Source organism: Aotus nancymaae, unplaced genomic scaffold (assembly GCF_030222135.1).
Source record: "Aotus nancymaae isolate 86718 unplaced genomic scaffold, 86718_ANA_hifiasm-v0.15.2.pri h1tg000108l, whole genome shotgun sequence".
Taxonomy (NCBI): domain Eukaryota; kingdom Metazoa; phylum Chordata; class Mammalia; order Primates; family Aotidae; genus Aotus; species Aotus nancymaae.
The window spans coordinates 38,861,751-38,967,489 of NW_026988523.1; the positions used below are offsets into that span (position 1 = coordinate 38,861,751).

The 105,739-nt window shown below is 50.6% G+C and overlaps 4 protein-coding genes and 1 long non-coding RNA gene across 9 annotated transcripts; 3 read left to right on the forward strand and 2 right to left on the reverse strand.

Annotated features, from left to right (window-relative positions):
• The first annotated feature begins 2,963 nt into the window (after positions 1-2,963).
• On the forward strand, positions 2,964-9,940 carry KCNJ9 (potassium inwardly rectifying channel subfamily J member 9). The gene is made up of 2 exons (XM_021667372.2): positions 2,964-3,813; positions 6,417-9,940. The coding sequence occupies exons 1-2, from the start codon at positions 2,964-2,966 to the stop codon at positions 6,746-6,748; spliced, it is 1,182 nt and encodes a 393-aa protein (XP_021523047.2). The 3' UTR covers positions 6,749-9,940.
• An 804-nt stretch (positions 9,941-10,744) lies between these two features.
• Positions 10,745-18,087, reverse strand: IGSF8 (immunoglobulin superfamily member 8). Of its 2 annotated transcripts, XM_012449687.3 has the most exons (7): positions 17,814-18,087; positions 14,256-14,633; positions 13,109-13,570; positions 12,330-12,737; positions 11,689-12,102; positions 11,215-11,345; positions 10,745-11,013 (listed from the first exon to the last, which is right to left on the reverse strand). In XM_012449687.3, exons 1-6 carry the CDS (start codon positions 17,875-17,877, stop codon positions 11,230-11,232), a joined length of 1,842 nt encoding a protein of 613 aa, XP_012305110.1. In that variant the 5' UTR covers positions 17,878-18,087; the 3' UTR covers positions 10,745-11,013; positions 11,215-11,229. The 2 variants fall into 2 exon arrangements, with proteins under 2 accessions (XP_012305110.1, XP_012305109.1); XM_012449686.3 differs by lacking the exon at positions 10,745-11,013 and having other exon boundaries at positions 11,252-12,102; positions 17,814-17,877.
• An 8,590-nt stretch (positions 18,088-26,677) lies between these two features.
• On the reverse strand, positions 26,678-32,593 carry LOC135272279 (uncharacterized). Its single transcript, XR_010340380.1, has 5 exons — positions 32,458-32,593; positions 30,558-30,655; positions 29,787-30,226; positions 27,574-27,683; positions 26,678-27,398 (listed from the first exon to the last, which is right to left on the reverse strand). It is a non-coding gene; the product is annotated as an uncharacterized LOC135272279 (long non-coding RNA).
• A 2,595-nt stretch (positions 32,594-35,188) lies between these two features.
• Positions 35,189-63,045, forward strand: ATP1A2 (ATPase Na+/K+ transporting subunit alpha 2). Of its 4 annotated transcripts, XM_012449685.3 has the most exons (24): positions 35,189-35,298; positions 40,272-40,376; positions 40,567-40,626; positions 41,896-42,099; positions 42,642-42,755; positions 43,007-43,141; positions 43,847-43,964; positions 46,292-46,560; positions 47,389-47,587; positions 47,714-47,823; positions 48,004-48,138; positions 48,846-49,035; positions 49,165-49,340; positions 53,769-53,905; positions 54,425-54,575; positions 54,947-55,115; positions 55,350-55,504; positions 55,757-55,880; positions 56,080-56,225; positions 56,409-56,539; positions 59,117-59,218; positions 59,368-59,459; positions 61,039-61,114; positions 62,427-63,045. In XM_012449685.3, the coding sequence occupies exons 1-23, from the start codon at positions 35,287-35,289 to the stop codon at positions 61,065-61,067; spliced, it is 3,063 nt and encodes a 1,020-aa protein (XP_012305108.1). In that variant the 5' UTR covers positions 35,189-35,286; the 3' UTR covers positions 61,068-61,114; positions 62,427-63,045. The 4 variants fall into 4 exon arrangements, with proteins under 4 accessions (XP_012305108.1, XP_021523076.1, XP_064226714.1 ...); XM_021667401.2 differs by having other exon boundaries at positions 61,039-63,045; XM_064370644.1 differs by lacking the exons at positions 35,189-35,298; positions 40,272-40,376; positions 40,567-40,626; ... (10 more) ...; positions 53,769-53,905; positions 54,425-54,575 and adding an exon at positions 54,682-54,691 and having other exon boundaries at positions 61,039-63,045.
• Positions 63,046-70,391: 7,346 nt separating this feature from the next.
• LOC105715499 (sodium/potassium-transporting ATPase subunit alpha-4-like) lies at positions 70,392-105,040 on the forward strand. The gene is given in 23 exon segments (XM_064370463.1): positions 70,392-70,483; positions 70,485-70,539; positions 71,518-71,577; positions 73,811-74,014; positions 74,626-74,739; positions 77,841-77,975; positions 78,250-78,367; positions 81,348-81,424; positions 84,630-84,813; positions 85,041-85,150; positions 85,351-85,485; positions 89,388-89,577; positions 89,716-89,888; positions 92,719-92,855; positions 93,581-93,728; positions 94,356-94,524; positions 95,869-96,023; positions 96,256-96,379; positions 98,902-99,047; positions 100,774-100,904; positions 101,019-101,120; positions 104,622-104,713; positions 105,012-105,040. Coding segments are annotated over 23 exon segments (2,880 nt in total).
• Positions 105,041-105,739: the final 699 nt, after the last annotated feature.

A 105,739-nucleotide genomic window follows, 5' to 3' on the forward strand; every position in this document is an offset into this window, starting at 1 on the left:
CCTGACCTGAGGGCAGCACCTGCACACGGAGGCCCCTGTTGAAGGTGGTGAGCTGCCAGCTACCAGATGGCCCTCTGAAACCCCAGGGCACCTAACACCTTATTCTCAAATACACGAGGGCTTGTATTTTCCCCTGAGCAAGGAGCTTCTTAGGAAAGCGCCACTGTGCCAGCTTTCTCTTTCTTCTTCTTCATTTTTTTTTTCCTATGAGGGGATGAGGAGCCAAGCTCTGAGTTGTCCAGAAGGAGGGACTTTGGCTAAAAATAGCTATGGCGTGTGGTTTGGATCAACCCCTAGTGGTACCCAGGACTGGGGAGGGGAGGGGGGATGCTCTGGAGCTGTCGCCAGACTGGTTGCCATGGAAACGAGAGAGGAGCAGGGGAGCCTGGGAAGTAGGGATGACACAGATAGCAAGTCCTAGTCAGAGCTGCCGCTACATTTAGGAGAAACAGCGGTGTCTGCGGCTCCCACCCTTCAAGGGGGCCCGTGGGGGGGGCGGTGTCAGGGGCATGGACGCCACCCCCCAGGGGTTTCTGCTGCCGGCTACTCTCCTCTCCACGTGCTGTGAGTTGAGTTGCGGGGGACTTGGGGTTTGGGCCCCTATTTCCAAGGCAAGTGGGGGTTTGGGAGGAGCTGGTTTTGGGGGGAGTTTGGACCAGGTCTCTCCTTCCAAAAAATGAGCCCCCTTACTCCCCAGCTCTCTAGAGGGAGGAAGAGGGGCAGGAAAAGTGGTACTGCAATCTTCTGCAAAGGGGTCATAGCATGCACAAGAAATGAGGAGGAGTAGGTCGGAGGAACTGAAATTCTTGGAGGGAAGATGCAGAAATCGAGTCCTTGATCTTGGGATAGAGGTAATAGTTTCACACTTTTCTTCCCCTGAGAAAAATGCAGTCCCCCACTCGAAACCAAAATAAGGTTTACCTAGATCCCTGGGGCAACGGAGAGTGAGAGAGTTCTGGGGGTGATCAGACATTGGGGCCCCTTCCCCATCCCTGGGCAGAGATCTGTCTAAGCAGGCTGACTGGGGGTCAGATTACTAAGACCCTGAGAGAACATCTGGAAGCCCACCTGGGACTAAGGCTAGGATGAATGAGAGCAGGGTCGTTTTCTGCATGACCTGGAATCTCTGAGCCAGTCAGTGCTTACACTTCTTGAGGACGTCCTGAGCTTCGGGGAAGAAAAAGGAAGTGCATTGTTGGGGGCAGGGGAAATCCCTAATCTGCCATTGCCATGGGGCTCTTGGACCCTGCATCCCCTGACTCCATGGAAAGTTTATGCTGGGGATACCCCTAAGCTCAAAGCCATTTCATTTTGATTTCTCTTCCTGCTCTATCCCAATACACACACACACACACAAACACACACACACACACACACACACACACACCCTCTCCAGAGTGCTGACTGCAGAGCACCTCACCCCAGAACATAAAATGCTGGAGTGCTAGGTTTACAGTCACATATCCAGGCAATTTCTCCCCAGGACCTGGTCAAACATCCAGGCCATCTGTGGTTCCTATGTCACACTCCTCCATCCCCCACCCACTAGCCAGCCCACGTTTTCATGGAGTGGGAGGAGAGGATAATTCCCAGGAAAGAGAAGGGAAGGTGGAAGAGTCCCAAATCCTTATTCTAGACCTTTCCCTGTGTGGTCCACATCTCCCAGAGGACCCTGGGTGCTTTGGGAAGGGCTCTGGACCTCTCTCAGAGCAGACTGCAGCTCAGAGAGCTCCTCAGAGGGAAGCATGTGAAGCAAAATCAGGTGGGCTTTGCTTGGAATGTGGGCTTTGGGACATATGGCAGGTGGGGGCGGGGCTGGTGTTAGGATAGTCCACGGGGACTAAGAGTCTGGAGGAAAAATAACTACAGGGAGTGGGGAAATAAATGTGGGTGCTTAGTGCTTCACTGGATCTGATTCCATGTGTCTAGTGAAGAACAGAATCCCAGAGGGAAAGAAGCGTAACTCTTGATGAACTCTGGGCTTCCTTTTCCCCAGGTCTGTGTTGATCTGTATCTTCCAGTTCCCCTCCCCATTTGCAGGCTGTCTCCACTAGGGGAAAAAACCCAAGGGAAATGGGGCTGGCCCAAGAGCAGCGGTGATCGTGGGTAGGCCTCGGGGAGGATCTCTAGTGGGAATTTCCTAATGTTCCTCCCTTGTGCACTGGAGGATTTCCACTGACTTTCCACAGCTTTCATTTCTTTCTCCTTTGAAAGCGCATTGAGGGGAGGGGGTAGAGTGACTGAAGTCCGAGGAGGGAAGAATGGGAGAGACTGTGTGTCAATCTTGGGGTGAACTTCAAAACAGCCTGCAAGGACAGTCATTGGTGGCTGGACGGGCAACAGCTGGGGAAGGGCTGGTGGAAGTGCTTAGGGCAGGGAGGACTTTACGCGGTAGAAGAGCTTTACCCACCGGCCCCCCTCCCCAAAAAGCCCCCAGTCTAGTGATTTCAGGAAATCACTAGAGGGATCTGGGCCCGGGTCTTTGGCCCCGGGGCTGCCCGTGAGGTGCTGCACACCCCAGCTGGAGGTGATGGCACCAAGATCTCTGGTACCTCCTTCCCACATGAAATAATGTACCTGAACTGGATAGGGCTGTACAAGTTCCACATGAAAATGAAAACCGTGTGGAACTCGCACAGTCCTATCCAGTTCAGTGCATTATTCCATCTGAGCCTCACAACTTTCTGAGCCTGGGGGGCAGTTAGGGCTGAATGTGTTATTCCCAGAAATAGAGGCCGGGAGACACGAAGGGACTCACCCAGGGCCCCCCAGGGCTGGGTGCTGGCCCCGATGTCCTCACCTCCCCATCTCCCGCGGGGCCGCTCATTCCGCAAACCTTTATTAAGCCCCTCCAGGACCCCCGACGCTGCCGAGGCGCCCCGCGACGCGCGGCGGGTGGCGGCTGCCCGGGCCCCGGGCGCCGCTCTCCAGGCGCCCGCCCCGCTCGCCCTGACGCGGCCGCCATGGCGCAGGAGAACGCGGCCTTCTCGCCCGGGCCGGAGGAGCAGCCGCGGCGCCGCGGCCGCCAGCGCTACGTGGAGAAGGACGGCCGGTGCAACGTGCAGCAGGGCAACGTGCGCGAGACGTACCGCTACCTGACCGACCTGTTCACCACGCTGGTGGACCTGCAGTGGCGCCTCAGCCTGCTGTTCTTCGTGCTGGCCTACGCGCTCACCTGGCTCTTCTTCGGCGCCATCTGGTGGCTGATCGCCTACGGCCGCGGCGACCTGGAGCACCTGGAGGACACCGCGTGGACGCCGTGCGTCAACAACCTCAACGGCTTCGTGGCCGCCTTCCTCTTCTCCATCGAGACCGAGACCACCATCGGCTACGGGCACCGCGTCATCACCGACCAGTGCCCCGAGGGCATCGTGCTGCTGCTGCTGCAGGCCATCCTGGGCTCCATGGTGAACGCCTTCATGGTGGGCTGCATGTTCGTCAAGATCTCGCAGCCCAACAAGCGCGCCGCCACGCTCGTCTTCTCCTCGCACGCCGTGGTGTCGCTGCGCGACGGGCGCCTCTGCCTCATGTTCCGCGTAGGCGACCTGCGCTCCTCGCACATCGTGGAGGCCTCCATCCGCGCCAAGCTCATCCGCTCGCGCCAGACGCTGGAGGGCGAGTTCATCCCGCTGCACCAGACCGACCTCAGCGTGGGCTTCGACACGGGCGACGACCGCCTCTTCCTGGTCTCGCCGCTCGTCATCAGCCACGAGATCGACGCCGCCAGCCCCTTCTGGGAGGCGTCGCGCCGCGCCCTAGAGAGGGACGACTTCGAGATCGTGGTCATCCTCGAGGGCATGGTGGAAGCCACGGGTGCGAGCGGGCCCGGAGAAGGGAGCGGGGCTGGCTGGGGGTGGGCAGGGCGGAGGAAGGCAGGGCGAGAAGAGGAGCCAGGGGAGATGGGGAGGATGGATGGAAGGGCTAGTGGAGGATGAGAGAGTGAGGTGAGACCGGGGTCGGGGATGGGGGTGGAACCGAGCAACTCTGCAGAAGGCCAAGAGAAAGCTTGGAGGAATTCTCCGAAATGGCGCTGGCGTGGGGCCCTGGGCCCAGAGGAATGTGTCACTTGGAATAGGGAGAGTAATCATAGCTAGCGCTCGCCCAGTACTCACCCTGTGTCATGCGCAGTTCCAAAGCACTTTCCACCTCTGAGTTCATTTCATCCTCACAAGAACCCTCTGAAGGTAACTTCTCGTTATTGCGCTCACTTTTCAGAGACGAGATTGCTCCAATGAGAAGTTAAGGAAATTGTCCACTTTCCTAAGCCAGCAAGTGCCCATGCCTAGATTGGACACAGGCAATGTGGCTTCAATGTTTAGACGTCCTGAGTTGGAAGGAGGGGTTAGGTGCAGGAGTTTTCTCACTGCAGCCCGTTTCAGGCCCCTGGAATTTGACGGTGAAGATTTTCCATTGCCTGAGTTATTTCTAGGCTGGCGCTTGAGGGGAGCTTAATATCTGGTCTGGCTTCTGCCTCGGTTTCCCAATTCATTCATTTCCACTGACAAGGGACATAGATGATGCTACCATTTCTAGCCCTTTTCCAAAAGGAACTGGCAACTCATCTGTGATGTCAGTAAGTCCAACCCAGATCTACACAGTGAAGGCTTTGGGAGCAGGTGGAAAAAGACCAGTGTTACAGGAGTTGTAAATGAGGTTACTTAGGACTTGAGAACTAGAGGATGGATGAGGGTGAGGAAACTGCGGGTGGAGAACCAAAGGCCCACTAGGGGGCGCCGAAGTCCCTGCCTCTGACGCCAGAGCTGCTGATGCTCCCTACCGGCTTCGCGGACAAGCTGGTGCCTTCAGATCCTTTCCCTGGCCCCTTTGCGCTGGCCCTCCGCTTCACATTCCAACCCCAGCTCTCCCTCACTGTTCCGCATTCCTGCTTCACCCCGACTCTTTCCCCTTCCCCCACTCACCCCGTTCCCTTTCCTCTTTCTCTCTCTCCAGCTGTCTCTCCTTTTTAGCCAGTATCTCAGGCAGGCCCCTCACCCTCCAGGGAAGTTCCTGCCCGGCCGTCTTTTCTATCTATACCCCGAGCCCTGCCCTCTCCTCCTTGAAGCCCTTCTCTCCCCAGTGTCCTTATGCCTCTTTTTCCTCTCTCCCACTGCATACTTCCTGTTCCAGCCTCACCGAAGAATACCAATGTCTCAGGGCCGGGCTTTGCGAGCTGACAGCCACCCTCTGGTTAGCTAATGTCCACTCTTCTGTTTCCCCTTGTTCCGAGATGGATGCGGGTTGGGGGAAGACCCTGTGGCAGGATGACAATGACCCTCCCTGAGGGATGCACCGACCCAACAAGAAGACAGGACACAGGCCTGGGGCAGGGAGGCCCAGGACAGAGGAGATAGGAATGGGAATCTGTCTGTTTTTCTAGAGAGATAAAGCTGGAAAGGATGGTAATATTTTGGGTGAGACAGTCAGGATTCAAAACGCTTTTGAACAGCAAGAATAATGAGCCAAAACCCAACAAGATGACATTTAAGAGGAATAAATATAAAATTCTACATTTAGGCTTTTAAAAAAAATCACTTATGTAAGCACAGCATGGAAGAGCACTGGTGAAAAAAGAACTGGGTGTTTTAGTTGGCTACAGGCTTGATGTCGTCGCAATGTGATGCAGCCTCCAAAATGATTATGTAATGTTATCCTGGGCCCTATTTGTGAACGCATCATGGCCAGAACAGAGAGATGGTGCAACCTCTGTTATGCATGGAGCAGGCCACAGTTGGAAAATTTACTACACTCAAAATGCTCTAGGGCCCTCCTTGGCCATTCTGGCTTGTAATCAAAAAGGTAGAATTTTGGAAAACCAGTTCAAATGAGAAATCGTGGAGGAAGCCAGGGATGTTAAGTCAAGAAGAGAAAACTTGAGGGAATCCTGAGACTCCTGTTTTCAGATATTCAAAGGACTGTAGTGGGAGGGGAATGAAGCCAAGGGGTGGAAATCCCAAGGGACAGGTTTTAGTTCTGTATAAAGAACAATCCAACTATGAGAGCTATCACACAAAGGGGTGGGCCCTTTCTGAGCTATCAGTCCTGGGAGGCAGTCAAGTACAAGCTAGATGCCCACTGTTAGAAATGCTCCTTTAGGGAGCCCTGTATGGAGTGAGAAGTTGAACTAGATGATCCCTAAGGTTCATTTCAAGGCTAAGCTTTTTTGATTGGCATCACCAAATGACAGGAGGGGATAAAAGAGCTGGAGATTAAGAGGAGTTGGGGCAAATGGAGAACAGGCGAGGGAGCAGGGTAAGAACAGGAGCTAGGAAGTGGGAGAAAATGGACTGGACCAAAGGGAAGTGGGAGCCCTTAGGGAAGGAATAGAAGGGAGGGTGCTGGGAGCAGGGTTGTGGAATGAGAGGCAGGAAAGAGAAGCATGGAGCCGGGATCCCCCTGACCCGTGCCCCTCCCCTCAGGAATGACATGCCAAGCGCGGAGCTCCTACCTGGTAGACGAGGTGCTGTGGGGCCACCGCTTCACGTCAGTGCTGACCCTGGAGGACGGCTTCTATGAGGTGGACTATGCCAGCTTTCATGAGACCTTTGAGGTGCCCACGCCTTCGTGCAGTGCTCGAGAGCTGGCAGAGGCTGCGGCCCGCCTTGATGCCCATCTCTACTGGTCCATCCCCAGCCGCCTGGATGAGAAGGTGGAGGAGGAAGGGGCGGGGGAGGGGGCGGGGGGGGAAGCTGGGGCTGACAAGGAGCAGAATGGCTGCCTGCCACCCCCAGAGACTGAGTCCAAGGTGTGACCAGCTCCCTCTGAACCACTGTGGCAGACCAGGGGCCAAACACAGGTACATGGGGAACTGCATCTCGGAGACAGAGGAGAAGGAGGAGGTAGGCAAAGCCCCTGGAAATGTGCTAAAGTTGGAAAGTCCCCGCTCCCCAGAAACTCAAGTCTAGGATACAGTATGGAAGGCAGGGGTCCTGATTTCAGGGAAATGGAGGGTGGGGACAGGTGAACTTACCGGTCTGTGTTTGACCTTCACATTTGTTCATGAGTAGATGGATGGACAGAAGGATGGACTTTTGGGGGTTGGATGGGAAGATGGTGGCGGATAAAGACAGCTGATAGATACATACCTGGACCAATAGACAGTTGGTCCACTCAGGGCTGCCACTAACTCGTAGAACACCTCTGTGCACATTCTAAAAAGGCACCCTATTCCTCCAGACAGATACAGTCCCAAACCAGGGTGCATGGCCTGGGGAGTAGAGTGTAGGATGGATTGCAGTCCCCGCTCACCTCTTCTGCCAGCCTCCCCACACGTGACACAACTGTCTAATGACATGGTAGGCCAAGCTAAAGTGAAGGAGAAAGGAGCTGGACCAAGACGGTCACATGAGGAGAGTGTCCTCCCAGCTCCACCCTCACCAGGATGAAGGGTTGCAAGGGGGCTCAGCAAGGAGTGAATGACCTTAGTCCTCAGGCTCAGGGAAGCAGGCAGAGGGGGTAGATGCCTGAGCTGGGGCCCTGGAGAGAGGCCTGGGAAAGAAAAACCAAGGGTGGCTATCTTCTGACAGCGGAGTGAGATCTTACAGGTATCCCACGCAGGCAGGAAGAGAGAGAGGTTCTGAGGAGGAAGGGCCAGGAAAGAGATCTAGAAAATGAATTCACTAGAGCTGGGACACAGGGAGCCCCTGGGAAAGCAGTTTGGTTTTGGGGCACAGTCATTCACATCACTGGGTGCCATGTGGGGTGGACATGCAAAAACCTGGTTCCTGTCCTCAAAATAAGGGGCACCTGGGAAAACAGAGGAGTCTACCTGTGGCAGCTGAACAAGGGATAATTCAAACTGACCACCTGTGCAGTCACGCGGAAGGTGGGAGAGTGTGGGTGAGCGTGGGTGATCAGAACGCTGGGGCCAGTGGAAGGCATGGGGAATATGTAAGTCAGCAGTTAGAAATCTTGAGTGTGCATCAGAGTCACCTGGAGAGCTTGTTAAAACACCAGTTTTTGGACTCCACTCTCAGGGTTTCTGACTCAATAGGTGGATACCAAAAATTTTCATTTCTAAGAAGTCCCCAGGTCATGCTGCTGCTGCTGCTGGACTAGGGACCAGACTTTGAGAACCTGGGCTCTTAGCAAAGACTTGGAGGTCATAGCAGGAGATGGGGCATAGAAGCTGAGGAGTAGATGCCGAGAAGAAGCTGAGGATCCTCACAGGAGCAGACAGAGACATGTGAAGGGTGGGGTTTTATGTGTGGGGAAGGGACCCTAAGTCCAGGCTGAAGAGTTTAACTTTGGGCCCAGGAACTCAGCCATCAGTGGAAACAGGGCAGTGACAAGTAGAGGGGGTGTCTGGAAGCTGAGCAGGCCAGACAGAGAGATGAAGCCATCAGACGGACTTGAGGGGATTCCCGGGGAGGTCGGTGGGGAGGTGGAGCAGGAAGGGTTTTTGGGGCAAAGGACAGAACCCCTTGTAGGACTAAAGGCAGGATTGAATGTGGGAGAAAATCTGAGAGAAGCAATAGGAGTCAGAACATCTGGAGGTATCTGCAGCCTGCTGTCAGCCCAGCTGGGCCACGGGGTCCCAAAGATGCATATTCTCACCCCACCTCCACCTGCTTCCTGGTCGAATCCCAGTCACCAGCGCAGCTTCCTGGATGGTGAGCGAGAACAATGGCAAGATGAGAGGGGCAGAGGGGACCTGAAGCTGGTGCCCTGGAGAAAAGCACAGGCCGAGGACAGCCCACCCTGGGACAGCCCCGCCCCCCACACAGCAGCACTGGCCCAGGAAGGACCTCCTCCCTTAGCCCTGACCACATTCCACTCCTGCCCTTTCATAAGTCTAAGCCCCCTCAGGAAAGCACTCCAGTCTTCTCTGTTCCAGGTTGGGCAGCCAGGGTCCTATGAGGCACAGCTAGGGTCTTATGGGGCACAGCCAGGGTCTTATGGGGCACAGCCAGGGTCATATGGGGCACAGCCAGGGTCATATGAAGCACAGCCAGGGTCCTATGAGGCACAGCTAGGGTCATATGGGGCACAGCTAGGGTCCTATGAGGCACAGCCAGGGTCCTATGAGGCACAGCTAGGGTCATATGGGGCACAGCCAGGGTCCTATGAGGCACAGCCAGGGTCCTATGAGGCACAGTCAGGGTCCTATGAGGCACAGCTAGGGTCATATGAGGCACAGCTAGGGTCCTATGAGGCACAGCCAGGGTCATATGGGGCACAGCCAGGGTCCTATGAGGCACAGCTAGGGTCCTATGAGGCACAGCTAGGGTCCTATGAGGCACAGCCAGGGTCCTATGAGGCACAGCCAGGGTCCTATGAGGCACAGCTAGGGTCCTATGAGGCACAGCTAGGGTCCTATGAGGCACAGCTAGGGTCCTATGAGGCACAGCCAGGGTCCTGTGGGTCCTCTGGAAGCAAGAAAGGTGGCCAAGGAGGGAGCCTAGGCAGCTTGGGTGCACTCAGAAAGGACCCAAGTCCCAGTCTCTTCCTTTCAAAGCATGGACATCTTTGCCTCAGGTCACAGGGCCACCGGGGTCCCATCATCAAAGATGAGATTCCTGAACCCTGGCATCACCTGGTCCCCTAAGAACAGATGTTGAGGTGGGGAATGGGATTCATTTGGGTTTCAGTAAAACAGGGGAGTCTGGACAAGACAGGGTGGGCTACTTTGTATCCACATACACGCACTCACACAGGAGCCAACCCATTGCAACCGGACAAGCAAAGAAACTGAGACTGGAAAGGCCCCTCCTGCCCCCTGAAGTCACTGAGACCCTGCCACACCTCTCCTTGCCACTGTCACCACTCAGGGCACCACTGTATAGTGTGACAAGTCAGGAGACCTAGGTCCCAGTCCTGACACTGTCACTAATTAGCTCTATGACTCTGGGCAAATCACATCTCTGGGCCTCAGTTTCCTCATCTGTAAAAATGACACTTAGCAAACTCGTAATGCTCAATAAATGTTTAAATAACAACTGAAGGAGGCCTCTTAAGGTGCCGTGCAGGTAAGAACTTTAGGATCAGAGAATCCTTAGGCAAGAAAATTCATGAATCTCCTGGGGCACTGGAGGAGAGGTGAAGCTGAAGGGTGGGATGGAGGAAACCCCAGGGTGTGTACAGGCAGGTGAGGCAAGTATGTGCGGGTATAGCGGGTACATGCGGGCAGTGGGTATATGCAGGTACAGTGAGTAGATACGGGTGCAGTGGCCCTGGGGACACACAGGCCCTCCCGTGACTGCCTGTCATCCCAGCCTGAGTATCAGCTGCGTGCTGAGGCTTCTGTTCTGCTGCTGTCAGTCAGAAGGAACAAGAATTGCAGCCCCAGGGCCTAGTGGGAGGAGTCAGGTCCAAGACTAGCCTGACCGGGAGAATGAGACCTAGTGGGAGAAGTCAGGTCCAAGACTAGCCTGACTGGGAGAATGAGAGGGGAAGAGTGAGGTGAAGTCTGGGGAGCTCAGAAAAGGCCCTGCTCCTGGAAGCCCATGCCCTATAACATGGGAGAAGCCGGGAAGGGGGGACCATAGGCAGCTGGAACCTGTCCTCTATGCTTTCCTCCCCAAGCAGGAGTCGAATCAGGCACTGCCTCAGCGCTGACAGTTCAGGCAGCAGATGGAACCCAGGTGTCCCCTCCTGGGGTGGGTGGCATGGCCCACGGAGGCCAGATGGTGTTTGTGGTGGGAAGAGAGGCCTGGGTCGTTCAGAATAGGTTGTCAACCCCCAACCACCTCCCTGCTACACACCCTGAGCCTTTTACAGTCTCATGGTAGGGAAGACACAGTCAAGCCTACTTTTTAGAAAACAAGTTTATTCACATTTTAGAAAAACTAATTCCAGGACAGGGAATGGTCTCCCTATAGGATGCCTATGAGATCAAGAACAGAAGGCCAGAGGGAGGGTTTGGGAGGGAAGGAGTGAGGAAGGGGAGCCGTGTCTCCCATTCTGGGTGGGGGGAGGTCAAATAAATTAAAGGAAGAGTGGACCCAGGGAGAGGGTGTCCAGGCAACCAGAGGAGGGCTTGGAGCTGGGCTGGAAGACAGTCGACATCTGCAAGACCTGAAAAGGGCGCCGGGCGTGGGCTAAGGACACAGAGCCCTGAGTGAAGGGGCTCCCTCCTGGCTCCCACCCCTTAACAGAGCCCTGTGGATCTGAGCTGCCTACTCCTCCTCCAGGTGGGGCCTGGGAGGGAGCAGCCTGGTTCAGGACTTGGGGGTGGAAGCCCAATGGAGACAAGGTCGGGGGGTTCTTTTCCCTCACCTGGGGAGTGAGAGATCACCGTTTTCGAAGCCTCTTCATGAAGCAGCAAGTGATGGTACCAAGGACAGTGGCACCAGTGACCAGGGCCACTGCTGTACCCACCAGCAGAGGCACAAATAGGGTGTCCAGGGCTGGGGGAGAGAGGATGACTGTTCAGAAAGGATGCCATCATCCTCCACCCATCCCACATGCCTCCAGAACTTTCCCCATCAAGTTCTCTGGCCCCACCTCCTCCATTCACAGACACCCCTATCCCTGCCCACAGCCTGTCCCTCAGGATGCAAGTCAGCAGCAACCACAGAGGACCCTACACAGTTGGGCACTGCAGGGCTGGAAGCTGGATATGTTGAGACTTCATGTGACATGATGTGGAGGAAAAAGACAGTGGCAGGAGGGTCAGAAGATGGGCAGGGAAGACTAGGGGCAGGGGCCAGGAGGGAGGCAGAGTGAGGAGGGTAGAGGGGTGCCACTCACCATGCATGTAGGGGTAGACTGTGACAGGCCCTGAGCGGGCACTGCCCGCTTGGTACCAGCTGTAGTCAGCATGCTGCACCCAGGCACTGGGGGCACAGTGGTACACACCTTCATCCTCGGGCCCCAAGCTGTGTAGTCTCAGCCGATGGCTTCGGGGCCCTACCAGCTCCACGCTGACAGGGCCTCCTCCGGGCCGGACTCCCAGCTCTGCCACACCATCCTGGCCCACGCCACCCACCAGCTGGGCAGGGACAGAGCTGAGCTCTCCGTCCTCTGATCGCTCCACCCACCAGCTGGCGGCCAGCCGTAGTCCTGGGGGTCCACCCCGCACAGAGATGTTGCACAGCAGGGAGGCGGTCTCCCCCCGGTACACCGTGCCTCCTGCTAGCCACGCCACAGCCTCCAGCACCACACCTGCAGAACACAGGACATGGGGCCAGACGGTGCAGGGCCAGGGACCATGGGGGCGAGGGCTGCTGACAAGCACCGCCCCAGGAAACTCAGGGTATTCCTACAATATTGGTAGAAGAGGAGCATGAGGTGCGGCATGCAAGCAGCTGATAGAAGGGAGGGGACGTGGAAATAAAAGGAAAATGGGTCTACAATCCTTGAACCCTGTCCAGGGCCCAGCCCCGTCTCACCTTCCTCCCGCACGTGCACAGGGAGAGGCCGGGAACGGGCACTGGCTGCTTCACGAAGCCGGGTCCCAGACCCACGAACATAGGCTTTGGCGAGGCAGCGGTAGGTGCCCGCATCACCAGGCCTGGCAGCCTCTAGCCGTAGCCGGTATGTTCTGGATGCCACCTTCTCCATGGCGATGTGTCGGCCCTCATAGCCAGGGCCCAGGCTGCCCACACCCTCTGTGTCCAGCTGGGCTACCAGGCGGCCAGGCCCCGGTGCCCCTGCAGGTGCCATCTCCCAACCCACAGAGTACGCAGCATGACGGCCTGCGGGGGGGAGTGCCCCTGACACGTTGCACAGCAGTTCCAAGGGCTCCCCTGGGCCGATCCGACGTTCGCCAGGCCCCACTGTCACTGCCAGCTGGCTGGCTGAAACACAGGAAGGGGAAGAGGTGTCACAGAGGCAGGAGGGGACAAGAGGCACCTGATTCCCCAATTCCGTGTTTTCTCCTTGACAGCAGCAGCTTCAAAGCTTCCTGTCCGCCCCTCACTGGGTATGACCATCTTTCTACTCGGGGGCTTGAATCTCACCCCTCAGCCATGGCCCTCCTAACTCTATAACCAATTACTGAGCAGAGAAAACTCATCAAGGGCAGAGCGGGAAGCAATGCTAACAGGGCTGATCACTCTAGAAGATAAGTTCCTTGGAGTCAGATGACGACTATCTGGTACCCCCTGTGGCCACAGTGCCCACCAGAATACTGTCCCTCCCAGCTCCCACAGTGGGATGTGGCACTTACACAGTGTCTGCACGTCCACGTGGGCCAGGACAGTCCTTTTCTCTGCAATCTGGGCCCAGCTGCCATCAGGATCCTGAATCCACTCAGCGGCAGTGCAGTGGTAGGTGCCTGCGTCCCCTGCCTGGGCACCTCCTACCACCATGCGGTACCGATCACTCCCTTCCTTACCCAGACGAAGCTCCCCTGCAGCCAGTCGCTCAGCATAGGGAGCTCCAGCCTCCACGGCCAAGTCTGACCGGATTCCCACCACTTCCTGCAGAGTTGCTCGCCCAACTGGCACCTCAGGCACAGATCGCCCAAAGGATACTGCCAGGTGTGTGTGCTTCTGTGTGCTTGTCCTCGCTAGGCAGCCCAGTGCCAGCTCCTGCCCCTCATGCACCGTCACGCGTGGGGGTGAGGTTGGGGCCTGGCGGCCTCGGGGTCCTGGGGGGGCAGCAGATACCTGTAGGACATCTGGAAGAACTGGAGAAAACAGCTGGAGTGAGGGAGGGCTGGGAGCTGGCAGCCCTTGTTACTGTTTCCTGTGTATGGCCTATCTCCCTAAATAGACTGTGAGCTCCCAGCAGGCAAAGATCGCATGTTGTATTATTTCTTCTGTAACTCAGTGGTGCCAAGCTCAGTGCTGGGCATATCACAGGCGCTCAATAAATACTTGCTGAATTTCAAAGAACCAGCCCATTGCCTTCTCACCCTTACGTTCAAGACTGACCCCTGTTTGAAATATCAAGAAAAGCAGCTTTGTCTTCCTTCTCCAGGAGACAAAGAAACTTAAGAGAGTGAGAATGTCACATGGTCTAACTCCTTCCCTAACTACGCTGTTTCTCAGATCTGGGTCCTGTACTGTCCAGGAGTAGAGTCTATTCAACCCATCAGTCTTCCTCATTCTTGGGAATGGAAAGGGGACTGGATGGCTCTTCTTCCAGAAGGGGGCTTGATATGATCAGAAGAGCACTGGCCTGGAGTGAGGAAATCTGGGTTTGAGTCCCACACCAGCCACTGAGTTATTGGGTGACTTTGTGCAAGTCACTTAACCTCTCTGGGCCTCAAGTTCCTTGGCTACAAAACCTAAGGGGCAGTTAGATAGGTCACTTGTGTCCCTCCTGCCTTGAGAGGGTGTGTGGCCCCACCCCGTTCCAGAGCCTAGTACCTCTCAGCTCCACCTTGCCACTGTAGCTGCCCAGGTAGCGGGTATCAGTGGAGGGGGTGTGGCACTCATAAATGCCAGCATCCTGGGCCTGCAGACGGGCAATCTTGAGCACCGCGACGTCCCCTTGTAGGCGCTGCACCTGCACCTCACCCGCCAGCACTCGGGGCTTGAAGATCGCATAGGAGAACTGGGCATCCTTGGTACTGACAATACTGAGAGCAGTATCCGGGGCCTCGGGCCTGTACAGGAACCACTCAAAGTTCTGCTGGGCAGGGCCCTCATATTCAGTCACATTGCAGGAGATGGAGACAGCTGTTCCAGCCACGCGGTACAAGGGCCCTTCGGGGACCAGCACCTGCCGGGCCCAGCATCCCATTCCTGTAGGGAAAGGCAAAAGGAGTTGGAGATGCCTGGTTCCCTATTCTATGCCCTCTGCCACCACAAGCACCATTCTTGACGTCTGCCTATAAAAGGAAAGGAGACCTGGGAAAGTCGGTCCACAGCTTGGACCCTGTTCTGAGAACAGGAAACGGATGCTGGGATATAAGACACCTGGGTCTCAAGGAGGTGGTATAGGCCCAGGATTGCCTTGGCACCCAGATGCATCCCATTTCTGGCAGACTAGAAGCAGAGCGCCTGAAGGCAGAAAGGAGTCCATCTGATTCCTGACCTAACCAGGCCTTGGTTCCAACTGAACCTTGATCTGTCCCTGCCATTCACCTACCTCCATGTCTACCATTCCTTCCTCCTGGTCAGGGAAGCCTTCTGGCTGGGGGGTTCTGAGACTACATGTCCCCTCCTTTGCTTGAGGGGAGCTGGCAGTCTTGCTCAGAAGGGCTAGTTGGCTCAGCTGTGTCACCTGGGCCAGACAATGGAGCCAGTGGCCCTAGCTGGAAAGGGCACAGAGCCAGTCAGTTCTCACCACACAATGCCCTCCCCCCTCCAGCTGTGCCATGAGCTCACTGCTTCTCTCACCCTGCAGGGCTGCCCAGGCAGCTGGGGCTTCGGGGGAAGATCCAGACTCTGTCCTGGCACTGGGGGCAGAAGATCCCCTCCTCCAGTGCCTGCCAACCTTCCTGGCTAGCCCAGCAGACACACAAGGCGCCTGCCCCAGTTCCTTAACAAAGCATTCATTTGCATATGGTATGCATTCATTTACATATATGGCTCTCTTTCTGTAGGGAGGCACTAAATCACCAGCTGCCCCTTCTCATCTCTCCCATCAGAAAGGTCAAACCTCTCTTCTTCAGCCTATTCCACCCCTATGCCCAACCCTACCCTAGCAGATACTCCTGGCAGCCTTGGAGGGCTGAGTTCCTCCCTTCTCTCCTTCCAGAGCTCCCACTAGATAAGATCACAGAACCTCAGAAGGTAAGAAGGGCTAGGCCACTCCTCCCCACCTCTCCCCATTTTACAGATGAGAAAGGTGAGGCAGGAAAAGTATAATATCTTAGCCAAGATCCTGCTCTCCCTAGGTGGCTTCCACATACTCCTCCAGAGGGGCAAAACCAGGGAGGAAGATGGGGAAACTCCAAGGTCAGGCCTGAAGGGAGTGACCTCACCAACCACAGTGTCACTTTTAGGTCTCTCAGGGGGATATCCAAAGCCTTTCTGTAGGGGCTAGAGGAAAATGCCCAGGAGTCTGTGGTCAAACTCTGCCCTCCAGCTTCTCTAGAACAGCTCCTCTGAACTTCCCCACCACTGCTGCTGGGCTCCTAGCCCCTTCCTTCTTCCTCTGGCTGAGTCACAGGGAGAACTCATGGTCTGTTGATAGGGGCACAGGCTAGGAGTCAGGAAGTGGGATTCCAGCACCATCCCCATGCCCAGCTGTGTGGCCTGGGATCCAGTCTCCTTCTCTCCTAGGCCTCAGTTTCCACACTGGAGGTGAACTAAGAGCTCCAGCTCTGACCGTGAGTGAGTGATTGCGTATGTGACTCAGGAGAGCCCTGCCTCAGGCCAGGCAAGTTTCATAATCAGGGTGATGGTAGAGACAGTCAAGCTGACACCTTCCCTGGCTGCCTCCCGGCTGACTGCTCAGAAGGCCCCCTCCCATCTTCCTGGCTCCACAACTGCTGATGCTTGGAGATCCCCATGGGAAAGTCACCCCACAGCCTTAGGAAATCAGTTGCCACACAGCTCTCTCTTCCCTCCTCTGTGTTAGTCACAGCAAGGAAAGGGAGAGCAAAGAGGCCTGCTTTGGAATCAGATCTGTGTTCAAATCATAGCCCCAATACTCACTAAATGTGCTCTCTGGGGCAAGTTACTTCATTTTCCTCATTTGGGAAATGAATGTAAGGTTCCCAAGAGCAGTGGGTGCTTAGACCTCTGCGTGTTCCTCTTTCAACCACAGGCCAGCATTTCCCCGTCTCCCTGGGCTCCTCCCTGCTCCATGCTGCCCATTGGGGAAAACACACCAAGTGCTAGGCAACCAGCCCCACAGCACCTTCCTCTCTGTACATTCTGCTGTTATCTGCCCAGGGACCAAGGAGAGGACTCATGGTAGCCCTGCAGGGCCCAGGGACCTGCAGCAGGGGAAGGCTTTGCTTGATGCCACTGTGGAGCTCTGGTCTAGAAGCAGGCAGCTGGGGCTACCTTCAGCCTCTGCCTTGACGACAGCAGCTCTGAAGTCACCATCCCCACCCCCACACTTCATTCTCATTTCAAGGGCTTCAGTCTCATCAACATCTGTACCGGCAGTTTCACTGTCCCCACACCACACTCTCCCCCAGACCACCGCCTACAGGGAGCCCTCCAGTTCAGGCCAAAAACAATTCCACTGTCATTACCCCATGCATCCATGCAAGGCTGGCCCAGAACGGCCCACCATGAACACCCACCACAGCAGACACAAGGTGCTTGGAGATCCCAGGATCGGTCTCCATGGAACCTGGTTTCTCCTGAGCCAAGGAAGCTGGAACTAAGCGGTTGTGAAAACTGATGGGTGGCTGCAGAGTCAAGTGCCACTTGGGAGAGAGGAAGAAGGGCAAAGAGGGACCCAGCCCAGGGTGGAGATGGGGGCGATAGAGGGAACCGTTCCCAGCCTCAGTTGATGAAGTGTGTGAAGCGCAATTGGGGGAGACTTCCTACAAAGATCGTGGGCAGAACTGGCCTCTGGGCCTCCAGCCAACTCTGGGGCAATTACGAAGCTGGGCAGGCACTGCCCACGCAGGGCGCGCACCCAAGGCCAGGCCTGGAGCTGAGTGTGGGGCAGAAAGGAGTGGCAGCGTTTGGTGCACTGACCCCAGGAGGTGGGTATACTAGCTGAGAAGTGGGACCTGCCCCAGGAGGCTACGCAGTGCCTGGTGGAGCACCTTAGTGGGTCCTCCCTGTGCCCCAGTCCCTGACTTAGAGCTGGGGAGCCTGCACTCCTCCCAAGACTGGCTCGGCGGGCAGCCACAAAGCGCAGCTGCCCGCCGGTCCCGGGGAGGCTGGAGGCACCCATGACGGAGAAGGAGGATGTGAGGAGCCCCGAAAAGCTCGGGAGGCAGGTTGGTCTGGGTGCTGGGCGGCAGGCACCTGCCCGGCGGGGCCGGGAACCGGAACCGGGGCCTGGCTTACCTAGCATTAGCAGCAGCAGCAGCGGCGGCGACGGCGGCAGCAGCGTGGGCCTGAGGGCGCCCATCCTGCGCGGCCAGCTCTGGGGAGGCTCCGGGGGGTGGCGCGGGTTCTGGGGGACCGGGGGGGCCGGGGGCGCATGCCCAGGTCGGGGGCAGGAAGCGGGGCAGCGAGGCGTGGGTGCGCCGAGCTAGCTGAGCGGGAGCTGCCGAATCCCCTCCCTCCGCCCCTCCCGTTGTTTTCCCTCCAGCCCTTGGCAGTTCTGAGACCATTCTCGCCCCGGCCCCCCTTCGCCGGCCCGCCCCGGCCCCGCCCCTTCCCCCGCCCCGTGCAGGCCCGCCCCGCCCCAGACCCAGCCCTGGCCCTGCCCGCCCCACCCCGCCAGACTCCGGCCTTTGCTCCGCACCTGGCCTCGGCCCCGCCCCTCCTCTCTAGACTCACCTTTGCCTCTTATCGAGTCCCAGCCCCGCCCCGGCCCCGCCCCGCCCTGCCCCGCAAGACTCCAGCCCTGGCTCCGCCCCGAGCCCCGGCCCAGCCCCAGTTCCGGCCCCTCTCCCGCCCCACCCGACCAGGACTACTGTCGGACTCCAATCCTGGCTCCGCCCCGGGCCCCGGCCCCGCTCCAGTCCCAAGCCCCGCCCCCTCCCCGTCCCACCAGGGCTAACGCCAGCCCCCAATCCTGGCTCCGCCCCGGGCCCCGGCCCCGCTCCAGTCCCAAGCCCCGCCCCCTCCCCGTCCCACCAAGGCTAACGCCAGCCCCCAGGACCCCGCCCCCGGCCCTGGCTCCGCCCCAGGCCCCCGCACCAGTGAGCTAACTGCACTCGGCTCATTGAAATTCCCACCCACCCTCCCACAGAGCGCACCCGACCCCGCACCTGCCAGTCTTTCCTGGAGAATTGGGTGCAGGGGCCCTGGGATTGGCGAGGTGACTGTGGCCACGCATTTAGAATTCAGTTATTTGCTCTGAGCCACAGTCCTGGCTGCAAACCCTGTAGCGGTGGGCGGAACCCAGGAGTTCCCGAACGCGAAGGGTTTGAGCTGAAGGGCGCTTCCGGAATCCAGAAGGTCACTGGAGACCTTTTTTCACCCATTTAGAGGGCAAAACCAAAAGGAAAATGGATTAGGAGAGGAGGCCGTCCAGGCGACGTCATTTCTTGATTGGGTGATGCTGGCCCATTGCCTAACCTCCTTCAACTTCAGTTTTTTCCTCTCCTCTGCAAATTGAATTGAGGTTGATCACATCACCCAAAGGGTTATTGTGATGATTAATGGAGGAATGTACATAAAGTGTTTGGCACAGGAAACTAATATGAAATAGGAGATAAATAAAGATTATTTTGTTTTAGGTTTTGAATTATTATTTGAACTGTTTCCTAAGAGGATTAGTTTAGATCTAGTTTAGACCTGGTGTTTAGGTGAAGGAGTCTCTATGTTCAGTGACAGTGAGAAGAGATGAACAGTGCTCTCTTCTGGAAGGGGTGGGGCTTGCCCTGGAGATGGGAGAATGGAGGAGGCACCCTTCCCAGGTGCTCTGTCTCTCCTGAACTATCAAGGTGGGGAGCGGGGAGGGGCAGGAAGGATGAGGCCAGAATAGGGAGAAGAGACAGCCAGGTTTGCAAAGCCAAGGCTGTCAAAGTGGCTGTCAGTGGGAGGTGACCCCAAAGCCCATTTAGCACCCTCAACCCTCCAACCCCCTCCTTGTCCCCTCTCATCCCCCTTCCCTCCCACTCACTCAGCCCCCTTTACAGAAGAGGAAACTGAGGCCCAGAGAGGGGAAGTGGCACAGGCCAGACCAGACCTTCCTTGACATTGCATTCCTAGAGTGTGGCACAGTGCTTGACTCTGAGGTGCTGCTCATGGGGTTGCAATAGAAGCCACATTGAGGAACCCTGGAGAAGCCAGAGAAACTCTGAGGCCAAATGTTTGAGGCCTTGAAGGGAGATCAGAGGTCCAGCCCTCGCCTCCCAGGACTGCCAGCCCCTGAACAGGGCAGCAGGGCGCCTGTTTATTCTCACTTTGAAATATCCACAGCCTGGTTGCTCCAGAGCCACATCATCTAAATCCATCCACAGGCATATGGAGCTATGTGAAAACCGAAACTCATAGGGAAGCTTTTGGAAGAGCACGTCTCTCCCTTTATAATGGATTTAATTATCGAGCGGATTTAGTGCCTTCACGATGCTTGAGGGATGAAAGATGTTACCAGTTGTAATAATGATAGATGCCATTTATGAAATGCTTACACAAGTAGGCCCTTTTGGATATTAGTTCTAGTCCTTACAGCATATTTTGCAAGGTGGTGTCATTTAACAGAAGAGAAGCCTGAGTGTAGACAAGTTAAGTATCGTGCCCAAGGCCACGCAGCTTTTAAGCGGCCATGGGGTGACTTGAGCCCAGGCTTGTCTGTCCCCAAAGCCCCAAATCTTCCTACACCATACTGTCCCTCCTCCTAAGCCTCTCCACTCTGTAAACTTAGTCATTCACAAATATTGATTGGGCCAGGCCTTGTACTGGGCACTGGAGATGCCGTGGTAAACAAGGCAGGCCTGGTCCCCTGCCCTCGGGGAACATGGTCCTATATGTTAAGGAGACATTTCCTAAAGAACTCATAACCAGCCCACAGTATGAGCATTATGAGAGGGCCCTTCAGGGAGCTGAGGTATCCTCTCTTACCCCGTGACCTGGGCTGGGAAGTAGCTGGGGGCAGGTCTGCGCTGAGTACTGGGTTGGTGTCTCCCCGCAGAGGGGATAAGGCCCAACGGGAAAGCAGCGTCATCAGCAGTCTCCTCCCCAGACTGCGGGTGCCAGAGGCGGCCAGCAGGAGGAGCCCATAGCCCAGGCCTGACGGACCCCTCAGCTGCTTATGTAACTGGGAAAGCTGGGGGAGGAGAACAAATCCCAGGCACGAGGCCCGTCACACACACAGACACATGTCCCCACTGTAACAGAGCGGGGATCACACAGAAAGACGTCTCCCAGACACACACCCCCACAGAGCCATGCACAAACACACACAAGCTGCAAAACAGTGAGGCATGGTGTAGACTGGAGCGCACTCATCTCACCCACTGAAAACACATGCAGGCCCGGGCGCGGTAGCTCAAGCCTTTAATCCCAGCACTCTGGGAGGCTGAGGCGGACGGATCACAAGGTCAGGAGTTCGAGATCAGCCTGGCCAATATGGTGAAACCCTGTCTCTACTAAAAATACAAAAATTAGCTGGGCATGGTGGCAGGCAGCTGTAGTCCCAGCAACTCAGGAGGCTAAGGCAGGAGAATCGCTTGAACCCAGGAGGCGGAGGTTGCAGTGAGCTGAGATCGCGCCACCGCACTCCAGCCTGGGCGACAGAGCGAGACTCATCTCCAAAATAAAACACACACACACAGGCCTCCCAGCACCTAGGCTAGTGCCCTAGGGTGGGGTGAGAAGAGAAAGGAGGAAGGAGGCCCTTCAGTGAGTTTCAAGGCCAGACTGAGACACAAAGGAGGAGGGAGCCTGGGCTTGTAGGGAGACCTGGTCAGGTGTGCGGGAATGACCGTGAGGGACCCTGATGCCCAGCTGGGCTGTGGTGGCACTGCCATCCCCAGCTCCCCACCTGCCCTCCATGTACTACCCCAGGCATGGGCCTGCATCTGACACCCTTCCTGTTTCACCTGAAATGAGTCTCATTTCACCTCGAGATGGCAAGTGCACAAGGCACGGAGGTTGCACTGAGGGGTCATGGGTATTGTTAAAGATAATTGAGACTCACGCTCTGCCGAGAAGCAGTTTATACTCCAGCTGAGATGTGACACACTGCAGTCACAACCAAGGAGACAGCTCTCAGAAAGGAGCACGTTCAAACACAGGACTGTTCACATATGCTAACCTGTGCCAGGCACTAAACGTGATCTCATGTATCCTCACGGGCTATTTTTATCCCTGTGAAAAAACTGAGGCATAGAAAAGTTAAGAAACTTGTCCAAGGTTAGTGGATTAGTTACTGTGACACAGGGATTCGAAACTTGGATCGTCTCACTGTGGAACCTGTGCTTCTAACTCCTATTATGTTGCTGCTTAAAGATAAACGTCGCCAGAAACACAGTTAAATATGAGCCTAGCACACATGAGTATACACCAAGCTGTAGACACAGATACTGCCATGGAGACACAGTGACAAATATGTCAAATACATAAGCACACATGCTCATCAGTCAGACATGTAGAAATGACAGAAGCATACACATAGGACTCAGCTCTCTCTCTTTTAAATGTGTATCAACCCTAGCTTTATAGGGAGCTAAGGATCACACACAAGAATGTCCTGTGATTTGTGTGTGTTTATAAAGCGTTGGCCCATACTGCCCCGATGAGCTATATTTTCCCACCCTCGCAGAAGGGAAAATTCTCTCTGCTGAATTGCTGAGAGGCTCAAGCAAAGAGTCAGAGACAGAAGTAGTGCAAAAATCTACCCTTGCCCAGACAACAAACTCCTGCAGAGACACACCGAAACAGAAGTGCACAAAGATAAACACAGAGACGTGCACACCCAAACACCAGACACAATCACAGAACCACAAACCCATCTCCCCCCAACACAGACACGCACGCACACACACACACATTCGCATTCCACCCTCTTCCTCTTTTCTCCCTGAACCAGGCATCTGCACCCTCATGGTGGACCGTGTGTGTGTGTGTGTGTGTGTCTGAATCCTCCTCTTGCCCTGGCCAAGCCCACACTCCTGCCCCCCTTCTCGAACCCTATGCCAAGGGGGGCAGCACAGCTGTTCAAGAATAGCAGAGCCACGATGTCACTGGGACTTTGGCACGACCTGGCCCTGACTCCTGAGGGGCCCCTGCCATTTCTGAACCAAGGATTCGTGCCAGCTGCCACCCACTCTGGAATGCCACGCATGGATTCCTCAGAGCTGGAATCCCCTCGGTCTCCCTCCTGACCTCCTGACAGGTTCTTTGTTCCCCAGTTGCATCGGGTGGGTGCCTGGGAGCCTGGGTTCCACCCCAGATGTTCACCCATCCCACTTCTCCATTCCCAGTCTGCTTAGAGGGAACTGGCAGCTCAGATATATGTCTGGAGGGTAGCGTGGGACTGAAGCAACCCCTGTGGTGTGATATTACTTCTTCTCTATCCTGAGCAGCCTAGTGTGTGTGGGGGGTGGGTCAGCCAAGGGCAGGAGATGGCAGTGGTTTAGTTAGAGATTTGTGGGCTGAGTGTTGTAGGCGAGCCTCAGGGGGCAGGAGGCGGGCGGCACCAGGTGACTGCCTCTGCATCACTGAGGCTGAGCAAGAGGCAAATGTGAACCAGTCATTTATGAGCTTGTCTTCACCCAGCTCTGAGTGGGGTGAGAAGGGAACAGTAATTGCTACAGAGCACCTACTCCTTGCTGGGCACCGCTGCACACACTCTGTGCACACACTCATTCATTCAGCTTTCACAACACCAACCCCATGAGGTGAATACTACGGTTATCGCTATTTGACAGATGGGAGGCAGAGGCACAGAAAGCTTATATAATTCACCTGAGGTCACACAGCCAGCAAATGGGAGCACTCAGATGCAAACAAACGCAAGCTGCCTGACTCCCAAACTTCAGCTTCCCAAACATTCTTCTTTCCTTCTCCCTCCTGTTTCCCAGCCTGCTCACATTGATTCATACATACATGTGCATGTATTCATGCACACATATGCATATCTGGTGCCTATGCAACCTTCTGAAATAACTTTTTCCACCACACAGCTCCAGCTTCCAACACATAGTGGGTGTTCAATAAACGTGTTGAATGGAATGCAGAACTGACGGCCGGGGAACAACGAGCATTGTGTGTGTGGTGGTTTGGGGAAAGAGGGAGGGAACGGAGGGATTTCACTCACACACACACACACACACAGCCCTCTGATGTGAATAATGTCAAAGACTCACTTCTATCTCTGGGGTCCCAGCCCTTCACAGTCATCTGGGTGGGGGAAGAGCAATGTAACCGGGCTTTACAGGATTCTCTGAAGTAGAAGAAGTCTAGAAGAAGTCTCAACTCTCTCCTCCAATCAGAATGGAGGACAGGGGTTGCAGAGAGAGCTCTGGAAGAGGACTTGGGGAGCACACAGCCTCCTGGGCCCCCCAGCCAGGCACTGCTCCTCCCGTGTTTTCACCTCTCCCTGCCCCATGCCTGCGGTGCTGCAGGCTCTCCCCCGGCTCCCTCGGGACAGTCCCTGCTTCCTCCCCGTGTCCACCTGGACTCTCCAGGAACCCGGCACCCCTTGGCTCTTTTGGCTGAAGAGTAGACAATTCTCCTTTTCCCCGTTCCAACTGAAACAAGGGTGGAATTTTTCCAAAGCCTCTCTATTAGGAAAGTGAAGGAAAAACAAAGCCAGCAATAAAGACTGCAAAAACAAAGAAACAGATGGAACAGTGGGGGTGACCGAGCCGGCCATGGGAGAGAGCGGGGGCCCAGAGTTTGGATGCTAGCGCGACCCACCCCCTTGCTCCCGCTGCACCCTGTTCTCAGCTCCTCGGTGGAGTTTCCCACTCTGCATTGTAATTACAGGACTTGTTTACATCTGCCTCTCCATCCTGGCTGTGAGTTTCTCAAGGCCACTGTTAACTCTTTTTTGTCCTCCCCCAAAGCCTACAGAGTTGCCTGGCAAGGAGTAAAAGCTCAACAGACATTTGCGAGTGACCGAGGAAGTGAGGAAACAGCAAGTGACAAGGGAGAGAATCTGGGCCCTTCCTCTCTGATCATCATGTCGCCTCCTCAGTGGACACTGTTACTTCCTCTGGAGCCCATTGTACACTAGTCACTTTTCATCTACAGCTGATAGAAAGTTCCTCCTCTTATTTCAAAACCTGAACCTTCCATCCCTCAGGAAGCAGCCCCGCTGGCTTCCTAAGCAGCCTAGGAAAAGCTGAGTTCTGTCCTCTACGGAGGGAAGGGTGCTGGAGGTCAGATCAAGCTGAAAAAGAAATTACAGTCTGAAGGCCAGGACATTGGAAATCAAGGGCACAAAATAATTGCTAACTTTCACTGGGCATTGTAATTCTCAAAGTGACTCTCTAAGTTAGAGATGTTAAAAAATACTGAAGTTCAGAGACGCTAAAAAATGTGTCCAAGCCGGGCGCAGTGACTCACACCCGTAATCCCGGAGCTTTGGGAGGCCAAGGCCAGAGGACTGCTGGAGCCCAGCCCAGGTGTTTGAGACCAGCCTGGGCAACTAGCAAGATCCTGTCACTACTAAAGATTTAAAAAAAAAAAACTAGGCATGGTGGGCTCCAACTGTAGTCCCAGCTACTCAAGAGGCTGAGGCAGGAGGATGGCTTGAGCCTAGGAAGGTGAGGATGCAGTGAGCCACAATTGCACCACTGCACTCCAGCCTGGGCAACATAGCAAGACCCTCGCTCAAAAAAAATGTGTCCAGTTAGTGGTAGACCTAGGATTTCTTCTCCAGGCCTTCTGACTGCACAGCACAAGTCCTCAGCCATGTTGCCAGCTGCATCTGTACCATACAAATTATTTTCCTCAGAAGGAGCTGGGAGAAGACAAGGGTGTCTAGATCCAACCAGCCAGCAGGGCAGGGTGGCAGGGAATCCAGCTGGTACTGAAGCCCTGAGCATTGGCATGAAGGATCCCAGCTCCTGAACTAGATATCCCTGGGGAAAGGGGACCAGCCAGAACGAACCTGGAAATCGGGGGATGGACCAGGTTACCAATCAGGACCTTGGGCCTGGTTACCAATCAGGACCTTGGGCCTAAGACATAAAACTTCTGTGTTTTCAATGAAGTAAAAAGCTCTGGGGCTGGGATTTCAGAAGCAGACAGCGTAAACCTGGATTTGCCAGCCGTGTAGCCGGAATCCCGTTACTCACATCTCTAGCCTCAGTGTCATCGCCTGTGAAGTGAGAATTACTGGAGTACTGATCTCTTTACTTTTTGAGGATTGCTGTGAAAATGAAATGAAAACATGTGTATCATGCTGCCCGTTATGATCAAAGCTAGGGCCCACAGGCGGAGTGGAACCAGTGGCAAAGCAGAGGAGACTCTTCTAAATGGGTCTCGCCTGTTCACTGGCTCTCCCCATCTACTGCCTCAGTTTACCCAGTCTTCTTTCCCCTTCTATTTCCCACAATCGCTTTGAGAGAGGGCAACCTACGCCCTGCCTCAGCTTCCTCACCACAGTCCTCAACCCTTCAGTTTTATTTCCAAACCTGATTTGACATGGAAATTGTTTTCCCAAAGGACACACCAGTGACCTCTGAGTTGACCAAAAAGAAAAAAAGTGACCAGCTTTCCTTTCCTCTTGGCATCTGAAATCTCAAACTGTTAGTTTTTTGCCCCTTAAAACTTGTTCCTCTCTCAGCTTCCTGGTCCCTCTACTTGGCCTACTTCTCCATCTCCCTGGCTCCTCCACCTTGCCATCTCCCAGATCTTCCTCCTGTATCGTGGGAGTTACCCAAGGCTCTATCCGGAATCTGCAGACCCCTGTCCTCTAGCTCCCCGGCCTGGGCCATCTCCTCTGCTCCCCTGGCTCAGTGTTCACCTCCATCCAGGAGGTTCCCATGGCCCATGCCCTCTCCCAAGCTCCAGTCCCCACTTCTATCACCCACCGAGTGCCTTCATCTGAAGCCCTGCCTGTAGCATCTCAACCTTCATATACCCCCAAGCAATCTGGCAGCTTATTTCCCAGGCAGTCTCCTTTCTCCCCTTCCCTTATTTTAGTTAACTTTGCACCAGTATCCTCATCATCCCCACCATCTCCAACTGCTTTCTTCTTTACCCTGATGTCCAATCAGCTGCCGAATCCTGAACTTCTACCTCCCAAATGTCTTTTTCATCCATCTCTGTCTCCTCTCTGTCGCTGCCACTGTCTTGCTCCAGACTGTCACCACCTAGAGCCCCCATCGGTCTCTCCCTTCCAGTCCAACACCCCTGTCCATGTACAGGCACACACCCTGCCATCAAATGAGCCTTCCTAGAACACAATTTCAGTGAGATTGCTCCTCTGCTCAAAAACTTTAAGTGGCTCAATGTTGTTTATAGGAATATTTCTCAAACTTGCTTGGTGGTAAGAATACAGATTCCCACTCTCCACGCCCACCCTCATGAATCAGAATCTTGAAGAAATGTGCCTGCTCTTTTATAGTTTTAACAAGCACCCAGATGATTCTTATCATCAGAGCCTTTCAGGAAACACTAGCAATTAGAATGGCAATTACTCTGGCATTCAAGGCCCTCCATGAAATGGTTCCAACATCTATTTCCAGTTTTACCTCCCACATTTCTTCCTTGTGCACTGGGTGCTTCCGCTCTCTGCACCTGTGCTCACATTGTTCCTTCTCTTCGTCTGTCTGAGTCAGAGCCTACCTGTTAAGGCCCACCTAGAATGCCACCACCTCCAAGAAGACCTTTCTGATTCTTCCAACTAAGAACCATCTCCCCCTTCTCTGGGCTCCCATCACCCTCTAAACGCAATGGTGAGCGACCAGCAGCCAGCAATATGTGGTTCAACACAGATGCACAAAAATCGGCACCTTTTCTTCTCCTTTATCTTCTGGAGCACTCCTCACTGTAGCCACTGCATCTCCAGGTCATGCACTCCTGGAGACAAAAACCCATAGGAGACACTTCAGTGGGTCCTTATAGCCTGGAAGTTAAATGTGCAGGCTCTGGAAACACACTAACTAGGTTTGAATCCCACCCCCCAACTTGGGTAAGCTTCGGATCTGTGCCTCAGTTTTCCCGTCTGTAAAATAGAGCTGTGAGGACTAAGTACCGTATGCTGTCTTCATTAGTTCTGGAGACTGGGAAGTCCAAGATCCAGGTGCTGGCAGATCCGGTATCTGGTGAGGATCCCTTCCTAGTTTGCAGACAGCCACCTTCTTGCTGTATCCCCACATGGTGGCGAGCAGAGAGAGGAAGCAAGCTTTCTCATGTCTCGTCTTAAGAGAGCACTAATCCCACACACCGGTGTCCCGCCCTCATGACCTAGTTGTCTCCCAAGCGCCCCACCTCCCAATACCATCACATTAGAGGTTCAACCTGAAGATTTTGGGGAGACACAAACGCAATCTACAATAAGTGCTCATTAACTGCTAGCTATGATGAGATACAGATCTTAGGGACAATCTAGCTCAGTGGTTCTCAAATCTGCCTATTGGTTCATCTGGGGAGTTAAAAAAAAATACTAATGTGGCTGGGCGTGGTGGCTCACACCTATAATACCAGCACTTTGAGAGGCCAAGGTGGGTGGATCACGAGGTCAGGAGTTGGTAACCAGCCTGGCCAACATGGTGAAACCCCGTCTCTACTAAAAATACAAAAATTAGCCAGGCGTGTAGTGTGTGTCTGTAATCCCAGCTACTCTGGAGGCTGAGGCAGGAGAATTGCTTGAACGTGGGAGGTGGAGGTTGTAGAGAGCCGAGATCCTGCCATTGCACTCCAGCCTGGGCAACAGAGCGAGACTCTGTCTCAAAAAAATAAAAAAATAAAAATAAATTTTAAAAGAAAACACTGACGCCTAAGTCCCACCTTAGATCAATTAAAAACATGGTACCTGAAGGTGAACCCTGGGCATGGGATGTTAACATGCAGCTAAGGGTGAGAAACGGTAAGAATCCCTCGCTAGTCCAGCCCCACACCCGACTTTATTGACGAAAGGTAAAGGACTCATTCAAGTGCACACAGCTGGTTAATGGTAGAGTAAGTCCCACACTGAAGGCCTCTGCCCTCCCTCCAGTCCAGTCCAGCGTGATTTCCAATACGCTATCGCCCAGCCTTTGCTCCCGCATCATTGGGTTAAGAGAATCACCCAGGCAGGAGGCACAGCGAGGCCCACTCAACCTCGCTCAGCAAAAATCGAGGTAAAGAAGTGGGGAAAGTTTGAGGAAATGGAAGTGGAGAGTCCCTAAGGGCTATGAGCCTGGGAGGACAAGGTCAAGAATGGGTGGAGGGATTTAGTGACTGAATGGCATGAGATTCTGAGAGAAAGGATAGCGAGGGTGGGGACCTTGTTTGCCTTGATTGTAACTATCTTTCTAGTACCTTGCACAGAATATAGCATATAGTATGTGCTCAACAAATGCTTGTTGAATGTCTAAATGATCCAATAGCATCAAAAGCACATGTTCTGTTTTAGTCACTCGGGGGCACTCACGTTCCTCAAGGGGGCAGTGGTGAGAACATCCAGACAGGAGCAGAGAAGTAAAAGGATCTTGGACTTTCAGAGACACTGAGGCACGGAGGAGGCCAAGCTCCCTGAAATTCCAGGGAGAGGCTACTATGTGGGAGGGAGGCAGTGGCCTTGTGTGCCAGATGTTTGCAGGGCATCCCGAACTCTCTGAGTATAGAGAATGCCACAGGGGACAGGCAGATAAACAGAGCTGTATCCGGGGCCAAGTGGAGGGGGCCTGGTAAGGGAGGAAGGAGGTGGGAAGAAGGAGACTGGAGGCCAAGCCAGCTGCCTCTTGATAGGGGGAGCGGGGAGGCGGGGTGCTCTGGGCCAGTGACTGGGTCAGATCCCTGGCCAAAGCAAACTTACCTCGGGGGCTGGGGGGCCGCTCCCTCCCTGCCCAGATGGAATCAAAGGCTAACAGGAACCCTGGAGGGCGCAGCTGTGACCCTTGCTCCTCACACTCAGCAGGGCCCATTAAGCCCATCCTCCTCATATCCTCAACACACTTTTCCCAGTCCAAAGAATCTCTGGAAACAGACTCCTCTGGTGTTTGCTGATCAGATATCAGCCAAGAGATGTCAGGTGTTCTCAGTCTCACCCCCAGTCCTGCCTTTCTCCCCCAAAGGTACCCAGACCTTGTCCCACCTCTGGCAGTGGCTCTCTGTAAGAAACCAGGGTAATGTCTGCTCAAACCTGAGCCCTTCCTTTTTTCCATGCCAAGAGTCAAAGATCTCAGACTCATTTCTATGAGTCACAATAATAAACAAAATAGGAGCACCTGCCTCCATGCTAACAAGCAAGATAGGAGAACCTACCCCCTGGGATCTCCTTCTGAACCAGGTCTCCAATTCATGGTTCTCACACGGCGACAACGTGCAGGTCACTTCTGCTGTTCACCTGAACTGAGCTGTGCGCTGAGAGGAAGTAGCCTGGAATTTGGGGATCATCAAAACTGGAGAGGAACCCCAGAGATTTTCTAAGCCCGTTCCTTGTTATTCTGATGAAGATGCCAAGATCAGAGTAGCCTCCTGTCCAAGGTCACACAGGTGGGCAGTGGCCCCAGCAGGACCAGCCTCAGCTGACTTGACTTTCAGGCAAACACCCATTACACTGAACCGCGGTGGGGACCGTAAGAGGGCAGGTGGGAAACTGGAGGTGTAGAATAGCCCGGGGCCATCATGCTCCAGGGAAGGGTTGACTCCGGCCCCTGGGCCACACTGTGAGTCGGTTCCTTTTCCTCCCTTGGGACTTCCACCTGTGGAAGGAACAGGCGGAACGCAACATGGCGCTGTCTGAATCCAGACAGAAGGAAGAACACAAGGAGGTGGGAATGCAGCTCAGGCAGAGACTGAGGAAAATGCTTCTGGGTACTTTTTCATCCTATTTTCCAAATTCTATACAATGTGGTTTAAACAATAAAAAAGATAACAGGCCAGGCGAGGTGGCTCACATCTGTAATCGCAGCACTTCAGGAGGCCGAGGCAGGCAGATCACGAGGTCAGGAGATGGAGACCAGCGTGGATAACACGGTAAAACCCTGTCTCCACTAAAAATACAAAACGTTACTCAGACGTGGTGGCACTCACCTGTAGTCCCAGCTACTCGGGAGGCTGAGGCAGGAGAATCGCTTGAACCTGGGAGGCGAAGGTTGCAGTGAGTCGAGATCACTCAACTGCACTCCAGCCTGGGCAACAGAGAGAAGACAGAAAAAAAAAAAAAGATAATAAAAATAGTCTAGGGGAGAGATTTAAATGACAGAGCCAGATGGGTGTGGTGGCGCGTGCCTGTAGATGCAGCAACTCTGGAGGCTGAGGCAGGATGATTACCTGTCCAGAAGAGCGAGGCTGCAGTAAGCTGATCATGCCACTGTACTCTAGCTTGGGTGACAGAGTGAGACTCTGTCTTTTTTTTTTTTTTTGAGGGATAGAAAAGAGTTTTTTATTGTTGTTGTTGTTTTGGGGTTTTTTTTGTTTTTTTTTTTTGAGACAGGGTCTCACTCCGATTGCCCAGGCTAGAGTGCAGTGGGGCAATCTTGGCTCACTGCAGGCCCTCAACCTCCCTGGGCTCAGGCAATTCTCCCACTTCAGCCTCCTGAGTAGCTAGGACTAGAGGCACATGCCACCACACTCAGCTAATTTTTTTTTGTATTTTTATTAGAGACAGGGTTTCATGTTGCCCAGGCTGACTTTGAACTCCTGGACTCAAAAAGTCCTCCCACCTCCACCTCCCAAAGTGCTGGGAATACAGGCATGAGCCACCGTGCCTGGCCAGAAGAGAGTTTTAGAATCTACTTTGAGTAGACTGAAAAAGAAAGACCATGTTGAAGGAATGGCTTAGCAGATAAAGAAAAAAATAATAAAAGAAAAGAAAATGAAAAGAAAAGTCAAAAAGAAAACAGAGGAGCAGATGTTAAAGGAGAGACAGGCGGAAAATTCAACACCATCCTTGTAGTGCAGTGAGGAAACTGAGGCACCAGCAGAACTTGGACAAACCACTCTGGGGCTCTGAGCGCAACCTTTTAACAGGTCACTATAACTGGAGGGAGTGGGAGGACAGGGGGCTGCAGGGGAAAGGAGAGTGACAAGTCATCTTTCTTGGACTCTTGTCATGGCCGCCCCAGGCCTTCCCGGCTCCCCTCATCTCATCCCCCAAGATGGGCTCCCCTTGCAAGCGGAAAAACTCCACCCACACTCCCAGAAGGCCTCAGAAGCCTGGCAGCAGTGACAAGACCACAGGCCCTAAAGAAGAAAGGAAAAGAAGAGTTAGAGGGAATGGAAGAAGGAAGAGAAGGAGAGACGCCCAGAGGGGGCTGGCAGCTGAGGGGAGGACGGAAGGAGCAGAGCTGGAGAGCTGGGCCCAAATCAGGACTGCCGCAGAGAAGTGGGGTGAGGGGGCGGGAGGAGGGACATGGGGTGATAGAGCCTCCCAGCTCTTCCCTCCCACTCTCCCTCCTCCTCTCTCTCTTTCATGATCTTGAAACAACCTTCAAATCTGGGCTGGAGGCCCCAGGAGGCCAGTCACTTAGGAAACAAAACTGTTTCTTGGAGACCTTGAAAGCCCATCTGCAGCTGAGCAGCGTCCCCACCCCCCTCCCTGTGCACACACACATTCTCCCATGGACTCTCACGTACACCCACACCCGGCTTCACACAAGCTCCCCACGAAGCCCACATGCACGCACACACGGACTCACACGCACCTCTACTCAGGCTTGCATACAGATAACCCGTTCTCAGCAGACTGGCCACACATCCGAATGAGTCTGGTCCTCTCTGCTGAGGAGCTCCCCCTTTGGACCATGGTTTGGTGCCACCACACTGTCTCATATCACACACAGGACCAGCGGGCAGGTCCTCCCAGTCATTAACTAGCTCGCATCTGTGCACAGGCACATGCACATTGCTGTCTCTCTCCAACTCTCTTGATCTCTCTCTCTCTCTCTCTTTCTCACACACACACACACACGCACACACACACACTTCTTACCAACCAAAGGTTTGATTCAGGACCACTCCATCCTCTCTCTCTTTCACGATCTTCAAACGATTTCCATCCCCTTGGTGGACCCCCTTCCTGATCTGTCACTTCCTCTCAGCCCATTCCCCAGCCCAGGCATCTTGGCCTTCCTTCCTCCTGCTCCCAAGTCTTTCTTTCTCTCTCCTTTGCTCCTCTTACTCCAACGGCCTTGATTCAAACTGGTACCGCTGGCTGTGTTTGAAGGAACAGTAGCCCAACCCAGGCACTCCAGATCAAAGGATCAGGTGCATACCCCTGTTCATGTCCTAGAGCCTGAGGTTCATGGTGGACAAGAAGGAGGTAGACCCCCCAGAGCCTCAGCTCTCACTGGGCAGGGAGGGCGGTCAGTGATGCACGGCCGAAGAATGGGACCTGGGTGTCCTGCCCACTCTTTCATTTCTCTGAGCCCTAAGTATGTGAGCAGCAGTGCCCCTCGGGCTGTGCTCTCGCCCAAATGCAGGGCATGGCAGGGAGCCCCAGCAGGCTGTAGGGGCAGAGGAAGGGCACATCCTTTCCGGTGCTGAGCTTGGCCACAGGGACCAGAGCCAGGGCCTTTGGAAGGACTGGGCAGTACTGGGAGGTGCCAGCAGGGGTGAGGGGTGGGATGGAAACTGTGAGAGTGCTTGAAGTTTGCACACCTTCAGACTTGGGGACTGGCGTTTCCTCTTCTATCTCAGTTTGTGTCCTGGAGAGGGCTGGGCAGAAGATTATCCAGGAATTCCAGCCCAGGAACCTAAGGACTAGGTGCTTCCTAAAGCCCAGCTTATCATGGTGTCCCCGCAGCCCCAGGCAAGGCTGCCTCGGGGCTGCTCTGTAGTGACTTCTGCTCTCCCGGTCTCTCCTGATGTCTGACCACAAGCTTTCCTGCTACTCCCCTGGTCTCCTCAACACACAGCGGGTGAACTGGTATCTGTCCCCTTCATTGTTTCCTCCCGCTGCCCATTCTCCCCCAAGACCAAAGCCAAGGTCAGTGAAGGGGCCATGAGAAGGCCTTGTTGGCCCCATCCTACCCGCCCTTTCTGACTGGAACTCAGAGAGGGAAGGAGGGTGGAAGTGAGATGTGACCTACCGGGTCCCTGTAATGGAAAATCTCAGCTGCAGGCCCGAAGGGGGCCGGTTATTTAGGGAATTCAGATGTGAGCCTTGTGCCCTGAGAGTGGATTTGCTAGAGGAGAGGCTGATAATCCCTCTGCAGGGAGTTCCCTCTGGGGCCAGAGAAGGACCCAGCCCCGCCAGCAGGCACCCTAGGCCTCTGGCCAAAGCCCCCTTCCCTCCCTCCCTTCCTCTCTGCTTTCTTTGCACTCAGGACGCTGAGACCTGCCCCACTCCGCTGGCTTCCCCCCACTCCAGCTCTGTGCCCAGAGAAACAGGGGCACTCCAGGGGAATCCTGTCCTCTGACGGTTCCCAGTAGAAGGTGGGGGCAGAATTTTTTCTTTTCTCTCTGCGCCTTCTGGTTTCCCCTTCCTCTCTGTGCCCCTCATCCTTTGGCGTTTTCATCATATGAACAGCAACGACACCCCTAGACCAGCTGGCCCTGTCCTGGGTCATCTCCTTGCCCCCAGTTTCCAGCTGGTAGAAGGTTAAAGACACCCTGTCCAGCCCCAGGCAAAGCCTCAGGCATTTCTGGGATTGCTCCTGACTCTGGCGGGCATCCTCGCTGCTCAGACATTTCCAGTCCCCGCACTGCCCTGCAGAGAGGCCCCTTCTCCAGCCTCGGTCCTGCGTGCGGCAGATTCGCCTTCCCCTCCGCACTGGAGAAAGGAAGCAGTCCTTTCCTTTCTCGTTCACCTGTCTGATAGTTGCTGTGACATTGACCTCCAGACACATCTTAGAGGTTCTGTGTTTTCCTCTTTTGACTTCTCCCTAACACTACTCACCAACCCCAGGCATAGTTCAGTCTAGAGCTCTTCCACAGGATGACACGGTAAACGAGGGGTAAACGAAGCCCAGAGGTGGCATCAGATGCCTGCTAGGGGGTCCCACAGTTCCCCTCTAGCCCTGGCCTGCCCCTCTCTACCCGAGTCTTGATTATCCTCCCAAACTTTGGAGAGATTACACCTGGCAGGGTTTGGGGACACCCTCTCGCCTCCATCTCCAAACTTCCCGCTGCCTCTTGAGCCACCTGTGACTCCTCCCGGGGCCCCTTTCCAGGTGCTTCAATTGCAGAGGTCAGCCTTCAGTTCCAATTCTAACTACTTCTGGGCTTTAGTGGCCCTGCAACCTCTCTAGTGGAGGGAACAGAGGAGTCTATGTTTCTTTCTTTCTCTGGGATGTTAGATGCAGACTCAGGATACCTGAGTTCTGGTTCTGTCTTGTCAATTCAAATTGTTTAATCTCTTTGAGCCTCAGTTTCCCCACTTGGAAAAGAAGAGTTAGGCCACATGGCCTCTGGCATCCTGGGATTCTGAGTCAACTCATCCCCCTCAGCCAGATCCTAGGGGGCACATCCCCCCCACCTGGGACCTGGGCCCCCTTCCCTGGCAGCCTCTCTCAGTTGTGAGTGCCACAGGCCAGAGGGGGTTGAGAGGAGCCAAGGAGGGGCAAGCCTCAGGACAAATGGGCTGTCTAGGGCCAGTGGCTAAAGGGGCGGGAGGGGAGGAGTCCTCAGGGATCCTGTTTCAACAAACGTTTCTTTCGGAGGAGGAGAAGGCGGGGGAGAGGGGGTGAGGGACCTATTTAAAGCTACCCTGTTGCTTTGGCTGTCTCTGTCTGCCAGGGTCTCCGGGACGGGCTGGTGTGGGCTTGGGATCCTCCTGGTGATCTCTCCTGCTAAGGTCCCTCAGCCACTCTGCCCCAAGATGGGCCGTGGGGTGAGTATCCCTAAAGAGCAGGGGTTGTACTGTGGAGTTCGAGGGAGGCTGCTGAGGAAGGATGAAGTGGGAATGGGATGTGGAAGGAGCGGGAGAGAAAAGCTGAGTGGGATACTTGGAACTTGGAATTAACAGTCTCCAAACTACCAATGCGTGTACAGATCCCACGGCGCTCACCTACCCTAGTGCTCTCCTCTACTCTGCCTGCCCCGGCCCCCTGCCCACAATTAGACCCTCAACACACCACACACGCCCCTCTAGCTCTCCCTCCACCCCTCTCCCACAGCTCTAACCCTTCCCCAACGCAGTCCCTCCTCTCACTGCATCTCCTGGCCTCCCAGCTGGAAGGATGTTTGGCACTGCGAGTCCTCCCATCTTTGCCACCCGCTGAAAGTATTCATTCCTCTGGGAGTTCTAGCCTGAGCGGCTGGGGGTCCAATTTGAGGTTAGAGAGGGGCAGTGGAGCATCTGGGTCCCAGAGTCACCAAGCAGTTCCGGACACCAGCTCCAGGGGCCCTGAGTGCCAGGGACAGCTGGGCGGGGTGTGGGGAGGAAGAGTGGCATGCCCCAGCCCCCACCCCAGCACCCCTCCGGATGTCCTGAGCAGCACTGTCCATGGGCTCCAAGCCATGGGCTTTGAGAACTTTCCCAGAGGCTGGTGAGAGTGACCCCCCAGTCCACCCGTCCATGGCATTCTGCAGCAATGGCTATGCCAAGGCAAAGATTAACAACCACAATGGGGCGGGCAGGGACAGGGCTTTGAATTCTTGGAAATGAAATTCTCATATGGAGAAGAGTGGACCAATCCCTTTACATACTGTGCCCGGCTGCTTTCCTTTTGTGGAGTACTGGCAAAAGAGGACACAGAGGGAAAGGGCATGGGGAGGAACGGGAGGGTGTGAGGAAGACCCTGGCTACGGGGAGGAGTCAGGCAAGGACATGTTATTGCACCAAGTAGAGCAGCTGGGAAATTCTGAGCCTGGACACCAGGGTTCCTGAGCTAGGGCCGGAGCCATAAATAGAATCAGAGTGTGTGCGTGTGTGTGTGTGTGTGTGTGTGTGTGTGTGTGTGTCCATGACCACGTGCTCTCCATAGGCAGGGAGCGCGGCAGTTATTCATGGATGAGCACCTGTGTCTGTGTCTCAGCAGGCAACTTTGTAAATGTACAAGCCTTCAAGCCTGCACCAGCATAGTTGTCACTGTGGGAGGGTGCTTGAGAATCTGTGGGCCTGCCCTTAGGAGCCGTGAGGTATGAGTTTTACAGAGGGAGAGGTCATAGCTGCGGGAAGACATCTGTCTGGGAACCTTCAGCCACATCTTGACATCTTTGGCTCCCCATGGAAAGGGAATCCCCAGCTGAGATGCAGGACCTCTGAGAAGAGGCAGGGGTTAAAGGGTCAGACAAGCCCTCCAACCCCCCAACCAAATGGAGAGAGAAGGAGGGGAGGGTAGCCCCCTCCCTGCTCCATCTTAGAGCAAGGTAGACCCAGCTTAGGAGGTCCTGCTTGAGAAGGGATGAGACCTTGACTTCTGCAGTCTGTCCTTTTCCCCTAGCACCCCCAAACTCCCCTTAACCACCATCCCCAATTGCTGTGGGTGATGCAAAAGCAAGATGAGGAGCAGATTTGGGCTGTTTCAACTAAGAGGCTGGGTGAAGTAGGGGTACTTAGGGCCTGAGCTTGGAGTTCAACCTACCAGAGACCCCTGAAGAGGGGAAGTGTCTGCTACCCACAACCTGTTCTAGGGATCATTTTGCCTCCAATTCCTTCTTCCCTGCATCTCCACTCCAGAGCCAGGTTTAACTGTCCCCCCATCACCCAGTGGCTGTGAAGGGCAGCGTGGGAGCTGGGGGAAGGGACGACACTGGTGGGAGGGAGCCCAGCCTGCTCCAGCTGCCACGGAGAGGCTGAGATGCGGGGAGCGTTGGCGGATTCCCAGCTGCCCCCACTCTGTCCCAGCCTCTGGCTTTCTCAAAAAGGACTCTCTGTTCTCCTTCAGCATTCAAGACCCAGAGAGGGGGACTTGTGGCTGGGGGAGGGAGAAGTGGAGGGAGATTGGGGGGGGGGGTCCTTGCTTCCTCTCTTTCTTTCTTGCCTGGGCAGCCGCTGGCCCCAAATCTCCGCAGGCTCCTGGCTGCAGAGCCTGAAATCCTTGCCAGGACAGGAGGAGGGGGAAGGGGCAGTGTGTCCCATGCTCTGAGCCTGCTGGAGAGCAGGGTGGGAGCTTGGGGAAAGGAGACACGACATGGAGCTGCTTAGCTCAGCCACAATCCAGCATGCCAAAGTGCATGGACCAGCAAGTTTTTAAAAAGCATGCATTTGATTCCAATTTTTATGAACTTTATTTCGCATCTGAATATACAGAAATTCCTCTGCGCCCTGCTCCTCTGTCCACAGCCCGAGCCCTGCCCCTCTGTGCATGCCCAGGCCCGCTTCTGTCCCTGAAGTTCCTGAGGGTCACACTGGAGCTCCACCAGCCTGACCTCTTGCCTCTGGTCTCTTGATTGCATTTCATCCTTTTCTCAGCTGTGCCCCGCTACAGACCATTAGTGAACCTGAAGCACTTCAATCCACTCAGTTCAATGAATTCTCTCAAGTCACCTGGGAAAGGGAGGGGTAGAAGCACTCACAAGCCTTTCCCCACCCCTTCCATTGGGCTGCTCCGGTCTCCCCAAGAAGATCAGCCTTTCGGAGGCCGAAATGATACCAGACTCATAGATGCTGGTATGGGACAAATGCACGAGTTTACGGGTCACCTTTTCTGAGAAGAGCACTTCTGAGCCACACAGCCCCCAAAGCTCATATCCTTTTAAATCATTGGTATCTTGGGAGCAATAGTGTTGACTTCTCCCTGCATCCCCCACCCTCACCCTTGCTCCTGATTGTCCTGGTCAGACTTCCACCTCTCAAGATGCTGAACTGGTGACCTCTTAGGAACAGGGCAGCTGCCACCTTTCTGGGGTTGCTCCTGACTCCGATGGGTAAAATATGCATTACCCTAAAGCACAAACGATTTAGGGCAGTGAAGCTGTTCCATGTGATACCAACACGGTGGATACATGTCACTAGACATTTGTCCAAACCCATAGAATGTACAGCAAGAGCAAACTCGGACTTAAACTATGGGCTTTGGACGACAAAGATGTGTCAATGCAGGTTTATGACTGCAACAAATGTACCGCTCTGGTGCAGGGTGTTGATAGTGGGGGAGGCTGTGCATGTGTGGGGGCAGGAGATACATGAGAACTTTCTCTACTTCCCACTCAGTTTTGCTGTGAACCAAAAAATTGCTCCAAAAAAGTCCATTTTTTACAAAAGTGAACAAAACCCCCAAAATTGCATTATCCTGCAAAAAAAAAAAAAAAAAAAAAAAGGCAAACACCTTGGCTGTGGATCCTACCCAGGTATCCACTGTTTCTGGGAAACAAAAATTGCATCGTGGTGTGGGAAAGCTAATTCCTGAAAGCCTAGTGCAGACTCCGTAGAGTCCAGTGGAGAAGCAGGCACCAGGTGGAAATTGAGCAGCCCCTCTCTAACAAGACTCTATTTCCTGAGGGAAGTGGGATGAGAAAAGACTGGGGCAGAAGAGGAAGTAAGAAGGCACCTCTTTTTGGAACTTTTCCTGGCCACCCAGGCCTTCCTCAGCCTCTATCCTATTCTGTCGCCCCAAGAGGGCCTCCTCTTGGAAGGAAAGATTCCCACCCTCTGCCCCAGAAGTTCCCTGTGAGACCCTGGAAGGCTGGTGGTGGTAAGCCCGCAGGCCCTGGAGTGGAAGGGAAATCAGGAGCCTCCTAAGGCTACAATTAAAATGATTTAAATGTTCATCTGGTCAGGCACCTTGGCTCACACCTGTAATCCCACCATTCTGGGAGGCCAAGGTGGGAGGATCACTTGAGCCCAGGCAATTATCCCTAAAAAAAAAAAAAATTGTTTTTAGTTAGCCGAGTGTGGTGGTGGATGCTCGTGGCCCCAGCTACTTGGGAGGCTGAGGGGGGAGGATTGCTTCAGCCCTGGAAGTGGAGGGTGCAATGAGCCGAAATTGCACACTGCGTTCCATCCTGGGTGACAGAGTGAGATCCTGTCTCAAAAAAAAAAAAAAAAAAAGTCCATCTGATTCACCAGATGACCCAGGAATGTCTAGCCTTAAGAGTTATATAAATTGTAATTTTAGATTTACTCTCAGATACAATTTCTTATGTTTTGGGACAAATGGGGCTCAGTTCCCATGTTACCCAATTGTGCTTTGCGGGTTGTGGGGGGGTCCAGTCCTGTGAGTTGCTACCTGTCTAGTAATGGGCAGGCCTGCCCAGCAGGATGGAGAGGGCTCCCAGCACACCCCGTTTCCCTGCTTCCTGGACACGCCCTGACTCTCCAATTACTGTCTCCTCTCAGTCCATCAGCGCTGCTCTTTCCATCCCCACCACCAGACCTGACTCTCTCTGGACACGTTCCTGCCTAACCCTCTGGCTTCCCAAAGACTCTTACTCCCCCAAGTTCCTGACTATCTCTACCCCTCTCTAAGTAAAATTGCCATGGTGTTGGGTTAAGACATTCCTACAGAGTGATTCTACTCCCTCAACAACCCCCCACAAAACCCTGTCCACTCCCTTCCAGAATTCTCCCAAATAGTGTAGGATGCAGGTTTTCAATGTATGTTTTGTTTTGTTTTGTATTTAGCAGCAGGGTCTTTTCCACAAACAAAATCTTAGCCAAAGCCCAAGCATGAAACCACTCAGATGGTGCTTTTCAACCCTGAGCCCCTCACCTTTCCCTGAAGCTCTCTTGGGAGCCCCCTGGTTTTGCCAAGTCTACAAAGTGAGGACCTCGGGTCCTCCATCCTCCTTTTCCCCACCAAGGCAGCCACTGCTTTTGAACCCACCACCCCCACTGCCTGGGCTTCCTGGCCAAATGGTGGGAACGGAGGCTCCAGCCCCTCTCCTCCCTGACTCTCCGGCTCTCCCTTCCTCCCACAGGCCGGCCGTGAGTACTCGCCTGCCGCCACCACGGCAGAGAATGGGGGCGGCAAGAAGAAACAGAAAGAGAAGGAACTGGATGAGCTGAAGAAGGAGGTGGCAATGGTGAGGCCCACAGCCCACCCTGCTGGGCCGTGGAGGAGGGGCCCCATGCTGGGAGAGCTGTCCCTGCAGCCCAGTGCACTCAGAGAAACTCCGTGTCCCCCATGCTGCTCCCCTCACCCCTGTGTCCCGCAGTGCTTCATATACATCTTAGATAACTCCTCCCCAAAGTAACTCACCTTCCCTTCCCCAGGATGACCACAAGCTGTCCTTGGATGAACTGGGTCGAAAATACCAAGTGGACCTGTCCAAGGTGAGCCGAGGGGCTTCCAGGGAAGGAACAAAAGAGGCAAGAGCAGCATGCAGCATCAAGGCGGCAGGAGCTGTAAAACTGTAATCCAGCCGAGCACTGCAGCACGTGCCTGTAGTCCCAGCTACTCGCGAGGCTGCGGTGGGAGGATCGCTTGAGCCCAGGAGTTCTGGGCTGCAGTGCGCTATGCCGAGCGGGTGTTCGCACTAAGTTCGGCATCAATATGGTGACCTCCTGGGAGCGGGGGACCACCAGGTTGCCTAAGGAGGGTGAACCGGCCCAGGTCGGAAATGGAGCAGGTCAAAACTCCCGTGCTGATCAGTAGTGGGATCGCGCCTGTGAATAGCCACTGCACTCCAGCCTGGGCAACATACAAAGACCCCATCTCTTAAAAAAAAAAAAAAAATACTGTAATCCAGCCCTCTTTACAGATGAGGAGACTGAGGCCCAGAAACAAGGGACTGGGCCAAGGTCATGTGGCTAGTTGGTAGCACAGCCAGAACTAGAATCTGGATCCTCTGCATCCCAGCCCAAAGCTCTGTCCCTGGATACCCTAGAAGCCAGGACTCCCTAGAACCCAGGCCCCAGAGGGCCTCCAGGCAGGGCCCTTTTCTCTAACCCCAGCAATTTCCGTCACACACAGCCTTCCACAGAGCTGACAGTGCAGGCACGTGGGCTGACAGGCCATTCCTGTGGTTACAGTGATTTGCTGGGCCCTCGCTACGTATGTGACATAGTGAAAGAGGCGTTACATACATTCTCTAATCTTTACAACAACCCTTTGAGATAGGTATGGCAGACCTGTTTATTAAAGAAAGGAGATGCAGAGAGGGAGAGTAGCCTTCCAAGGTCACATGAACAGTAAGTGGTAACAGTCAATCGCTGAGCCCTTCAATTAAAAATTTATTTAGAAATCAATCAAAAATTGCTGGGTATGGTGGCTCACACCTGTAATTCTACCATTTTGGGAGGCTGAGGCAGGCAGATTGCTTGAGGTCAGGAGTTCAAGACCAGCCTGGGCAATGTGACAAAACCCCATCTCTACTAAAAATACAAAAATTAGCTGGGCACAGTGACAGGTGCCTGTAATCCCAGCTACTCGGGAGGCTGAAGCAGGAGAACCACTTGAACCCAGGAGGCAGAGGTTGCAGTGAGCTGAGACAGCACCACTGTAATCCAGACTGAGTGACAGAGTGAGCTGAAGGGATGGGCATGGTGAGGGGCTGGGTCGGCTCCAGACGCATCCCCCTACGCCTCTCCTTGCTCCCTCAGGGCCTGACCAACCAGCGGGCTCAGGATATTCTGGCTCGAGATGGACCCAATGCCCTCACACCACCTCCCACAACCCCTGAGTGGGTCAAGTTCTGCCGTCAGCTTTTTGGGGGGTTCTCCATCCTGCTGTGGATTGGAGCCATCCTCTGCTTCCTGGCCTACGGCATCCAGGCTGCCATGGAAGATGAACCATCCAACGACAACGTGAGCCCACACGCCTGACCCCTGGAGCAGCCTGTGACTGTCCTCCAACCCTGAACCCCCAACACAGTGGCGGGTGGGCAGGGAACAAGGCCCTCCCATCACAGTCCTACAGACGCACTGCACTTTAGGCTGGAAAGGGGTGAGGCTTCTATATATATATATATATCTGTAAAGCACTTTCCACCACACAAGGCATACACACTCACATACTCATTCATTAATGAGACAATCTCTCCCTGTTCCTCCCCACTTAAGTGAGCCTGTCTGCGTGCCTGGGTCTTCACCCACTAGCAAAGTCCTAACCCTGGGAATTTCCAGAGACTTTCGCTCTGTTTCCAGTCTTAGCAGGCTTGAGGTTGGCAGATCAAGGGGGAGGTTAATGAGAAGGGCTTTCCCCTACCATCATCACCCTCAGTCACAGACAAAGGTCGGGCTCGCATCTTGGATGAGATGCCCAGGGCTCTGCCTGCTCATCCCAACTGGCAGCTGCCCTTTTAGGGTTGGGGGAAGGGCAGGTCCCTGAAACTCTTTCTCCTTACCAGCTATATCTGGGTGTGGTGCTGGCAGCTGTGGTCATTGTCACTGGCTGCTTCTCCTACTACCAGGAGGCCAAAAGCTCCAAGATCATGGATTCCTTCAAGAACATGGTACCTCAGGTAAGATGGCAGGGCTGGGCTCTGGGCTAGGGCGCAAGGTTTCGGCAAGAGTTCAGCTCATCTTCTCTCAACTCCTGTGCTCTGAGATGGAGGTGGGCGGAAGAGATCCTCCAGCTCTCCACGCCAGCCCCTGATTTTTCATGGGGCTTCTTCTTCTGCTTGGCGGGGTTGGAGGAGAGGTGGGAGACCGGCAGGAGAAGAAGGCGGGGGCAGAGACAAGAATTTCATGTGCTGCCCGTGGCTCCCCACAGCAAGCCCTTGTGATCCGGGAGGGAGAGAAGATGCAGATCAATGCAGAGGAAGTGGTGGTGGGAGACCTGGTGGAGGTGAAGGGTGGAGACCGAGTCCCTGCTGACCTCCGAATCATCTCTTCTCATGGCTGTAAGGTGAGGAGGTCATACTGGAGCGAGCGGTTGAGTCTAAGGACCAGGCTGTGCAGAGCTGAGAGGGGCTCAGTGAGGTTCAAAGGTGGGGAGACCCAGGTCCAAATGTCAACACCTTGCCTACGCCCCTGCCTAAACTTCTCTCAGTGTGGGGTGCTTGGGCAGTGCCTCCTTGCACCTGCGTGTTGCAAGTGCTCTATGCCCCAGGTGTTTCTTTGTGGTCCTCTTTTTAGCAATCATGTATTGAGTACCGATTATGTGTCAGCTGCTTTATACGTGCTCACATGTGCTATCTGATGTAATTCTGAAAGAATGGTGTGATCATGCAGGGCTGCTGCATGTGGCCACACACGTTGCATCCTGAAGGACCCCAGGAGGTGCATTTTCATAAACTACAATGTTAGTGGCGCCCCCTGTGGTTGTGCGAGGCAGAGATTCTGTTTACATTCCTCATTTTACAGATGAGTACATGGAGGCTCTGTTGGTTAAGCAAGTAACCCAAGGTCACATAAGAAGTCAGGAGGAGTGAGATTTCCAAACCAGAGCAGGGGCAATAGCTGAGTAATGCCATAAATATGTGATGAGGGCAAGTGTAACTTTGTTCCTCGCGTCATGAAGACTGAGTGTGGTTGGAGGTGGTTCAGGAGACAGCTGTGTGCGTACGAGTGGCTCTGCCAGTGTGATGACTATGCACCCCTTCCTCCTCAGGTGGATAACTCATCCCTAACAGGAGAGTCGGAGCCCCAGACCCGCTCCCCCGAGTTCACCCATGAGAACCCCCTGGAGACCCGCAATATCTGTTTCTTCTCCACCAACTGTGTTGAAGGTGAGAAGCCAGCCTGCACCTCATGGGAGGGTCTGAATCCTGAATCCACAGTCAGGATAAAGGGCTCTGGTAGTACTTACCTGGCAAAAGCTCTGCCACTGGTGGGGCAATCGAGGGGCCGGGGCCCCCGAATATTATGGAAACACCCTCCAGAGAGCAGGGTATTGGCTGGGGGTGGCATAACTCCATGGGAAATGTATCTTCCTTCCCCAGGGAGATCTCTATTCTGTTGACCCCAAGACTGAGTGGATTCCAAAGCTTTCAGATATTGGGTTAAGACCCCCTTAGACATGCACACACAGAGATGCACATATGCTCAGAACCAACCTGGATCCTTAGGAGTCTTTGGGTTTGACTGATGCTTCTATTCCTTGTGGTTCTGGACCTAGGTACCTCCTCCTCTAACCTTTGCTTTGACCGAGGCTCCAGGCTGTGGGAGAGCCAGGAAGGCATTCAGGCCCGGTGAACACGTGGGCCCTTCTTCAGGCTGCTTCTAAACCTTTGTTACACCAAAAGACATGTGTCACCAGGCACAGGCTGCCCAGTTTGCCCCATCCCTGTTCTGGGTTCTAGAGATACACATAGGTCAATAAGAACTCCCAGAGCTGCCATCACTTAACAGCAGGGGTCCCAGCGCAGCTGAAACCTGTGCCCTCTGTGGTCAAGCCAGTGAGTGGAGTCAGGGCTGACTTAGAGAAGGAGTGGGAGGGAAGAGACAGAAAGAGGCCTCACTAGACCACCAGCCTCTGAAAGTAGGGCAAAGGAGGCCTTTTACCCCAATTCACACTTCCCCTACCCATTACTCATTTCTCCTCAGTGTATTATGTTTCTCTGGGTTTTTTTCCTCCTTCCACAAGTTGGAATTACAGTCACTGCTTGGAACGCATGAGGGATTAGCTCCAGGACCCTTGGTTACCAAAATCCAAGGATGTTCAAGCCCTTGATATGAAATGGCATAATATTTGCATATAACCTGTGCACATCCTCCCGTATACGTTAAAACACCTCTAGATTACTTATAATACCGAGTACAATGTGATTTGTTGTACTGTTTTGTTTTTAAATTTGTATTATTTTTATCGTCATATTGTTACGTTTTTTTAGCTCCAAATATGTTCGATCTGAGGTTGGTTGAATCTGTGGACATGGAATCTGTGGATATGGAGGGCCAACTGTGCAAATAAAAATCACCACACATTACATTTTCTAAATTTGTTTTTTGTTTTGCTTTTGAGACAGGATCTTGCTTTGTCACCCAGACTGTAGTGCAGTGGCGCAATCACAGCTCACTGCAGCCTTGACCTCCCACGCTCAAGTGATCTCCCACATCAGCCTCTAGAGTAGCTGGGACTACAGGCATGTGACACCATGCCCAGCCAATATATATATATACACATACATATATATATATATATATAAGAGATGGGGTCTCACTATGTTACCCAGGCTGGCCTCAAATTCCTGGGCTCAAGTGATCCTCCTGCCTCAGTCTCCCAAAGTGTTGGGACTACAGGCATGAGCCACCAAGCCTGGCCACATTGCCTAAATTTTTAATGTACTGAGATTCTGAAATTTACATTTCCCACAATTGATTTATTCAGAAATTCCTAGTAATATGTTCCCATTGCTTATTCTGTAATTGGCTTTGAAAAGAGGAGAGGAAATACAAATGCTTCATTTGAAGTATTTGTTGAGCACCCACTATATTCCAGGCACTGGTCTAAGGGTATTAGAGCATCATCTCATCTAAATATTAGGACAACACCAAGATAGGAATTCAAATAAGGATTCAAACCCAAATTTAGCTTGGTCCACTGTGCATGCTTTTTCTAATGCACCATGCTTCTTTCCCAGAAGCCCCCTGTAATGTCACCCAAGGGTTAACCATTGCCTGGCTTCCTCTATAGAGATTCATGCCTGATGTTGAGAAAGAAAATCTTAAGACTGAATGGAAAATCCATAATGAGTGCTTTACTCTGTGTTCATAATATATTTTTGGATAGTATCAAGTATAGGATTGATTTTACCAAAATGCCACAGGCCATTTTTATGTATTGAACCTCCTCGATTTGACCTTTGAGATTATTTGCAAGCTTCTCCCCAGGCCCAAGTACAAGAGAAAATAATTTGCTGTTGTATTGATTCTGGGATTGGTGATCTATCCTGGGAAAGGAAGGCCAAGTGGGGACAACCTACTGAATGTGGCCTCCAGATCTGTGGCTTTGGCTCACCCACTCTGTGACGGTTTTCCTTGCTCAGGAAGTAGGACGGGACTACAGTCCCTGGGAGCCACAAGGCACCCAACCTGATGTCCCCCCATGTTGCAGGCACGGCCAGGGGCATTGTGATTGCCACAGGTGACCGGACGGTGATGGGCCGCATAGCCACGCTCGCCTCAGGCCTAGAGGTTGGGCGGACGCCCATAGCCATGGAGATTGAACACTTCATCCAGCTGATCACAGGGGTTGCTGTTTTCCTGGGGGTCTCCTTCTTCGTGCTCTCCCTCATCCTGGGCTACAGCTGGCTGGAGGCAGTCATCTTCCTCATCGGCATCATCGTGGCCAATGTGCCCGAGGGGCTTCTGGCCACTGTCACTGTAAGTGGGTCAGGCTGAGGTGCCACCAGGGGAGGGTCTCACTACTCTTTCCTCAAAGTGATAGAGGCACAGTTGCTTGTAGCTTCTCAGTGCATTTTTCCCCTAGAGTCACATAATGGATGCTATACTCAGAAATCATTTAATACATGGCTCAGAGCGGGAGTTGAGAAATCTCAGGTGGGGCTATACTTGGGCTCTGAATTTCTCTTCTGGAGCTTGTCACGGTTGCCTTTTCTCATGATCTGCCAGCAGTCTGGGTCTCATTCCGGCCAAGTCTCCTGTAAAGGCTGTCTCAAAGGTCACCAGTCACTAACTAGCAAATCCAGTGACCTTTTCTCAGCTCTCCTCCCTAACCCCGATGCTGAAACAGATACTGCTGTCCACCCTCCTAGCATTCTCTCTTTTGTCAACTGTTGTGATATGTCACTATCCTGGTTCGTTTCTCCTCTGTCCCCTCCTGCACCCCCATGCTGATTCTCAGACCTCAGCTCTCTGCTCTTCCTACGCCCAGAGCAAGAGCCAATCTCCTCCGAGTTTCCAGTGTCCCTTCTGTGTGGATGACTTGCAGATCCCTATGCCCAGCTCTGCTCTGGCCCTCTCTGGAGTTCTAGTCAAATTTCTTCAACCCCCTACCCAGCATGTCATCTTGATAGATACTCATGATCTCAACACATCTAACATTGAACATTCCTCATTTACAGCTAAGTCCCACCCATTCAAGTTAGTGGGGTAGATCAAGGGAGAAGGAATGGAGCCATGGTCTAGGGTAAGGTCATGGCCATCTCCAGCTCCAGTCTGAAGTGTTTTTATTCTCTCTTTCTCTTCCAGGTCTGCCTGACCCTGACCGCCAAGCGCATGGCGCGGAAGAACTGCTTAGTAAAGAACCTGGAGGCGGTGGAGACGCTGGGCTCCACGTCCACCATCTGCTCGGACAAGACAGGCACCCTCACCCAGAACCGCATGACGGTCGCCCACATGTGGTTCGACAACCAAATCCATGAGGCTGACACCACCGAAGATCAGTCTGGTGATTGGGTGCTCCAGAGAGGGTGGAGAGAATTAGAGGACGCGGGAGGCAGTGGCGTGGTGGAGGGGGGTGAGATAAAGGCTCTAAAGGGAGCCACGCTCCTGGCTCTCACTTGTTTCCTCCCAGGGGCCACTTTTGACAAACGATCCCCCACGTGGACGGCCCTGTCCCGAATTGCTGGTCTCTGCAACCGTGCTGTCTTCAAGGCAGGACAGGAGAACATCTCTGTGTCTAAGGTAGGGGGTTGGCACACACAACAGGTGTGTTTTGGGAGTGTCTCCAAAAGCCTCTGGCTGGCCGCACCCAGCTTTCCCTCTCACACACTGTGGCTGCCTTGGGAGCTTCAGTGCCCCCTTCATCCGATCCTCCGCTCCCTTTTTCCCACATTGACACTGAATTCTTGTCTCTTCTGGCAGCGGGACACAGCTGGTGACGCCTCCGAGTCAGCTCTGCTCAAGTGCATCGAGCTGTCCTGTGGCTCAGTGAGGAAGATGAGAGACAGAAACCCCAAGGTGGCAGAGATTCCTTTCAACTCGACCAACAAGTACCAGGTCTGCTTGGGTTGCCAGGACAGAGGAAAAGGGAGATAGAAACGGGAGGTGGGGGGTGGGCAAAGCCACGGGGAATCATCATCTAGGAGGAGCCAGGGCACCTGAGGGTGGCGTTCCCTCCCCCTGACACGCCCCCCAGGACAGCTCGTGCGACTGCATGTCTGATTGCAACTAACCCCAGCTCCCAAACTTTACTCCATCCCTTACTACAATCTGTTACTCTCTCAACTCTCCTTCCCATGGCTCCCGACCCTCTGGCCTAGCCTTCCAACTCTTATACCCAATTCAGTGAAACTATAACTCTGTCATTCCCTTATGGTGCCCCTTAGCCTTTAGGCACCCGTTGAATGCCAAGATTGCAATCTCAGCATTCTGTATCATCTATAGAGGTAAAGTCCCCTGACTGAAACCAGGTGGTGGTGGGGACGCTGAGGAGGGAGCTGTCCAGCCCCTAGCACAGTACCTTCTTAAACAGACCTCAATAAACATTTGTTGAATGAATGACTGTCCTATGGAGGTGGCTCTCAGGTTACAAGAGTTGGAACTATAAGGTCCAAACACCCCCCTGCCCAAGGAGATTCTCTTTATTGACAATCTTCGATGGGTCGCGGCTGCTTTGCTAAGGCGGTTTCCTTACCAGCTGCTGCTCTATGCTGAGCTGCCAACTCAAGCATGGCCCTCCCTGTAACTGCCTGTCATCTCTCCAGCTGTCCATCCATGAGCGAGAAGACAGCCCCCAGAGCCACGTGCTGGTGATGAAGGGGGCCCCAGAGCGCATCCTGGACCGGTGCTCCACCATCCTGGTGCAGGGCAAGGAGATCCCGCTCGACAAGGAAATGCAAGACGCCTTTCAAAATGCCTACATGGAGCTGGGGGGACTGGGAGAGCGTGTGCTGGGTAAGAGGCCAGGAACAGGAGGCCCAGAAAGGGATTCCCAAGCCTCCGTGGCATCCCTGGGGTGAAGGACTGTGGGGGCATCTAGGAAGCCATCTGTGGCTCTCACTGCTCCCTTCTGCCCCCTTTCAGGGTTCTGTCAACTGAATCTGCCCTCTGGTAAGTTTCCTCGGGGCTTCAAATTCGACACGGATGAGCTGAACTTCCCCACAGAGAAGCTCTGCTTTGTGGGGCTCATGTCTATGATCGACCCTCCTCGGGCTGCTGTGCCAGACGCTGTGGGCAAGTGCCGAAGTGCAGGCATCAAGGTACTGGCCTCCCTTCCTCCCCACCATCCTAGCCTCCCTCATGCCAAAGGTCAAGGGGCTGCAGTGGCTGCTGCCCTGAAGAGGCCTAGGCCACGGTGGCCTCCTTCCCACTGACTCAGAGAAGCTGTCCATGTGCAAGGAAAGGCCCACCCCTGCCTGGAGCACTCACCCTCATCCCTGTTGCTCAGAGAGGCCAGTGCCCCATGCCCCTCCTCTGCCTCCCTGGCACATCTCATTGTCCCATCTGTATGTGCACCCTTCCATTCTGATTTGAAGCACGATCAAATCAGAATGGAGGTTGAGACTGAAATGTTGGGGCAGAGCCAGTTGGAAGGACTTGGCTTAAATGCCAGACTTGGGCTTTATCCTGCAGGCCACAGAGAGCCACCAGTGTCATGGGGCAGGTCGAGCTTTTAGGAGACTACCTGGTTGAAGAGGGACTGGATTTGGGGAAGAACCGGAGTCAGGGAGAGACAGGTGAAGAGGCCGTTGCCATAGTTCAGGCAAGAAATGATGACGTGAACTAGGGCAGCAACAAAGGCAGCGGAGAGGAATAGCCACGTTTGAGAAATGTTCAAGAACCTGGTGACCGAACTGGATATGGAAGGTGAGGAAGACAAGGGAGAGAAGGGGACAGGATGAGTAGAGAGGACAGCATCTAAGGTAGGGAGAGGAGCAGGCTTGGTGGGGTGGCGGGAACAGAGAAAAGGATCTGGCACTCCTATCTTGGAGACCTGGCTGTCCTACCCTTCCCAACTACTGCCCATTCTCTCTACTGATTTAGGGTGGGATTCGCAGGCTCTTGTCTGCTCCCACTGGCTCAGCCCATGACCCCACAGAATGCCTCCCACCCCGGGTTCTCTTGTCCAACTACAATTGCGTCTCACTGACCACTCTCTCCTCTGTGCTATACTTGTTCTTCATTCAACAAATATTTCTTGTTTACTGTGTATCAGACACTGTGCACAGGTGTTTGGACAGTGTCTGATACACAGTAAATGATCTCTGTCACATGACACAAGCAAATGGGACAATGAGCTAGCCAAAGAGGACACATATAAATCAAGCACTATTCTAAGCACTAAACCTGTATGATTTCATTTAATCTACACAACAACCCTGTGAATAGCACTAGTATTTTTCCTTTTTTACAGAGAGGGAAACTGAGGCATGAAGTAACATGCCAAGGCCACGCAGCTAGCATAAGTCATAGAGCCAGGACTTGAACCAAGGCAGTCTGCTATTCTTAACTTTCACACCAGGAGACTTGGTGCTATGCATATATATGATTTCTGAACCCCATAACCACCATGTCTCCAAGGCAGGAATCATTATCCCTGTTAAAAGTGAAACAAGGCTGGGCATGGTGGCTCACGCCTGTAATCCCAGCACCTTAGGAGGCCAAGGAAGGTGGATCACCTGAGGTCAGGAGTTTGAGACTAGCCAACATGGTGAAACCCCGTCTCTACTAAAAAAAATACAAAAATTAGCCACACATGGTGGTAGGTGTCTGTAATCCCAGCTACTTGGGAGACTGAGGCAGGAGAATCACTTGAACCCGGGAGGGAGAGGTTGTAGTGAGCCGAGATTAGGCCACTGCACTCCAGCCTGGGCAACAGGAGCGAGACTCCATCACAAAAAAGAAAAAAAAGAAAGAAAGAAAAAAAAGTAAAACAAATGGAAACTGTGAGTGGGTAAGTCAGTTTCCCAAAATAAAACTGCCAGTAAGCGATGCACTGGAACTATAAAGCGTGGTCTGCTTGACCGGAAAGCCTGAGCTCCTGCTGCTTGGCCAGGTGCCTCTCTCTGTGATCAGAACCGTCACGGAGGCCGGGACAGAGGACCTCTGTGGGAAGTCAGCACAGCGAGCTTATTAACTCTGCCTCAGAGAATTGGACACTGTTTGACCAAGGGGATGATATTTGAGCTGGGCTTTGGAGGTCGAAGAGTATTCTGCAAGGCAGCGAGGGAGAGGAAGGCAGGTCAAGATCAGGGAACAGTGCGTACCCTGGCGTGGCTAGACTGTACGGGGCGTGTGTAGGGGTTGGCAGGGGAGTGGTGGCAAGGAGCACTGGGGGTTAAGACTGGAACGCTGGGGCAGAGCTAGTTGGAAGGACTTGACTTAAATGCCAGACTCGGGCTTTATCCTGCAGACCACAGAGAGCCACCAGTGTCATGGGGCAGGTCGAGCTTTTAGGAGACTACCTGGTTGAAGAGGGACTGGATTTGGGGAAGAACCAGAGTCAGGGAGAGACAGGTGAAGAGGCCATTGCCATAGTTCAGGCAAGAAATGATGACGTGAACTAGGGCAGCAACAAAGGCAGCGGAGAGGAATAGCCACGTTTGAGAAATGTTCAAGAACCTGGTGACCGAACTGGATATGGAAGGTGAGGAAGACACAGGAGAGAAGGGGACAGGATGAGTAGAGAGGACAGCATCTAAGGTAGGGAGAGGAGCAGCCTTGGTGGTGTGGTGGGAACAGAGAAAAGGAGTTCAATGTTGACCTTAAGCTTGAAGAGTCTATAAGACACCCTGGGAGACACAGATGTTCCCGCGAACATTGGAGTAGGGTTTAGTGCTCATGAAAGACGATCAGGACTGGAGATTTGAATCTCATTACCACGAGGGTGCAAACTAAAGGCTTATAGTATATTTTACTATATTGCCCAGGAAGAGCAGACAGGTCAAGTAAAGGGAGGAGAATGAAACCCTGCGCCACACCCACATTTAGGGGCAGGAGGAAGCAGTGAAGAGGGGAGATGGCGTAGGACCCAGTGCCGCTTAATCTTCAGGACCTCCTGGAAAGGCAGGAGTCACCTCTGCATTGTGCTGAGACCTCAGTGCTCGGCTTGTCTAAGGTGCTGTAGCTGGAGAAGGTCAGTGTTTGAACTTGAGCCTTTCATTCAACTCCGAAGCCGCTGCCCCTTCCATCCTACTAGGCTGCCGCTTGAGAGGCTGGAAACGAGAACATGGAGCAGTGTGTGGAAGCCAGGGGAGGGCACGGAGTCAAGGAGAAGAGGTCAATAGTGCCAAATGCCTCAGAGGGGTCAAGTAGGATGAGGACTGCAAAGACACCTCCATGTTTCAATTCAGAGGCCCATGAGGTCTTTGGGGGCAGTTTCAGTGAAGTGGTGGGAGCGGAAGAGAAGGCAGTGGGATGGTAGAGGCTTCCTTTTCCGTATCTGCGGGACTTGCCCCACAAGCCCACACGTGCAAATGCCCAACTCTGCACACCTCATGCTTATAGTAGCCTCTTAACCCAGCCACCCTCCCCATCTCAACTCCATCCACTCTGCCACAACAGCAATGAACATTATGGTGGAGGCGGGGCCGCCATGCCTTACACCAGGGAGGATGGCAGAGGCCGACGCACAAGGTGGTGGAGGCCGGGGTGTTGTCTCCATCTTATTCCTGTTCTGTCCATTACATTGCTGCAGCGATCAGTATTTGACTCTAAGAACCTCGTGTCCTGTTTCCAGGCCCCTGTGCCTTCGAGCAGATCGTAGGCCCTCTCTAAGTCTGGGTTTCCTTTTGTGTAAAATAAAGGAGTTGTTAAAGGGGCCTTCCAGCTCTGACTGCCTTGAATCCCATGAAATCCAAACCCTAAAATCATCTCCTAAATAATCCTCAAGATCTGAGGCTTCTCCTCCAGGGCATCCTCATTAACCTGCTACTCTGTCATGGATACTTTCCTGCATTTAAGCAAACATCTCTCTCTAAGCCTCTGAACATAACACATCTTGCCATTATCTGTCCTCCTCACCTACCCACCCAAATACACACACACGCACACACATATACACACACATCCATACACGCATGCATACACGCACATCCCCCACACACACAAACCCTACCCCTCACACACACATCACACACACACACACAATCCCCAACCCCCACACATCCCACACACACATACACACAATCCCCACCCCCACATCACACACATGAATACACACAATCCCCACCAACATACATCACACACACACATACACACAATCCCCACCCCTCACACACACATCACACACACACACACACAATCCCCAACCCCCACACATCCCACACACACATACACGCAATCCCCACGCCCACACACATCCCACACATGAACACACAATCCCCACCAACACACATCACACACACACAAACAATCCCCACCCCCACACACATACACACAATCCCCACTCCATACACACATCCAACACACACATACACTCAATCCCCACCCCCCAACACACACATCACACACACTCACATACACGCACACACCCTCCCACCCTCCCCACACACACACACGCCATTATTTCCACTGGGATCTGCCAGCTCTAGACATCTCGTTATCTAGTTTATCTTTCCTTGGGAGAGGAACAGGAGGGGATAAGCCCTTAATACTAACTTCCTTTTGTCTCCTCTCCTTCCCACTAGGTGATCATGGTAACCGGGGATCACCCTATCACAGCCAAGGCCATTGCCAAAGGCGTGGGCATCATATCAGAGGGGAATGAGACTGTGGAGGACATTGCGGCCCGGCTCAACATTCCCGTGAGTCAAGTCAACCCCAGGTGAGGCCTCTGCAGGAAGCCCCGGCCCCCGCGATCAGCACGTCCTCTTGCCCAGGAGGCTCGGGTGTCCCCTGGGGGTATTGAACAGCACTTCTGGGACCTTTATGGGCCTTACCTCTGACACTACTGTGAGTGGTTCCTCAGCCCTGAGCTTGTGTCCAGGTGTGCCACTGAATACCTGTGTAACCTTGGAGATGTCACGTTCCCGTCCTGAGCCTCCATTTTCTCACCACAAAATTAGGGTGCTATCTCCATTGCTGTGGGAGTGGGTGTGTGTAAAGAAACTAGTACAGGGCCTAGCAAACTGCATTTACGACTGTGATGATCCCATGGTGAAGATTTAGAGTCACATCCTCAGAGAGATATGGGGAAAGTGTGTATTGAGGACGGGACAACTGAAGCAACAGGGAACTGGGCTCAGCAGGGAGACTGCAGGCCTTGGTGGTGAGGAGAGGTGGGGGCAGCTGGGGCTGGTGCAGGTGCAGGGGGTCAGCCGTCTCTGCCCCACCCACCCTCCAGGGAAGCCAAGGCGTGTGTGGTGCATGGCTCTGACCTGAAGGACATGACGTCGGAGCAGCTCGATGAGATCCTCAAGAACCACACAGAGATTGTCTTTGCTCGAACGTCTCCCCAGCAGAAGCTCATTATTGTGGAGGGATGTCAGAGGCAGGTGAGTGCAGCCGTGGCTGTCAGAGGCAGGTGAGCGCAGCCGTGGATGTCAGAGGCAGGTGAGCGCAGCCGTGGCTGTCAGAGGCAGGAGAGCGCAGCCGTGGATGTCAGAGGCAGGTGAGCGCAGCCGTGGCTGTCAGAGGCAGGAGAGCGCAGCCGTGGCTGTCAGAGGCAGGTGAGCGCAGCCGTGGCTGTCAGAGGCAGGTGAGCGCAGCCGTGGCTGTCAGAGGCAGGTGAGCGCAGCCATGGCAGGCAGACGGCAGGCAGGGACTGGGGAGGCAGGGACAGGCCAAGAACAAGCATGGAGTGAGGTAAGAGGGGCCAGGCTTGGGCAGGGGCTTTGTCCTCAAGTGCTGGCTGTCTTCCCTCCAGGGAGCCATTGTGGCCGTGACAGGTGACGGGGTGAATGACTCCCCTGCGCTGAAGAAGGCTGACATTGGCATTGCCATGGGCATTTCTGGCTCTGACGTCTCTAAGCAGGCGGCCGACATGATCTTGCTGGACGACAACTTTGCCTCCATCGTCACGGGGGTGGAGGAGGGTGAGGAGGCTGCGTGGTCTGGGACACTCGCAGGATATTGAAGCCAGCACCTCTGCTTCCAGTCCCTTTACCCTAGTTGAAGAATCATCCCAGGACTCTAGGCAGCCCAGCCCGCTTTAGCTTCCCTTGAACACAAAATCTTTCTCTCTCAGGAAGACAGGCAGCCATGCTTCAGGGGCTGGGGTGGGGAAGAGTCCCTCTGACCTCCCTGATGCCCTCAGAACCTCCCCACAGGCCGCCTGATCTTTGACAACCTGAAGAAATCCATTGCCTATACCCTGACCAGCAACATCCCCGAGATCACCCCCTTCCTGCTCTTCATCATTGCCAACATCCCCCTACCTCTGGGCACCGTGACCATCCTCTGCATTGACCTGGGCACAGATATGGTGAGCACAGGAAGTGGAGAGGGGACAGGCAAGGCAACCGTGAGGGCACAGTGGGGAGGAGAGGTGCACTGGGGCAGCTCCCCGGCTGTGGGGGTCACAGGAGACAGGCCCGGGCCTGGAAGACAATGGGGTCTGAATACAAGCTTGTTTGTTTAACTGTGTCAAAGATCTTCACTGCTGAGCATCCATTGCTCCTGTCGTCTAGCACCTGCCTTCAAATGCCCTCCCTGCCCCACTTCGCACCCCACGCAGGTCCCTGCCATCTCCTTGGCCTATGAGGCAGCTGAGAGTGACATCATGAAGCGGCAGCCGCGAAACTCCCAGACAGACAAGCTAGTGAATGAGAGGCTCATCAGCATGGCATATGGACAGATCGGTGCGCCAAGCCCTGGGGCTCGGGAGGGAGCCCCCAGAGGGTTCTTTTCCCAGCTTTCAGAGGAATGAGCCCCAAGAAAACTTCCGGGACAGGGGCCAGCTCCCCAAAGGTCAGGGACCTCCATCTCTGGCCCTGAGGGGCTGCCCTGTTTCTGCTTCCTGCTCTGACCCAGGTCCTGCCTTTGGCCCTCTACCCACAGGGATGATTCAGGCACTGGGTGGCTTCTTCACCTACTTTGTGATCCTGGCAGAGAATGGTTTCCTGCCATCACGGCTGCTGGGAATCCGCCTCGACTGGGATGACCGGACCATGAATGACCTGGAGGACAGCTATGGACAGGAGTGGGTGAGTGGTGCTGTGTAAATGCAGTGCATATGTGTGAAGGTGGGGGGAGCTGAATGCCTGGCAGGAGTGGCCAGTGGTGGCCAACTGAGACCGGGCCTAGGGATACATCAGGAGAAACCATGCTACGTTCTGCTCCTACCTATTCCTCCGACACTCTCATCTCTCTCTGCTCTCTCCCTCCAGACCTATGAGCAGCGGAAGGTGGTGGAGTTCACTTGCCACACGGCATTCTTTGCCAGCATCGTGGTGGTGCAGTGGGCTGACCTTATCATCTGCAAGACCCGTCGCAACTCAGTCTTCCAGCAGGGCATGAAGTGAGTGCCCGCCCCGACGGCACCCACCCACCCCCCAGGCTCTGGGCACACTCACCGATCCACACGGGCCAGGCTTCCAACTCAGCCCTGGCCCAGAACTGTAAGGGGGGTATCAGATTTTAACCTTCCATCTGTATATCCATAAATAGGTTTCATATAGAAGAGAGGAGAGGAATGAATGCTGTGACTATTTCCAATGAGTTCTAATTTTGCTCCTAAATGCATTTTGCTATCATCTCCCTCCAACTTCCTCCTCTCCTTCCCTCCCTTCCTTCCCCCATATCCTACTCGAGTGCCACTGCCCACATCCTTTGCCCAGCCCTAAATCCAGTGTCTTCTGTGCCCACCGATCCCCTGGCCTTCGGCAGGCAGCCTAGTTTATGGCACCTGCACTGTGGTGCTGGAGGCCGCATGCTGCTGAGGGTCAGGCTCAGTGCCTTCCTGCAGTGTGCTAAGTGCCTGACACATTCCTTAACCTCACGAGAGCTCCATGAGGTGGGTATTATTGTTTACGTTTCATGGATAAGAGGCCCCAAACAGGTTAAATGATGTGCCCAAGGTCATGAAGGTGGTAAGGGTTCACCACATCTGTCTCTGAAGCCCAGCTTCCAAACCGTCTGGCACTGTTTGGAACTCAGTAAGGACTGTGATTCTAGCCTGGGTGGTGGCTGAGTGCCAAAGGTATCCTGCTGGTTCCTTTTATTTTCTCCTACTGTAAATAATGGCCACAATTCCTCAAATGAGCTTGTCATAGTTTCTTAGTTTGGGGCTGGGGAGGGTGGGGAGAAAATGCCAAAGTGAAGTTAATAGCACTTAAGATCCATGGGAGAAAAAAGTGAAAAAGTCTGTTAGATAAATAAAGGTAATATGAAGGAAGGACATGCCAGTAAGCTAAAAATACTAATGGAAAAAATGGAATTTGAAGACAACAAGGAGCAGAGAGTCTAAAAAATTGGGTAGAGTTCTGGGGCTTCAGACTTACTGTGCACTGCATGTGTGACACAGGCAGGTGGGAACGTGGCCAGACTGGAGACATCCAGCCCATCTTAGCGGCAAATAGGAAAGATGGAAATGAAAGTCGGGCTGGGTACAGAGGAAGAGTGCTAACACCACCGCAGGCCTCACCTTAGGTCCCTGGGCCATTGAGGATCCTCAGAGATGCTATTTGCCTTATTTTGAAAAGCTTTATGGAAGCAAAGCACCCACCTATGAGAGGGCAACCAGGCTTACTCTGAGTCATTCTCAGGCAAAAGCCAAGAACACATATCATGAAGTAGTGATCGAATGCTGATCCACAGTCCAGTTTGGAAGCCATGGATATTTCTAAGTAATTTTAAATGGGGAAATGTATTCATTACCTATTCCCAAATGTAGCTTGAGAGACAAAAATAAAAAACCACTAAATGTGGCCTTTACAGAAGAAAATAAGGGGATCCTTAGTGAAAATTTGGAAATCACTGGCTTAAACCAAGTGTTTATAAAGAGGTACCTTTCAGAAGAAACAAAAGATGGTGTAGGCCAGGCACAGTGGCTCACGCCTGTAATCCCAGCACTTTGGGAGGGCGAGGCAGGAGAATCACTTGAGCCCAAGAGTTTGGTACCAGCCTGAGCACATGGTGAAACTCTATCTCTACAAAAAAACACAAAAATTAGCAGGGCTTGGTGGCACACACCTGTAATTCCAGCTACCGGAGAGGGCGAGGCAAGAGGGTGACTTGAGCCCAGGAGGTGGAGGTTACAGTGACCTGTAATTGTCCAGCCTGGGTGAGACTGTCTCAAAAAAAAGAAAGTGGAGTAATAATATGACTGAACATTTTCCATGTTTCAGAGCTTTTCACATATGATCTCCCATAATTTTCCCAGCAACCCTTTGATAAAAAGGTAAAATCTCCATTTTATAGAGAAGGATCATGAGGCTCAGAGAAATCCAACATTCCCTGCAATCCAAAGCTAGTCAGTGGCAGAACTGGGAAGAGACTCCACCTGTCTGACTGCAGAGACTGCCCTCACAGAGACTTCCCCTCCTCGTTCTATTCTGCTTTTCAATTCTGACATAGTGGACATATATTAACCACTTATGTGTTGAGCATCCCCTTTACATTCCCTGAATTAAATATCTATGATGAAACCGCCACCAGGAACTGTGGGGGATGCTGAGACGGTAGAAGACACACGTGGGGCCTGCACTGAAGGAGCTTTCCAGCACCTTGCTGGGGAGACAGCACTTTCACAGGCCCTGTGCCTGGAACGGTAACAAGATCGTGAGGTCCATGAGATGGGGCCCATACTGACCACTGTGTCTCCAGTACAGAACACGTCACCCAACACCTAGAAACAATTATTTAATGAATGAATGTATGTGCAATAGACAACATTCAAAGGTAAACTCAGTAAGCAGAGAAGAAAATAACATCTTCCTTTGGTTACATAAGGCATGAGAAGAGGATGTTGAGAGAAGACATGGGACTATGTCATTTATAATTCTCTCTCCTCTTTCCCTTCCGCCCCACGAGTATCCCAGGATCCCTCCCTCCTTGATTCCCCTTCACTTGCTACCGTCCTTTCCTTGCCTTTCAGGAACAAGATCCTGATTTTTGGGCTCCTGGAGGAGACAGCATTGGCTGCCTTTCTTTCTTACTGCCCGGGTATGGGTGTGGCCCTCCGAATGTACCCGCTCAAGTGAGTGTCCCTTTTGGGTAGCCTCGGTAGTCGTACGAGGACTTGAGCCCCCTCCAGGATCCAAGCTCTCATCAGTTTGAATGCTCCTTTATGTGATGGCTGCCGAGCCGACCTCTGGTGATCCTGACGCACTCCTCCATTGCTTTCAGGGTCACCTGGTGGTTCTGTGCCTTCCCCTACAGCCTGCTCATCTTCATCTATGATGAGGTCCGAAAGCTCATCCTGCGGCGATATCCTGGTGGTAAGCCCCTCCACCTCCCCCCAGCAAAGTGCAAGCCCGTCACCAGCTCCTCCCTCCAGGACGCCATACACAGACCCCACTTCCACTATGGATTCCTGCTCCTGTTCCTCAACACCCTCAGATCCTGGGGTCCCAGGTCCCAGGTGCCCTGACTCTCTTGAACCTGTTGTCTCTGCCCTCTTCCCGTCAGATTCTAAGTCCTTCCTAACTCACAACTGGTCTCCGAGGCCCTGTACCTTCCACCTGAAACCACAGAACATCAGAATGAGAAGGGCCTTTCCAGGTCACCTAGTCCCACCTCCATATTTTATAGAGAGAGGAGGTGCAGAGATGAATCTGTTCAGGGTCATAAAGCAAAGAACAGCAGGACTAGCATTAGAACCCGGGCCTCCTGATGTCCACACGTCAACCGACAAGTTATTGGTTTTCCTACAAGCATTTATTATCACTTAGTAGAGGTTAAAAATCGATGGCTTGCCAGGCATGGTGGCTCAAGCCTGTAATCAAAGCACTTTGGGAGACCGAGGTGGCCAGATGACAAGGTCAGGAGTTCGAGACCAGCCTGACCAACATGGTGAAACTCCATCTCTACTAAAAATACAAAAATTAGCCAGACATGGTGGCATGCACCTGTAATCCCAGATACTCAGGAGGCTGAGGCAGGAAAATCGCTTGAACCCGGAAGGCAGAGGTTGCAATGAGCTGAGCTGAGATTGGGCCACTGTACTCCAGCCTGAGTGACAGAGACGGACCCTGTCTCAAAAAAAAAAAAAAAAAAAAAAAAATTGACCGCTTACAAACCAGATACTGTTCAGGAATACTGTTTGGTTTGACATGTCCCATATTTTGTGTGTAGGGAGAGGAGAGGGTGTTAATTGGTTCAATATCAAAAATTTTTAGAGTCTTTCACATAAAATCTGAATTCAATTTCTTTTGAAGAATCAGGAATGCTGCTAACCCCATGTCCACATTGCTGCACAGCAATAATGGACACCCGCTCCCTTAGACTCTCATTTCTTTCCTGAAGAGGCTCTGTGGGCATTTGCATTTTCACTCCCGACCGACTCTGCCCCAGCCCCCACTGTGCTAAATACAAGTCTCCCCTAAAGGCAGGCTCATCCTCCCTTCCTTTAACCTATGGCCCCAGCTCACTGGACCTCCTTCTCCAATCTTTCACCTTCCCTTTTTTTTTTTTTTTTTTTGAGATGGAGTCTCACTCTGTTGCCCAGGTTGGAGTACAGTGGTGTGATCTCAGCTCACTGCAACCTCTATCTCCTGGGTTCAAGCAATTCTCCTGCCTCAGCCTCCCAAGTAGCTGGGACTACAGGCGCATGCCACCACACCCAGCTAATTTTTTGTATTTTTAGTAGAGATGGGTTTTCACCATGTTAGCCAGGAGTCTCGATCTCTTGACCTCGTGATCCTCCCGCCTTGGCCTCCCAAAGTGCTGGGATTAATGGCGTGAGCCACCACGCCTGGCCTCCTTTCAGCTTCCTAAGCCACCCGAGCCCCTGGGAGATTGATCTCTTGCCTCCTTTTAAGCTCACGCTGCAATCTCCACTCCCAATCTCTCTGACAGGCTGGGTGGAGAAGGAGACATACTACTGAGCCCATTGGAAGAAGAACCAGGCACAGAAAGATGGGGAGCTCTGGAGGTGTTGTGGGGATGGTGATGAAGAGGGATGGAAATAAAACAGGTGGCATTGGGTGGCAAGATTTGGGGAGAGATGATGAGGCAACTCAGCAGGCTAAGTTGCGGGGTAAATAAATTGGGGATTACCCCGTAGACCTAACTGTGAACAATCAGATTAGACACTACATGTTTGAGTCCTCCCACCAGATCCTTTTCCATCCCACTCTACTATGTTGTCTATTTTTTCGAGGAATTAAGGGTTACCCCACCCTCCCCACTCCCATCCCTTTAACCCCACCTCCTACTGTAACAGATCAGCATCCCAAGGCAGGAAGCTGTCTAAACCAGAAGAAAGCCCTCTCAGCTCACCCCAGCCTCACTCCACTTCCCACTTCCATCCCTGCTAGCTGCTTGCAGGACTCTATCCCTGGCTTCCCCTTCGGACCTTGCAATCACAAAAGGTTATTTGGGTGAGTGCAAGAGCCTGAGGCTGGAAAAGGCTGACTTGTCTCCCAAGCTAGGCTGGTAAGGGACCTGCAGGGAGAGCTGGGCAGACAGGTGGGAGGTGGAGGTAGGGCTGGCTGGAGGAGGGAAACAACAAAGGAATCTAGGTACTGCCAATGACAGGACATTTGACGTGTCTTGAGTCTCCAGATAGATGCCGTGGGCTCCATCTCTATGTCCTGCCATTTTAGAATACCCCACCAGCAGATCAAAGTCAGATCTCATGAGAGTAGCAGCGGACACAGGACCAGAAGGCAATCGGGAGCTTCCAGAAATGCCACACCTGTGTGCCACAGAGTCCCCCACTGACCTTTGGTTGGGGTCCTCTTGGTCCACAAGGCCCAGATATCACACATGCACTTAATAACACCTCACCTTCTGTAATACTAAGTCCTCAGAGCTCCATGCTGTTCTGAGAGGGACGGCCACAAGTTCTTCCCCAACCCCTTCCATTCCCTTTATCTTCATGCCCATCCCCATGACCCTGCATCACTCCCTGGCACTGCCAAGCCAACCCTGGAAAAGGAGTTCCCCGGCCATTGGCTGGAATCAGGGTGGAGAAGTTCCCAGAATCTTCCTGTCCTCCAGGGACATGTATGCTTCCAGGGACAAGCTTAGGTCATGAACATGCTCAGAACCTTTGGACAAGAGGAAAAATACTAAGAGATTTGCTTTTGACCTCTTAGGTGGCAGGGCTGCTCCCCGCAGGCAAATGCCCTTCACACCAACCATCATCGTGCCTCCATTCCCCAGCTGGAGAGTTAGTTTCAGGTTCCTACAGGAGACACCTTTCTTTCCCTTACTCCCTATCTAACGTTTTTGCTCTGCAGGCAGCTCTGCCCATTCTCTAAGCCTGGCTTAGAAGGCACTGGGAATGTGCTGTAGTGAGAGACCTAGATAAGCCATGCAAGTGAGAGAGACATCTGAGGAAAATGGAAGACCTAAGGCAGACAGGGAGGAAGCACAAAAGACGAGCACTGAGTCAGACCCGTAAACCACCTCCCGAAGGCCGTCATTTCATTGCACCGGAATTTTGCTTTATCAGAAGCACGTGGAAGTAAGGGAGTCATTGCCTTGGGCTTGGGAATCTAAGTGGGAGACCATATTAACTTGGGTTCGATTAATTGGGGATTACTAACTGTGGACAAAAGTTTATCTCTGCACATTCAATAAAAATGGCATTTGTTTAGTAAATTAAGAGCATAAACAATATTGCTAAAGGTGGCATATTTAGTCTACCGAAAACAATACTTTTCAGGCACTTTAGAAATATCTTTTTAGAAGCAGTGAGTGCATGGGCTAATTATCATCAATCTTTATGTATTTGTTAAAGAAACATCTACTGGATCTTTATGGGTGATCTTTTCTAAGAGGTTAGTTTGAGGTACTACATATGTACTTGAAAATAATAAAGTTGCATTTCTTTACGAAAAAAAATCTCTTCCATAATTCAGATTTCTGTACTTTATACTTGCCTCCCTCCTAAATCGTGTTATTGAAATGTGTGCTGTGGCAGAACCTGGCTTGTAGGGGAAGCAGCAAAGCGATAGAGCAAGTGTCAGGGACAGGAGGGAAACGGTCTGGGAGCAGATGACATCCATGGAGAAAGCTAGAGGGGAAGAAGTGAGGTTGCAAAATATACAAGAAACTATAGTAGGAGCTTCCTTCCTCTGATCCCACCCTAGAGCCACAAGGGTTTGTCCAGGACAGGGAAAGGCCTGTGAGTCTGTGAGGACCCAGAACCTCAGGGGCACTTCTGCTTTTTTCTGTTCCAGACCAAAATCAGACCACTCTCTATCTGATGGGATGGGAGAAGGAGATAATGGGCTGAGGGCCCAAGAGTCAACACCAATTGAAAGTCTGTTCTGCATGCAGAGCCCTGTCCTGGGTGCTGTCTTTAAGGGACGGGGGAAAGTAGATGCAATCGTTGAAATTCACCTGAGTAGTAGATATCAGAAACCGTCATGGACAGAATGTAATGGGCAGTAGCAGGGGCACTTGCGTGCTGGGGATGGAGGGGTGGGTGGGTGGGTGTGCATTGCTCAAGGGGAGCCTGGGAATGGGAGGGACAAAGACACCAACTCTTACAACCTATGCCAGAACCTCAGAATAATGGTCAGAAGTCAATTCTTGCCCAAGCCGTATTTCGGCCCCTTTATTATGGCTCTCACAGTGTCATTAATGACAGTTACAGTTAGAAGTGACTATAGGAGCATTAACCGCAGCTCATTTGTGCCATAACTATGCCAAAGTTTTATCTGTATAGTCTCCTTTCATCCCACCGCGGGGCCTTTATTCTTAATGGCCCCTCTGCCAGGAACACTTTTCCCCAGTTATTCACATGCCAGGCTTTGTCACTTCATTCAGATCACTCCTTAAACATTACATCCTCAGAAAGACCCTCACAGAGGACCTCAAATAAAGCAACATTCCTGGCACCTCTTTCTCTATTCTCTTCGTTTTTATTCATAAATACTTCTTACTGGCCGGGCGCAGTGGCTCATGCCTGTAATCCCAGCAGTTTGGGAGGCTGAGGCGGGTGGATCACCTGAGGTTGGGAGTTCAAGACCAGCCTAACCAACATGGAGAAATCCCATCTCTACTAAAAATACAAAAAATTAGCCAGGCGTGGTGGTGCATGCCTGCAATCCCAGCTACTCAGGAGGCTGAGACAGGAGAATTGCTTGACTCTAGGAGGCAGAGGTTGCGGTGAGCCAAGATCGCGCCATTGCACTCCAGCCTGGGCAACATGAGCTAAATTCTGTCTCAAAAAAAAAAAAAATACTTATTACCTCAAATGTAGATGGAAAGACGGCTAGATATAATATTTAGAAAGATATACATGTAACGTACATGTATTTTTGTTGTTGTTTATGCTTTTGTTTGTCTGGCTCCTCCAGTGTAAGTTCCATGAAGACGGGGATTCTATTTCTTTTGTTTAACACCTTTATCCTTAGCACCTAAAACATCTGACACACATTAAGCAATTGATAAATATTTGCTGGATGACTGAAAGGATCCTCACAATAATTTAGAGAGAGACTGTTATCTCCAATTTACAAATGAGAAAATTGGGGCTCAGAAAGGTTAAATTATTATTCAAAGTTTCAAAGGTAGTAAGCATCAGAAGCAGGATTCAAACCTAGGTCAGTCTGACTCCAGGGCCTGCCCTCTTAATCATGCCATGCTTTGGAACTGCAAGAACAGAAAGCCTGTGGGCACGGACAGCACCTGACTAGCCCAATGGTTCAGTGAACTGGGGAGGCTGCCGAGGGAGCCAGAAATTTGTGGACAACAAACATTTGAGCAGCAGGGGCCAGGCAGACCCGTGAGAAAAGGAGAAGACATGATCTCAAAGATGCAGTAGGGGGTTAAGAAAAAGATCCAGGCCGGGCACTAGATCCCGGCACTTTGGCAGGCCAAGGCGAGTGGATCACTTGAGGTCAGGAGTTTCAAGACCAGCCTGGCCAACATGGTGAAACCCTGTGTTCTACTAAAAATACAAAAATTAGCCAGGCATGGTGGCATGCACCTGTAATCCCAGCTGAGGCAGAAGAATCGCTTGAACCCAGGAGGAGGAGGCTGCAGTGAGCCGAGATCGCACCACTACACTCCAGCTCGGGTAACAGAAAAAGACTCCATCTTAAAAAAAAAAAAAAAAAAGGAAGAAAAAGATCCAAAGAGATTTTGATGGTCTGCTAGAGGATCTTAGCAAAAAGAAGAATGGAATGTAACCTGAATTACTATTGAATGTAATCTGAGAAGCTAAGGCCAACTTTTGACCCAGGCAGAAAGACTGTCCATGCCATTTCCTTTTTATCTACAGAATAGGAAATGTGATCATGCATCAGAGATAGTTGCTAAATGTTCATAATGCTAAGAACGCAGGGAAAATAGGAAGAAAGTGATTAGATCAATATCAAAGGAAGACAATGCAAAATGAGTCTTTCAAAAATATCCTTGGCTCCAGTGAATTCAATGAAGGATTTTTTCCAAATTCCTCAAAGAATTTCCATATATTATTTAAAATGTGCTGGAATATAAAAAATAATTTGTTGTTGCTCAGCCTATTTTATGAGACAAGTACTATTTTGTTAAAATATTATAATTAATATAGATGATAAATTGACTACCCCAAATGGTGGAATGCAAGGATAGCATATTGCAAGGAAAATATTACAAACAACTAACATTAACTAGAAAAATGATTAAATAATCATTTCAAAAAAGGTTGAGGAGGCTATCAGTAAAATTCAGCATCTATTACTGATAAAAATGTTGGAGGAAAAAAGCATATCAGAAAACGTAATCATGGACCAGGAATGATGACTCACATCTGCAATCCCAGAACTTTGGGAGGCCGAGGCAGGCAGATCACCTGAGGTCAGGGGTTCAAGACCAGCCTAGCCAATATGGTGAAACCCGATTAGATCACTTTCTCTGGATGTAGTAACAAAGGATAGAGTAAGTCTAGAAAACCAATCACAGCAACTATAACAGAAATAATTGCACAAAACATTTGAAATCCTGGATAAGGAGTCTGTGTTTAAAAATCCTAAATAAGCCATGCGCAGTGGCTCATGTCTACAATCCCAGCACTTTGGGAAGCTGACATAGGAGGATTTCTTGAGCCCAGGAGTTTGAGACCAGCCTGGGCAACATAGTGAGACCTCATCTCTACTAAAAAGAAAAAAAATAGCCAGCCGGGGTGGCCCACGTCTATGGTCCCAGCCACTTGGGAGGTTGAGGGAGGAGGATAGCTTGAGCTTGAAAGGTTGAAGCTGCAATGAGCCATCGTTGCACCACTGCCCTCAAGCCTGGGTAATAGAGCAAGATTCTGTCTCAGAAAATAATTTTTTAAAAAGTTCTGAATAAATAAAAAATGTTTTAGCAACCATAACTCTCTAAAAATCCAAGAAAATCAAAGAAAGCAAAGCAACAGCATCAATAAAAAAAAAAAAAACTAGAAGCAATCAGTTCAAAGTTACAGGGTACATTATATCAGTTTTCAAAGAATCAAATGTATCTCTAAATATTAGGGAGACAGAAAATACAGCACGAAGGGCTTCTATTTACAATAGAATGAAAACAAATTACACTCAAGGTTTACTGTGTGCAGCATACAGTAATTATTAAAGTTAAAAGTATAATAAGAGAAATGAAAAAAAACACAAATTCATGGAAAGCTAAACTTGACAGCCATTTGGGAAGGCAGAATGTAGTAAAGATAAAAATAAGTTACTATGAAAGAGTCAATTCAGTATCAATTAAAATCCTCGCTGTATTTTTGTAAAACATGACATATTGGTTGTGACATTCAGCTGCAAGAGTAATCAGGAATCTCAGAGGTTTTCTTCTCAGTAATTATGAAGCAAATGAATAGACCACTGATGCTAACATATTTACCCCAGTAGATTTTAAAACACATCAGACCCAAGTGACAATTATCAAAACCTCGTAGCCTTAAGATAAAACCTGAAAACTCATCATTCATTCAACATGTATTCAGGGACTATTTGTGAATCGGCTGCCCTGTGCCAAGCACTGTTCTAGGAGCCGGGGATGCAGCTGTGAAAAAGCCAGGGAAGGTCCCTAGGGTCATGGAGAACCAGACAAGTCAACAAGACAAGTCAATCAGACAAGTCAACAGTTAATGGGCAGGATAATTTCAGAGGGAGAGACGCGTTGTGAAGACCGCAAGTGATAGAGAAGGGTCTGGCTGGGGAGGGGCTGCTTTGGATTTAACAATGAGAGAAGGCCTCGCTGAAGAGGTGGACTTTCGAGCTAAGATCTCTAGAACAAAATGAGGGCTCTAAAAATAATTTCAATTGATTGTATCTCCTTAAAGTTGGTTTTGGGAACACCCCATGTGCAAGACTGAGCTAAGTCACACAGATGATGCACAGAAAAACACAGGAATTTTAACTTTAATTCTAACCTTGTTCTTAAGAATTTTATGATCTACATTAAACATGAAGACTGTGAGAAAACATTTGTAATGTATATGACAAGGGTTTCCTACAAATCAATATAAAAAAGAAAACAATGGAAAACTGGGCATATTGTAAGAATGACAATTCACAAAACAAATAAAGTCCAAGGCTGGGCATAGTGGCTCATGCCTACCATCCCAGCACTTTGGGAGGCCCAGGCGGGCAGATCACCTGAGGTCAGGAGTTCAAGACCAGCCTGGTCAACATGGCGAAACCCTGTCTCTACTAAAAAATATAAAAAAACCAGCCAGGTGTGGTGGCATGCGTCTGTAGTCCCAGCTACTTAGGAAGCTAAGACACGACAATCACTTGAACCCAGGCGGCTGAGGTTGCAGTGAGCCAAGATTGCACCACTGCACTCAAGCCTGGGAGACAGAGCAAGACTCCATCTCAATAAAAAATAAAATAAAGTCCAGAAAACCAGAAAACATAAGAGAAAATGCTCACATACACAATTCAAAAATGCAAATTAAAACTACAAGATATCAAATGTCACTGATTATAATAGCAAAAATCAAGATTATCTAGCATAATCAAAGGTGTGGAGAGTGGACATTCTTGCATCTTGTTGTTGGGATATAGATGGATAAACCCTTTTCAAGACCAGTTGGCAGAATCTTTTAAGATTCTTAATGAGTATACCCTATGATTCAGCAACACAAACTGATTCTACAGAAATAGAAGCTCAAGGACCTAATGATATCTGTGTATAAGAATGACACTCTAGCAATTTTATTAATGGTTAAAAAATGGAAAATATCTCATAAATCCATCAGTAGTGGGAATCATTGAAAACAGCATGGTCAATACAGAATATGGGAGCCTCGCAGCACTGAAAAAAATAAGCTTTATATACATGACAGGTTGATAGAGTTGAATGATTGTATAAAAGTTGAAAAATATCTCCTTTTAGATATATATTTGTATAAGCATAGAAAAAAGACGGGAAGGACGTGTAGCGCATTGTTCCCAGAAGTAACTTCAGCAGGGGAGAGTCTGAGTTTGGAAGGAGAGAAAGTGGGGCTTTCAATTTTTACCTTATACATTTTTAATAGAGAAGAAAAATCCAATCTGTTAAAGAAATAGACTATCATTTATCCCAGTTGAGAAGAGAACATTTCTATTTCTGAATATTGAAGGAGGATTGCATCAGCACCAAGATGAATGTTTTCAGATACAGTCATATTTTTAAAAAGCTTGCCCAACCAAAATGCAATTAAATAAATATCAGGCCAGGCTTGGTGGCTCACATATGTAATTCCAACACTTTGGGAGGCCGAGGCCGAGGATTGCTTGAGCCCAGGAGTTTGAGACCAGCCTGGGCAACACAGGAAGACCCTGTCTTTACAAAAAAAAAAAAAATTAGCTGGGCATGGTGGCACACGCCTGTGGTCCCAGCTACTTGGGAGGATGAGATGGGAGAATCACTTGGACCTGGGAGGTTGAGGCTGCAGTAAGCCATAATCGCACCACTACACTCCAGTCTGGGCAGCAAAGCGAGACCCTGTCTCAAAAAGTTGATAAACAACAGAAAGGGAAAATGTATGTGACATGCATAATTGAAAATATATAGAATGGTTTATAGAAATGTATACAGATGCTTCAGATCATTCTTGGAAGGAGGTGGAATCCTATGGACATGCAAAACATATATACAGAGTTAATAAGTCAAAGCACTTACTGAGACTCCAGAGAAGGTCAATGAAAGAGATAAGTACATCATTTTAAAATGAGAAAATCCACGCTATCACATGGAAAAGCATATTTTTACCCTCACTGAGAAGAGCTGCATATTAAGCCACAAATAAAACTTCTACGACTGAATTCAAGCTACCTATTGAGCACATACTATATATGTCAGACATTGTGCTTTTTATAGAGCGCCTCATTTAAGGTAGACGGCATCCTCTTTTACAAATAAGAAAAGAGAGGCACAGAGAGGTTAGGTAACTTGCTCAAAGCCACACAGCTGACAAGTGGAAGAGCCAGGATTGAAACCCAGGACTGGTTCCAGAGCCCAAGATCTGATCTATTCTGCTGGCTGATCTCCTAAAATTAAAAGCTCAAACCCAATGTTGGCGGAAGAGTGTGCCTCGCTCAAAAGCACACTCACACGCAGAGTACCTGCTTCATTTTTGAGCCAGCTATACCTCTAAGCCTCCAAAGTCTGCATGACCACACAAGAACTTTGTTCTAGTTCTGCCCTCAGAGAAATTCTCTCTGCATCAGGGCCTGCCCCAATCATCCTCAAACCCAAAGACTGAGACTTCCAGATTCTTGGATAAAACCTTCGTGAGGCCTTTGTGATGCCAGACCTGGACCACTGCCTCGACAGCCACAGAGCCTGGGGCTGGGGGGTTCCCAGGTCCCTGAAGCTCACTCCGCCTCCTCACTCTCGTGTCATTTCCCACCTGCCGTGGGCCCTGTGGCATCTCCATCACTGAGGCACCTGGTTACCCTTCTCCTCCTGTTTCCTGAGGCCCTCACCACATTTTCTCACCTCTACCTCTTCACCCTTTCGCCCCAGGCTCCTCTCATCCCTCCTCCCAGCTGACCACTGGATCCCTCCTCCCTCACTCCTGACTCTTCCTCCTCCCACCTGACCACTGGATCCCTCCTCCCTCACTCCCCTTCCCTCCCTCACCTTGACCACCCAACGCCTCCTTCCCTGCCTCTTTCTTTCTGCTCCCTCATTCTCTCCCTATCACTCTCCTCTCATGGCCCCCTCTTCCCTTCCCCTTCCCTCACTCTCTCAGCTTTCTTCCCTCGGTTGAGCTCGGGCAGCTATTTCTGGGGATAGCTATGGAGCTGGGGTGGAAGAAAGGGGCAGTGGCTCCCCAGGAGCAGAATCCAAGACAAATACCTATAAAGGGGCCTAAACCTAGCAAGAAAAAATGAAGAGGAAAAAAAGGAGAGAGAGACAGAGGAACTGAAGAAGGAAGTGGTTATGGTGCGAACACCCAAAGCGGGCGCTGACTGTCGCCCTTTGAAAACACTCCTCCACCTACCTTTTAACATCTTACCTTGAGAATGCATCACACAGGCCAGAGCCACCTCTCTTCTCTGTTAGGTTTCGGAGGGAAGGCAAGGGTTTTAAAAAAAGGCACACAGAGAGAGACAGGGCAGCTCCACAGCAAACACAGGTATATTGCAGACACCTTGGAAGCGGGGAAGCAGCTTAATGACAGAGGTCACCGCCGCTTACAGGCTGGGGTACTCGTAGGTATGGGCAGGAGGGGCCTGGGCAGCATGGCTCGCTCCGGGCAGGATATCGACGAGATGTTCTCATGATGAGGCGGATTTTTGGCCCTTGTTTCCACAGAATATAATAGTATTCCTTGGACATTTGCCCAGCAGGATGTGATAGGGTTGTTTCTTTAGTGGGGCCTTTGTCTTTAATTGGACTTTTGTCTGCTGTGTGGTCAGAGGGTTAGGCCGGCTGTTTCTCACAGCCTGAAGCCCTGTGAAACGTTTCACTTTGACCAAGGTCTGCAAAACAGTGGGGAGCTAGGCCAGGCACGGTGGCTCACGCCTGTAATCCCAGCACTTTGCGAGGCCAAGACAGGCGGATCACCTGAGGTCAAGAGTTCGAAAGCAGCCTGGCCAACGTGATGAAAACCCATCTCTGCTAAAAATACAAAAATCAGCCAGGCCTGGTGGCAGGCCTCTGTAATCCCAGCGGCTCAGAAGACTGACGCAGGAGAAACAGCTGAACCCGGCAGGCAGAGGTTGCAGTGAGTCAAGATCGCTCCACCTCACTCCAGCCTGGGTGACAGAGTGACTCCATCTCAAAAAAAATAAGTAGTGGGGAGCTTACCAAATGATACAGTTGCAGTTTGGACTAACAATCTCCAGTCTGTTTCTCCCCCTCTCCCTGGAAATGACCCGGGCCACCTCCTTTCCCTCAATGCCTCTACTGTCCCCTCAGGACGATCACAAATTAACCTTGGAAGAGCTGAGCACCAAGTACTCCGTGAACCTGACAACGGTGAGTAAGAAGCTCCCTGAGGAGGCAGAGGGTCTCCGACTCCCACTGTGAGGCTGCCAGGACAAAAGCTGAACTAGAAATCCAGTCTCCTAACTTCAAGTCCAAAGTTCGCACCCCTCACCCTCTGCCTGGCCACGTTCCATGGCCACTACCTGGAAAAAGCTGAAAATGGTAACTACACCCAAGGAGAGTTTAGGACTAAATAAAAGAATAAGAATGCTTTAGGGTGGTGCTGGTCCTTTACACTCTTATAATTTATCTAGGAATAAATTATAAGAGTGTAATTTACACTCTTAGGACTCCTTTACACTCATAATTTATCTAGGACAGCAAAGAGCTTGTGCTTATGTGGTTTACATCTGTCTATATTTACCATATTAGACACTAAAATTGAGAGGTTAAAAATGTATTTCTCAATTCATTTAAAAATAACAAAAATAAAGTTGTTATATATTCATATATATGTTTTGACAAATAACTATATTTTTCAAAACAAAAAAAATAGCATCATCTTACATTTTTGCAAACCTCTTCAATGTCTCACTTTTTAATAGAAGATAGGTGGATTCTCTTTTCCGTATTAAATCTGTTGTGATATCGTGTCAGTTGGCCTTCAGAAAATTGCACTATATACTCTTAAGAAAATGAGTTGGCCGGGCGCGGTGGCTCACCCCTGTAATCCCAGCACTTTGGGAGGCCGAGGTGGGTGGATCACGAGGTCAAGAGATCGAGACTGTCCTGGGTAACATGGTGAAACCCCGTCTCTACTAAAAATACAAAAAATTAGCTGGGCATGGTGGTGCGTGCCTGTAATCCCAGCTACTCAGGAGGCTGAGGCAGGAGAATTGCCTGAACCCAGGAGGCGGAGGTTGCGGTGAGCCGAGATTGCGCCATTGCACTCCAGCCTGGGTAACAAGAGCGAAACTCCGTCTCAAAAAAAAAAAAAGAAAGAAAAGAAAAAGAAAATTAGTTTGAGTTTAAAAAGGCAAACAACGATTAGTATTACTATAAAAATGGACCTTGTGGACCCCCCGAAAGGGTCTTAGGGCCCCTTGCGTGTTTCACACAGAGGTTGGGGAGTGGCTGATGGAGATTGGCAGGTTCTACTGCCATTTTCATTAACAGGAAAAGGCACGTAAGCTTGTGTACAAGAGTAGAATGAGAATCTATGCATTCATGCCTTTTGTTGGTATTCTTTTCCATTTATATTGGTATTCTTTTCTATTTATATTTTTTTCTTTTTTTTTTTCTATTTATATTTTTAAAAAATGTATGGATCAGGTGCCATGGCTCACACCTGTAATCCAAAGCAGGCAGATCACTTGAGGTCAGGAGTTCAAAACCAGCCTGGCCAACGTGGTGAAACCCCGTCTCTACTAAAAATGCAAAAATTAGCCAGGTGTGGTGGCACACACCTGTAATCTCAGCTACTTGGGAGGCTAAGGCAGGAGAATCACTTGAACCCGGGAGATGGAGGTTGCAGTGAGCTGAGATCATGCCACTGCACTCTAGCCTGGGAGACAGAGCCAGACTCTGTCTCAAATATATATATATGAATATATATATGGATATGTAAATGTACATATTTATAGTATACATGTAATATTCTGATATAAGCATAGCATGTGTAATGATCAAATCAGGGTATTTAGGATATGCATAACCTCAAATGTTTATCATTTCTTTGCATGAGAATATTCCAAATCCACTCCTCTAATTATTTTGATATCTACAGTAAATCATTAACTATAGTTGCCCTGTTGTGCTACCAAACACTAGATTTTATTCCTTCTAAGTTGGAGAGTCAAAGTGTGGGTGTTAATATGTTATCAACATTAAGTATTATATTTCATCATCACACTGGTCCTGCACATTATAATTATCTGTATGTATTTATCTCTCCACTGGAACACCTTAAAAGTGGGGACCATTCTTACGTTGGTATCCTCAGCACCTACCACATAGCAGGACCCAAGATAGGTTCTCAAGTTCAAAAAGGTTTGTGAATCAATCCACAGACAAAACCCTTCCTATGTAAGCATGCAAAGTGACAACCCTCCTCTAACGCAGATTTTAAAATCTCACCTTACCCAGAAAGAACTTTCAGAGCGACCTTCTGAAAGCTTTGTTGGACTCTAGACCCACCCTGGGGCTCCAAATGTCAGGTTCCCCTTTGCTATGCCTCTTCCTCTTTTCGCAGCTCTCTAGCCAACCCTGTTTCTTCTCTACACAGGGCCATAGCCACCAAAGGGCAAAGGAAATCCTGATTCAAGATGGACCCAATACCCTTACCCGACCCCCTACCACTCCAGAATGGGTCAAATTCTGTAAGCAACTGTTCGGCGGCTTTTCCCTCCTACTGTGGACTGGGGCCATTCTCTGCTTTGTGGCCCACGGCATCCAGATATACTTCCATGAGGAGCCTGCCAAAGACAACGTGAGTCTGGTCAGCTACTACTATGGCCAGCCCAGTTTCTGCTCAGCCCCAGACACTCTTTTGCTCAGCAGTCTAGCACTCCTGAAGTCCTCTGGTCCAAATCCCTAACACTCCTAGCACTTTCTAAGAGAGCCCGGAGTCCGTCTTGGTTCCTCTCACCTTTTATCTAGAAAGCCTGTGGTCCAGCTCCCCGAGATGCACAATGTCCTCTAAAAAGTTGCTGTTTTTTGACAACTTTCCCAATTGATCCTCAAAGCACTTTTCAGTCTCTTTCTCTTCTCCACAGTTTTAACCTCATCTCCCTCCTCCCAGCCTCCTTCACCATCCGCCCCCTCCATCCGCTCGTCCACTGATCAGCCTTCCTAGAGAGAAAGATACAGGCCTTCTCTGACCAGGAATTTTGCTAATGGCTCACCACGGCTCAGGGTTCCTTCACCAGGAAGCCAAGTGTACTGGCCCCACCGCAGCGTCTTCCCTACCCCTCTGCTCTCAACTCAGTCCTACGGTTTCTTTCACCTGCAGAAACTGCTGTGACCCTTACAAACCAATTTTCTGAGGGTGAAGAGGAAGACAAGGCCCCACTGAGAAATGCTTTATTTCCCCACCCCCAGCTCTACCTGAGCGTCGTACTCGCTGTGGTGGTCGTCATCACCAGCTGCTTCTCCTATTATCAGGAGGCCAAGAGCTCCAAGATCATGGAGTCTTTTAAGGACATGGTGCCTCAGGTAGGATTGGAGTGAGAGGAGCTAGTGGGAGGAGGAGCAGGATGTGGCTAAATACACAATGATGAAGTCCCATGGAAAACTGTATCCTACGATGAGTGAGCTGAGTAAGGTTGGTGATGAGGGGTCAGGGTACTCTATCAGTCCTAAAGTACCTGGAAAAGCTGTGAAGAGAAAGACATAATGTCACCTATGAAATGGTTTCATCTAGAAGGCAAAATATGAAACTAAAGAGGAAACACCATACAACCCCCAAATAAGAACTCTTTTTTTAAAGAGACAAGCGTTGGTGGGTCTGGGGGGCTGGATTCTTCTAATGTCAATGACATCAAAGACAAAGAACAGCTGTGGGGTTGTTCCAGATTAAACAGACCAGGTATGATGGCCTGTAATCCCAGCACTCTGGAGGCTGAGGCAACACGATCACCCAGGAGTTTGAGATGCTATCTCTACAAAAATAAAATAAAATAGCTGGTATACGCCTGTAGTCCAAGCTACTCGGGAGGCTGAGGCAGGAGGATTACTTCAACCTAGGAATTTAAGTCTGCAGTGAACTATGACCAACCCAGGCAAGACCCTGTCTCTGGAAAAAAAAAAAAAAAAAAAAGAGGCTAAAGAGACATGGTAACTATTCTGAGGGTGGTGGCTCCCACCTGTCATTCCAGCCGTTTGGGAGGCTGAAGCAAGAGGATTGCTTGAGTCCAGGAATTCAAGACGAGCCTTGGTAGTATAGTGAGACCATATCTCTACAAAAAATTTAAAAATTAGCTGAGCGTGCCTGTAGTGCCAGCTACTCAGGAGGCTGAGGTGGGAGGATCGCTTGAGCACGGGAGGCGGAGATCGCATGCCATTGCACTCCAGCCTGGTGACAGAGAGAGAAAGAGAGAGACCCTGTCTCAAAAAAAAAAAAAGACAGGGACATGACAACTAAATGCAATATCTAACCCTAGATCTGATTCTGTGCCAGAGGAGAAAGTAATGCTTTATTTTTACTTTTTATTTTGAGCTTTTATTTTAGGTTCTGGGAGACACATGCAGGTTTGTTATATAAGTAAGCTGTGTGTCACAGGGATTTGGTGTACAGTATTTCATCACCCAGGTAGTAAGCATAGTACCTGATAGGGAGCTTTTCCACCCTCACCCTCCTCCCACCCTCCACCCTCCAATAGGCCCCAGTGTCTGTGGGTCCCTTCGTTATGTCCATATGTACTCAGTGTTTAGCTTCCATTTATAAGTGAGAACATAAGGTATTTGATTTTCTGCTCCTGCTTGCTTAGGACAACGTCCTCCAGCTCCACGGAAAATAATGCTTTAAAGGATGTATTGGGTCAGCTGGCAAAACTGGAATACTGATAGATTAATACAGTAGATTAAAGTGTCAATGTGGCCGGGTGCGGTGGCTCACGCCTGTAATCCCAGCACTTTGGGAGGCCAAGGCGGGCGGATCACGAGGTCAAGAGATCGAGACCATCCTGGCCTGTAACATGGTGAAACCCTGTCTCTACTAAAAATACAAAAAAATTAGCTGGGCGTGGTGGCACGCGCCTGTAGTCCCAGTTACTCGGAAGGCTGAGGCAGGAGAATTGCTTGAACCCGGGAGGCGGAGGTTGCAGTGAGCCAAGGTCACGCCACTGCACTCCAGCCTGGTGCCTGGCAATGGAGCGAGACTCTGTCTCAAAAAATAAATAAATAAAGTATCAATGTGAAACTTACTGAAATTGATAACTACATTGTGGTTAAGATAATATCTTAATTCTTGGGAAATGCACAATGAAGTTTTTAGGATAAAAGATCATGATGTAGGTAGCTTATCATCAGGAAAGTTCAGATAAAGAGTGTACACACAGAACAAATGACAAAGTAACCAGGACGAAATGTTAATAGGTTGAATCTAGATAAAGGTTATATAGGTGTTCTTGGTACTATTTTTATTCTTGCAACTTTTCTGAAAGTTTAAAATTATTTTCGAGTTAAATGTTTTTTAAAGTTACCTGGAAAGGATACAACAGTAAACAGGGGTTCCTAGGCACGGGGCTGGACACTTACAAAGGAATAGACTCCACATTTTCCCCGTATTAGGATCATGGTCCACTAGTATGGCCCAGGATTTCCTTCTCTCTTTGGTATCACTTAATTCCTTCCTTGGTAAGAGTTTTGGGACAACGTGTTTGGGCAGTTTTGGAGACTGGGAGTTTGGAGATGGTCAGTTAGCTTTTGCTACCTAAAAAACCACCCTAAAACTTAGTGGCTTAAAATAGCAAACTCCTGTTTCTTATCATTCTGTGGCTGTGCTGTTGTTCTGGTCTGAGCTGATCTCAGCTGGGGCTGATGGTCTTAGATGACCTCATTTGCATATCTGGCCCTCAGCTGAGAGGACTGGGACAGCTGGGGCCTTTTTCTCCATGATCTCTCTTTTTACAGAGAGGTTAGCTTGAACTTGTTCATATGGCGGCAGAGGGTTCTCAGAAACAGCAATGCAAGCCCCAACATAAAAGCACTTTTTTTTTTTTTTTGAGACAGGGTCTCACTCTGTCACCCAGACTGAAGTGTAGTGATGTGATCACAACTCACTGCAGCCTTAACCTCCCAGGCTCAAGTGATCCTCCAACCTCAGCCTCCCAAATAGCTAGGACTACAGGAGCACGCCACCAGACCTGGCTAATTTTTTTCATTTTTTGTAGAGACGGAGTCTCACTATGTTACCCAGTCTGGTCTTAAACTCCTGGGTTCAAGCAATCCTCCCACCTCAGCCTCCCAATGTGCTGGGATTACAGGTGTGAGCCACCGCACCTGGCCTTAAAACACTTTATAGACTTCCCCTTCCATTACTTTTCTTCTATGGGCCAAAGCAAGTCACATGGCCAACCTCAGGTTTAGGGGTAGAGAGATAGACTCCACCTCTTAAAGGGAAGAGCATCAAAGTCACATTGCAAAGGGCCCTGCAAACAGCATCATAGGAATTTGCCATCTACCAAAGACACCTTCAAGAATGAGGTGGTGGGGTGAGCAAGAAGGACGGGGACCAGTACCGGGAGGTTTTAGGCTAAGAGCGGGATGGGGGAAGCCAGCAGTTCTGGAAACGATCATGCGCTATCCTCCCGTAGCAAGCTCTGGTAATTCGAGAAGGGGAGAAGACACAAATTAATGTACAAGATGTGGGGTTGGGAGACCTGGTGGAAATCAAGGGTGGAGACAGAATCCCCGCTGACCTCCGGCTTATCTCTGCACGCAGATGTAAGGTGAGGGGATGCAGAAAGCTATGTGAGGGACCCAAGTGTGATCTCAGGGCAGGGTAGACACCTGGGCTCAGTTAGAGAAAGTATAAGCTTGTTACTCAGACTCTTGAGAAGTTACAAGTAAGTGCAGATTTGATGTTAGAGACCACAGGTGTTGTGTAAATTTCTCTTCTGTCCACAATGATGTTGGTGAACAGATGAAGACATGCTATCTTTGTAAATAAATCAGCCTTTTTTCTTATGCTCACCTTACAACCCATCCTCTCTCCCATCCCAGGTGGACAACTCGTCCTTGACTGGGGAGTCAGCACCCCAGTCCCGCTCCACTGACTTCACCCATGAGAATCCTCTGGAGACCCGAAACATCGGCTTCTTTTCCACCGACTGTGTGGAAGGTAAATATCGAACCATAAGTAGCATAGATTCAAAAGCAGACTCCAAAACATAAAGATTTTAATAACTGTCTTCTAAAGGTAGTGGGGTAGGGAAGAGCCAGTAAACGGCCAAGTTTCTCTGTCACTCACAAGCTGTATAACTTCTAGTGAAAGGTCAAAGTCACCATTTCCACATTTGCACAATGATGACAGTAAAAGTCGTTGCTCCATAGATTTTTGTGTGAATTGAGGTAATATATGTAAAATGCCCAGCACAAGGCCTAATACATTGTAAGTGACCTATAAGTATCAGCTATTATTTTAGCTTGTGAGTGGACTATGCTGTATAAGCTGAAAACGGCACAGAAGGGAGGAAAATGGTTCAGCCCTGCTAGGTCGTTCTTCTCCTAAGGTAAGCCCTAACTTCTAACTATACCTCTATCCAAGAGAAGATAATTGCATTGGAAACTTGAATTACCAGAGGTGCCACTCAGCCTTTGCCACTCAAACTTTGGCATTGCTCCTAGAATCTAGGACTCCTTGAACTGGGAGGCAGTTCTGGGCACGGTGGTAATAAAAAGGACTGAACATCATGATATCAGTCTCTCCTTTGCCCTTTCCCCTTAAGGAAGCCTGAAGACTCTATGGAGCACACTTGAAAACCATTATTCAGTCGGGCGTGGTGGCTCACACCTGTAATCCCAGCACTTTGGGAGGCCGAGGCGGGTGGATCATTTGAGGTCAGGAATTTGAGACCAGACTGACTAACATGGTGAAACCCCATCTCTACTAAAATACAAAAATTAGCCAGGCGTGGTGGCAAGCACCTGTAATCCCAACTACTTGGGAGGCTGAGGAAGGAGAATTGCTTGAACCCAGGAGGTGGAGGTTGCAGTGAGCCGAGATGGCACCACTGCACTCCAGACTGGATGACAGAGCGAGATTCCATCTTAAAAAAAAAGAAAAAAGGAAAGAAAACCATTATTCATGCTTAAGAACACATGTTTGGGTATCTAAAAATAGTTCTTTTGTTTGTTTTGTGTTTTTTTGAGACAGAGTCTCTCTCTGTTGCCCAGACTGGAGTGCAGTGGTGCCATCTCAGCTCACTGCAACCTCTGCCTCCCAGGTTCAAGCAATTCTCCTGCCTCAGCCTCTTGAGTAGCTGGGATGACAGGCACCCACCACCATGCCCGGCTAATTTTAGTATTTTTAGTAGAGATGGGGTTTCACCATGTTGGCCAGGCTGGTCTCCAATTCTTGACCTCAACTGATCCACCTGCCTGAGCTTCCCAAAGTGCTGGGATTACAGGCATGAGCCACCGCGCCCAGCCTAGAAATAGTTATATTTTTTAATTGAATGCATAGTGTATGTTAAATGTTATAAATATTATCTCTAATTTGCACAACGCTCACAGTATCAGATATTATCCCTATTTTACACAGGGCAGACTAAGTTTCAAAGAAATTAAGCACCATATTCAAGAGTACAAGTCAACAGAAAGGAGGCGGGTCGGGGATTCTGACGTAGGTCTGTCTCCGTAGCTCACGCTCTTTCCACATGCCCTGCTCTGTACTGAAACATTGCTAATGACCTACCTGGTAATAAAATTATTTAATTTGAAAATACCTTAAAGGAAAAGAGCAGTGTGAAGACTGAATAGACTATGAGAAAGATCCAACTAGAAAATAAAATACATATATTAAAAATGTTTTTAAATTGATTGGACAGAAAGATGCAGTTAGCAAGCTTTCCCCCAAAACACTAGATATCTACTATTAGATTTTAGGAAGAAATTTGCCCAGATTTCCTCTTACAAAGTAGGGTTTTCATCAGCTAAGTATATGTTCAAATAAAGGGTATGGAGGAAAGTGGGTGGTGGCATTTCGATTGGGAAACAAGGGTCTGTTTAGATAGAAAATGGTTTTGTAGAAGACTAACAAAACTCAAGATGTGGCCGAGAAGGGAGAGCTAGGTTGAAGGAGCTGGGCTGAATGAGCCATTGTGGAAGGACTTTCAGTTGAGGAATTTCTCAGCAATCCGCAGACCAATAGCATTTACTGTAGAGCAATTTGCCCTTTAACCTTTGCCCTAGACTTTTTTTTTTTTGAGACGAGTTTTGCTCTTGTTACCCAGGCTGAAGTGCAATGGCGCGATCTCGGCTCACCACAACCTCTGCCTCCTGGGTTCAGGCAATTCTCCTGCCTCAGCCTCCTGAGAAGCTGGGATTACAGGCACGCGCCTCCATGCCCAGCTAATTTTTTGTATTTTTAGTAGAGACAGGGTTTCACCATGTTAGCCAGGATGGTCTTGATCTCTTGACCTCGTGATCCACCCGCCTCGGCCTCCCAAAGTGCTGGGATTATGGGCGTGAGCCACCGCACCCAGCCCTGCCCTAGACTTTTAACCTTTGCCTTAGATCAGCTTGCAAACCTTCACCCTTGCCTCCCATCTCTCATCACCGCAGACCTTGACATGGCTGTGGCACAGACACCTCTCTTTGGGGTCTCATCTTCAAGGGAGCCCAAGCTATTTCTCTGGCAATGTATGGAAGGTGTGTGAAGGAGCCAGCTGGCCTGATGTGCCAGATGCTCGGCCTTCTCAGCCTTCCCCAGAGTCAACATCAACCTAACCCCGTCTCTAGACACGCTGGGATTAATTATTAAAATCCCATTTCTCCAAGCATGAGGAAACCATAGCAGAAGGAATAAAATTGAAGAACTGGACTAAACCATGACTCAAAATATATGCAGGTGACACCATACTCTACCTTGCCTCCTCCACCCCACCAAAAATATAAAACTCCTCAGCAGCTCTCAAGTATTTCAGCGTCTTCATTCCACAGGACCCAGTATATGCCTTTGGCAACCAGTTGGAAACCCATCTGTTGAATGCCTCAGCCCGGTAGTCTTTTCGGGATTCCTCCTCCACCTAAACACTGAAAGCTGACTTGTCTGCTCCATGAGTAGGGCCCTGCTCTCAGACTCATACGGCTTGAGGCAGCCTTAGAAATGGAGACCACCATGTGCTACAGTGTTCATGGGTGCTCCCAGGTTAGAGCTGCCCCGGCTAAGTCACAAGTACGATTTTATGTTAGTCCTTCTGGACACCCTCAATTCATCTAAATGATGAAAAGAAAGAAACTAATTTCAAGTGCCTATGATGTGCCTAACCCTCTTCTAGACTCTTAAAAACATTCAATCCTCATGCTTTAGTAAGCGCTTTCATTCCGTTTTAAAGATGAGGAAGCCTGACTCTCAGAGTTTAAGTAACGTGCCCCAAGGAAAAGAGCTAGTAATCTGGAAAGCTAAACTTCCAGCCCTGAGTCTTTCTGCTTCTAAAATAAATGCTGTTTCAATGACACGTTGCCTTTCTGAGCGATTCTGACTCTGACTGACTTCCACGGTAGAAATTTCAGTCATTACAGTAACGCAGGAAGAATTACTTTAAGGAAGGAATCTTGTCGCGCCCCTCATTTCGAGCCGTGTAGATGAGTGGCCTGCATCGTGTCTGCGTAAAGCCAAATGTGCTGTCCAAGCTGCCCTCTGACTGGGGCGGTGCTGGTGGAGACGAAAGGAGGACCTCGTAAGCACAGAAGCCCAACTGTTATGGCCCGTGCTACCCAGCAGAGGTCAGACTGGCTCCAGCCAGCAAGGCAGGGAGGGGTCTCAGGTTAGAGCAGCATTTCTCAACCACCCACTCTTGGGGCTGGATAGTCCTTTGTTGTGTGGGAGGGGAGGGCTGTCCTGTGCATTGGAGGTTGTGTAGCTGCATCCCCAGCCTCTACCCACTGCATGCCAGTAGCAGCCTTCTCCCACCCCAGTTGTGACAACCAAAATGTCTCCAAGCATTGCCAAATGTCCCCCAGGGATGGAGGGTTGGTGGGTGGGACTGCCTCCAGTTGAGAACCACTGGGTTGTGGGATAAGGGGATGTTGGAACATAGGACTCTACCAGAAGGATAACCACTATTCCTGAGATCTAGAAACTCCTCAGCTGCTGAGGGCAAGGTAAGAACTATATAGGCAATAGAAGATACTCAGGGCTGGGCGCGGTGGCTCACGTCTGTAATCCCAGCACTTTGGGAGGCCGAGGCGGGTGGATCACGAGGTCAAGAGATTGAGACCATCCTGGTCAACAAGGTGAAACCCCGTCTCTACTGAAAATACAAAAATTAGTTGGGCATGGTGGTGCACGCCTGTAGTCCCAGCTACTCAGGAGGCTGAGGCAGGAGAATTGCCTGAACCCAGGAGGCGGAGGTTGTGGTGAGCCGAGATCGTGCCATTGCACTCCAGTCTGGGTAACAAGAGTGAAACTCCATCTCAAAAAAAAAAAAAAAAAAAAAAATCTTGCCTCACAGTTAACTACATTGCCCTTACCATCAACAAAAGTCTTTTGGTTTAAATGATTTTTCAAGTCCTTCTCCATGCTGTGATATTATTGTTATCTCCTCCACATTCTTTGTTTAAACTATTGGTCCAACAGTCCCTCCACACCTAACACCTTATGCCACCATAAAAGATTAACTGTCTATGTGGTCCCTGGAAAGATTGGACTTAAAGAGGTGTGGCTGGCCGGGCATGGTGGTTCACACCTGTAATCCCAGCATTTTAGAAGGCCGAGGCAGGTGGATCTCGAGGTCAGCAGTTCAAGACCAGCCTGGCCAAGATGGCGAAACCCCATCTCTACTAAAAATACAAAAATTAGCCAGGTGTGGTGGCGGGCGCCTATAATCCCAGCTACTGAGGAGGCAAAGGCAGGGAATTCCTTGAACCCAGGAGGTGAAGGTTGCAGTGAGCTGAGATCGTGCCACTGCACTCCAGTCTGGGTGACAGAGCAAGATTCCATTTCAAAAAAAAAAAATTGGCCGGGCTCGGTGGCTCAAGCCTGTAATCCCAGCACTTTGGGAGGCCGAGGCGGGTGGATCACGAGGTCAAGAGATCGAGACCATCCTGGTCAACATGGTGAAACCTCATCTCTACTAATACAAAAAATTAGCTGGGCATGGTGGCGCGTGCCTGTAATCCCAGCTACCCAGGAGACTGAGGCAGGAGAATTGCCTGAACCCAGGAGGCGGAGGTTGTGGTGAGCTGAGATCGTGCCATTGCACTCCAGCCTGGGTAACGAGCGAAACTCCGTCTCAAAAAAAAAAAAAAAAAAGGTGTTGCCTAAACTTGAATGAAAAAGAGATTGCTGAACAGAAAATATGCAAGGATCCTGAGGGAGAGGAATATTCCGGGGGGGAATAAAGAGGATCCTTGGCTCAAGCCTGTAATCCCAGCACTTTGGGAGGCCGAGGCGGGTGGATCACGAGGTCAAGAGATCGAGACCATCCTGGTCAACATGGTGAAACCCCGTCTCTACTAATACAAAAAATTAGCTGGGCATGGTGGTGCGTGCCTGTAATCCCAGCTACTCAGGAGGCTGAGGCAGGAGAATTGCCTGAACCCAGGAGGCGGAGATTGCGGTGAGCCAAGATCGCGCCATTGCGCTCCAGCCTGGGTATCAAGAGCGGAACTCCGTCTCAAAAAAAAAAAAAAAAAAAAAAAAAAAAAGAGGATCCTTCTCTATGATACCCTGGTAAAGAAATACACTCTTTTTTGGCCAAGCATGGTGGCTCATGCCTGTAATCCCAGCACTTTGGGAGGCCGAGGCTCGCAGATCACTTGAGCTCAGGAGTTCAAGAGCAGCCTGGCCAACATGATGAAACCCCGTCTCTACTAAAAATACAAAAATTAGCTGGGCATGGTGGTGCATGCCTGTAATCCCAGATTGGGAGGCTGAGGCAGGAGAATCACTTTAACCTGGGAGATGGGGGTTGCAGTGAGCCGAGATTGTACCACTGTACTCCAGTCACAAAAACAAAAACAGAAGAAGAAATTTTTTAAAAATACACTCCTTTCTGAAACTCTTACCATCAAGCACAAACCACAATCACTTTCCTAATTTCCTTTACCACAGCCAGAAATGAAAATTTTTTTTTTATTGCATTTTAGGTTTTGGGGTACATGTGAAGAACATGCAAGATTGTTGCATAGGTGCATACGTGGCAGTGTGATTTGCTGCCTTCCTCCCCTTCACCTATATGTGGCATTTCTCCCCATGCTATGTCTACCCAACTCCCCCCGACCTCGAGAAATGAACTGTTTAAAGAGTAGGTGGGAACAAAAGAGAAATAAGTACAAAAGATTAAAATAGCATTAAAAATGATCAAATATCCACAATGCAAAGTGGCGTGAGTATTCCGTCTCCTGTTATGTATTCCCTTCTCTCTTCTTGGCTTTAGGTGTGCCTGGCCCTGACCGCCAAGCGCATGGCGAGGAAGAACTGCCTGGCGAAGGACCTGGAGGCGGTGGAGACGCTGGGCTCCACGTCCATCATCTGCTCGGACAAGACGGGCACCTTCACCCAGAACCGCATGACCGTCGCCCACATGTGGTTCGATGCGAAGAACAGACTGGTGACTAGTGGTACTGGTGCAACACGAGGAGGGATTGAGGGGTGTGATGAGTGAGCTGAGAGAGAATGATGAGTCCAGACAGAGCGGGGGAGGCTGAAAGTGGAGTGGAGAAGAGAAAGGTGTGGAGGAAAAGAAATGCAGCTCCCATGAAGTATCTGGGTGCCAAAGAGGATGGGAATCATCGCTTGCTTTAAATTCTCATTCCCTGCTCACAATTCTTTTTTCCTTTCTCCCTAGGGAAAACGTTTGCCAATAACTCTGATACGTGGTTTATCCTGGCCCAAATCTCTGGCCTCTGCAACCGGGCTGACTTTAAGCCTAATCAGGAGACTCTGCCCAGTGCTAAGGTGTCAGGCCCAAGGGGAATAGGGTACCTCAGCATCCAGGGTATAACCTGCTGTCTCCCAAAAAATCCTTTCCTGGAGCTCAGTAATTTTCCCCCAAGTACCCACCCTCCCCACTTGGCCCCTCTCCATGTTGCCACAGCTATGCCTCATGCCCAGGAAGCATGCCCCTGGGGCTTATTATACAAACCCCATCCTGGCAGAGGGCCACAACAGGTGATGCTTCCGAGTCAGCCCTCCTCAAGTTCATCGAGCAGTCTTACAGCTCTGTGGCGGAGATGAGAAAGAAAAACCCCACGGTGGCAGAGATTCCCTTTAATTCTACCAACGAGTATCAGGTACAGAACCCACAAAGGTAGGATAATGGCGGTGGGGGATGGGCTCATCACTGGGGCAAGGGGAGCTTTGCCTCCGCCTTCAGCTTCACCTCTGAGCAGTACAGAAGTTCAACAGAGCCCGCATTCCCATTAACAGAAGGCACACACGAGAGAATGTGACAAACAGGTAAAGAGAGGTGAAACAGGTGATAAAGGAAGAGGCATCAGTCAGTCCTGTGCAGAGCTCTGAGCTGTGCCACTTGGGGGAAAAGTGAGTCATAAAATGCTCTCTGAAATGTCTGTAGATAGCAGAGGCGGGTTGGTGAAAGTCATGTTAGCGTCACACGCAGCTGTTAGGAGGCCCCTCTGTGTCTACTAGGAGATTTACCACTGCAGAGTTAGGCTGCATTTGCAAGACACGTTATTTCATTAGCCATCAAGTATTTCCTTTCACCCCACACTTGACTTACAGTTCTAGAGGCTGCTATCAGGTAGGCGATCAGGGATCTCCAGCGTGTTCATGAAGTTTTTCATTTCCCAGGAACATTTTGGTCCAATGTCCAGGGAGGAGTGGACAAGAGCAGGGGAAACACTGAGTGAGGGACCGGAGGGACAGGAAAGACAGTCTCCTCCCAAGTAGAATCCGGGCAGACTGAAGAGAGAATTAACGGTAGGACGCGGGAACAGTGGCATTATCAGAACTGGAGCTTTGTCAAGTGCAAGCTGAGTTCCATGGGGCAATCATGATTTGCTTGGGGGACTAGATTCTTCAACTCCATGCATTACTGAAAAGGCCAGACATTTAGGTGTGGGTAAAATGTCTCAGAGAAAATGAGACTCCCAAGTCAGTTGGTTTCTTTTTTTTTTATTTTTCTTTCTTTTCTTTTCTTTTTTTTTTTTTTTTTTGAGGTGGAGTTTTGCTCTTGTTGCCCAGGCTGGAGTGCAATGGCACGATCTCAGCTCACTGCAACCTCTACCTCCCAGGTTCAAGCGATTCTCCTGACTCAGCCTCCCGAGTAACTGGGATTGCAGGCATGCACCACCAAGCCCAGCTAATTTTTGTATTTTTAGTAGAAATGGGGTTTCACTATGTTGGCCAGACTGGTCTCGAACTCCTGATCTCAGGTGATCCACCTGCCTCAGCCTCCCAAAGTGCTGGGATTACAGGCATGAGCCACCATGCCCAACCTCTAAAAACTGAATTACTCACAGTTTTACACTGAACGCTGAGCAAGTCAGAGTTAAATAGATCTATCCTCTTCTATCTCAACTGGTTTTTAGTGAGTGTAATAAAATAGGTCTCTTAGGCCCAAATGGTAAACTTATTTCCATTTTTTTCTGATGTTTAGTGGACTCACTAGCCAGACAGGAATTTTGTGGCTTGGCAGGGCCTTTGACGGCAGCATAGCCTTTGACTAAAAAAATTAGGTACCTCTCCCTCCATGTGATTCAAAATAAAAGCAAAACATATTCAAGACATTTGTTGGGGCTGCCAACAAATAGCGACTTTCTCCCAAATGAGTACGTTGGTGCCTCTTCTGAGCTATTGAACGTGCGACTCAAATGACAGGCTTGTCCTCAGTGGTTCACCGAATGTGACTGGCCAGCCCACTGGCCACCAAGCTCTGGCAGGCACTTGCTCTGGGAGGCCCTCAGTTTGCTGCCTTCCTTAGCTTGCCCTAAAGGTGGAGACTCCGGTCTTTGCAAGAGACAACTCAGACTGCTGGCGGTTTGCAGAGCTTGGTCTGTTACCCTCTGAGATAAAAATGAGACGAAGAAGATGCTCTGTTCCAGCATTTCCAGACTTCTCCCTCCGTCTCTTTTATTTGTCATTTTCTATCAAGATGTGATTTTCTTCCGTGACCAAATTACTAGTAGGTCTTGCTGTCACCTCCTGGGCCCTTCACTTATTCAACACATTTTACTGAGCACTCAGAAAACAGCTCTTTAAACCTTTTCCAGCTTTCTGCTTCAGTGAGTTACGGTTCTTCCTCTTAATTGCTTAAGCATATTTTGAACGTAACTGAACAAACCAACGGAACAGTTGTAACCACGTTTTGTGCGCTGTTTCCCACCCTGCTTACCCTGTGGGCACTATAGTCTGGCCTCCTCTGCACCCCCACTGTTCCTTTCAATGCGTCGATTTTGTTCTCAATAGGCGGCCTAGCGGGCATTTCCTGTCCATCACAAGAGGAACCCCATGGAGAGCTCCTTTTCATACATCAGAGATCAAGAGGAAATGCAAAATCCACATTTCTCTCTCCTTGCTGCGGGGTGTCCCCTCGGGTTCATTTCAAGAATGTTCCTTTCCCTCCCCTACCACAGCCACAAGGACCCCCATGCCCAGCCACACTAGCTAGCCCCTTTCATGGGACTTCTCACGCTTTTAGGAGACGAGGCTCAGGGACTAGAATGACTAATTTATTTTTGGATTGTACTTCACAGTTTTCAAAGTGTTTTCTACACCAACTCTTATAAAAACCCAATGAAGGGCCAGGTGCAGTGGCTCGCGCCTGTAATCCCAGCAGTTTGGGAGGCCCAGGTGGGCAGATCGCCTGAGGTAAGGAGTTCAAGACCAGTCTGACCAACCTGGTGAAACCCCTCTCTCTGCTAAAAATGCAAAAAATCAGCGGGGCGTGGCGGTGGTGCCTGTAATTCCAGCTATTCGAAATTCTGAAGCAAGAGAATCACTGGAACCCAGAGGTGGAAGTTGCAGTGAGCTGAGATCACGCCACTGCACTCCACCTTGGGCAACAGAGTGAGATTCCGTCTTCAAAAACAAAAACAAAACAAAAAAACTCCATGAAGAAGACAAGGCAGAACCTTTTATGTTTTGTCGAAGGAACTAAGATTTTGCAAGGTTAAATGGACTGACCTGAGGTCATAATGCATTCTTTTTTTTTTTTTTTTTGAGACGGAGTTTCGCTTTTGTTACCCAGGCTGGAGTGCAATGGCACGATCTCGGTTCACCGCAATCTCCGCCTCCTGGGTTCAAGCAATTCTTCCGCCTCAGCCTCCCGAGTAGCTGGGACTACAGGCACACACCACCATGCCCAGCTAATTTTTTTTGTATTTTCAGTAGAGACGGGGTTTCACCTTGTTGACCAGGATGGTCTCAATCTCTTGACCTCGTGATCCACCCGCCTCGGCCTCCCAAAGTGCTGGGATTATAGGCTTGAGTCACCGCACCCGGCCCATAATGCATTCTTGCTGGCCCCAGAACACAGGTCTTTGGAGTCTTTTTCTTTTTTCTATATATATATATTTTTTTTTTTTTTTGAGATGGACTGTGGCTCTATCACCCAGGCTGGAGTGCAATGGTGCGATCTTGGCTCACTGCAACCTCTGCCTCTGGGGTTCCAGCAATGCTCCTGCCTCAGCCTTCCAAGTGGCTGGGATTACAGGCGCATGCCACGACGTCCAGCTAATTTTTGTATTTTTAACAGAGACGATGTTTCACCATGTTGGCCAGGCTGGTCTTGAACCCCTGACCTCAAGCAATCCACCCACCTCTGCCTCCCAAAGTGCTGGGATTACAGGCATGAGCCACCATGCCTCGAATTCTTTTTCTTTCCTGTCTACTCTTTTCTTTATTTGCCAGCCCCACTATTTCTGCTCTCTCGCCATCCAGTTGGCAAAGATGCAGGGGGAAAGTGAGAGTGCCTTGTTCTGCCCCCAGGGAGCTTCCGGCTGAGGAGATAATAGAGATGTCTGTGCAAATGATAACAGGCTGCAGTTTCCTGGAAAAAGGAGGAGGGGCTGGGCTCAGCCTGGGGCAAGATGTGACCGGGGAGGGGAAGGGACAAAAGAAATAGGGGTGTGAAACACATTGTCTTTTTACCTTTGAAACCGTCCCCCTTCTTTTTGCCCCTGATCCTTGGTCTCTCCTCCTGTCCCATCAGTGCTCCCTCTGCTCTCTCTAGATGTCCATCCACTTTCGGGAGGACAGCTCCCAGACCCACGTACTGATGATGAAGGGTGCTCCGGAGAGGATCTTGGAGTTTTGTTCTACTTTTCTTCTGCACGGGCAGGAATATTCAATGGACAATGAACTAAAGGAAGCCTTCCAAAATGCCTGTTTAGAACTGGGAGGTCTTGGGGAACGTGTGCTAGGTGAGGAGCTGTGGAAGAAATTTTTAAGAAAATGGCATCAAAATGGTTATTATCCGTGGGATGAAAAATCAAGGATGTAAGCAGATAGGAATGTAGAGTGTTGGATGACTACTGATCCCTCCCGCTGTCTCTCTCTAGGCTTCTGCTTCTTGAATCTACCTAGCAGCTTCTCCAAGGGGTTCCTGTTTAACACAGATGAAATAAATTTTCCCATGGATAACCTTTGTTTCGTGGGCCTCGTATCCATGATTGACCCTCCCCAAACTACAGTGCCTGATGCTGTGAACAGGTGTCGTAGTGCAGAAATCAAGGTAAATACTGGCCCAGCCCAGGAGCCCCCGCCACCTGTCATGAGTTGGAGAATCTACTAGAAAGCCTTGCACAGAGTAGATGCTTCATAATCTTAGTTTAGGCTGGACGCAGTGGCTCACACCTGTAATCCCAGCACTTTGGGAGGCTGAGGCGGGTGGATCACTCAGGAGTTCAAGACCAGCCTGGCCAATATGGTGAAACCCCGTCTCTACTAAAAATACAAAAATTAGCTGGGCATGGTGGCACACGCCTGTAGCTCCAGCTACTCAGGAGGCTGAGGCGGGAGAATCGCTTGAACCCGAGAGGTGGAGATTGCTGTGAGCCAAGATCACGCCACTGCACTCCAGCCTGGTAAACAAAGCAAGACTCCATCTCAAATAATAATAATAATAATCTTAGTTTAATTTAGCCTATTTCTGTTTCCTTGGGCCTATGATTTTTACTTAATAGTAAGTTTCCTCTTTAGTTAGAATTCTACTTGCCTTGAACATTAGAATCACCAGGGAGGTTTTAAATATTGGATGTCTAGGACACACCCCAGACCAATTTAATTAGAAATTCTCAGGATAGAATCCTGGGGCCTATATTTTCAAAAACATTCCTGCAGATTCCAATGAGCAGAGAAGTTTGAGAACCAGTGTCCAGCACAGTGCTTCTCAAACCAACCTGCATGCGTGTGGACCCCTCAGGGAGTGTTTTGAAATGCAGATCTGGATTCAGAAGGTCGGGGGAAACCTGAGAGACTGCATTTTTTAAAGAGCTCCCAGGCAATGCTGTTGCTGCTGGTCTGCAGACCACACTAGGAACAGCAAAGTGCTAGAAGGTGCGGTGAAAATGTGCTGCCGAGATGGGTGGTAAAAGGGTGAGGCTAGGAGGGCTGGGACTCTGGACCAGGCAATAGTGAGAATGAGATATTGAGAGCTGAGGGATCTTCGACGGGTGTGAGCAGCTGCCCTGAGAGGTACATGTCCAGGTGTAAAAGCTGGAAACCAAAAATCAATCAGACCAAGAGTGAAGTTCAGCTTCAGAACAAACCCAGAGGTAGAAAATCCTATTTGGTCAGGCTGGGCCTTGACCTCCATGGGATGGCAGCAATAGAATTCTTCAGATTCTGAGATGTTCTGTGACCCATGTTTCCTGGGTCAAATTCTTTGTTTGTTTTGTTGTTATTTTGTTTTGAGACAGAGTCTCGCTCTTGTTGCCCAGGCTGGAGTGCAGTGGTGCGATGTTGGCTCACCTCAACCTCTGCCTCCCAGGTTCAAGCAATTCTCCTGCCTCAGCCTCCTGAGTAGCTGGGGCTACAGGCATGTGCCACCACGCCCGGCTAATTTTGCATTTTTAGTAGAGATGGGATTTCTCCATGTTGGTCAGGCTGGTCTTGAACTCCAACCTCAGGTGATCCTCCTGCCTCAGCCTCCCAAAGTGCTAGGGTTACAGGCATGAGCCACCACACCCAACCAAAGTTTTCCTTTCTTTTTTTATTTTTATTTTATTATTTTTTTATTTCTTTTTTCTTTCTTTCTTTCTTTCTTTCTTTCTTTCTTTTTTTTTTGAGACAGAGTCTTGCTCTGTTGCCCAAGCTGGAGTGCAGTGGTGTGATCTCAGCTCACTGCAACCTCTGCCTCCCAGGCTCAAATGATTCTCCTGCCTCAGCCTCCCAAGTAGCTGGGATTACAGGTGTGCACCACCATGCCCAGCTAAGTTTTGTATTTTTAGTAGAGACAGGGTTTCACCATGTTAGCCAGACTGGTCTCGAATTCCTGAGCTCGGGCAATCCACTAGCCTTGGCCTTCCAAAATTCTGGTACTCCAGACGTGAGCCACAGTGTCCCGCCTTTTCCCAGGTCAAATTCTAAGACTCGTACACATCTTTACAGCTTAGATATGACACCTTCCCTGCTCGTACCTTGTATTCTGGATTACCTGTATATTTTGGCTCCTAAACTTGAGGTATGGGAGGTATTTAAGGAGAACCAGGTGCTCTCTAACATAAAGAACTGGCTTTATGTTAGACCTATGACTGTTGGCAATGTGTCCGGGGTCAGTCTGGGCCATGTGTGCTGGGAGGGACTCGGGAACCTTGGGCAGTGGTTTCCAGGTAGTGATTATTCCTCCATCGCTTCATTCAATAATTATTTGTTGATGGCTTACTATGTGCTAGGCATTGAGTTAGAGTGGGAAACTTTACCAGGAAGCCACCCTTGCAGAGCTCTCAGTCCAGTGTGGGAGAGAGATAAACAATCACTATACAGAGAAGTGTGACACGTACTGACATATGGGAGGAACAGAATGCTATGAAAGCACACAGCATGGTACGAATCTTTGGGTAGAAATGAGATAGGAGTAGGTACCAGGTATCCAAAACCAAGCTGAAATCAAGGGGCAGGGTGAGGCCATGGACAGAAGCAAGGAAGAGTGAGAATTTCAATGCGCTGGGCCTTAGAGAAATTTTGCTAGGCAGATGGATTATTCCAGACATTCCTTTATTACCACTTGTTCTATGTGTAGGTGTTTCTGTCTTTGCACTTAAGGAAGCAGAATAGCTTCTGGAGCAATTAAATTAAATTCTGAATATAGTCAAATCCCTGGCTTATTCCTGGTAAATCTAGGAGCCAAATTGTCCTGTTTTATGGTCTCACAGTCTTGACCTACTCCCAAGGGTTGAAATCACAGTAGCATGGTTTTTGGTCTATACTACAAGTTCTTGGGAATAAGCCACTAAAACTTTGGTTGAAAAAAGCATTTGATCTGTCAGTTCTTAGAGGAGAAAGATGAAGGATTCAGGCTCTGAAGATGATTCTGCTCCTCTTCCCTCCCCTTCCCAACCCAGGTGATTATGGTGACGGGAGATCATCCCATTACAGCTAAGGCTATTGCCAAGCATGTGGGCATCATCTCAGAAAACACCGAGACAGCAGAGGACGTTGCTGCCCGGCTGAGGATCCCTGTCAGCAAGGTTAATCCCAGGTGAGATCACTAAAGAGCTCAAGCTCTGCCAAGTTCCCTCCGTCCCCAGCCTGCCCCACCCAGACGCCGCTTTACTAAAGGTCCTGGAGTCTCCTTCAATAGGAAGGATGTGTGGGGTTTACACATTACAAACTACAACATGACAGGAAAGTAAAGTGAATATGTCAGTGGGTTTTCAAAGGAAGCAAGGCAAAGAAAGAGGAAAAGAGAGAAGTGGTTGGCAAAAGTAGAGGGAGGGAATAGAATGTGTCAATTTGGGGACAATATAGGGCTGGGGACAAGTGAGGATACTAGGTTGAAAGAAGAAACAATGCAGCTAGGGCCAGGCGTGGTGGCTCTTGCCTGTCATCCCAATACTTTGGGAGGCCGAGGCAGGTGGATCACGAGGTCAGGAGGTCAAGACCAGCCTGGCCAAGATGTTGAAACCCTGTCTCTACTAAAAACAAAAATACAAAAATTAGCCGGGCACGGTGGCAGGCGCCTGTAATCCCAGCTACTCAAGAGGCTGAGGCAAGAGAATCCCTTGAACCGGGGAAGGCGGGGGCGGAGGTTGCAGTGAACCGAGTTTGTGCCATTGCACTCCAGCCTGGGTGACAGAGTGAAACTCCTCCGTCTCCAAAACAAACAAACAAATGAAACAATGAAGCTGTAGTCAAGATTGGCACCAACACCTCTGGTGAACTCTCAACACCCGAAATTAGCCTTTCGAAGTTCTTTTCCCTCAGTGATGCCAAAGCCATTGTGCATGGTTCAGAACTAAAGGATCTACACTCAGAGCAGCTTGACCAGATCCTCCGGAACCATGCTGAGATCGTGTTTGCTCGGACCTCCCCTCAGCAGAAGCTCATCATTGTGGAGGGATGTCAGAGGCTGGTAAGGAAAAGGAGCTCCGAAAGGGCGCAGCGGTGCGCACCTGTCATCCCAGCACTTTGGGAGGCCAGGGCAGGCAAATCATCTGAGGTCAGGAGTTCAAGACCAGCCTGACCAACATGGAGAAACCCCGTCTCTACTAAAAGTACAAAAAAAATTAGCTGAGCGTAGTGGTGCATGTCTCTAACCCCAGCTACTCGGGAGGCTGAGGCAGGAGAATCGCTTGAACCCGAGAGGCAAAGGTTGCGGTGAGCTGAGATCGTGTCATTGCACTCCAGCCTGGGCAACAGGAGCAAAACTCTATCTCAAAAAAAAAAAAAAAAAAAAAAGCCCTGAGGAAGCTGGCAGAAAGCCTGTGGCTTAGCCTGGTTCCAAACCAAGCAGAGGAACATGTGGGCTGGGCTAGAGGAGACTCCAGGGAGTACCCCATCTTGAACCTCCATGGTGGCCTTCAATCTAGGGGCTCCCTGAGAGTTTAAATATCTCAGGAGGACTGGGAGAAGGACGGGAGCCCTAGATCAAGCATGATTACATCAGGAAACAAGGGATGCAGAAATTGAACTGATCTTTGGGACTCGTTCTGGATCTGATGCAATAAATTTTTCACTCCCTCTGTCTGGACTTCCTCAGGGAGCCATTGTGGCCGTGACGGGTGACGGGGTGAACAACTCCCCTGCACTAAAGAAGGCTGACATTGTCATTGCCATGGGCACCTCTGGCTCTGACGTCTCTAAACAGGCGGCCGACATGATCCTGCTGGATGACAACTTTGCCTCCATCGTCACGGGGGTGGAGGAGGGTGAGGAAGCAGGGTTCCCAGGGTTGAGACTTCAACCCTGGACTCAGATCGGGCTTGGTATACATCCCCTCTTTCCGTTTTCCCATCATCCAACCTCCACGAGCCTGTACGGGCTTGGAAGAAAATCACTGTAAGATAAAATTTTGCAAATTACATCGCTGATACATGGAACATCACTATCTGCAAACTCTTTTGATGAGATCAGAGAAAAGTCTACTTAATTTATTTTATTTTCCTAACAAGGAGACTGGGACTCTGGTATAACATAATATCTTCATTGTCCTCTCACTGGAATTCAGGTAGGTCCACAGCAAGTCCAAGATGCAGCCACACCCCTGGGACTATTCCAGGCGCCACAGTCTTTGGGAGGGTCCCCGAGGAACCTGTCGCCTAAATAATGGTGACACGTCAGGATCAGCTAGAGCTTGACCCCTGATTTGACTGCATGAGCCCAATTACACACCTTCTTTCCCAGAAAATGCTGAAGAGAATGCCCTCCAGCGAACAGGAGAGACCCAGAATTCTGCATTCCAGGCTCCCTGCTTTCTGCCTGGAGCTATCTTACTAAAACATATGGCAATCCACATCATAATAATGCTACCATTTTATTGAAACCTTGTATAATCCTGACACTTTGCCTGGTATTTTATATCCATTCAATTCAGCAAGTTCGTTTGAACACTGATTATGTGGGAGGCACTGTGCTTGATGCTGGCGATACAACAGTAGGGGGCCAAACGACACAAATCCCTGCCCTCATGTGACTTCATTTCTAGCGGGGATGACAGATAAGAAGGTAAGTAAGGTATGTAGTATGTTCAAAGGAGATAAGTGCCATGGGGGAGACCAAGCAGGAAGTGCAGACAGGGATTCCCATCTTTGAAAAGGCAGTCGGGGATGGACGCAGCAACCTTGCAAGGCAGGAGGAATGAAGCTCACAGACGTCAGGGCGCCCAAGGTCACGGCGACCTATGGCAGAAGATGGGATTTGAAACAAGCCTGTCCCAAGCCCCGGCTCTTTCCATTTCAGCCTTAATCTTGTAAAGGCTTTTATACTGGCATTCTCAGACACTACAGGATCAACCAGGCCCAACCCTGCTCATTTTCAGAGATCAGATAACGTTAGCTATGGTGAATCCAAGAACAAAGAGTACACAGACAGGGCACGGCTCTAATTAAAAGGCGCACAGTTTAGAGACAACACTGGGACCCTTGAGGTCCAGGACCTCCAGACCCTTTCCTGGACGGTGACACTTCTTTGAGGTGGCCTCTCTGTCCCGGAGCTGGTTTGAGGGAGGTGTGTTCTCTCAGGGCTTCTCAAGGAAGCTTGACCACCCTCCCCAGGCCACCTGATCTTTGACAACCTGAAGAAATCCATCATGTACACCCTGACCAGCAACATCCCGGAGATCGCCCCCTTCCTGCTGTTCGTCGTCCTGGGTATACCCCTGCCTCTGGGCACCAAAACCATCCTCTGCATTGATCTCGGCACTGACATGGTAAGGTTCAAGCTGGTCAGCAAGAGGTTCCCAGAATCCTGCCTCCGGAGCTCCCTGCTTTCTGCCTGGAGCTATCTTACTAAAACTCATGACAAACCCACTTATGACCCGGCTCTCGTACCTCCTGAGAGATGGATTGAGGCTGAGTCAAGACAGGAGGGTAGAGTCGAATTACTGCTGAGTTTCCTTCTGAACTTTGTGACCCCTGTCGTCCCCGCCCTCCATCCTCCAGGTCCCTGCCATCTCCTTGGCTTATGAGTCAGCTGAAAGCGACATCATGAAGAGGCGTCCACGGAACCCAAAGATGGATAAACTGGTGAACCACCGTCTCATTGCCATAGCCTACGGACAGATTGGTGCGCCCAGAGGAATGAGGGGTGGAGGGAGAGGGAGGGGTTGCCCCTGCCTGGCAATGTAAGCCATCTCAGCTTGGAAGTCAGGGAGATATTTTCTCAGCAACAAACTGTGCTAGGTCCTGAAAACACAAAGAACCACTCATCTCTGATCTGCCCTTGGCTTACAGTCCAGTACAAAAGGAACAAACATGCAAAAAATGATAGCATCTCCAAGTGCCAAGTAATGGGTATAGACAGAACATGCTACAGGATTACAAAGCGGCCGGGCGCGGTGGCTCACGCCTATAATCCCAGCACTTTGGGAGGCCAAGGCGGGTGGATCACGAGGTCAAGAGACGGAGACCATCCTGGTCAATATGGTGAAACCCCGTCTCTACTAAAAATACAAAAAATTAGCTGAGCATGGTGGTGCACGCCTGTAGTCCCAGCTACTCGGGAGGCTGAGGCAGGAGAATTGCCTGAACCCAGGAGGTGGAGGTTGCAGTGAGCCAAGATCGCGCCATTGCACTCCAGCCTGGGTAATGAGAGTGAAACTCCGACTCAAAAAAAAAAAAGAAGAAAGGATTACAAAGCAAGCAGGCTCACCAATTATGAGCCTTATGCAGGAAATAGGACTTAAACTTGGTGTGGGAGGGTAGGGCTTAGACTAGGAAGTGTATGGTCAGGTGCGGGAGACCAGAGGAGTGGGGAATTTCATATGGCACAGTTAGAGAAGTGCGAATAAGCCAGATTGGTAGGGCCCTTAGTCTTTATAAAGTAGTGGAAAATAAGACTGTGGACACAGATATCATTTGTGCTGGGGTCAGCCTTGACAGACACTTGAGAGTCAGTAGAAGTCTTTGCTCTTGAGTTGCCAGGTGCAATGGTATTCGAGAAAATAGGGTGAGTGATGAGCAGGTAAGAGACTGGGGACAAGAGAGGTCATCATGGGCCAGGCACGGGGGCTCACGCCTGTAATCTCCACAGTTTGGGAGGCTAAGGTGGCAGATCACCTGAGATCAGGAGTTTGAGACCAACCTGGCCAACATGGTGAAACACCCTGCCTCTACTAAAAATACAAAAATTAGCTGAGTTGGGGCCGGGCGCGGTGGCTCAAGCCTGTAATCCCAGCACTTTGGGAGGTCGAGGCGGGTGGATCACGAGGTCAAGAGATCGAGACCATCCTTGTCAACACGGTGAAACCCCGCCTCTACTAAAAATACAAAAATTAGCTGGGCATGGTGGCGCACGCCTGTAGTACCAGCTACTTGGGAGGCTGAGGCAGGAGAATTACTTGAACCCAGGAGGCGGAGGTTGCGGTGAGCCGAGATCGCGCCATTGCACTCCAGCCTGGGTAACAAGAGCGAAACTCCATCTCAAAAAAAAAAAAAAAAAAAATTAGCTGAGTGGTGGCAGACATCCCTGTAATCCCAGCTACTCAGGAGGCTGAGGCAGGAGAATCGCTTGAAACCGGGAGGCAGAGGTTGCAGCGAGCCAAGATCATACCACTACACTCCTGCCTGGGCAACAAGAGCAAAACTCTGTTTCAAAAAAAAAGAGAGACAGAGAGAGAGATCATCCCAATATCTTGGGGAGAAACACACGGGGAAAGCACAGATTTAGGAGTTAGACCTGTGTTGGACTCTCATTTCACTCTTCTAGCCATGTGACCCTGGATAATGACTGAATCTGTTTTTGTGCTTCAGTTTTCCCATTTATGACATATAAATAATAGAATTGTTTTGAGGATCTACATCCACAAGGTGCTTTCCCAGTGCACGGCTCCGTAGTTAGTAGGCGAACATTAACATCAGCTACTGCTTGTGGTCCAGGCATGGAACGGAGGTTTTGACTAAGGAAGAGGCCAGGACAGATAGTAGAGATGTGAGAGGATAGGACTTGATGAGCATCCGAATGACAGAGGAAAGGGAGAGGAGTCCAGCATTCACCAATAGAGAGAGGAAGCCAGGCATGGTGGCTCATGCCTGTAATCCCAGCACTTTGGGAGGCTGAGGGGGGCAGATCACTTGAGCCCAGGAGTTCGAGACCAGCCTGCACGACATGGCAAAACCCCATCTTCTACCAAAAATATGAAAATTATCTGGGCATGGTGGCGCACACCGGTCCCAGCTACTCAGGAGGCTGACGTGGGAGAACACCTGAGCCCAAGAAGTCGAGGCTGCAGTGAGCTGTAATCGTGCCACTGCACTCCAGCCTGAGCAACAAAGTGAGAGCCTGTCTCAAAAAAAAAAAAAAATGGGAGAGGGAATCAGTGGCGTCTAAAACACTTTTTAGTTTTAAGATTATGTGATTCAAAGCTGACTCTGGGTCAGAGTTCAGAAACAAATGTCAGGGCTTGAAGGAAAGTCCCACAGAGATGACAGGCTCAGGCGGCTGATGGCAAGACTTTCCCGAATTACTCTCCAGACACACACCAGCGCAGCTAGAAGCAAGTCCCAGCCCCCAGCCCTCCCCTGGCCTGCCTTTTGCAGCCGCCCTTCTCTGAATCAGGCTTTGCTGTCCTGCAACTCTGTCATTCACAGGGATGATCCAGGCTGTGGCTGGATTCTTCACCTACTTTGTAATCATGGCTGAGAATGGTTTTAGGCCTATTGATCTGCTGGGCATCTGCCTCTACTGGGAAGATAAATTCTTGAATGACCTGGAGGACAGCTACGGACAGCAGTGGGTGAGTAGAAGAGATAAGGTAGGAGTGAGAATGACAGGGGAGAGTGGGCCTAGCAAATGTTTTAAGAGGGAAGAAGGGAAGCAGACAGCTGATGCCTCTTGTTCAGTCCTGTATGAGCGTTCTCACGCTTGCCCTCAGTCTCCAGCCACAACAGCAAATCCTCTTCTGTTCACCACAGGCTCACTCCCGTTGGCTCCTCCTGTCTGTTGTCTGGCCCTGCCTTTCTGGGTCCTTTGGCTTCTTGGAGTCTTTGTCATATCAACTTTTCTGAGCCAATTTCTGTTGTCCTAGGTTTTATCCCAGAAATAAATTCTGTGTGCTCTCCTGTTATACTCTGTCCCTCCATGAGGGTTCAAATGATATGATTTAAAATCTGAAAACCGGCCAGGCGCAGTGGCTCACGCCTGTAATCCCAGCACTTTGAGAGGCAGAGGCAGGCGGATCATGACGTCAAGAGATCATGACCATTTCTAGTTAGGGATGTGGAGTGGGATAGGGGACAGATAATAACCACATATATAATATATTATATATATATATATATATAACTGCATATATAATATATCTCAACAAAGGATTGTAAGTCTAAGGGGGTCCGAGAAGTGTTGGAACCAGGAGACCAGAGTGAGATGGAATTATAAAAATGGTGGTCAGAGAGAATAAGATGCTTGAAATTACAGAGAAATCGTAGGTATTGGAAAGGATAATATCTAGAGTTTAAGGACGGGAGGAAGCAGCCCAGGTCGGGAATGGAGGACAATATCATGGGAGGAGAAGATCAAGGAACTGTGAGACCACAGCATTGGAAGGATCATCAACACGGACATTTCAATCTCCAAAAACAAAGACAGAAGTAATAGCGGAGTAACAGTGTCAGAAGCTAAAATCTTCAAGAATTGAGAGGGAGTGACGCAGGTGAGGCAACTGACTGTGATGGACAGTGGTGGGGTGATCTGATGCACGCAAACGTGCTGACTGGTCTTATCTAAGTTCCATGTTCGGCTCATCAGTTTCCAGCCTTTGTCTTCTACCGTTTAAGGGTCTGTATTTCTCTCCAAGTACAACTTTACCACATCCCATGGGGGTTGATGTGTAGTATTTCGTTATTGTGCAGTCCTACATAGTTTCAAATGTATTTGATCTACGAGTTATTTATAAACATGCTGTTTTAGTTTTTAAAACATAAGTTTTTTCTCCAATCTCATCTAGATGCACCTTTTCTGTGTTCCCATAGCCCTCTGCAATCTCTCTTTTATAACCTATCCATTGTGCTGACATAGTTAGCGTATTTATTTTCCCCACTAGACTCTAAGTTCCTTATGTGTAAAGTGTGGATGAAAGAACAAACAAATGAATGAATGTCTCCCGTCTGGTGCCACTCTTTAAGTCCACCTTCTTCTCTTACCCCATCCTTCTTACTAATTCAATACATATTGATCGAGCCATGCTACATGCCATCCACTGAACTAAGCACAGGGAGAGGACATAAAGCTAAATAAGGCAAGAGCTTGTCCTTGAGAAGCTTTCAGTTGGGCAAGAAAAGCATGAACAAATCATAATACAACACGAAAAGCGCGAAAACAGAGGCATGTGTGAAGCGCTGTGGGGGTCTGAAGAGTGAGGACCTGACTCAGCCCAGGGGTCCTGGAAGGTGGGAGAGGGAAGAAGCTGTAGGGTGTACGGAATCCCCTTCTGACACTGTCTCCTCTCTGCCTGCCCTCTCCAGACCTATGAGCGGCGAAAAGTTGTGGAGTTCACGTGCCAAACGGCCTTTTTTGTCACCATTGTGCTTGTGCAGTGGGCGCATCTCATCGTCTCCAAGACTCGCCGCAACTCAGTTTTCCAGCAGGGCGTGAGGTGAGCATCCCGCCGACAGCCCCAGCACTCTCCCAGGCCGTCCACCCCGGACATCCTATTTCCCCCTGCCTTTTCCTCTCCCTTACCATCACACCCTTTCATGTTTCTTCCCAGATACAAAATCCTAATATTCGCGATCCTGGAGGAGACATTCTTGGCTGCATTTCCGTCCTACACTCCAGGCACGGACGTGGCCCTGCGAATGTACCCACTCAAGTGAGTAAGGGAAGGGATGCCCGCAGGGGATGCGCAGGCACGGGGGAGCATGTGAGAGGAAGGGTATGTTTCACTAGGATGGTCATGAGCCAGGAGCTGCCTGGATACATGGTGCTACATGTACGCCAGTGATACGAGGAGAGTCATCGGTGCTCTGATAAGTGGATCTTATTTAGGGAGATATTAGAGACTGCGCCAAATGATCACAACCCACTAGACACACAAATTTAGCAGACTTAACAATGTTTGACAGAGTGAAATCTTTTTCATGGTGATGTGTGCTGTAGTTGTCCAAGGATACATATTGCTTGGAGCTGAAGTAACCATAAAAATAGCCTAATCTATGCTTAGCTAATTCCGTTGTACTTATGCAAATATGTTTTAATGTAGATGTATGTGATCGTGCCTACTGAAGTTCTTATTGTCTGGTGCCTTGTCTTGTTCAATTCCAGGTTTTTGCTTTGTTTTGCTTTGCATTAACATTAGTATATGCTTGATGTGAAAAAAATTCTATTTAAAAATGTACAGAGAAAAAAGCAAATGTTCCATTCCACTCCCATCCCCATTACCCAACCAACTTACATAACTAGCCTCAGTTAATGATCGAGTATGTATTCTTCCAACACATTTTCTATGCACGTATGTACTCTGCTCACCTTTCCATCCCTTGTAGTGTTTTACACGATGCTTTATACGTCGCAGACACTCAATTAGTGTTTAATAGGAGACATTGGCACTGGACTTAGATACTGACAATTCCAGGTGGAAATCTCAACTCCACTATGCATTATTCTGTGACCTTGGACAAGTACATGACCATTCTGAGCCTCAGCTACACCTGCAAAGTCTCAATAACACACTCCAGGGATGGACCTGGCAGAGTGTTGTGACATTTACATGTAGAAATGAGTATAAAGCACCAAATATGCTGGGTCATGGTGGACGCTTTGTTACTAGTAGCTTTAGTCTTGTTGCTATTAATGTCATTATAGACATAATAACAAATGCGGTTGAGTATCATCTGTGCTTTCAGACACTGTGTGTTCACCTTAACCATAAAACTTAGTACCTGATATTGTGATTCTGTATTCTGTGTGTGTGTGTGTGTGTGTGTGTGTTCACCCTCTTTTCTTTGATTCCCCTGAGCTTCTTGAGATTAGACCAACACGTTATCATTTTTATTTCCCCAATACCTAATGAAGACACAAATTACATACAACAGTTGTTTGTTGAATGAAGGGGTGGGGTGGCTATTTGTATAGAAATGTGTATATTTGTGTGTGTGTGGAATGAGCTGGGGCCTAGGACTGTACTGTCCCATACGGTGGCCCCATCCATATATGACTATTGTGCCTTTGACATGTGGCTAGCGAGACTGGGGAAGTAAATTGTAAATTTGTAATTTTATTTAATTTTAATTAAAGTCAAAAACTAAAGCAATGTGAAATATTTTTCTATATTACAACTTCATTATTTCGTTTGGACTACATTGCCATTTCACTGTTGAAAATTTTGTGTCTGAGCACAGACATGCTGTCAGTGAAAAATATTCACTGAATTTCCAGGACTTAGGATGAAAAGAAGAAGGTAAAATCTCTTATTGATAATGCTTATATTGAAGCGGGGTGTAATGGCTCCAATCCCAGCACTTTGGGAGGCCGAGGTGGGAGGATCGCTTAAGGCCAGGAGTTCAAGACTAGCCTGTACAACAAAGTGAGACATCGTCTCAACAAAAATGTTTAAAAATTAGCCAGGTGTTGCAGTGCACACCTACGGTCTCAGCTACTCAGGAGGCTGAGGTAGGAGGATAGCTTGAGCCTAGGAGTTCAAGGCTGCAGTGAGTTACGATCATGCCACTGCACTTCAGCCTGGACCTCAGAGCATGTCCCTGTCTCTAAAAAAAAAATTAAATCTAATTAAAAGAAATAATGTTTATATTGATTACATATTTAAATGATAATTTTGTTTGTTTGTTTTTTTGGTTTTTTTTGAGACAGAGTTTCGCTCTTGTTACCCAGGCTAGAGTGCAATGGTGCGATCTCAGCTCACCACAACCTCCGCCTCCTGGGTTCAAGCAATTCTCCTGCCTCAGCCTCCCGAGTAGCTGGGATTACAGGCACACGTCACCGTGCCCAGCTAATTTTTGTATTTTTTAGTAGAGACAGGGTTTCACCATGTTGACCAGGATGGTCTCAATCTCTTGACCTCGTGATCCACCCGCCTCGGCCTCCCAAAGTGCTGGGATTATAGGCATGGGCCACCATGCCCGGCCGATAATGTTTTTGATATATTGGGTTATATAAAAACATTAAAACTGCCGGGCGCGGTGGCTCAAGCTTATAATCCCAGCACTTTGGGAGGCCAAGATGGGTGGAACACGAAGTCAGGAGTTCAAGACCAACCTAGCCAAGATGGTGAAACCCCATCTCAATATTTTCTAAAACAATTTAAAAATTTATAAAAAAAAACAAAAACAACAAAAAAAATTATTAAAATTAATTTCACCTGTTTCATTTTACTTATGTGAATGTGGATACTAGAAAATGTGAAATTTGACATGTGGCTCACGTTATATTTCTATTGGACAGTGCTGGTCTAGGCCATTTCTTCTGTCATCCAAGGGAACAACTGCTGTCCTGATTCAACCCCTCCCCAGAATCCATCTTCCTGGTCTAATTATAAAAAGAGGTTTAGGAAGAAAACAATGTCCCCATCTTTGTGACAGGGAAGCATCTATATATTCGCTGACAGCCCACACTAGCTGTCTCAGACCCATCCTGCTCAGACAACCTCCCTTTTGTGGGCATAAGCGCTAGAGTAGGCAGAGAGCAAAGGGGTCTCCCTCAGTGACTCCACAGAAGTTGGTAGAGAATCTCGTGAACACTGCATGTAGCTCTAATATGACATTTATCATATTATATTATCACTGGCTTTTTATGTTTCTGTCTCGTGCCTCTTCTCTCTACCCCTAATCACTAACCCCACAGGCTTTGACCACCTCAAAGGTAGGGCTCAGACCAGGCACAGTGGCTCCTGCTTATAATCCTAGCACTTTGGGAGGCCGAAGCAGGTGGATTGCCTGAGGTCGGGAGTTCAAGACCAGCCTGGGCAATGTGGTGAAACCCTGTCTCTACTAAAAATACTAAAAATAGCTGTGTGTGGTGGTACTCATGAATCTCAGCTACTCAGGAGGCTAAGGCACGAGAATCACTTAAATCTGGGAGGCGGAGGTTGCAATGAGCCAAGATCGTGCCATTGCACTCCAGCTTGGGCAACAAGAGTAAAACTCCACTGCACTCCCGTCTGGGTAACAGAACGAGACTGTCTCAAAAAAAAAAAAAAAAAAAAAGGGTAGGGATCAACCAGATCTTACTCAACCGCACTGTCTCCAGCACCCAGCTCAGTCCCAGACACAGAGTAGACACAAGAAATAAAACACGCGGTTCCTGGCCTCTGGCCTCTGTCTCTCCTGCCATGCTGACTGGCTCTTGCTCTCCACAGGATAAGCTGGTGGTTCTGTGCCATTCCCTACAGCATTCTCATCTTCGTCTATGATGAAATCAGAAAACTCCTCATCCGTCAGCGGCCAGGTGGTAAGGCTTCCCTGGGCCCCGCTCCAACTGAGTGGTCACCAGCCCCCTGACTAGCTCCCCCGTCCCACCTGGACCCTCCAGACCCACCACTGACTTTCTCCCCTCCTCGCTGCCAGCCTTGACTGTGCCTGAAGCCCAGCCCTCTCTACCCCTTGGCTGCACCCCCCGTTCCATCTGACCCTCAGTGCCCTGTGTTCCGGCCTGCCCGCCTCCAACCTTGGCCCTCTCTCCCTTCTGCCTGTCTCTCCGGGTGCCTCTTCTGCTTTCCCCAGTTCACACTGCCTCTTCTCTTCCACAGTCTGGGTGGAAAGGGAGACCTACCACTAAACTCAGCAGAGGAAAAGCTTCATGTGACACAGGGGTGTCATGAGACCCGGGGGTGGGGACAGAGATTATAAGTTTGACACAACATCTGAGACCCTAGGATGAATTATCTTGGATGAGAAAGACTGGCAATCCTGGGATGGCTTGAGGGCATCACGGGCAGAAGATGAGGTGGGCTGAAGGGAAGCCCAGCCTGCGTCTAGCTGGAGCCCGGCGGGGAGGGGTGTGGTCCTGCTGAATCCCATAGCCAGTCTAGACAGTAAATATCTGGAAAAGCCCTCACCGGCTGGATGCGTCCAATCTGATCTGGGGGTAGTGGGGATTACGGCGAAGCCCCCTCCACAGGGGAAGTCTTTTGAGGACCAGAGTCAAGGCCAGGATAGGATCACTATCAAGCGTCCTTGCCCCTTAAGGACTACGCCCCATCTTAAAGTCACTCTCTGAGCCACTGGACAGCAAGGACAGGGCAAATGACCACCTCCAAAGTCCAGTTGAGATCAGAGAAATGGAAGGTGGGGGAGAGAGGAGCTGCTGAGCCTCACACAGGAGAGGGTCCACAGCATCAGCACAGGGGGCGGGGGGTGGACTCATCCGGCCCCACCTTGCAGTTCCTGAGACCAGCTTGCAGACCACAGCACTGTGGTACTAGAGAAGATCTGATTGCATCAGTGAAAAGCCTGAGGTCCACAGACGTTAAATGAC

Coding starts and splice junctions, on each gene's coding strand:
- KCNJ9 (XM_021667372.2), top strand. CDS start 2,964: ATGGCGCAGGAGAACGCGGCCTTCTCGCCCGGGCCGGAGGAGCAGCCG. Junction 3,814..6,416: donor GGGCATGGTGGAAGCCACGG/GTGCGAGCGGGC, acceptor CCCTCCCCTCAG/GAATGACATGCCAAGCGCGG.
- IGSF8 (XM_012449686.3), bottom strand. CDS start 17,877: ATGGGCGCCCTCAGGCCCACGCTGCTGCCGCCGTCGCCGCCGCTGCTG. Junction 13,571..14,255: donor TGGCAAGGTGGAGCTGAGAG/GTACTAGGCTCT, acceptor TGTTTTCTCCAG/TTCTTCCAGATGTCCTACAG. Junction 12,738..13,108: donor CGTGGACGTGCAGACACTGT/GTAAGTGCCACA, acceptor CCTGTGTTTCAG/CCAGCCAGCTGGCAGTGACA.
- ATP1A2 (XM_021667401.2), top strand. Junction 42,100..42,641: donor ATGAACCATCCAACGACAAC/GTGAGCCCACAC, acceptor TCTCCTTACCAG/CTATATCTGGGTGTGGTGCT. Junction 43,142..43,846: donor TCTCTTCTCATGGCTGTAAG/GTGAGGAGGTCA, acceptor CTTCCTCCTCAG/GTGGATAACTCATCCCTAAC.